The following is a 144,179-nucleotide window of genomic DNA, read 5'->3' on the forward strand; positions in this document are numbered from 1 at the left end:
TTGTTCTGATTACCTGTTCTTAATGTGCAAACATATGTAGACACACGCATACACATACACACACATAGATATTTTTGCCTACTTTAACCCATATCAAATTTACTAATAGTGTGACTACTGAGATGTGGAAAATTATTCTATTTATAATTAATTTAGTTTTTTGGAAAAATTTTTAAACACTTGGTTCCGACAAGTGGAAATTAACATTCTAAACACAATGTTTTCAGAGAGTGAAGCAAAGTGTTTGGTTATTTTTTAGCCTCAAGAAACAAAAACTTATTATTTATTTAAATGCTAATGTTTTGCAGATTCTTTTGGTCTCTCTCTTCTTTGTCTCTTTATCCCTCATTTATGAGAGCTTGCATAATATATCCAGTAAGTATATTTTTTGGAAGTATAACTATTTTCAACAGATGATATCCTTAATTTTATTGCTTTACATTTACATTAAACCTTAACATGTTTGCCTGAATGCTTCGCAGATTAACATCTCTTTGTTTAGTTTTATGATTTTCATTTTAAGTGCTGGAGAAGTCTGTCATTGACAAAACTAAGCTAATGTCAATAATCTTATATTTCAGTATTTTTTGTTGATAAACTATGAAATATTGATAAAATATGCATGCATATAAATTAGATAATAAGGTAGAAATTGAAGCTTCAGTTACAAGAATCACTCAGTGTACTCTGTATGGTTAAGCATACTACATGAGAAAATTCAAGCCATTATTTCATGTTTTTCACAGTTTATTGCTATTGTAAAAACCCTTTAACATGTTTATTCCTGTTTCTTCAATTCTTTTAATAATAAAATTGACCTATTTAAATAATTCAAGGTTAAAATAAAATTCCACTTCAATATTTTTTAACCTAGAATTCCTAAGCATTTCTAAGTGTTTAATTAACTTAGTTGTATAAGGGTTAACAGTCAGATATATATCCAGGTCATCTAAGGCTAACAATTGTCAGATGGTTGCTAGGCAACAGATATCAGGTTTGGCTGATGTGTGTTTCTAGGCAAAGCTTATAGTGTGAAGGAAAGAACAAATTACATGATACCTGCATTTTTGTTATGGTTTTTGAAAATAAAGTTGTATTTGGATTAAAACAAAAGCCTTGACATTTATTATGCATATTGTCTGCCTTCTAAATGTCAGGACTATATCATTTGATAGTTAAGTGATAAGGAACAATAAATTAAAATGACAGATGACATTTTATTTCTTATGTGGTCCTAGATATGGGCCTTCCATATAATCCTGTTTTTGTATCTTGTCACCAAGTTAATTAATTTTCTAAATCGTTGTGATTGAAAAGAAGCCACAGATCAAAATTAACTGAAATATAATTAATTTAAAATATACACATTTCAGTGTTACTGAGGATTAGAAATGAAAATTGCACATTACAATGACTGGCACAACATGAAAAACATGTAATCAGTGATAGAAATGATGCTGAGAGACCGCATTTTAGAAATCTAGGGTGAAACTCTAATTTTTTTCAAACCATTTAAAAAATGCCATTATTACTTTAAAAGACAAAATTACCACAAATTCAGTTTAACAGTCTTAATTTATTTTTATTCATTTCTCTAGAATCTGGCAGCCCTCAGAACCAGAACAGGTTCAAAGAACTCCAGTCTGCCATGTGATCAGACAGCATTTATGGACAGAACAGGGAAATGAGGCACAGAAAACAGAAGTGACATACCAAGACAGCTCAATTGGTTACAGCACCCTTTGTCTTATTTGAGCAGGTTTGAACAGTTGGCAGCTTGCAATTGACTAAAGCTCGGCTGCTATGATTGGCGGAGATTCAGCTATTTGTTACAAAATTGCACTCCTAGGTTAGGCTTTTAGTTAGCTTATGTACTAAGTTCCATCCCAGTTGTTTAAGGAAGAACACATGTTTGGAGACATCCTCAGGCCAAATTTAGTTGAATTTAACATTATATATTACTAGATTAACTTTTATTTTCTATTGCATATAATACTGGAGCATTAATATGATAAGAAGCATAAAGTGTCTAGCAGAATGCCCATCCAATAGTTATAAAATTGGATAAAGTTAATTGTTTTCTCTCTTTTTTATAGTTCCTAATGATTTATTACATAGAAAATAGGTGAGAATTTTGGTTTTGGTCAAAGATGGTGCAAGGAATATGAACCCGAAAAAGAAAGCCAAGGTTATTATTAAATGGCTAGGAAACAAAATGATCACTTGATCATTAGCTTTCAAAGACAATATTGGTTTTCAAAGCTAAAATTTCAGAGTTCTGATTTTTATTCCCCAAATGAGCAGTTGTGGCAAAATTCATAAAATATATACTTTTCCCAAGTTTAGTTTTTCATAGGGAATACTGAATTTAAAATTTAGCAATTCCCGTATTTTATTTAATGTAATTGAACGCAGTCTTTCACAGATTAAGAGACTTCCCAGTAAATATTTAGTATTTAGGGTTAGAACAAAAACATAGAAGATATATATTTATATTTAATATTTTTACAAAAAGGGATTTGGTCAAACTTCTCTCTGTAATTATGATCCTTGTACTTCTTTCTGTTTTCTGTTATTAGATGATATGACCTGTCAAAAGACAAAATTACAACAATTTATTTTAAAGATCTTAATTGGCTTTATTTGTGATTCTAAAATTGGGCAGTGTTTCATTCCATAAAATAGAATAAATGTTCCAATGAGCCATGCAGAGGAGCTTGTTTTGTAAAGAGAAGGGCTGAAGAAAGCAAAAACAAAAACAAAAAAGGCAGATTGATTGTTTCAAAGTTCCCTTTTTAGGTGGGAACAGGAAATCAAGAAAATAGGGAAATGACTGATTGATTAATATCAGGTTACCTTTTTTGGTAAAGATTAAAGCAAAGGAAACTTCATTATCATGCTAACTGAAATTGGCCTGTTTGGCAAATTAGATGTCATCTCTCTCTCTTGATTTCTTGGGTCAGATCACTTTGTTTCTTTTTGGTGACTTGGAAATTCAGTATGAGTGACTCCATTTTGGTTTTTAGTCTTGTTTGTTGGGGCCTAGTGCAGGAGCTTAGTCCAAAACAATGGCTCCTATAATTTTTATTTAGCAAATCTAAGAGAACTCAACTGAAATAAAATGTGCAAGGAAGATGGGTTAGGTGGGGGTGTAGAGTGACAATGATTTATCAAGACAACCAAAAAATAATACCACGTTTTCTTTTTTCTAATTCAAACCAAACTTTCTGTCACACAGCCTGAATTCCTGATTCACTTCACAGAGCAGATATTTGCTGTTAGCATAGACTTAAAATATTGACACTAGGATTTATTTTATCTTTTGGAAAAATCATCCAAGCAATGTTACTTATATTCTTCATGTATTCAGTAAGCATGCCAGACCCCACATGAATTTATTGGTGATAGCATTTTACTAACATAACTGGTTATATCTAATATGAAGAGCAATTGTGTTTATGCTTATTATGTCTCCTCTATACAAATACAACAGCTTTTAAAATATGTGACATTCTTCAAGAGCAAACTTTCTGCCTAACACTTGCTAAAATAAAATAAAAAAATACTCAAATAGATATTGTTACCAAACCTAGAAATGTTTCAACATGTTATAAAATAAGCACATTTAGAAAATCAGGGCTATTACAAATTGAAGACTAGATTGCTGAAAAGGTAATGCTGCTTTTAAAATTATATCTTTTAAAACTATTATGCTCAATTTTCTTTTTCTCTTTGACATGCAGTAGCAGAGGCATGTTTGGATGAAAACAGTTTTATTTAAAATACAAGAAAAGAAACTTTAAAGAGTGAATATAGATGCTTGATGCTGTAATATAAATATCTGAGGCTATTTTGGAATTAATTGTGGTTAATATACCTTTGTTCATTTCTTCCATATTTAGGGCCACAAGAAATCAATGGAACAAGATATACAGAAGAGAATCAAATTGTATAAACCCCACCCCTTCCCCATTAATTTAGTGCTAACTATAATTACCTGTATTTTAATAATGGGACTTTTATTAGTATTAGAAATTTTTTTGTCTTACAGCGTCCATTGTGTTGTTAAATCTTTAATTGCTTTCTTTTTCCCATATCATTTCTTTAATAGAACATCCATGAACTTTTATACAGATAATCTAGGAAATAATGATAGACTCTTTAGTCCTGAACTGAGGTAGAGTAAAATAGTAGATTTTTGTTAAGTCAATCAAATCATGATATTCATTGCAATTGTTTCATAACATATTTTGATGGAACCATAATAGGATCTTCCTTTTAAGCCATACTTTACTTTCAATCTACTATAGACACAATCTGCTAGAAGCTGACAGCATATCTATATTGGAGAGCAAACAATTCAACTTATACCAAAGAGATCCCAGATTTCCAAATTTGTGTGTGAATCCTGGCATTACAAAGAAAGATTGGTTTAAACAGATGCCTGCCCAACTATAAATAGAAGAACAGAAAAAAATAATTCAGAAGAAAAAAAATTAAGAAAACATTATCATGTCACTAATTTGGCTTATATTATAGTTGAAGTTGGTTTGATTGCATAATTACAGGATGTAAGCATGAAATATGATCATGTGCTTTATGTTAGAAAAGCTTTTGTCAGGAGACTGAGCCAGGAGTCTCAGGAGCCTTACTATACTTGGAAAAGCATCTTCATCTAGGGATTGGAGAAGGAAATAGAATAGAGAAGAAGAAGGAACCAACATTTATTAAGTGCCTGTCACTTGATAGATTCTATACAGAACATATGTTCTCCCGTTTGATATGTATAACCCATTAAAGTAGGGAGTGTCATCTCCAACAGATAGATGAGGAAAGGAAAAAAGAAAACTTTGAAGAATAATATAAGTTGCAAAAAAGTCTTAGGCTTTTAGCCAACAGAGAAAGGACTGGAACTCAGCCATGTCTGTCTGCCAGGCCTGAGTTTGTAGCGGTTGCTGAACCTGATGTTGGCAAAGAAAGCAGCACATGTAGCAGAAGACCCATTATTATGTTTGTCACTTTATGGGTTCATGATAACTGCTAGAGAAAGGAACCCTTGGTAATGCAGGCACAAATTTAGAAAATATTATTTATTGAAGATTATGTTTTGACATATTATTTAATGGAAGTTAAGCCTCAGCTGACTTTATTTCCTAAACCTTGTGTAACACAAATACTTCTGAAACAGTTATTCAGAAACCATCTGAGGGTGTTAATTTTACTAAGAGACACATGCTAGTGTTATGAAAGCACACAAATGGTGAACATCACTTTAAGAGTGATTTTCAAACTTGCGTTTTTAAATTTATTTTAAAATGTGACTCACAGTAAGAAAAATTCACTTTCTTTCATTACCAACACACACACACAAACAAAAAAGTACTAAACATTAACTACACGTATTGCATATTCTATTCTATTTTTATTTTATTTTATTTTTATTTATTTCTTTTACTTTTTTTATTATTATACTTTAAGTTTTAGGGTACATGTGCACAATGTGCAGGTTAGTTACATATGTATACATGTGCCATGCTGGTGTGCTGCACCCATTAACTCGCCATTTAGCATTATATCTCCTAATGCTGTCCCTCCCCACTCCCCCCACCCCACAACAGTCCCCAGAGTGTGATGTTCCCCTTCCTGTGTCCATGTGTTCTTATTGTTCAATTCCCATCTATGAGTGAGAACGTGCGGTGTTTGGTTTTTTGTCCTTGCGATAGTTTACTGAGAATGATGATTTCCAATTTCATCCATGTCCCCACAAAGGACATGAACTCATCATTTTTGATGGCTGCATAGTATTCCATGGTGTATATGTGCCACATTTTCTTAATCCAGTCTATCATTGTTGGATATCTGGGTTTGTTCCAAGTCTTTGCTATTGTGAATAGTGCCGCAATAAACATACATGTGCATGTGTCTTTATAGCAGCATGATTTATAGTCCTTTGGGTATATACCCAGTAATAGGATGGCTGGCTATTCTATTCTATTCCATTCCATTCCAATTCATGCCATGCCATAATATTCTCCCACATTCTTTTAAAGTACTGTTATAGACAATTAGTTTCATAACACATGATGGGTCATGACTTCTAGTTTGAAAATTACTTATTAAAATCTATCATGTAAAGCTTCCCAGAGAATATAAACTTAAATCCATAAACCTAGAGTAAGAAAATAAGTGGAAGGTAGCTAGGCAAAAAGTGGGGGATATGTGGTGGTGTGCAACTGTGCTCCAGGCAGAGAAAACAAAAGGCGTGGAGCTCCAAAATTGGAAAGGAGTTTGCTGAGTTCAGAAAACTAAGAGAAGGGTCAGTGCAACTAGAGTATACTGACAGAGTTGGAGAGGTATATGAGTGAATCTATATGCATATAGCTCACAGCAATGTAGACCATATTAATAATAACTTTTTTCATGGGTTATATTGGAGGAAAGAGTACTAACGTGATTAGATTTGCTTTATGAAGAAGCGATCCTGAAGGCAAAGTGGAGAAAGATCTTAGAAGGGTCAAGAGTGGATATTGTAAGAACAGTTATGAGGTGGTTGCATTCAGCTTGGCGAGAGATACGGTCATTTAGAATAGGCTGGTACAGGAGGGTTGGAGGAAAGTAAATGGATTAAAATATATTTAGGAAATAAGAACAAAAGTTGGTTGAGGAGACACAGTAAAAGAGAATGACGGGTTAAGGACAAAAGTTATAATAATTGCTAAAAATAGTTACGTTTGTCAGACTCTTTCCAATGCAACCTGTGTGTTAAATTGGGCTTTCAAATATATATATATATATATTTTCTCTGAATGTAACTCACATTAAGAAACATATTTTATACAAACTTATACATGCATCCCTTTATAAAACAGCACCTCTCAGATTTCTAATTTAACAATTGGGTAAAGTGTAGTGCTAGAAACTGAAATAAAATATAATGGAAAATTCTGTTTTTAGACGGAAAATGGGGGATGATGAGTTTGTTTATGAATATAATAAACTTTAGATGTTTCAGTGTGGATATGAGCTTAGAAGAATTATCTAGGTTATAGATAAAATATTTGGGAGTGTTCATTGCATAGATAAAAATGAAAGCTTATGGACTGAATGATATCACCTGGACAGAGAAGACAGAATGAAAAGGAAATGATGCTCTGATAGTTAATATTGAGTGTCAACTTGATTGGGTGGAAGGATGCAAAGTACTGTTCCTGGGTGTGTCTCTGAGGGTGTTGCCAAGGGAGATTAACCTTTGAGTCAGTGGACTGGGAGAGGCAGACCCACTGCAATCTGGGTGGGCACCATCTAATCAGCTGCCAGTGTGGCTAGAATAAAGTAGGCAGAAGAAAGTGGTAGGAGCTGACTTGCCGAGTCGTCCAGCCTTCATCTTCCTCCCGTGCTGGATGCTTCCTGCCCTGGAATATCAGACTCTAAGTTCTTCAGCTTTTGAACTCTTGGACTTCTATCAGTGCTTTGTCAGGGGCTCTCAGGCCTTCAGCCACAGACTGAAGGCTGCACTGTCAGCTTCCCTACTTTTGAGGTTTTGAGACTAGGACTAGCTTCCTTACTCCTTAGCTTGCAGGTGACCTATCATAGGACTTCACCTTGTGATCATGTGAGTCAATTCTCCTTAATAAACTCCTCTTCATATATACATCTATCCTATTAGTAATGTCCCTTTAGAGAACCCTGACTAATGCAGAGGCTCAGTTTGGAGACTTGGGCAATTCCAATACTTAATGGCCAAATTGAGGAGGAAGATCTGGAAAAGGAGTCTGAAAGGAGTGGCCTGAGACAAAAGATGAGTGTATCAGGATTGGTAATAAAGCATTTCAAATACCACTGTAAAGTTAAATAAAGTAAGAATAATAAAAATCTCTTCGGAACTTAGATATATGAGTTTTAGTGCACTTGTCAAGAGAGGTGAGAACTGTGGTGGAATGTGCATGGGTGGTAAATATGTGATGTAGACAAACTGTATTTATTCTGTTGTTAGGTGAAATTCACAAGCTAATATGTTTTTATGGAAACAATCCCCTTTTTCAGATAGTTAAAACTCTAGCCAAAATTAAAGCAAGGCCCACTAAGTCTAAGGGTGGAAGTCTGTCAAACTGTGAAGACCCACCCTGTCATCATAATAAGCGAATGCATGTAAGAGAAGCCACAGCACAATGAAGATAGCAGTGAAGTAAGGAGGGTCTTCTGACAGCGTGATCAAAGTGTTTCAGGAGTTGGGAGAAGAGAAAGAGTTGGAGGCATGAGGAGTGGAGCAGTGTGGGGAGGAGAAGCTCTCCTTGTAAGGCATGGACGTACATTTGGCCTCCTCGCTATGCTCTTGAGACTGTAGGGTTTCTCTTGGATGATGTGGCAACTACATCAGAATAAAATAGAAGCTCATACTTTTCTCAGTTGCCTTAGACCTGGCCCCTAATGTTCAGGAACACAGGGACATTGTCACCCATGCTATGGAACAGATTTTGAGGTTAGAGCAGATTTAAGAGAGAAATGTAAATAAATACATGAGGACTATTATGTACAGAAAACTCCTTAAAGAGGTTTGCCTGTGAGGAGAAGGAGAAGCTAGATCAATATTTGGGGGGGTTTCTTTAAGGTTGAAGAAATATTTTTTTCTTTTTGTTTCTTTTCCTGTCATTTAATATTATTCAATTTGATATATTTTCTTTTTTTTTATGTTGGTTCTTTTTTTTTATTATTATATGAACAGACACTTCTCAAAAGAAGACATTTATGCAGCCAAAAGACACATGAAAAAATGCTCATCATCACTGGCCATCAGAGAAATGCAAATGAAAACCACAATGAGATACCATCTCATATCAGTTAGAATGGCGATCATTAAAAAGTCAGGAAACAACAGATGCTGGAGAGGATGTGGGGAAATAGGAACACTTTTACACTGTTGGTGGGACTGTAAACTAGTTCAACCATTGTGGAAGTCAGTGTGGCGATTCCTCAGGGATCTAGAACTAGAAATACCATTTGACCCAGCCATCCCATTACTGGGTATATACCCAAAGGACTATAAATCATGCTGCTATAAAGACACATGCACATGTATGTTTATTGCGGCACTATTCACAATAGCAAAGACTTGGAACAAACCCAAATATCCAACAATGATAGACTGGATTAAGAAAATGTGGCGCATATACACCATGGAATACTATGCAGCCATCAAAAATGATGAGTTCATGTCCTTTGTAGGGACATGGATGAAATTGGAAATCATCATTCTCAGTAAACTATCGCAAGGACAAAAAACCAAACACTGCATGTTCTCACTCATAGATGGGAATTGAACAATGAGAACACATGGACACAGGAAGGGGAACATCACACTCTGGGGACTGTTGTGGGGTGGGGGGAGTGGGGAGGGATAGCATTAGGAGATATACCTAATGCTAAATGGCGAGTTAATGGGTGCAGCACACCAGCATGGCACATGTATACATATGTAACTAACCTGCACATTGTGCACATGTACCCTAAAACTTAAAGTATAATAATAAAAAAAAAAGAAATATTTTTTTCTTAAGGAATAAGGCTGCCTCATTCATTGTAATGGAAAGAAAGGTGGAAAATAGGGAGCTATTTCAGGTAGGCCCACAGCTGTGGTGGTGCAAAGTTGAGAGGGTTGTCTTCTGAAGAATTTTATATTCTCTGTGAAATATATAGAGAAAATAGGTAGTGAGATAATTTCTTGGGAGAGAGAGAAATGGCAGAAGATGAGTGAACAAGCAAAACCTAACAGAATCCCAGAGAAGGGTTGAAGACTCAGTTTAGCTTATAATGGTTTTAATCTTCTCAGTTGTGTAAAATTTCCCTCAGCTCCACAGCTTGCACAGGGGAGGCAGAAGGATGGATGCCTCCCGGCTTAGGATATTGGCAGAGGTGTAACTAAAGGACAATAGGGGAAATTTGGTTCAGCATATTAGCAAAAGGATGACTAAACTAATGAATCATGAACTCTAATTGGTAGACTGGAATTAAAATGAATTCAAATGCAAAAATGTTTCTGACTTTTTAAATTTCTGAATTCATCTTGAGCTAGACTTCTCATTTCTTCAGGGTGGAAAAACAAATTTACCAATAGAGGCTAACTCAATCTTCTCTTTTAACAGTCTCATTTGGAGCAAATTTTCCATTAATTAGTTAAAAAATTCCTTTTATAAATGTTTCTCCTCAACTCAAGAAATCTCATTTTTATTTCTTTTTTTTTTTTTTTTCCAGAAGGCCTTTTGGTAGAGGAGCTCAATAGCAAATTAGTGGGAGACAAGGACACTTCAATCTGCCTTTTGTCTGTATTCTTCTTATTCTCCTCTTTGGCTTTTTTCAGTAGTTGGAAATGTTTATGTCAGTGTCTTGTCTGAATAGGAATGACTACCATATCAGATCATCTCCTTTCTCCAGGAATAATGAGGTAAAATGGAAATCTTGGCAATAACAAGACTGGTGTGGGGTTTGAGTTATCAACACCAACTTGAAATCATCTAAAACAAGCATAAATTGGAGTGGAGATTGAGACCATGATGCAAAAAGCCTTCAATAGATGAGGCAAGTGTTCCAGAGTGGTGGCAAAGAGATTTTAAATACCATTTCAGTAGAGACACTTTAATCATAAAGTAATAAAATTGAAGGGAATGAATATAATATAGATACTTTTTAGAGGTAGAATGCAAGGGAAATTTATAGCTAGAAGTTGATAAAAGATAATAATCTTGGAATTTTTATGCTAAGATTTGCTGAAGAAGATATGATCTCTGACATACTCTGGAAGTTTTTTCATTGATCTCCAAATGTTACAGTGGCATGGAGAAAATTTTTTTCTTCACTTTTCGATAGATAAGGGGTGGAAAAAGTATATGATTAATTTGGAGGAAGGCATCAAGATGCTCTTCCCTCCTTTGTTTCTTTGCTCCTAATCTAATAGCTTTGCAAGATCTGGAGTCACCAAGGTTACTGCCAAAAGCGATGTCTGCTCTTTATTGGCATTTTAAACAACAGGATATGGAAACAAGCTATGAATAGCAATCACTATGATTTTTTTTGTATTTTGACCAAAAAGAGATACTGAAATATCCTTGGGCAAATGGACCTTGCTGAAGGTGGTTTTCAAATATCTTACCCTGCTGTCTTGGGTATAAAATGCAGGAAGGCAGTGGGGCATTGTGAGGGGGTTGAAGATTGAGACATAAGCAACTCCTGGCTATATGTCAACTGAGACATACTTTGAAATTTACTGTGTTATTGTAATTAACTAAACACTTGATTTAATTTGTAGTTCCTTCAATTATGGAAAAGAATCTGGTGGATAATTTTTGAAATTTCCAAGGTTTCATTGAGTGGTAGATTTAATCTATTATAAAATGCATTTACATGTAAGACTGATTAATTTCTTTTTCGAAAATAATTCCAGACGATGCTATGAATAAAGTTCCATATTATGCAAAGCAATCCTAAAAAATATATGAACCAAACTGTTATGATTAATTCAAAGTTATCATGTGGTGGGTGTCTCTTTATTTACAGTCATTAGAATTTACGCTGTTTTCAGAAATTATACCTTATTACATGGCTTATTTTTCTCTAATGCTAAAGGTGTTTCCTAATTACAGAATAATTAAATGTAATTTATCAAATAGAAATAAAGACAAAACCAGTAATCAGAGACTCTTCCTCCATTCACAGATATTCATTGAAGGTGTATCATGTAATTAGTTTACCAGTGTTTACTCTAGAACAAGTAGAATAAAATTGTCTTCATTTTTCCTTTCATCATCTGACAACATGCTTAGAATTCATTTGCATAGCTTTACAATGGAAGTCATTACCCTCATCATAGATCCACTGTTGTGTAATCAGCAATAAAAAAGTGAAGTTTATGAAGAAGATAGAGACAAGAAGATGGATTTATTGTTGAATGAAAGAGTTCAAAGTTTCTATTTTTTTGGAGAGATCAAGAAAGTTTTCTTTTTTTTTTAACAGAATGTTAATTTATTTTATATTGATACAGAAAGAGTAAAGGATTTTGAATAATGCAATTAAAAATCTACTATATGCTGTAAAATAGTGACAAACTTTAGCTTGTATCAGAATCTCCTGGAGGGCTTCTTAAAACAGAGATTAATGGGCTCCACTTTTAATTTTTGATTCAGTAGGTCTTGAATGGGGTCCTTGACTTTGCATTTCTTTTTTTTTTTTTTTTTGGTGAGATCCAATTTCATGTTTTTTTTTTTTTAATATACTTTAAGTTCTGGGATACGTGTGTAGAACATGCAGGTTTGTTACATAGGTATACACATGCCATGGTGGTTTGCTGCACCTATCAACCCATCATCTATATTAGGTATTTATCCTAATGCTATCCCTCCCCTAGCCTCTCACCCCCTGACAGGCCCTGATGTGTGATATTCCCCTCCCTGTGTCGTGTGTTCTCTTTGTTCAGCTCCCACTTATGAGTGAGAACATGCGGTGTTTGGTTTTCTGTTCCTGTGTTAGTTTGCTGAGAATGATGGTTTCCAGCTTCATCCATGTCCCTGCAAAGGACATGAACTCACCCTTTTTTATGGCTGCATAGTATTCCATGATATATATGTACCACATTTGGGTTCTAGAAATGTTAACATGGAACTCTTGTAATCTTGAGTTTAGGCAAATTCCCAAGAAGACAGATTCTGTTTACTCCTACACATAAGAAAGTGAGATAGAATACTGAGACATGACTTACAAATGAAATAGCCCCAAACTAATGTTGTCCACTTGTTTCCTCACACATCCTCACCCATCCAAAAGCAATAAAGCGATTAAAGTTGGATAGGCTAGGCAGTGGGAGATAGATTTCTTCATACATGGTAGGCTTTATGTTCTTCCTCTTCCCCAGGGTGCTAGTGGGCTGTGTGTGTGTGTGTGTGTGTGTGTGTTGGGGTGGTTGTTTTTCTCATCTCCTATCTATTAAGAGGCACTTCATGAAACCTCCTGGAAATCCAGATATGTGTATCTGTGGTTTGGAGAACACAGAAGCTGGGGCAGTATCTGCTTACCAAGCAACTAAATGAAAAGTAAGATGTATTTACGAAGTAACTACACTCATGCTAATTTTTGTCAAAGGTGTATATAACCCAGTTTTGCTCTTTTGACAAAACTGTTATATTTATCTATATTATATACATTTAATATAGTGGATTAGCTTCCCAATTAGCAACTATCTAACTGGTTTGAGTTCAAGGTAGGGAAACATCCCCATTTATCCACCTCCTCACTACAATTCTTTCTCAACTCTTGGTTTCCTATTGTAATGTTTCTCCATTTATAGTGGTTAAAAGCATAGGCATTGGGATCAGACGCACTTGAAACACACACACACAGAGCACACACACACACCACACACACACACACACACACACACACACGGCGGGGGGCAGACAGATTTATTATGAGGAATTGACTCTTGTGATTATGGAGACTGAGAAGTCCCATGATCTGTTGTCTGCAAACTGGAGACCGAGGAGAGCTGGTGGTATAATTCAGCTCCAGTATGGAGGCCTGAGAAACAGGAGAGCCTGTGGTAAAAATAGGACAGGCTGAGGGCAGAAGAGAGTGGGATGAGATGTTCAGCTCATGCAATAAAGCAGAAAATAAGAAGCAAATATCTCCTTCAGCTGTCCTTTGTTTTATTCAGGTCCTTAATAGATGATACCTACCAACAATGGGGAGGGCTATTGGTTTTACTCAGGCCACAAATTCAACAAATACCTTCTAGAGACACCCTCATGGACACACCCTGAAACAATGTTTATCTGGGTATTACATGGCCCAGTCAAATTGACAGATAATTAAAATTAAGCATCACAACCGTTAATCTCAAAAGACTCTTCCTGTGTCCAAGTGTTCTCATTGTTCAATTCCCACCTATGGCGAGTTAATGGGTGCAGCACACTAACATGGCACATGTATACATATGTAACAAATCTGCATGTTGTGCACATGTACCCTAGGATTTAAAGTATAATAAAAAAGAATTATATATATATATATATATATATATAAATCTCAAAACGCTCTGTCACTACATTTCATTGGCAGCTGTCACCTATTATGTGCTAGCCTCTGTGTTAAGTACTTTTGTCCCTAATCTTTCCTATAATTCTAAAAGCATGGTATTATGATCCCTGGAACATACTAGGAAATTATGGTTCAGAGGATTCACACACCTTGCTTAAGGCTGCATAGCTAGTAAGACTTAAAAAAACATCGAAGTTGAAGCCCATGCTCTTTGCATTCTACCGTGATTGCTCAGTTCAGTATATTTTTATTCCCTGAATAGAGACGACAAAACATGGGCATTTCTTTTGAAGAATTAACATATTGATTTCATACCAGCGCTTAAAGGTATTCCTGGAATGAATTTGCCAAAGGAAAAGGGAGAGTATATAGAAAACCTAGAAATAAATGCCAATTAGGTCCACTTCATATTATGGCCTAGAAATTACACTGGTATATGTGCTTAATATTTAAACACATGGAACACAGATCTATCTGCCAGATATATAGAAACCTTAATATTTCTTCTTAGGGAAAGAAAAGAAAATAATTTATCTACCTTCTGTCCTATTATTGATGTGCTATGTTATATCGTATTAGGCAATTTATCTAATATCAAATAAATAGTTGACCCGATGAAGAGCCTTTTAAATTTTTAACTCCCGATCAGTTTTGTTTTTATTTTTTTTCCTTAAGATAATCCTATGCCCAAAGTTTCCATGTCCTAAAATATGTCAAAATTTTATTCTGGGGACACTATTTTTTGAATCATAAAATATAAGTTATATCTTACTACTTCATCATGTAACATTGTTGTATTAGTTTTGAATATAAATTTCAGATGCACAGAAACATTTAAATGGTATTTAAATATCAAACAGGCCACATATTTTTGTACTGGTTATATGCTCAGGGCAGAAAAATTAACATTTCTTGTCTTGTCTGTGGTTATCGGATTTTTTTTCCCTAGAGGGTACATGAACTAATAAATTCTTCTCCCACTTTTCAAAACTGCAACTAAATAAGCAGTTGTTGGGCTTCAGGATTGGCTAATCTGTGTAATACTCCTCTGCCCCTCAGGAAGCTATCAGTTGCCTATTCTTGTGTAGATAGAACTAAGGTTTTTTCTTAGTTTATATAAATATCGGAAATATACCTTACAAAAACATAATAAAACATGTATATATAAATTATATCATCAAATATTATTTCTAATTTTTATTTTTCTGTTACCTAAATTACACATGCATTCAATACCTAATGCTAGATGACAAGTTGGTGGGTGCAGCGCGCCAGCATGGCACATGTATACATATGTAACTTACCTGCACATTGTGCACATGTACCATAAAACCTAAAGTATAATAATGATAATAATAATAATAATAATAAAAGAAAAAAAAAATCACCCGGGGGGGAGAGAAACTATTGCAAAAACTCAAAAAAAAAAAAAAAAACTAGTCTATAGAGAATGTTTGTGGAATAAATTCAGAGTAAGATCTAGAATATGCATCCCTGATGTGCATATTCCAATATATTATGTTAGACCAATATCTATGATATCCATTCTTAACCTTTAAATTTTGAACTTCATTGATATATTGCTTTTGGAATCTTGAAAATAATTTTTATTTCTCACTTCTTGTTAAAATTTGTGGTGATTCTGTGAAGAAAGTCATTGGTAGCTTGATGGGAATGGCATTGAATCTATAAATTACCTTGGGCAGTATGGCCATTTTCATGATATTGATTCTTCCTACCAATGAATATGGAATGTTCTTCCATTTGTTTCTATCCTCTTTTATATCATCCTCTTTTATATCATCGAGCAGTGGTTTGTAGTTCTTGAAGAGGTCCTTCAGATCCCTTGTAAGTTGGATTCCTAGGTATTTTATTCTCTTTGAAGCAGTTGTGAATGGGAGTTCACTCATGATTTGGCTCTCTGTTTGTCTGTTACTGGTGTATAAGAATGCTCGTGATTTTTGTACATTGATTTTGTATCCTGAGACTTTGCTGAAGTTGCTTATCAGCTTGAGGAGATTTTGGGCTGAGACGATGGGGTTTTCTAGATATAAAATCATGTCATCTGCAAACAGGGACAATTTGACTTCCTCTTTTCCTAATTGAATGCCCTTTATTTCCTTCTCCTGCCTGATTGCCCTGGCCAGAACTTCCAATACTATGTTGAATAGGAGTGGTGAGAGAGGGCATCCCTGTCTTGTGCCAGTTTTCAAAGGGAATGCTTCCAATTTTTGCCCATTCAGTATGATATTGGCTGTGGGTTTGTCATAGATAGCTCTTATTATTTTGAGATACATCCCATCAATACCTAATTTATTGAGCGTTTTTAGCATGAAGGTTGTTGAATTTTGTCAAAGGCCTTTTCTGCATCTATTGAGATAATCATGTGGTTTTTGTCTTTGGTTCTGTTTATATGCTGGGCTACATTTATTGATTTGCATGTGTTGAACCAGCCTTGCATCCCAGGAATGAAGCCCACTTGTTCATGGTGGATAAGCTTTTTGATGTGCTGCTGGATTCGGTTTGCCAGTATTTTATAGAGGATTTTTGCATCAATGTTCATCAAGGATATTGGTCTAAAATTCTCTTTTTTTGTTGTGTCTCTGCCAGGCTTTGGTATCACGATGATGCTGGCCTCATAAAATGAGTTAGGGAGGATTCCCTCTTTTTCTATTGATTGGAATAGTTTCAGAAGGAATGGTATCAGCTCCTCTTTGTACCTCTGGTAGAATTCGACTGTGAATCCATCTGGTCCTGGACTTTTTTTGGTTGGTAAGCTATTGATTATTGCCTCAATTTCAGAGCCTGTTATTGGTCTATTCAGAGATTCAACTTCTTCCTGGTTTAGTCTTGGGAGGATGTATGTGTCGAGGAATTTATCCATTTCTTCTAGATTTTCTAGTTTATTTGCGTAGAGGTGTTTATAGTGTTCTATGATGGTAGTTTGTATTTCTGTGGGATCGGTGGTGCTATCCCCTTTATCATTTTTTATTGCGTTAATTTGATTCTTCTCTCTTTTCTTCTTTATTAGTCTTGCTAGCAGTCTATCAATTTTGTTGATCTTTTCAAAAAACCAGCTCCTGGATTCATTAATCTTTTGAAGCATTTTTTGTGACTCTATTTCCTTCAGTTCTGCTCTGATCTTAGTTATTTCTTGCCCTCTGCTAGCTTTTGAATGTGTTTGCTCTTGCTTTTCTAGCTCTTTTAATTGTGATGTTAGGGTGTCAATTTTAGCTCTTTCCTGCTTTCTCTTGTGGCCATTTAGTGCTATAAATTTCCCTCTTGAAAAAAACTACTTTAAAGTTCATATGGAACCAAAAAAGAGGCCACATCACCAAGTCAATCCTAAGCCAAAATAACAAAGCTGGAGGCATCACACTACCTGACTTCAAACTATACTACAAGGCTACAGGAACCAAAACAGCATGGTAGTGGTACCAAAACAGAGATATAGACCAATGGAACAGAACAGAGCCCTCAGAAATAATGCCGCATATCTACAACTATCTGATCTCTGACAAACCTGAGAAAAACAAGCAATGGGGAAAGGATTCCCTATTTAATAATGGTGCTGGGAAAACTGGCTAGCCATATGTAGAAAGCTGAAACTGGATCCCTTCCTTACACCTTATACAAAAATTAATTCAAGATGGATTAAAGACTTAAATGTTAGACCTAAAACCATAAAAACCCTAGAAGAAAACCTAGGCAGTACCATTCAGGACATAGGCATGGGCAAGGACTTCATGTCTAAAACACCAAAAGCAATGGCAACAAGAGCCAAAATTGACAAATGGGATCTAATTAAACTAAGGAACTTCTGTACAGCAAAGTAATTACCATCAGAGTGAACAGGCAACCTACAGAATGGGAGAAAATTTTTGCAACCTACTCATCTGACAAAGGGCTAATATCCAGAATCTACAATGAACTCCAACAAATTTACAGGAAAAAACAAACAACCCCATCAAAAAGTGGGTGAAGGATATGAACAGACACTTCTCAAAAAAAGACATTTATGCAGCCAAAAAAACACATGAAAAAATGCTCATCATCACTGGCCATCAGAGGAATGCAAATCAAAACCACAATGAGATACCGTCTCACACCAGTTAGAATGGTGATCATTAAAAAGTCAGGAAACAACAGGTGCTGGAGAAGATGTGGAGAAATAGGAAGACTTTCACACTGTTGGTGGGACTGTAAACTAGTTTAACCATTGTGGAAGCCAGTATGGTGATTCCTCAGGGATATAGAACTAGAAATACCATTTGACCCAGCCATCCCATTACTGGGTATATACCCAAAGGATTATAAATCATGCTGGTATAAAGACACATGCATATGTATGCTTATAGCGGCACTATTCACAATAGCAAAGACTTGGAACAAACCTAAATGTCCAACAATGATAGACTGGATTAAGAAAATGTGGCACATATACACCATGGAATACTATGCAGCCATCAAAAATGATGAGTTCATGTCCTTTGTAGGGACATGGATGAAGCTGGAAACCATCATTCTCAGCAAACTATCGCAAGGACAAAAAACCAAACACCGCATGTTCTCACTCATAGGTGGGAATTGAAAAATGAGAACACATGGACACAGGAAGGGGAACATCACACACTGGGGACTGTTGTGGGGTGGGAGGAGGGGGCAGGGATAGCATTAGGAGATATACCTAATGCTAAATGAGGAGTTAATGGGTGCAGCATACCAGCATGGCACATGTATACATATGTAAGAAACCTGCACGTCGTGCACATGTACCCTAAATCTTTAAGTATAATAAAGATAAAATAAAAAAAGATTTATCTATTGCTATATAGCGTACCACCCCAAAACTTATTGGCTTGAATAAAATAAATAAAAATTTTATCTAAAAAAAAATTTGCTGTGATTATTATTTTATTGCTTGGTATCAACCAAAAAAGAATGTAATTGAAAAAAAGCCTAGTGTTCTTATTAATATCTGTATGGGTTCATACTATGTCTAGTGGAATTCATTTCATTGATTTGTATCTTTTTTATATCTTATTTTGCCTGCCTTTTTTTTTTTTTACTATTACTAAACAATCCAAACAAATTTATATACTTTGCACTTAATTTTATAATTCTTTTTCCCATTTTTGCTGACCATGGCAGTATAGGGGCAGATGAGAATGGGGGCATTCTGGGAGTAGTAACATTCTGGATTAAGACCATCAGTATTATATCAAAAATATTTGAGGAATTACACTTCCATGTGAGTGTTTTCAAGGATTTGGGGGAGACACAGAAGTACTGCTATGAAGAGAAGGTAATTTCCACAAAGGTCCTTAAAACTGGTGTTTTATTTAAATAGGAATCTTTACATATTTAGGATAATGTGTTGACATTTGGAAGTTCTTTGTTTTTGATATTAATGTTTCAGTTTTAATACCTTTTCCCTATAAAAAATAGAAAAGGATTGCTGCATTTTATGTTTGGTTTATTCTGGGATTTAGAAATACTCTACACCACAAACTGAAACCCCCAAATGTTAATGATGAAGTTCAGCACTGTCTGAGTGAGGAAGGCTGTGAGGCAGTTGGGTGAAGTATGTGGGTGAATGATTATTTCTTTTTTTTTTCCTAGACCACAAGGTGTAGAAGCAGGACATTCTGCTTTTTCTCTTGTCTGGGACAACTTGGGGGCCCAAGCCTCTCAAAGTGAGCACTCCAGCAGACAAGTAAGAGAAAACCAATGAGGGGAATGTCATACAGTGAGCTGTGTCTCTTTAGCTTCTGCTTATTGTCCCACTTGATCTAGTACACACAGTAGTATTTTTACAAAACTCAGAACCAACAAAATTGGCTGGAAAGGGCATTGGAAGCTGAGCTTACCCCTCATGATTCCTGTCTCCCAAATTGAAGTCAAGGTTAAAATAACCCAGTGGTGAACATCATATCATCCAAAGCTGTCTGTACAAGGTGGAAATGTTCTCATAAGCAGTTTTGCAGACAAGAAAAATACTGGCTTGTGTAAATTGCTAGCTCAGCCCTTTTGTGACATGATTACAAAATAAGGACTCTGATTTTATTTCTTATGTCTTTTATACCAAGTGAATGAGGGAGTGAAAAACATCTTACAGAATCTGTCTCAGGGATCAGGAGCCTTGCCTTGAGTTCTCTATTTCTAGGATAAGAATAGGGAAAAAACCCTACACATGCTCAATTTTAACTTTAGTGTCAAGGCTAACTCTTAGTTCCTGCCATCTCTTATCGTTTTTTGTTGTTGTTGTTATCTTACCGTTTTTTGCTGAACCCCTTTTTCTTTGAACTCTTTTTGTCTTCTCTCTCTTTTAAATTGTATACATTAAGGTGTACAACATGAAATTTTGCTATACATACATTAGTGAAATGAATACTGTAGTCAAGCAAATTATTCTACTCATCACCCTCCATAGTTACCTTTGTGTATACATGTGTGGTAACAGCTCCTAAAATAAACTCTCTTAGCAATTTTTCTATATACAACAAATTGTTATCAACGATTGTCCTCATGCTGTACGTTAGCTCTTTAGATTTATGTATCCTACATAGCTGCAAATGTATACTCTTTGACCTCCTTCCCTCCCTGTCCCTAGCCAGATTTACATATGTTGTTTTAAAGGACAGGCTTTACTTTTATAAGACTGAACAATATTCCATTATATCCATTTATTTGTCTATTCATCCACTGAGGAACTCTTAGTTTGATTCCATACCTTAGCTATTGTGAATAGTGTTGTGATAAACATGGAAATGCAGATATTTCTAGAAGGTGCTGATTTAATTTCTTTTGGGAATATACCCAGTAGTGAGATTGGTGGGCACAAATAAGTAAAAAGGTATGTTTATAGATTGATAGAATGAATGTTGTTAAAATGTCCATACTACCAAGGCAACACACACATTCAACACAATTCCTATCAAAATTCTAATCATATTTTTCACAGAAATAGAAAAAAAGATCCTAAAATTCGCACTAAATCAAAAAAGCCCTCGAATAGCCAAAACAATCTTGAGAGAGAAAAATGAAGTTGGAGGCATCATACGTCTTGATTTCAAATTATATTGTTACTGAAACACCAGGGGTTTGGCCTAGCTCCTGCTGCTCACTCCACAAAAAGCCAATCACTGAGACAATGATTATTGCAAAGGAAGAAGACTGTAATTGGGTGCTGCAGCTAAGGAGATAGGAGATCAGCCTCAAATCCATCTCCCTGACTGACTAAAATTAGGGGTTTCTTTCTTTTTTTTTTTTTTCTTTTTCTGAGATGGAGTCTTGCTCTGTTGCCCAGGCTGGAGTGCAGTGGTGCAATCTTGGCTCACTGCAACCTCCTCCTCCTGGATTCAAGCAATTCTTCTGCCTCAGCCTCCCAAGTAGCTGGGATTACAGGCACGCGCCACCACGCCTGGCTAATTTTTGTATTCTTAGTAGAGACGGGGTTTCTATAGCAGGGAAGAAATGTAACTATGTATAGGGAAACAGGAACTGGGAAAGGGCAAGGAATCAATTATGAAGAATGAGGGGCAGGGCTTCTCATTGTCTGGATGTGATGATCTGGTGAGTTTCAGTTATTTGGTATTTTGAGAGGCCTGGGGGTCCTTTCCTGAGAAAGGAAGTCAGATAAAATGAATGTAAGTTTCAAGCTTTAAGAGCAGAAGAGTCAATTTCTATGTTTATGCAAAAAAAAAACTATCTATGAGACTATTGGGTTGGTTTCAATAGGGCAAAGCTATAGTAATCAGAATACAGTACTGACATGAAAACCGACACACAGACCAATAGAACAGAATAAAGGTTCTGTTTCTAACAGAAATAAATAAACCTAAGCAAGGGTAACTAATTTTCAACAAGGCCAAGAAGACACATGGGAAAAAGAATAGCTTCCTCACTAAATGGTGTTGGGAAAACTGGATATCCACATGCAAAAGAATACAATGGGGCCCTTATCTTACACCATACACAAAAATATACTGAAAATGGATTAAAGACCTAAAAATAAGACCTGAAACTGTAAAACTTCTAGAAGAAAACACAGGAGAAAAACTCCTTAATATCAGTTTCAGTGTCTTTGTCAGTTTGGGCAGCCATAACAAAATATCTACATTTCTCAAAGCTCTGGAGGCTGGGAAGTCCAGGATGATGTGCCAGCTGATTTGGTGTCTACTGAGGGCCTGTCCCATTGATGTAATCTACTTGGGGAATCCTTGCATGGTGGAAAAGGGTGAAGGGCAAAAGGCAATGAACACTGTGTCTTCACATGGTGGAGGAGATGGAAAGGCTGGGTAGATTTCTGAAACCTCTTATGTAAAGGCACTAATCTCATTCCTGAGGGAGTACTGATGCCCAGTCACCTCCTAAAGGCCCTCCCTCTTAACACCATCACCTTGGGGTGTAAGTTTCAACATATGAGTTTTGGAAGGACACATAGATTCAAACCATAGCATTCCACCCTTGGCCTCCTAAAAGTTATGTCTTTCTTACATACAAAATACATTCATTCTATCCCCATAGCTCCAAAAGTTTTAACTTTTTTTAGCACCAATTCAAAAGTCTAGAATCCAGAGTCTCTTCTAAATATCAACTAAATCAGATATACATAAGTCCCAAAGATGTGTTTCATCTTGAGGAAATTGCTCTTCTACTATAAATCTGTGAAATCAAATAAGTTATATGCATCCAAAATGCAATGGTTAGACAGGCACAAGACAGACATTTATATTTCAAAAGAGAACAGCACAAAAGAAAAAAGAGGTAATAGGTCCTAAGTAAGTCTAAAACCCAACAGGGCAAACATATTAATCTTGAGGCTTGAGAAATAATTTTTGAGTCCATGTCCTGCTTTCCAGACACACTCTAGTGGGGGTTGGGCCACCAAGGCTTCAGGCAACCCCACTTCCTTGGCTTTGCTGGGTGCAGCCCATATGGCAGTTCTGAGGGATTGGAGCCTTGTGACTGCAGCTCTCCAAGGGTGGCATGCTGGTAGCTCTATAGTTCTGAGGTTGCAGGGGTAGTCCTGCTCAATGGCTATAATGGGTATTGTTTTAGTTAGGGCTCTCTGTGGTGGCTTCACCCTTGTGGCAGTTCTCTCTGTGGATCTTGAGGCTCTCTGGTGTATCCTTAGAAATTTAGGTGCAAGTAGCCATGCCTTCACAGCTTGTGCACATTGTGTGTCTGCAGAGTTAGCATCACATGGACACTGCCAAGGTTTACTGCTTGTGACCTCTGGAAGAGTGGCTGGAGTTGTACCTGGGCCTGCTGGAGCCACATGTAGGACAGCTGAGGAGTCTGTGCCAGAATTCAGGGAGCAGAGACTTGAGGCAGTGTAGGACAGCAAGTGCTGAGGTCTTGCTGGTGTCCAAGGCCCCTCTTTTGATATAGTTCTGCTTCTCAGGTCTTGACACTCTCAGCCAGTGATGGTTATAGAAGCCTCAATAATCTCCAAAATGCTTTTGGGGTCATTCTTCTATTGTCTTGCTGAAGAGCATCTGCCTTCCTTCTGTCCATACTAATGTCCTTATGAAACGTTCACTCGGCATACCCTTGGTGTTCTCTCCTGAACATGCCTTTTCATTCATCACAGACTGACTAGGCTAAAAAATTTCCAGTCTCCAAGTTCTGTTTGCCTTTTGACTATAAATTTTGTCATGAATTCATTTCTCTCTTTTTGCATTTTATTATAAGAAGCCAAGAGAAGCAATGGCACACCCTCAAAATTTTGCTTAGAGATTTCTTCTGCCAAATATCCTAGGTAGCTGCTCACAAGCTCTGCCTTCCACAGAGCCCTAGGACATGGACAATATTCAGCTAAGTTCTCTGCCACTTTATCATAAGGATGGCTTTTCCTCCAGTTTCCAATATGATATTCCTCATTTCCACTTAAGACCTCATCAGAATGCCCTTTACTGTTTATATTTCTATTAACATTATAATCATGGCTATTTAAGTAATCTCTAAGAAGATTGGGGCCCTTTCTACAGCCTGAATCTCTTCTTCTGAGCCCTCACCAGAATAACCCTTTACTATCCACCCCATTACTCAGTTCTAAAGCCACTTACACATTTTTAGGTATTTGTTACAGAAGCACCCCACTTCTTGGTACTAATTTAGGTATTTAGTCCATTCCTGCTGCTATAATGAAATACCACAGAATAATTAATTTACAAATAATATAAATGTAAGTCTCACAGTTCTAAAGGCTGGGAAGTCTAAGATCAGGGTCTGGCAGATTTGGTTTCTAGTAAAAGCCCACATGCTGTGTCCTCACATGGCAAAGGATAGAATGGCAAATGGGATGCAACTTACTGCCTCAAGCTTTTTTATAAAGCACTGTAAGACTATTGAGATTATAGTATTATAAGGGACTATAATTCTATTTATGAGGGTGATATGGTTTGGATCTGTGTCTGATTACAAATCTCATGTCGAATTGTAATCCCCAATGTTGGAGGTGGGAGGTGACTGGATCATAGGAGCGAATCCTTCATGAATGGTTTGGAACCATCCCTTTGGTGCTGTTCTTGTGATGGAGTTCTCACAAAATCTGGTTGTTTAAAAGTGTGTAGCATTTTCCCTTTCTCTCTCTTCCTCCTTCACCAGCCCTGTGAAGATGCCTACTTTAGCTTTTTCCTTCTGCCATGAGTAGGAGTTTCCTGAGGCCTCCCAAGCCATGCTTCCTGTACAGCCTGTGGAACCATGAGCCAATTAAACCTCTTGTCTTTGTAAGTTATCCAGTCTCAGGCATTTCTTTATAGTAATATGAGAATGAACTAATATAGAAAATTAGTACCAAGAGTAGGGCGTTGCTATAAAAACAGCTGAAAATGTGGAAGCAGCTTTGGAACTGGATAACCAGCAGAGGTTGGAGCAGTTTGGAGATCCCAGAAGACAAGAATGTAAGTGAAAATCTGGAACTTCCTGGAGACTTGTTAAATTGTTATGATCAAAATGCTGGTAGTTTAAGTTACAGTGTATATATTTTGGAGGGAAACATTTAAACCAAAGCAGTTGGCAATAATCATTTGATATCACACCGAAAGCTCAGGCTACAAAAGCAAAAATAAACAAGCAGGACTGCATCAAACTAAAAAGCTTCTGCATAGTAAAGGAAATAATCAACAAAATAAAAAGGTAGCCTACACATTGGGAGAAAATACTCGCAAACCATAGATCTGATAATGTGTTTAATATTCCAAATATATAAGAAACATGACCAAAAACCCCCAACACATAATTTTATTGAAAAATGGGTGAAGGACCTGAATAGACCTTATTTTTTTAAAAAGAAAACATAAAAACGGACAATAGGTTATGAAAAGCTTCTCAGCTTCACTAATTATCGGGGAAATACAAATCAAAATTACAATGAGATATCACTCTATCTGTTAGGATGGCTATTATCAAAAACACAAGAGGTAATAAATGTTGGTGAGGGCATAGAGAAAAAGAAACTATTGCACACTGTTGGTGGAAATGTAAATTAGTATAGCCATTATGAAAAACAGTATGAAGATTCTTTTTTTTTACCTTAAGTTTTTTTAAATTAATTAATTAATTAATTATTATTATACTTTAGGTTTTATGGTACATGTGCGCAATGTGCAGGTTAGTTACATATGTATACATGTGCCATGCTGGTGCGCTGCACCCACTAACTTGTCATCTAGCATTAGGTATATCTCCCAATGCGATCCCTCCGCCCTCCCCCCACCCCACAACAGTCCCCAGTGTGTGATGTTCCCCTTCCTGTGTCCATGTGTTCTCATTGTTCAATTCCCACCTATGAGTGAGAATATGCAGTGTTTGGTTTTTTGTTCTTGCGATAGTTTGCTGAGAATGATGATTTCCAGTTTCATCCATGTCCCTACAAAGGATGTGAACTCATCATTTTTTATGGCTGCATAGTATTCCATGGTGTATATGTGCCACATTTTCTTAATCCAGTCTATCATTGTTGGATATTTGGGTTTGTTCCAAGTCTTTGCTATTGTGAATAATGCCGCAATAAACATACGTGTGCCTGTGTCTTTATAGCAGCATGATTTATAGTCCTTTGGGTATATACCCAGTAATGGGATGGCTAGGTCAAATGGAATTTCCAGTTCTAGATCCCTGAGGAGTCGCCACACTGACTTCCACAAGGGTTGAACTAGTTTACAGTCCCACCAACAGTGTAAAAGTGTTCCTATTTCTCCACATCCTCTCCAGCACCTGTTGTTTCTTAAAAACATTAAAAATAGAAATACCATACGAACTGTTTTAAATATCGGAACTTATAAGTTTTGTCTTTTTGAGTGATAGGGAAAATCCTTTGCCTAAATTTTTAACTGATCCACAGGAAGACTTTCTTAATTGAAAAAATGTCTGTTTCTTTTCTTCTATGTACTAGTAATTCTTTGCATAGATCCTGTGCTGAATCTTTTTTGATTATTACTCACTTGAAAAGACATGAGATCTTCCCATGTGAAAAATTTACAGGAGGCATGGTGTGTGTGTATGGGTGTGTGTGTGTTGTGTGTGTGTGTGTGTGTGGTGTGTGTGTGTGTATGTATGTGTGTGTTTGATTCAGGTGAAATGGGAATCTGTCTATTCCTGGGTCATGCGTTTGAGTTATGCCATCTTTTTCTGTGCTTTAGCTTACCAAGAAGGGCACTATGGGGTCCTCACTTGCTCTCCTCATCATAGCCTGTGCATAGATATTTCTTTCTTTCTTTTCTTTTCTTTCTTTCTTTCTTTTCTTTTCTTTTTTTTTTTTGAGACAGTCTCACTTTGTTGCCCAGGCTGGAGTGCAGTGGTGTGATCTCGGCTCACTTCAACCTCTGCCTCCCAGGAGTGCAGTGGTGTGATCTCGGCTCACTTCAACCTCTGCCTCCCAGGTTCAAGTGATTCTCCTGCCCCATCCTCTGGAGTAGCTGGGATAACAGGTGCATGCCACCATGCCCAGCTAATTTTTGTATTTTTAGTAGAGAGGGGGTTTCACTATGTTGGCCAGGCTTGTCTCGAACTCCTGATATCAGGTGATCTGCCCGCCTCGGCCTCCCAAAGTGCTGGGATTATAGGCATGAGCCACCGCACCCAGCCAGTTCAGAACATTTTCTGATCCAGGTCCTATCCACATGTTATCTAGTGGCTAATGTTGTTGTAATTATTGTTATTACATAGTTACATTTTTGCATTATAACAGATAATGATTTTAAAAATGTACTGATTATCAATGTCACTTGGAACAGCACGAGATTAAAATCCTGAGGCTGTCATTTTGTATCAGCCCTCTATTGTCATTTTGTGTTGGTCTGTCATTTTAGGTCCTCAGATAATTAGTAATAGCATTTTCCTGAGTAAAAGTATCCAACTATAATAGAAGTTTCTACTTTTAGGTATCATAAAGACCCGTGACTTTTTAAAAGATAACTCTTAGTTTCCTTTGTGGAAATCTGAAACTTCTGTAGCTAACACAGCAGAAAGTGAATGCTGTTATAAATTAAAATTATTTTCTCAAATCATATGTACACATATTAACCAGTCAATGAGATCAGAAGAACTTGTGGTGAAATGTAAAAATTACTAGGCTCTTCTCTCCTAACCCTTGACCCATTGTTGAGGGAAAATCTTTTTGAATTATTGCTCTGCTTCTGATATTCTTAAGTAACTAATATGGTTACATCCGTATTTTTTGCTTTACCAATTTAAAAAATTATCTTTTGATTGCTTATCATAAAATGTCATTTTTATTGTAGCTGTTATTTTCAGGCATTATTCTGAGAATCTAAATGTAGAGATTGGGGGAAAAGCTAGATTGGAGTATGGCCAAGAGAGAGTACAGGGAAAGGAGTCCAAGACAGTGAATCCAGTCAGTTTTGAGGAGTTTTGCTCTAAGGGGATTGGAAAAATGGGGTGTAGTTGACTGAAGTAGGATATATGGTCAAGAAAAGTTTTTGTTTTCATTTGTTTTGTTACGGTGTAAGAACTTATGTGTGTACATCAATGGGAAGGATCCAGGAAAGAAAGAAAAATGATTATGCAGAAGGGAGAAATGGGAATTCAGAGTAATGTCCTTCTTGAAAAGAGGCTGAGTGGGCTCTAGTGAAGTAATGGAGAGGCTGGCTCAGGCAGTGCAGCAGCTACCCAAAGCATCAGAAGAAAAATAGGAGTATTTGGGAGTAGTTCACTTATGTCTCTTGTTCTCCTCCTACTCTTCTTATTTTATTTTTTATTTATTATTTTATTTATTATTATTATTATTTTTGAGATGGAGTTTGGCTCTTTTTGCCCAGGATAGAGTGCAATGGCGTGATATCAGCTTACTGCAACCTCTACCTCCTGGGCTTAAGCGATTCTCCTGCCTCAGCCTCCCAAGTAGCTGGGATTACAGGCCCATGCCAACACGCCTGGCCAATTTTTTTAAAAATTTTTTTATTTTTGTATTTTTAGTACAGACGGGGTTTCACCATGCTAGCTGGGCTGATATTGAACTCCTGACCTCAGGTGATCCACCTGCCTCGGCCTCCCAAAGTGCTGGGATTACAGGCGTGAGGCACTGCGCCGGGCCTGTATTTTATTTTTATTGTAGTTATTTTCTTCTGTTGGTTGCATTTTAAACTTTAAATAATACATTTATCATTCCAACTTCAGTCTCCACTTTTTTCCCTCTACTTCCCACTTTACCTTTATGTTATCAAGCTGGTAATTTTGATATTTTATCCTGAAGCCATTACTAAGTTTACCATTAGATTGAAATGAAAAGTTCTAAACAATATACATAGTATACATTATTTTAACTAATATTGCCTCCTTGCTACAATATAGACAGGTAATTATTTTTAGAGAAAAACAATCATTCAGATATTTTCCTTTATTACCACCCAAGTTTGGTTCACTGCCTGGATCTCAAGTCATCTTCCCTTTCCTCATATTCTTATAGTATTATAGATTCAAAAAAAATTTCCTATAGCAGGTATATTATATAAACATGTCTGAAAATATCTTGGTTTTAAATCTGCTTAATAGTTTTACACTACTTGAAATTCTAATTTTGAAATATGTTTTCCCTTGAGAAACTTGAAGACATTATTTCATTACCTTTGATTATCTAGTGTTGTTGATGAAAATAAGAGCTTAAACATATCAAGTGGTTAATTTATGCCAGAAATTATTAGCACCAAAGCTACATTTAGATTTATATTTGTACCTACATCATATCTATATGTATGTAATCATTGAATTCTTACAACAACCCTATGCAGTAATATTGTTATACCCATTCTACAAAAAAGAAACTTGGGCACTGACAGGTTAAGTAACATACTCAAGATCACAAAGCTACTAAGAGGCCATGTCAGGATTCAAATTAGAATGTCTGGATTAAAAAACTGGACACTTAGTCACTGGTGGTCTACAGCCTCTGATATCAATTCAGTCTTAATTTTTCTGTAAGTAGCTTCTATTCCCCCCTTGGGTCATTTTGATTTGAAAACTCGTGGCCTGCTCAGATCTGTGGAATTCTCTATTACCATAATAATCATCATCATCCATCATCATTTCCCTTCTGTTAGCTTTCTATTGCTATGTAACAAATTACCAAATATCTGATGACTTGAAGCAATGCCCATGTATTACCTTACAGTTCTTTAGGTCAGAAGTTCAGGTGGGTTCCAGTGGGTTCTACAATTAGGGCCTCACAAAGCTGAAATCACAATTTAGTTAGTAGGGCTATGCCTTTCTGGGGGCTGTAGGGGAGAATCTGTTTCCTTGCTCTTTCAGATTGTTGGCAGAATTCAGTTCCTTTTGACTGCAGAACTGAGGTCCTTGTTTCTTCGATGGCTATCATCCAGGTACCACTCTCAGCTTCTAAAAGCTACCTGTGTTCCTTGGCACACTGCCACATTCCATCTTAAAAGCCAGAAATGACAGGTTGAATCCCCTTAATGCTTAAAATCTCTCACTTCCTTTTCAGTTATTAGCCAGAGAAGATCTTTTGCTTTTAAAAGCCTGGTACCATTAGATTGAGCTCATCTAGACAATATCCTTTTTGATTAACTTGAAGTTAACTGGTTACATCTGCAAAATCCCTTTTGCCAAGGAATGTAATATAGTCACGGGAGTAAAATCTCATCATATCTCATCATATTCACAGTCTTGGGGTAAAATCTGGAATTCTGCCTGATGCATCCACTTCTCCTTCATTTTTCTTTGTTCCCTTCTACTCTCACATGTTGGATTTCTTAGAAGATTCTTCTGTTTTGTTTATTCTTTCTTTCATATTTTCTCTTTCTGCATTTTTTAAAATATTTTAGGAACTTTCTTCTACTCTATTTTGTAGTTCAATTTTATTCTTTTTTGGAGAATTTTTTTCTAAGAGCTTTTTCTTGTTTATGTTTAAATAAATATCATTCTGTTATTATTTTACTATTTTGACATATTCTTAAAATCACTGATTATATAACTAAAGCTTTTTTTTTTCTTTTTTTATTGTACTTTAAATTCTAGGGTACACGTGCACAATGTGCAGGTTTGTTACATAGGTATACATGTGCCATGTTGGTTTGCTGCACCCATTAACTCATCATTTACACTATGTATTTTTCCTAATGCTATCCCTCTGCCTGTCTAAAGATTTTTAAAGGCTGTTTTCTGTTCTTGGAGTCATATTTTTTTTCCAATGATCACTTTTACTATGTTTATTTTAAATTTTAACTTTGATGCTTCTAATATTACATATAGTGATTCTTAATTATCTGTACATATTTAAGACAGCTATTATGAAAGTGTGACTTCCTTGGACTCTTTTTATGTAGATCTGTTTCCTTGGACAATTGAGAACTTTAACTTGAAGCAAGGTATGGGATGGAATGGGGCATATTGACTGATAGATCTGGAGGAGTAGATAGTTGTCTGGTAAACTGTGGGCCACACAAATAAAATAATAAGCCTATTTGGAGAGTGCTTACTTTAGTGTCATACTTTGGCTCTTTCCAAACATATTATTTCATAATCTTAGTGCATGCTATCAAGTGTCATAGGTGGGGAAATGTCTGCCTGTTTTTGCTTTGGTTCTGGAGAAGAAATTAAGTTACTAACTGGTAAATTTATTGTATGTAAATATTTTTAATGAATCTTCTTGTTTTCAGTCTTATTTTTCACTTTGGCCCTTTGTTCTACCAGTTGACTTTGAGCCCAAATCCTCCTTGGGCAATTTTCAAGAGAATATGTTCAGCCTACTCAGCAATATTTTTATGACATATTCTGGCCTTTGGTTTTGTTGTATTCCTGCTTTTCATCTGAAAATCTACCTGCATATACCTTCATCTTTGAAACATTTGCTGAAATTTATTCCATTCTCTGATACACCTCTCATTCTTTTCTCTGGTATGAATTAATTAATTACTTTATTTATTGAGACAAAGTCTCACTCTGTCGCCCAGGCTGGAGTGCAGTGGTGCGGTCTTGGCTCACTGCAAACTCTGCCTCCCGGTTTCAAGAGATTCTCCTGCCTCAGCCTCCTGAGTACCTGGGATAACAGGCTCCCACCATCACTCCGGGCTAATTTTTTGTATTTTTAGTGGAGACAGGATTTCATCATGTTGGCCAGGCTGGTCTAGAACTCCTGACCTCAGGTGATCCACACACCTCGGCCTCCCAAAATGTTGGGATTACAGGTGTAAGCCACTACGCCTGGACTGAAATTATTTATTTTGTATTTCAAAATCCATCAAGAGTGGTTGGGGCAGGTAGGGACAATAAAGGGCAAATACGTTTCCCTCTTGCCATCAAATATTCAAAGTGAGAGTATGCATTTTTTGTTAACACATAGATGTGTTGGCTTATAATCTTTTGAGTTTGCTGATTTCAGCATAGTGATTAAGAACACAAACTTTGGCCTTAAAAAGGCCTAGTTTAGAACCAGCTATATGGTTTAATAGCTGTACTCCCTTTAACTGAATACTTTACCAAGGTTACCTTGAGAGTACAACTGTTGAAACTACTAATTGAGTTAACATAGGACTGAAATTAAGCATAGAGTATATCTCGTGCCAAGGGCTTAAGGAAAACTAATTACTATTTTTCTTAGATAATAACAAAACATTGATAGAGAAATAACTGTGTGATCAAAGTAACATGGAGTACTTAGCATGGTCATTATCATTATCAATATCAAATGTTGATTGAAGCCTCCTAAACCATGGGCAATGAAATAGAAAGCTATACTGATTTTAAATGTTTTTAAATAAACATATTTAAAAATAGTTGTTGCATGTAACATGTAGCCTCCCGAGTAGCTGGGATTACAGGCATGCACCACCACGCCTCGCTAATTTTTGTATTTTTAGTAGAGACGGGGTTTCACCATGTTGGTTTCGAACTCCTCACCTCAATAGATCCGCCTGCCTCGGATTATTTTTTATTCTACTAGGGATAAGACTTTCCTTTGAGGACACATTCCTGATTTTTATAATCCCATATATAGTAAGATGTTTTATTAACAGAAATCATTATTTCAGTCAGATATTCTGAGGTTCTTTGTTCTTTTCCTGTGGGTAAACAAATATTATTCTTATTTATATGGTCTTTTTAAAGGGAATACTGCTTAATATAATATACCTGAAACATAAAGGTAGCTTGAATTTTACATAATTATCTTTTAACATATATCTATAATCTGTAATATATTCTAAAATATTTTAATATACATATATGTCTATGTATATGTGCACACACACACAACCTAGGCAAAGGGGCTTGTTATTCACCATATATCTGCTTCCCTGTTTAGACAAAATTAATTCTAGTTAATGGGATGCTAGATGATTATTAGCTTTGAGAGTAGGACAACCTTGCTACTTTGAAGTCTTAAGTCATGTATCACTAAGTGCTTGCAGACAGCTCTCAGACTACATATATCAAATTAAAAAAAATAGAAATACAAAGTAAATGTGTTCTGTTTAGAAAAAGCAGAATGTGTAGGTATAGAACAGCAGCCAATTCATCTTTTGAATTTCAATTGTGCTATTCAAAACATGCTAGGTTATCATTTCAATTTACAGGAACTCTAACTTTATTATGACATATCATGTCCATACTGGCATTGGAAATACTTCATGGTTAATGTTACTGACTTTTAGAATTTTCAATTTTCATCTGGGAAGTATGAATATTTTTACACAACTTAATGGCCATAAATAAAATATTATATTAATTTACAAGTTGGAAATCTTACAGTTTTCTTCTTACTTTATCACTTTGGTATTTGTCACATTTGACTTTTGTTTTAGAAATATCTGTTTTTGAACCAACTTTGGGTTCTTTCTTTACTTTGTCTAAATCATTTCTATTGCTAGATCTTCTTAAGCTCAGTAATTTTATTCTCATTCTATATCCCATTTTTGGGAAACCTTATCCACAACATTCAGCTACCACTAAAAAGCATGAATACCTTCCACCTCTGTCTATCCTGCCCAAATCTATTTTCTAAACTAGATTTTTAAATATGAACCCCCTATTATGTCACAGCACATGCACTTTAAGCCCTCAATACAATTACCCTGATTGGCACAAGCACAGAGCAAAGCCCACAGGTGAGAATGGGGTGATGGGGGGATTTGTTTTCCTGGAGGCACATGGGCAAGGATTCCTCCATTTCTGGCCCCCAAACCGACCAGCTATGAGGGGCTGGACTTCTACTTTGCTCAGCTATTTTACTGGATAAGTTTGCCTCAATATCCTGGGGGTATTAAGATTTACCATGTCACAAACCAAGCTTATTTATTAAAATTTTTTAAAGCATATTATTTATTGTTGCCTTTGCAGGTGCCTGGACTGTCCACCTTCCCTTCCTGTCTGCATAACCTGTCCTTCAAGGCTCACCTCAAATATGACTTCCTTAGTGAAATTTTCTGGAGAGAATTAGGGTCTCCATGCTCCCATATCCCCTTCATCTCTAGAAAACACCTCTATTAAAACACCTATCACATTGGAAGTCAACTATTTTTTACATGTTTCTTTATCCAACTAGATTGAGTTTATTCAAGGTTGAGGCTGAGATATTTATTTCTGGCACCTAGCTCAGTGCCTGGCTTAATAGATACTTAATACAAGTTTGATGAATGGATGGATGAATGGGTGGAAAGATGAATGACAAAATATGTCCCTTTTTAAAAATAATTGCTTTGAATATACTATTAGTCTTGTTCTTATTGTAATGCCAACAGTTTAAAGAGATTTCAATGACATGACTTTGCTGACCCTGGAAATAAATTTCTATATTGTATAACTTTAACACAAAGAGCTAAAAAAGGCTTAAGTTGCGTATTACATTATTTTACATTTCTAAGATTTGAAGAGTGCAAGGAGAGCTTAATGGAAATTCAAAGTGGGTTTGAAGGACATCTCAGTAGTTACTTGTAAATGCAAACGTTCTGTGTATCTTCTTCTAGCTCACTAAGGAAAAAAAATAAAGACAACAACACTGGGGAAAAATAGATCCTGCATTTTAAATCACAACAAACAAAACTAATAAACAGAAAACTACAGAGACCTGTCAGCTGAAAGGAAGATACAGCATTCATTTTATAAACAATTCACTACTGTGTCAACAGTCTGACGGAAAAAGAAAGTGAACAATATTTTTCAAGAAATATCTGTTTTGTGGAATAAATCTTGAGCAATATATTGTGTGAGCTGTATTGATTGGGAGTAAGGGCCGTGAAAATAAGAGACCGTATGTCCAACATGAAAAAATTTTTTTGTTGAGATACATTTCCTTTGAAACTTGAAAATTATTACAAAATAGTTCATATTAAGTTCTTTTCTACAATAGAACATTTGAATAGATGTTTTCTGTTCAAAATTAAAAGATTCTTTTCTTTGTAATGATGAAAAAAAGATACGGTGCTGGAAATAGTAAGATGCATGTAATTTTCTTTATATTAACAGCATGATTGTGGTTCTAAGTAAAGGAAGTCATGAATCTGAAAACAGATTAGGATTATTGACAGGTAGGGAGGCCAACTGATGTGATTACCCACCCAATTTATTTAAAATGCTTTTGAATTATAAAGGTGATCAGATTAAAAATTTTAATGTAATGGGATTCTTGTCATAGTTTGGATTATGCCAAAAGCAAATCCTTGGATTCATATTAGGAACAGATTACTTGGGGGTTGATCCCAGAATGCTGGAGTGAAGGAGTAGGGAGAATGAGACAGGATGGATGAAAAGCTAATTAAAATGGGTTATTGAGCAAAATGGGTTATTGAGCAGATTGTTACTCTAGGCAGTAACAGTCCTGCTGTGGATCTATTGGGAAACTATGTAGAAGGAATCTCAGAATTGTCCCGCTAAAGAATGTCAGTCTGGGGCATCCATCCATTCACTGAGACCCATCTCTGACTGACTGAAGTTGCTTCTAATGTTTATCTACTATACTTATGGACTGTGCCTTTGGAGTAAGATGCCGTAGGAGCTAGGGCAGGGAAGTCTACAGTATGTCCAAGAACTGTCTGCCACAGCTATAGATTAAGGTAGAGCTACTCTAGGGAACCCCTTGGATACCTGCTAGGTGTGGAGTACCAATAATGACTAATATACATGTATGTGTGCATTTAATGTATATTTTTTTCCAGCTACTACTTTAAATATTAAAATGTATGTTTTTATAACTTAAATTGCTCCAAGGTTTAGGGATGAACTGAAGAAAATAACCCAGTATTAAAGAATTTGTAAAATTTAAAGCAAATCTGAAAAAGTGATTGATAGAGAAGGAGCACCATCATCTCAGACAAACACCACCACTTTAAGTTACAGCTCCCTTTCTAGCCTCATGCATTTTAAGGAAATTACTTCTCTTCTAACTACAAGCAGCCAGAAAGAGCAGACAGTAGAACACAGATAAGACAGCTTTGGCACAGAAGGAGGTTGGGGGAAAGTCTCTTGGGTAACTGCCAAACTTCACCCTCATATAATGGGCCCCAGTAAAACAGTGGGCCTTAAAAAGCACATTCCTTTCCCTTCAGGTGCACTAACATAGGAAAACTAAAAGCAGGCTACAGAAAGATGTATGGGAACAGACACACAACTCTCCCTTCCAGATAAGCACAACAAAGAGACACAGAAGCAGTCCAAGCCTCTGATAAACATTCCCACCCTGAATCCTTAAGAACTCTTAGTCTGTATGAGAGTGTGGCTCTGACCTAACTCGTCCAGCCACCCCTCTCAGGTTTGTTTAAAATAAACTTGTCTCTGTTGACTGAAAAGCCATCCTTCATGTTTCTCTCCTCTTTCTTTAATTCTTACAGTCATAATGCACTAGTAATGAAATAAATACATATAGTAAGGATGTTCTATCATCTACTATTGTTGCTGTTACTATTATTGTTAACAGCTGGAGATATTTGTCTTTAATATAATTGTGAAGATATCATTCCAATAAAGATCTCCTCTTGTCCTTTTTTAAGACTGTTTATTTTGAGCTAATAAAATGGAAAAAAGCTTGTGACATTTAAAGGAGTATCTTTGCTACTCCGTTCTTTTGTTATGGATAGAGCAGAGCTTGTTTTGGAAATTGGAAGTCACTAATTTTTCTTTTTCTTTCCTTTCCTTTTCAATACTAAACAATGTCTTAAATTTTCTACAAATGTTATGTCAGCCAACATTTAACTCATAATAATTATGAAAATTTTCAAGAAATATCTATTTCATCTTGAATAAATCTCAGGCAAGACATATGTGAGCAGAAGGTGCTTACCATGGTTCAAGCACCATTCTAAGGAAAATATCTATATTCACATATTTAACCTTAATTAAAACTCTATGAAGTAAGGAGAATTATTTTCTTTATTATGTACATAATGAAGCTGAGGCACAGTGAGGATAAATAGCTTCCCAAAATCATAGAGAGTAAGCATGTGAACTAGGTATCAAATTCAGCAGTCCAAATCTAGTGTCTGTGCTTGCAACAAAGCTGCAATGGAAGCTTTGCAAGTTTTGCAATAGCATTGCAAGAGGTAATGTCAGGATTTAAATCAGAGTGTGACTTAAGCCTGGATAGGTCTGATTCAAAAGCCTATGTTTTAATGGTTATTCAGTATCATGTTGCTTCAAATTCCTTATTTCATTCCTCCACCTTTTGTCCAACAGTACATTTTTTCCAAGTGCATGTAGTGTCATGTTTCTTCTCTCCTTCTGTCTACTTGAAAGCCTTTAGTCATTCCCTGTTACTTAAAGGATTAGGCTTATGTAGTTCCTTTTTTACTTGCCAGCTTCACATTATTGCCAATCTTTGAATGCCATATTTCAGTTATATTGATTTTTTTTTGCAATTACTCATTTCATACTTTTACCTTCATGATTTGCACATGATGATATACTCTCTGTTTAGAATGCCCTTTTCTTACTTTTTCATTTGGTTTTACTCCATTTTTCTTAAAAGCATTAACTAAGATATAACCTTCTGATGAACATCATTTATCATCTGAGTGAGGACATGTTTAAAGTGAATTAAGACTATTAAAAAATATATCAGGACAACAAGTGTAAACAAGGACTATTCAGGGCAACTGGGACTCATGGACATTACACTGATGAAGGTTTTCCTATCTTCCAATTTGAGTAAGGTACTCTTTTCTGTTGCTGTATCTTTATAAATGATATGTGATTTAAGTGACCCACTAAAATTAATGCCTTTTGGATGTTCATTGCAATAGAATATGAAATTGTTGAAGATGAGGGCTTTATTTTGTTCCTCTTTGTATCACTTCCCAAGTTTAACTCATTGTAACACTCTACAATAATTTGTTTAATGAATGAACTCAACATGCATTTTCAACAAGCTAACTATAGCAGGAGAGGGCAGGTTTATGGGACCATGGTTTAGTATGTAAGGGTGGTAGTACTTGGTACTGACACCTGACACAACTTATATAAAAGGGATGGCCAAATTAGTGGAGGTTAATTTACTGGCAAGGCTAAGAATTAGGGTTTGGTCTCAGGAGGAAGATTATCTGGTTTGAGATATGGTTTTATACTTGTATTACAACTGGATTAATGGGAAGAACTTACTGAGGTTACAGTGATGAGCAAAGGGAAGAATAAGATGAACATGCAGTCTAGAAATTTTGGCCAGTGTCTGAGCTAGTATTAGATCCTTCTTATAGTAAATTTAAACATTTCAAAATAATAGCATGAAAGAATAACAAATTCTTGGAGAGGTTGGGGGAAGATGGCAGATAGGAGACAGGAGTAATGTGTAGTCCTCACATGGACAGACAGAACAGCATGTGGATACTCACACCATGATCTTTGCTCCAAGAACCACTGCAGGAATGTACCAGGAAAACCAAAAAATTCAAGATATTTTGAAAGAAATGACACATCACTGCAAATTCCACGAAACAGGCAAGTCCCCAAAGTGTGAGATGGGGAGAATCTACCTCTGAACACACAGCCCTACTGGGGAATCTAAAAGTCCGGATTATAGGAGAAGGATTTAACCTTACCTATAGATTAAACAGATTTAGGGAGTCACACTAAATATAAAAGTATAAGCAGCTGTAGGAAGTGCTTTGGACACACTCTCAGTCTCCAGCTCAAACCCAGGGAAGCTGTCCCTGACTATATCTCACAGGGGCCCTCAGGGAAGGCAGCCAGCAGAATTGGGGAGGGGTTGCCAGGTGAAGGAAGCTCCCAACTGGAATTGGTAGTGGTTCCCACTTGGCACAAATTTCCTTGAATGGAGTCTGGGGGACTAGCTGGAGCTGCTGTGGATATGAATGAGTGCAGGAGTATAGTAGTGGCCAAACAGGGAGAGGCAAGGTCTAAAAGCTGTGCTTGCTTTCTCAGCAGGATATCTCACAGCCTGGGGCAAGGTCTGAGTGGAGCACTGCCAGAACAAGACTGGCCTCACCACCTGCATGGGAGCTGGGTGAGGCCTCTCAAAAATGGTTATCCCACACTTCCCTGGCAAACTATATGATACAGCAGAGACAGCCAAGATCCCCTCTGGAACATAACTGCATTGGCCTCAGAAGCATCCCCCCACCCCCATAGTAGCCACAGAAAGTGCCCTACCCAAAGAGAGTCTGTGCCAAGACTCGCCTAATCCTGCCCCCATCTGGTGGTATTTCCCTGACTGCCTTGGTAGCCAAACACAAAGCATAGGGACCCTTGGGAGCTTTATGGCCCTGCCCATTGCCTGAGAAACCAAAAGACTTACCTTGGCTGTCTTAGGGCAAGCCTAGAGCTCCTGACTACTACCACAGCTGGTTCTCTCTTGAAAGTGCCACCTCCTGGTTGGAGGCCAAGCAACTCAGGCCATTGTGACGCTTCGTGACAGAATGATCCTGATCTCAAGAAGGAGAAAACAACACCTAATTCTACTGTCTGCAACATCCGGGCTAACCAGAGGTCCTGAGCATGTCCACGTGACAACTTCACTGCTATCATAACCAGCATTCAAGAAAGCCAGACCACTAAGCAACCTACAACCAAGGACTCTCACAGAGTCTAATTCACTTCCCTGCCACCTCCATCAGAGCAGGTGCTGGTATCAGTGGCTGGGAGACCTGAAGATGGATTACATTATGGGAATCCTTGCAGACATTCCTCAACACCAGCCCAGAGCCTGGTAGCCCTGCTGGGTGGCTAGACCCAGAAAAGCAATAACAATCACTACAGTCCAGCTCTCAAGAACCCCCATCATAGGGGAAGGGGGACAGCACCACATCAAAGGATCATCCTGTGGGACAAGAGAATCTGAACAGCAGTCCTTGAGTTTCAGACTTCTCCAGTGAAATGGTGTGCCCAAATAAGAAGAAACCAGAATAGTAATTCTGGTACTATGACCAAATAGGTTCTATAACACCCCCAAAAGATTACACCAGCTCCCCAGCAATGAATCCAAACAAGAAGAAATCTCTGAACTGCCAGAAAATGAATCCAAAGGGTCAATTATTAAGGTTCTCAAGGAGATACCAGAGTAAAGTGAAAACCAAGTTAAAGAAATTTTTAAAAATTACAGGATATGGATGAAACATTATCCAAAGAAATCAATATCGTAAAGAAAAAACAACTTCTGGAAATGAAAGATACACTTAGATATATACAAAATGCAGTGAAAATTTCAGCAATAGACTAAAACAAGTAGAAGAAAGAAATTCCAAGTTTCGAAACAAGGTTTTCAAATAAACCCAATCAGGCCAAGACAAAGAAAAGGGAATTTAAAAAAACCAACAAAGCTTCCAAAAAATTTGCGATTATATTAAATGGCCAAACCTAAGCATATTTGATGTTCCTGAGGACAAATAGAAATCTAAAAGTTTAGCAAACTTATTTGAGAGAGTAATTGAGGAAAACTTCCCTGGCCTTGTTAGAGATCTAAAAATCCCAACACAAGAAGCTCAAAGAAGACATTGGAAATTCATTGCAAAAAGATTATAACCTAGGCACATAGTTATCATGTTATCTTAAGTCAAGACAAAGGAAAATATCTTGAGCTGTGAGATAAAAGCATCAGATAACTGATAAAGGGAAACCTATCAGATTAACAGAAGATTTTCACCAGAAACCTTACGAGCCCAAAGGGATTGGGGTCCCATCTTTGGCTTGAATAATTGTCAGTCAAGAATTTTGTATCCAGCAAAACTAAGCTTCATAAATGAAGGAGAGAAAAAGTCTTTTTCAGACAAACAAATGCTGAGAAAATTTGCCATTACCAAGCCAACACTCCAAGAAATGCTAAAAGAAGTTCTAAATCTTGAAATGAAACTTTGAAATATACCAAAATAGAACCTCCTTAAGGCATAAATCTCACAGGGCCTATGAAACAGTTACACAATGGAGGAAAAAAACAAGGTATTGAGGCAACAACTAACATGATGAATATAACAGTACTTCACATCTCAATACTAACGTTAAATGTAAATGGCCTAAATGCTCCAGTTAAAAGATACAGAATAGCAGAATGAATAAAAACCCACTAACCAAGTATCTGCTGTTTTCAAGGGACTCACCTAACACATAAGGACTTACATAAACTTAAGGTAAAGGGGTGAAAAAAGATATTCCATGCAAATGAAAACCAAATGCAAGCAGGAATAACTATTCTTATATCAGACAAAATAGACTTTAAAGCAACAACAGTTAAAAAAAAAAAAAGACAGAGGGGCCAGGCGCAGTGGCTCACACCTATAATCCCAGCACTTTGGGAGGCTGAGGCAGGCAGATCACAAGGTCAGGACTTAACAGATACTTACAGAATATTTTACTCAGCAACTTCAGTGTATACATATTTTTATTCAGCACATGGAACATTCTCCAAGATAGACCATATGATAGGTTACAAAACAAGTCTCAATAAGTTTAAGAAAATCAAAATTATATTATATATCCTCTCAGACCACAGTGGAATAAAACTGAATAATAACTTTAAAAGGAATCCTTAAAACTATACAAATACATGGAAATTATATAATCTGCTCTTGATGATTTTTGGGTCAACAAGGAGATCAACATGGAAATTAAAAAAATATTTGAGGTGAATGGTAACAGTGACACAACTTACCAAAACCTCTGGGATACAACAAAAGTGGTGTTAAGAGGAAAGCTCATAGCACTAAATGCCTACATCAAGAAGTCTGACAGAGTGCAAATAGATGATCTAAGGTCATACCCCAAGGAACTAGAGAAACAAGAACAAATCAAACCCAAACCCAGCAGAAGAAAAGAAATAACAAAGATCAGAGCAGAACTACATGAAATTGAATACAAAATACAAAAGATAAATGAAATGAAAAGCTGGTTCTTTGAAGAGATGAATGTAACTGATAGACCATTAGTGAGATTAACCAAGAAAAGAAGAGAGGAGGTCCAAATAAGCTCAATTAGAAATGAAATGGGAGTTATTACAACCAATACCACAAAAACAGAAAAGATCATTGAAAGCTACTACAAACACCTGTACATACACAAACTAGAAAATCTAGAGGAGATGGATAAATTCCTGGAAAAAATACAACCCTCCCAGATTAAATCAGGAAGAAATAGAAACTCTGAACAGACCAATAACAAGTAGCAAGATTGAAATAGTAATAAAAAATGCCAAGAAAAAAAACTCCAGGACCAGACAAGTTCACAGCTGAATTTTATCAGAAATTCAAAGAAGAATTCATACCAATCTTAGTGAAACTATTCCAAAAGATAGAAAAAGAGAGAGTTCTCCCTAAATCATACTATGAAGACAGTATTACCCTAATACCAAAACCAGGAAAGGATGTAACAAAAAAAGAAAACTATAGACCAATATCCCTGATGAACATAAATGCAGAAATCCTCAGCAAAATACTAGCTAATCAAATCCAACATATCAAAAAGATAATAAAGCGTGATTAAGTGGGATTCATAACAGTGATGCAGAGATGGTTTCATATATACAAGTCAATAAATGTGATACATCACATAAACAGAATTAAAAACCAGAATTATCAGATTATCTCAATAGATGCAGAAAAAGCATTTGACAAAAATCTAGCAACCCCTTATGATTAAAACTCTCAGGAAAATTGACATAGAAAGAATATAACTTCAAAGCAATACAAGCCATCTATGACAAACCCATAGCCAAACTTAACAGGGAAAAGTTGAAAGCATTCCCTGTGAGAATTGGAATAGGACAAGGATGCCCACTTTCACCACTTCTATTCAACATAATACTGGGAGTCCTAGCCAGAGTAATCAGACAAGAGAAAGAAATCAAGGGCATCCAATCAGTAAAGAGGAAGTCAAACTGTCACTGTTCACCAATGATATGATCGTATACCTAGAAAACCCTAAAGATTCATGCAAAAAGCTCCCAGATCTGATAAATGAATTCAGTAATGTTTTGGGATACAAACTCTGTGTACACAAATCAGTAGCACTGCTATACCAAGGCAACACTCCGAGAAATGCTAAAAGGAGTTCTAAATCTTGAAACTTCAACACCAAAAACAACCAAGCTGAGAATAAAATCAAGAACTCAATCCCTTTTACAACAGCTGAAAACAAACAAACAAAAAAACTTGGATATATACCAAATGGAGGAGGTAAAAGATCTCTACAAAGAAAACTACAAAATACTGCTGAAAGAAATTATTGATGACACAAACAAACAGAAACACAAATGGAAATATGAAATCAATATTGATTCTACCCATCCCATGCTTATGGATGGGTAGAATCAATACTGTAATAATGACTATATTGTCAAAAGTAATCTACAGATTCAATGCAATTCCCATCAAAGTACCGTCATCACTCTTCACAAAACTAGAGAAAAACAATCCTAAAGTACATACGGAATCAAAATAGACCCTGCATAGCCAAAGCAAGACTAAGAAAATAGAACAAATCTGGAGGCCATCACATTACCCAACTTCAAACTATGCTACAAGGCTATGGGCTATGGTTACCAAAACAGCATAAGACTGATATAAAAATAGGCACATAGACCAATGGAACAGAATTGAGAACTCAGAAATAAAGCCAAATACTTACAGCCAACTGATCTTTGACAAAGCAAACAAAAACATAAAGGGGGGAAAGGACACCCTATTCAACAAATGATGCTGGGATAATTGGCAAGCCACATGTAGAAGAATGAAACTGGATCCTCATTTCTCACTTTATACAAAATTCAACTCAAGATGGATCAAAGACTTAAATATAAGACCTGAAAGCATAAAAATTCTAGAAGATAACATCAGTAAAACTCTTCTAGTTGTTAGCGTGGGCAAAGACTTCATGACCAAGAACCCAAAAGCAAATGCAACAAAAACAAAAATAAATAGATGGGATCTAACTAAACTAAAAAACTTCTGCACAGCAAAAGAAATAATCAGCAGAGTAAACAGACAACCCACAGAATGTGAGAAAATATTTGCAAAGTATGCATCCCACAAAAAACTAATATTCAGAAACTGCAAGGAACTCAAACAAATCAGCAAGAAAAAAACAAATAACCCCATCAAAAAGTGGGCAAAGGACATGAATAGATAATTCTCAAAAGAAGATATACAAATGGTCAGCAGACATATAAAAGGATACTCAACATCACTAGTTATTAGGGAAATGAAAATTAAATCTGTAATGTGATACTATCTCACTCCTGCAAGAATGGCCGTAATTTAAAAATAAAAAAAAAAATAGATGTTGTTGTGGATGTGGTAAAAACCAAACACTTTTACTCTACTTGTAGGAATGAAACTGATAGAACCACTGTGGAAAACAGTGTGGTAATTCCTTAAAGAACTAAAAGTAGAACTACCATTTGATCCAGCAATCCCACTACTGGGTATCTACCCAGAGAAAAGGAATTAATTGTATGAAAAACACACTTGCATGCACGTGTTTATAGTTGCAAAATTTGCAATTGCAAAAACATGAAACCAGCCCAAGTGCCCATCAATCAATGAGTGCATATAGCAAATGTGGTATATATACACCATGGAATATTATTCAGTCATAAAAAGGAATGAAATAATGGCATTTGTAGCAACTTGGATGGGATTGGAGACCATTGTTCTAGGTGAACTAACTCAGGACTGACAAACCAAATATTGCTTGTTCTCACTTATTAGTGGGAGCTAAGCTATGAGGATGCAAAGGCATAAGAATGATATAATGGACTTTGGGGATTTGGGGGGAAGTAGTGGGGGAGGATGAGAGATAAAAGTTTACACATTGGGCAGTGTACACTGCTTGGGTGATGAGGGCACCAAAATCTCAGAAATTACCACTATAGAACTTATCCATGTAACAAAAAACCATCTGTTTTCCCAAAACTATTGAAATTAAAAAAAAATTTCTCTGTATTCTGATTTTTCTATGTGTACATACAGTAGAGATAAAGTACAAAGGGCTCTATTATATGTCCTTGCTATCACATCATACTATAGGTGTGTGTGTTGACATCTATGCCAGTTTTTCCTATTAAGCCATATACTATGCAAAGGATAGGGAACTCTGTCTTGTACATGCTTTTTACTCTCTCCACTGAATCCATTGTTATGTCTAACATATAGTAGGCATTAACTTCATTAAATAAATAAATAAAAAAGTTCTCCTTATTTAAGTCAGTTTACTTTCTATGTTTTGGCCCACCAGATGATTGATTGCATTCTGCTAAATATGATTATGTGTTCAATGAATAAAAATAGAATTATGTCTGTTTTTGGTTAACTGATCAATTAATATTTCTATTACTGTATTATAAGCTTTATGAGGGCAAAGGTATGTCTGTTGTGTATTTCTATGTCCCTTGTGGTGAATACAGTAATTATGAAAAACGTTGAATAAATGAATGAATAAATTGGAATGCAGAAATTTTGGGTTGGGTTTTCTAAATTCTTTGTGGAGTCCTCTTCATGTGATATTTTTCTTCTGGGATGTCCTCTATTCTTTGAACAGTTCTAGTGGCTAAAAAGTCAGTTCTTGCCTATAGTACAGAAAATGCCCTACTTTCCTTGGTGCCACTTTTATGACTGGCTGTTTTTTCCTCTAAGGTGGTGTTTGTGGAGCCTTCAATTCAGAGTTAATTAATTCATATTTTATAGATTGAGAATAATCCTGCAAGTATTATGAAGTGGATTATTTTTAGCATTCTCTCAACTCCTGGGCTTTGTATCTCATTACTCACATCCTTATTCTAAAATCTCAGTGACGTGACTAGTACCCTCTCTTCCTCCCACACCTGACCTACTCTCTCCGATAAACACTTCACATTTTAGAATTATGGCTCCTTGATTTCATAATTCTCATATATTGGAATTATCGCTCCTTGATTCCCAGTGAGAGTGTGGGAAGTGGGATGCAAACCTCAGGTTTAAACCTAAGCTTTTAAAAACAGATAGAAACACAGTATGTTTATTGGATGAATGAATGAATCAATGGAGACCAAAATAAAGATAAATGATGAGTAAGATCTTAGAATTTATCAAGTAGCACTCAGGAGTGAAAGTCATACTTTCCTGAAGCTGTATATTCCTAGCTAGTTGTTTGGTTTGTGATAGAAAATGAATTTCTTTTTCTTTTAAGAAGCTAGTTTCTACTCTGGATACCCAAAAAAGTATAGAATTAATTTAAAAATTACACATTGGTTTTATTTCAAATAGTCTTTAGATCTAAGAATCTGTGTTTATGTCTAACTCAAGTATGAGTGATTGTCTTCCTCTTTTCCTACTTTTCGCTATTTTAAAGTCACTCTTCACACAGTTTCTCAGTTAGATCACATTGTGAAGAGAGAAAATACTTGAGCTCATCTAGAAAAAAACATACATAATACTCAAGTACTTAGTTCGCATACAAATGACATTATTTTCTAGTACAAAAATTATAGGACATTATTCAATCTAATGATTTATTCAACAAGTATTCCTTCAATGCATATAATGTTAGGATACTATATCATGGTGTTGGATATAGAGGAGGATGTAAAGTTGAACAAGAGTTCTTTGAGAAACTTTCATCTGGTGAAGAAGACAGATACAATTCAACTGCTATTAAAGGAGCAGGGAAGTAGGATTTTTTTTTTTCTTATTAAGAAAAGACCACAGACAGAAAGATGTTCATCATAATCAGAAGAGAAGTAAAATTATTTCATTCAGAGGAAACAAAACACAAATAAAGTTAAAGAATATATGATTTGCTGGGTATGGTAGCTCACACCTGTAATCCCAGCACTTTGGGAGGCTGAAGTGGGTGGATGCTTGAGCTCAGGAGTTTGAGACCATCCCGGGCAACATGGTGAAACCTCATCTCTACAAAAAATACAAAAAATAGCTGGACTTGGTGGCGCATGCCTGTGGTCCCAACTACTTGGGAAGCTGAGGTGGGAGGATCCCTTGAGTCCAGGAAGCAGAGTTGCAATGAACTGAGATCATGTCAGTGCACTCCAGCCTGGGCAACAGATTGAGACCCTGTCTTTTAAAAAAAGAAAAAAAAAAGAATATATGATGTGTTTGAGAAGCAATAAGAAAGACTGAGTGGCTGGAAAGTAAAGGAGTGGGCCATGTGGGGGCAGAGTGGTTTCATTTGGAGTTTCAAAGATGACTGACAACATGAATAACAATGATAACGTGATGTGATAAAGGATTACCTACAGTAAGGGAAGACTGAAGAAGAGTGACTCAGTTAATACTCGATCCTGGGCATGATAAACATTTGAGGAACAGCACTGGTCATGAAATGGAGAGGAAAGGGAAGTGTGGAATTTGTTTCTGAGATAAAACCATCTCGTGTGTGTGTTAAAGGTGACTGAGGATTTCAGGGTGGCTCCACTAGGCCTGACTTCTGGGCTGCTTGAATGCCATGATCTTTTTGGCAAGATGCTTTTTCTTTTACAGTGTATATCTTACAATAATATACAGTAACTCTAGAATATTATCTAGGCATATTCACACCTAAGGGAAGGTGTGATAATTTTACCCATATTGGTAGTGATAGTGAAATTTTCAGCCTGGAAAAGATACATTTCCTTCATGAAACTCATGTATTAAGTAAAAGTTACTAGTAGTCAGTGATATTTCATGTCCTTGTTTTTCTGATAATAACTGGAAAACAAAAGTCAATTTGTTTTTAGAAATCATCAAATAAATTCTATTCACATTACAATACAGTTCTCACTGTTATGGTAGTTTCAGTTGGGCAGGATGAACTATTCTATGTTCATATGGAATTCCCTTACCAGAAGCCAAGCAGATGCTGAAGCCATGCTTGTACAGCGTTCAGAACTGTGAGCCAAATAAACCTATTTTCTTTATAAATTGCCCAGCCTTGTGTATTCCTTTATAGCAATGCAAAAAGGATTAACACAGGAATATACATATATTAGTTCGTTAATTCATTTGTTAGTTTGTTCATTTTTTAGCATCTATACTATCTCCAAAAAAACAGTTAATTAGGAATCAGGACCTGAATTCTGTTCAGCTTCTGCTAGGAATTCTTATAAAGCTTGCCCAAGTTATCATTGTAGCTGAAGTTGTAGATAATCTATATCTATCTATCTATCTATCTATCTGTCTATATATATATGCAACTTTTTAGCCTAAACCTTACCTCCTACCTCTTCTTTCTCTAGGGTGCATATATATATATGAAGAAGAGGTAAGAAGTAAAGTTCAGGCTATGACACCTATGGATATCAAAATTTGCAGATGCTCAATTCTCTTATATAAAATGATGTTACATAGTATTTATTTATAACCAATGCACATCATTCTGCATAATTTAAATAATTTCTAGATTACTTAAAATATCTAATACAATGTAAATATTATATAAATAGTTGTTATACTATATTGTTTTTCTATTTGTATTATTTTTATTGTTGTATTTTTTTTTTCAAATACTTTCAAATATTTTTGATCAGCAGTTGGTAGAATCTGCAGATACAGAATTCATAGATATGAAGGGCTGACTGTATATCTTATGGGCCAGGCAATGTGTTCATGTATTGTTTCATATGCTTTTTCAATAACTCAGGAATTTTGACTATCTCCACTTTAACGAAAAGAAAATGAGTTTTAGGGATTTCAAGCAAGATATTTCAAACAATAAGTGATAGAGCTGGGATGTGTATATGTGTGCACGTGCACATGTGTTTATGGTCATATATGTATATTTATTGATTTTCTTATCCCTAGAAAAATTAATTGTCTAACATATAGATGCCCAAACAATCTTTTTCAAATTAAATGATCTGAATAGTTAGAAACAGTATTGTTCTTGGACTTGTTGGGTATATGTCTGGGACTCTTGGTAGACAGCCTACATTTAGATTGTTATTTGGGACAAAACCAGCTTTACTGGTCCAGGATGGTGGTTTAGGGGACAGCTCAGAAATGAAGAAAAAGAAAGCAATATAATCTGACCACCTAACCAAGCACTGAGGTGTTAGAAGAATAATTATATAAATGTGTGTTTTTTTAAATCAACTATACTGTTGTCCAGCCAAATATATATTAATTCTGAGCCTCTAAATTTTATTCTTTACAGAAAACTACCACTGATCATCTTTTGTTTGTTGATTATTTTTAGTATACTAAAATTCAAATTTGGAGGCATAATTAAGCCTTTTGAATAATCAAGAGTTAAGAGTTAAAAAAAATAGGAAAAGTCACAGACTCTTATTTACAATTTCTCTCCCTATTTCCTATTGCTATCATGGATGTAATGTTCATGTTTTAATTATTATGCCTACTCTTCCTCCCTTTTTTTGAATGTCACTGAGATATGTATCCCCAGGTGGTATAAGAAAACATGATAGTCTCTTTCCTACTACTTACTATTTTGGGAAAAAGAATAATTTTTGAATTGATTTTGTAGTAACATCTGTCACAGCTTCCAATTCAGCTCTGCTTTAGAATTCTTGTTATCTAAAGAGTTATGTAACTTTTAAATGCTTTTTCCAAGCAAAACTGGAAAGTCACACCTGTCTTTATATGGTACTTCTTACCATTAGTGTCTTTTATTTTCACATTTTTCTTCTGTTTAAGGATTTGCCTTACTCAATTTTTTTAGGCATTTTTCAGGAAGCTGCTGGAGTGCTTTTCCTACTTTTTATGTAATGGCTTCCTGCTGTCAATTTTTGGTACTAGAAATAACTCCATTGTTACTATCATACATTTTTCACAAATTTATTCATATATCATGATTGATGTGATAATTATAAATCTGGGAACCTTGGCTTAGTGACTGGGCAATTTTTGTTCAAATATTTGTCTTTTAATTTGTCCTTAATTTCTTTGGAAATAAAAAATGCACATCATAAAGTTGCCATGAAAACCTTATGTCATTAATTGTCTTTGGATTAAATGTATTGTGTATGGTTCCGGAAAGGAAAACAAAAGTCCATTGGGTGAATGCTATATGTAGAAAGAGTAGATTTATAGTGGGAATAACTCTATACAATTACAGCAGACAGAATTTTAAATGATAATCAATTTTACAACCTTAGGGATATTTAAGAAGATATTTAATAATCTCTTGCCTGAGATATGATAGAGGAGGTTTATATACATATAATCTAAGCAGAGTTGAATTAAGTAATTTAAGTAATTGAATTAAGTAATTAAGTAATTTAGGATGTATTTCTGACTATATGTAAACATATTTGTAGTCACATACCTATGTGTATATATACACATATTTATCTAAATTGTGTGTGTGTGTGTGTGTATATATACACATATACATGTATATGTGTATATATATACACATATACATGTATATGTGTATATATATACACATATACATGTATATGTGTATATATATACACATATACATATATACATATACATATACATATGTTTTATATATACATATATATGTATATATATATACACATATTTGTAGTCACGTACCTATGTGTATATATACACATATTTATCTAAATTGTGTGTGTGTGTATATATATAGATACATGTATATATAGATGTATATATGTATATATATACATATATGTGTATATATGTATATATGTATATATACATATATGTGTATATATACATATATGTGTATATATGTATATATGTGTATATACACACACACATATATATATGCACACACACACACACACATATATATATATACACAAGGGTTTGGGCATAAAATGCCGAGTAGAGAGAGAAACTATGGCATTCTAATAAAAAATGAAACTGAACTGTTTGAGAGATACTTCTGTACCCAATACAGAGTAACCCATAGATACACACTGAACACACTGTACCACCACTGACACTCAATGAACATCACTGAGACTGAATTAATAACTAACTGACGTCGTGCAAAAGAATAAACCAGGTAACCAACAGACTCATTGTGATTTGTGGATTCCTAGAAGTGGGAAGTGATAAAATGGAAACCCAAACACTGAGGAGGCAGTACAGAAAATATGGTTCTTCTATTGGAACAGATCGAAAGGAATCTCCTCATCGTTTCTAAGGCAATACATGTGAAGTTTCTATTGAGGTTTAGATTGAGAAGGAAATAATTTCTTTTTTATAAAAGATTTTTTCTTTCCCCAGAATGATTTTAGGAAAAGAAAAGAAGTTAGTGAACGTTCTTAGAAAACTGGAGATCAGACACAAATCTTGTATGTCTACCTAGTGACGACAGAGGAAAATGCCTGGAATGAACTAGGTTTGTACTTTAAATCTATTACAAAATAAATGTGATGCTTAACTAGTGATATAGTACAACGTGCTCCACAAAAGACATAATTTTGGTGTTTTTGAGGATACTGCCTCTGTATGCTTATAGGTGGAAATCTGGGAGGTGTTATAGCATCACGTGTAAATTTCTATTTTTTAAATGTGTGAATGCTGGTATCCAACATGGAACTCTTGAATTAATAAAGCTAAAATGAGGAACTCTTCTGAAGTACAGAAATGTTCCTGGTTCAACTATGTAGCAGTCTGTAAAAAAGCATTTATACAGTGTACCAATTTATTTTTTAATGTGGAATCTAATAATATCCACATCTTCTGATCACTTTAACCATGAAAAAATGTTGGAAGCAAATTATAGATAAAATTAGTAAATCACAAGTTAAATGTTTCTTGCTTCTTTTTCTACCTCCTTCAGTTGATGATTGATGGATGAATCAAAAACTTGTACTAGAACAAAAATTAGAAAGTGGCTACATTGGATGAATGAGGAAAAGCATCTAATTTCAACATAAAAGTATACAGAATAAACAAGTGACAATATAACCAAATTAATTTAAAAGCAGCAACAACAGAATAGGTTTATATTTTTGGTTTAGTGGGAGCTGCACTACCAACTTCTGTATTAGTATCACCATGGAAAAACTAGCATGGACACCCATAGATAATCTTCATTTTCCAACTCTGAAATGATTACTATCATATAACAATAGACATTAAAAAGTCTGTGCTAAGAAGCCTTGGTTAGGAGAAATAGCTGGTCCTATTGTTTGAGGCCAATGCTGGGGTAAAATAAGCGTTACAGCAATTGGGGTAGTGCTTCTGCTGATGGCTCTGGGCATTTTCTGTACAGAATAGAAATCTGTGCTGCCTCTCACAACAGGCAAGTTTTGGCAGGACACATTTCTTTTTTTTTTTTGAGATGGAGTCTCGCTCTGTCACCCAGGCTGGAGTGCAGTGGTGTGATCTCAGCTCACTGCAACCTCCACCTCCCGGGTTCAAGCCATTCTCCTGTTCAGCCTCCTAGTAGCTGGGATTACAGGCATGCACCACCATGCCTGACAATTTTTTCATTTCATTTATTTATTTATTTATTTTTATTATTATACTTTAAGTTGTAGGGTACATATGCACAATGTGCAGGTTTGTTACATATGTATACATGTGCCATGTTGGTGTGCTGCACCCGTTAACTCGTCATTTACATTAGGTATATCTCCCAATGCTATCCCTCCCCCTTCCCCCCACCCCATGACAGACCCCAGTGTGTAATGTTCCCCACTCTGTGTCCAAGTGTTCTCATTGTTCAATTCCCACCTATGAGTCAGAACATACAGTGTTTGGTTTTCTGTCCTTGCGATAGTTTGCTCAGAATGATGGTTTCCAGCTTCATCCATGTCCCTACAAAGGACATGAACTCATCCTTTTTATGGCTGCATAGTATTCCATGGTGTATATGTGCCACATTTTCTTAATCCAGTCTATCATTGATGGACATTTGGGTTGGTGCCAAGAATTTGCTATTGTGAATAGTGCCGCAGTAAACATATGTGTGCATGTGTCTTCATAGTAGAATGATTTATAATCCTTTGGGTATATACCCAGTAATGGGATGGCTGGGTCAAATGGTATTTCTAGTTCTAGATCCTTGAGGAATCGCCACACTGTCTTCCACAATGGTTGAACTAGTTTACAGTCCCACCAACAGTGTAAAAGTGTTCCTCTTTCTCCACATCCTCTCCAGCACCTGTTGTTTCCTGGCTTTTTAATGATCGCCATTCTAACTGGTGTGAGATGGTATCCCAGTGTGGTTTTGATTTACATTTCTCCAATGGCCAGTGATGATGAGTATTTTTTCATGTGTCTTTTGGCTGCATAAATGTCTTCTTTGAAAAGTGTCTGTTCATATACTTTGCCCACTTTTTGATGGGGTTGTTTGATTTTTTTCTTGTAAATTTGTTTAAGTGCTTTATAGATTCTGGATATTAGCCCTTTGTCAGATGGGTAGATTGCAAAAATTTTCTCCCATTCTGTAGGTTGCCTGTTCACTCTGATGGTAGTTTCTTTGCTGTGCAGAAGCTTTTATTTTAATTAGATCCCATTTGTCAATTTTGACTTTTGTTGTCATTGCTTTTGGTGTCTTAGTCACGAAGTCTTTGCCCATGCCTATGTCCTGAATGGTATTGCCTAGGTTTTCTTCTAGGGTTTTTATGGTTTTAGGTCTGACGTTTAAGTCTTTAATCCAACTTGAATGAATTTTTGTATAAGATGTAAGGAAGGGATCCAGTTTCAGCTTTCTACATGTGGCTAGCCAGTTTTCCCAGCACCATTTATCAAATAGGGAATCCTTTCCTCATTTCTTGTTTTCATCAGGTTTGTCAAAGATCAGATGGTTGTAGATGTGTGGTATTATTTCTGAGGGCTCTGTTTTGTTCCATTGGTCTACATCTCTGTTTTGGTACCAGTACCATGCTATTTTGGTTACTGCCAGGATTCTCTTGGCAATGCAGGCTCTTTTTTGGTTCCATATGAACTTTAAAGTAGTTTTTCCAATTCTATGAAGAAAGCCATTGGTAGCTTGGTGGGGATGGCACTGAATCTATAAATTACCTTTGGCTGTATGGTCATTTTCACGATATTGATTCTTCCTATCCATGAGCATGGAATGTTCTTCCTTTTGTTTGAGTCCTCTTTTATTTCATTGAGCAGTGGTTTGTAGTTCTCCTGGAAGAAGTCCTTCACATCCCTTGTAAGTTGGATTCCTAGGTATTTTATTCTCTTTGTTGCAATTGTGAATGGGAGTTCACTCATGATTTGGCTCTCTGTTTATCTGTTATTGGTGTATAGTAATGCTTGTCATTTTTACAGTTGATTTTGTATGTTGAGACTTTGCTGAAGTTGCTTATCAGCTTAAGGAGATTTTGAGCTGAGACGATGAGGTTTTCTAAATATACAATCATGTTGTCTGCAAACAGTGACAATTTGACTTCCTCTTTTCCTAATTGAATACCTTTATTTCTTTCTCCTGCCTGATTTGCCCTGGCCAGAACTTCCAACACTATGTTGAATAGGAGTGGTGAGAGAGGGCATTCTTGTCTTGTGCCAGTTTTCAAAGGGAATGCTTCCAGTTTTTGCCCATTCAGTATGATATTGGTTGTGGGTTTCTCATAAACAGCTCTTATTATTTTGAGATATGTCCCATCAATACTTAGTTTATTGAGAGTTGTTAACATTAAGTGCTGTTGAATTTTGTCAAAGGCCTTTTCTGCATCTATTGAGATAATCATGTGGTTTTTGTCTTTGGTTCTGTTTATATGATGGATTACGTTTATTGATTTGAGTATGTTGAACCAGCCTTGCATCCCAGCAATGAAGCCCACTTGATCATGGTGGATAAGCTTTTGGATGTGCTGCTGGATTCAGTTTGCCAGTAATTTATTGAGGAGTTTTGCATCAATGTTCATCAGAGATATTGGTCTGAAATTCTCTTTTTTTTGTATGTCTCTGCTAGGCTTTGGTATCAGGACGATGCTGGCCTCATAAAATGAGTTAGGGAGGATTCCCTCTTTTTCTATTGATTGGAATAGTTTCAGAAGGAATGGTTCCAACTCCTCTTTATACCTTTGGTAGAATTCGGCTGTGAATCCTTCTGGTCTTGGACTCTTTTTTGGTTGTTAGGCTATTAATTATTGCCTCAATTTCAGAGCCTGTTATTGGTCTATTCAGGGATTCAACTTCTTCCTGGTTTAGTCTTGGGAGGGTGTATGTATTGAGGAATTTATCCACTTCTTCTAGATTTTCTAGTTTATTTGTGTAGAGGTGTTTATAGTATTCTCTGAAGGTAGTTTGTATTTCTGTGGGATTGGTGGTGATATCCCCTTTATCATTTTTTATTGCGTCTATTTGATTCTTCTCTCTTTTCTTCTTTATTAGTCTTGCTAGTGGTCTATCAGTTTTGTTGATCTTTTCAAAAACCAGCTCCTGGATTCATTGATTTTTTGAAGGGTTTTTTTTTGTCTCTATCTCCTTCAGTTCTGCTGTGATCTTAGTTATTTCTTGCCTTCTGCTAGCTTTTGAATGTGTTTGCTCTTGCTTCTCTAGTTCTTTTAATTGTAATGTTAGGCTGTCAATTTTAGATCTTTCCTGCTTTCTCTTGTGGGCATTTAGTGCTATAAATTTCCCTCTACACACTGCTGTAAATGTGTCCCAGAGATTCTGGTACATTGTGTCTTTGTTCTTATTGGTTTCAAAGAACATCTTTATTTCTGCCTTCATTTTGTTATTTACCCAGCAGTCATTCAGAAGCAGGTTGTTCAGTTTCCATGTAGTTTTGTGGTTTTGAGTGAGTTTCTTAATCCTGAGTTCTGGTTTGATTGCACTGTGGTCTGAGAGACAGTTTGTTATAATTTCTCTTCTTTTACATTTGGTGAGGAGTGATTTACTTGCAACTATGTGGTCAATTTTGGAATACGTGCAATGTGGTGCTGAGAAGATTATATATTCTATTGATTTGTGGTGGAGAGTTCTGTAGATGTCTATCAGGTCTGCTTGGTGCAGAGTTGAGTTCAATTCCTGGATATCCTTGTTAACTTTCTCTCTCGTTGATCTGTCTAATGTTGACAGCAGGGTGTTAAATTCTCCCATTATTATTGTGTGGGAGTCTAAGTCCCCAGCCTAGCAAGGCAGGCCAACATTCAAATTCAGGAAATACTGTGAACACCACAAAGATACTCCTCGAGCAGAGCAAGTCCAAGACACATAATTGTCAGATTCACCAAAGTTGAAATGAAGGAAAAAATGTTAAGGGCAGACAAAGAGAAAGGTTGGCTTACCCACAAAGGGAAGCCCATCAAACTAACAGCTGATCTCTCGGCAGAAACCCTACAAGCCAGAAGAGAGTGGGGGTCGATATTCAACATTCTTAAGAAAAAGAATTTTCAACCCAGAATTTCTTATCCAGCCAAACTAAGCTTCATAAGTGAAGGAGAAATAAAATCCTTTACAGACAAGCAAACGCTAAGAGATTTTGTCACCACCAGTCCTGCCTTACAGCAGCTCCTGAAGGAAGCACTAAACATGGAAGGGAACAACCAGTACCAGCCACTGCAAAAACATAGCAAATTGTAAAGACAGTCGATCCTAGGAAGAAACTGCATCAATTAATGAGCAAAATAACCAGCTAACATCATAATGACAGGATCAAATTCACACATAACAATATTAATCTTAAATGTAAATGGGCTAAATGTCCCAATTAAAAGACACAGACTGGCAAAATGGATAAAGAATTCAGACTCAACAGTGTGTTATATTCAGGAGACCCATCTCATGTGCAGACACACATAGGCTCAAAATAAAGGGATGGAGGAAGATCTACCAAGCAAATGGAAAACAAAAAAAAAGTAGGGGTTGCAATCCTAGTCTCTGGTAAAACAGACTTTAAACCAACAAAGATCAAAAGAGACAAAGAAGGCCATTACGTAATGGTAAAGGGATCAATTCAAGAAGAAGAGCTAACTATCCTAAATATATATGCACCCAATACAGGAGCACCCAGATTCATAAAGAAAGCCCTTAGAGACCTACAATTTTTTTATTTTTATTTTTATTAGAGATGGTGTTTCAGCATGTTGGCCAGGGTGATCTAGAACTCCTGACCTCAGGTGATTTGCCCGCCTTGGCCTCCCAAAATGCTGGGGTTACAGGTGTGAGCCACCGCACCTGGCCAAGACAAGTTTCAAATAATGCTGAAATGTTGGTTAACCTCATTCTAAAAAAACCCCTCAAATTCTTATTAATCAAAAATCGAAATTCTAGGCCAATGAATCTAGTGGTATTGAGAGGAAGTGATTGAAGGAGATAAACCATAGGCAGGTGAGAGCCAGGTAGGCTCTGTATTTTACATTCTATTCATAATGATGTATGTGTATGTATGAATTATGTTGCTTTTGACTTCTCCCTAATTTTATACTTTATAAATCCACTATCTTTGACTTTTCCATTTCCCAAATAAGGTTAAGCCAACTTAATTCAGCTTCCATTTACCTCAAAAGGTGCAGAGATGAATAGCCTTATACATATGCCCTAATGGATTTGATAACAGTTTCTCTGACTCATATTCTCAGAGGGGAGATTACTGAGTCATTGGGTACATGTCTACATAATTAGTTCTGCCAAATACTGGATAATGCTTTTCAAAATGGCTTATCAGTTTAGCCTCTTATTAATGGAGAATGAAGTATTCTGCTTTTGCGAGAATTCTTGGAATTACCTATTATATGTTTGCCTAACATATGGATTAAAAATTGTATCTTATTTTAATTATTAAAAGTAATTTGATTACCTGTGAAGCCAAGCATATTTTAAAGAATACATTTCTAAGTCATTTGGACTTCTCTTTTTGATATGGTTTGGCTGTGTCCCCACCGAAATCTTATCTTGAATTATAACTTCCAGAATTCTCATGTGCTGTGGGAGAAACTTGGTGGGAGGTGATTGAATTAGGGGGGCAGGTCTTTCCAATGCTGTTCTCATGATAGTGAATGAGTCTTGTGAGATCTGATGGTTTTAAAAATGGGAGTTTCCCTGCACAAGCTCTCTGTCTGCCGCCATCCATGTAAGACATGATTTGCTCCTGCTTGCCTTCCTCCATGCTTCTGAGGCATTCCCAGCCATGTGGAATTGTAAGTCCATTTAACCTCTTTTTTCCTTCCCAGTTTTGGGTATGTCTTTTTCAGCAGCATCAAAATGGACTAATACACTTTTGTATGCTGGCTATTTATAGCCTTTGCTGATTTTTCTTAGATTTTCTGTTTGTTATATATTTATCAGCAGGATCTTTCATGTTGCTGATATTAATTACAGAATGATTTTAGACATCGAAAATGCCATTTCCCATCTGACAATGCTTGTTAACCTTGTATATGATGTTATTTATTGAAATGAAATGTTAATTTCAATTTAGTCAAAATTTTTGTGATTGCTTTGAATGCTTGAAAATGATTGTTGGGAATAACCTTCAAAATCTTAAGGAAATTGAACACTCAAACAAAGGATTCTTAGCAAAGTAATTTTACTTCTGTGCAGAGGGGTGCTTCTCCTTGGCCAGTCACCATGAGAGCACACCTGAACAAAGGGGCACAAGAGCCTTTATTCCTGATGCAAGCCCTGCCCCTGTACCCTTTCCCCATTGGCCTGGATCAGGCCATACAATCTAAACTAATCCCGGTTGGATAAACATTTGAACTTTTTTTAGATAAGGTGGGCATATAAGGGAGAGAGAGGAAAGGGGATGGGGTGTCTGCAATGAGCTAGAGAGCGAGTCTTCTTTCTAAATAAGGAAAGAAATGTGAGCTGGTACTGAAAATGCCTGGTACTGTGGCGTGTCTGGGTATGTGATAAAGGCAGAAAGGAAGAAAAAAAGAGAGAAAGGAAGAAAAAAAGAGTAAAAGGAAAAAGGGGTGGGAGATTACTATGAATTAAAGAATAAAGGATTGATCAAGCTATTTGAAGAGAAACCTCATCATATCCCACATGATGCATTGTTTAAATACAGCTTTTATGCATCTATTAGCTCACAATTATTTACCAGTTATTTAAATCTTTTCTGTTTTTGTGTATTTTGTGTTCAGTTTCATCTGTTTCTGAAAGTGATGTGATAAATTCTTTAGTTATAATTGATTCAAAGTTTCTTTGTAGTTTGCTTACTTTTATAACTCTATTGCAACAGTTTTGCTTTATTTTATTTTATTTTTTATTATACTTTAAATTCTGGGGTACATGTGCACAACGTGCAGATTTGTTACATAGGTATACATGTGTCATGTTGGTTTGCTGCACCCATCAACTCATCATTTACATTAGTTATTTCTCCTAATGCTATCCCTCCCCATGTCCCCAACCCCACAACAGGCCCTGGTGTGTGATGTTCCCCGCCCTGTGACTAAGTGTTCTCATTGTTCAATTCCCAGCTATTAGTGAGAACATGCAGTGTTTGATTTTCTGTCCTTGTGATAGTTTGCCAAGAATGATGGTTTCCAACTTCGTCCATGTCCCTGCAAAGGACATGAATTCATCCTTTTTTATGGCTGCCAAGTATTCCATGGTGTACATGTGCCACATTTTCTTGATCCAGTCTATCACTGATGGACATTTGGGTTGGTTCCAAGTATTTGCTATTGTGAATAGTACTGCAATAAACATATGTGTTCATGTGTCTTTATAGTAGCATGATTTATAATGCTTTGGTATATATCCAGTAATGGATATTAAATAGGGAATCCTGTCCCCATTTCTTGTATTTGTCAGTTTTGTCAAAGATCAGATGGTTGTAGATGTGTGGTATTATTTCTGAGGGCTCTGTTCTGTTCCATTCATCTATATCTCTGTTTTGGTACCAGTACCATGCTGTTTTGGTTGTGCAGCCTTGTAGTATAGTTTGAAGTCAGTCAGTGTGATGCCTCCAGAATTTTTCTTTATTCTTAGGATTTTCTTGGTAATGTGGGCTCTTTTTTGGTTCCATATGAACTTTAAAGTAGTTTTTTCCAATTCTGTGAAGAAAGTCATTGGTTGCTTGGTGGGGATAGCATTGAATCTATAAATTACCTTGGGCATTACGGCCATTTTCATGATATTGATTCTTTCTATCCATGAGCATGGAATGTTCTTCCATTTGCTTGTTTCCTCTTTTATTTCATTGAGCAGTGGTTTGTAATTCTTGAAGAGGTCCTTCACATCCCTTGTAAATTGTATTCCTAGGTATTTTATTCTCTTTGTATCAATAGTGAATAGAAGTTCACTCATGATTTGGCTCTCTGTTTGTCTGTTATTGTTGTATAGCAATGCTTGTTGAGTTTTGCACATTGATTTTCTATCCTGAGATTTTGCTGAAGTTGCTTATCAGCTTAAGGAGATTTTGGGCTGAGACGATGAGGTTTTCTGAATATACAATCATGTCACCTGCAAACAGGGACAACTTGACTTCCTCTTTTCCTAATTGAATGCCCTTTATTTCTTTCTCTTGCCTGATTGCCCTGGCCAGAACTTCCAACACTATGTTGAATAGGAGTGGTGAGAGAGGGCATTCTTGTCTTGTGCCAGTTTTCAAAGGGAATGCTTCCAGTTTTTGCCCATTCAGTATGATATTGGCTGTGGGTTTGTCATAAATAGGTCTTCTTATTTTGAGATATGTTCCATCAATACCTAGTTTATTGAGAGTTTTTAGCATGAAGAGCTGTTGAATTTTGTCAAAGGTCTTCTCTGCATCTATTGAGATAATCATGTGGTTTTTGTCATTGGTTCTGTTTATGTGATGGATTACATTTATTGATTTGTGTATGTTGAACCATCCTTGCATCATAGGGATGAAGCCCACTTGATCGTGGTGGATAAGCTTTTTGATGTGCTGCTGGATTCAGTTTGCCAGTATTTTATTGAGGAGTTTTGCATCAATGTTCATCAGGGATATTGGTCTAAAATTCTCTTTTTTGTTGTTGTTGTGTCTCCGCCAGCCTTTGATATCAGGATGATGCTGGCCTCATAAAATGAGTTATGGAGAATTCCCTGTTTTTCTATTGTTGGCAATAGTTTCACAAGGAATGATGTGAACTCCTCTTTGTACCTCTGGTAGAATTTGGCTGTGAATCCATCTGGTCCTGTGCTTTTTCTGGTTGGTAGGCTATTAATTATTGTCTCAATTTCAGAGCCTGTTATTGGTCTATTCAGGGATTCAACTTCTTCCTGGTTTAGTCTTGAGAGGGTGTATGTGTCAAGGAATTTATCCATTTCTTCTAGATTTTCTAGTTTATTTGTGTAGAGGTGTTTATAGTGTTCTCTGATGGTAGTTTGTATTTCTGTGGGATTGGTGGTGATATCCCCTTTATCATTTTTTATTGCTTCTATTTGATTCTTCTCTCTTTTCTTCTTTATTAGTCTTGCTAGCGGTCTATCAATTTTGTTGATCTTTTCATAAAATCAGTTCCTGAATTCATTGATTCTTTGAAGGGTTTTTTGTGTCTCTATGTCCCTTGGTTCTGCTGTGATCTTAGTTATTTCTTGCCTTCTGCTAGCCTTTGAATGTGTTTGCTCTTGCTTCTCTAGTTCTTTTAATTGTAATGTTAGGGTGTCAGTTTTAGATATTTCCTGCTTTCTCTTGTGGGCATTTAGTGCTGTAAATTTCCCTCTACATACTGCTTTAAATGTGTCACAGAGATTCTGGTACGTTGTGTCTTTGTTCTCATTGGTTTCAAAGAACATCTTTATTTCTGCCTTTATTTTCTTATTTACTCAGTAGTCATTCAGGAGCAGGTTGTTCAGTTTCCATGTAGTTTTGTGGTTTTGAGTGAGTTTCTTAACCCTGAATTCTAATTTGATTGCACTGTGGTCAAAGAGAGTTTGTTGTCATTTCTGTTCTTTTACATTTGCTGAGGAGTGCTTTACTTCCAATTACATGGTCAATTTTAGAATAAGTGCAATGTGGTGCTGAGAAGAATGTATATTCTGTTGATTTGGGGTGAAGAGTTCTGTAGATGTCTATTAGGTCTGGTTAGTCCGGAGCTGAGTTCAAGTCCTGGATATCTTTCTTAACCTTCTGTCTTGTTGATCTGTCTAACATTGACAGTGGGTGTTAAAGTCTCCCATTATTATTGTATGGGATTCTAAGTCTCCTTGTAGGTGTCTAAAGACTTGCTTTATGAATCTAGGTGCTCCTGTGTTGGGTGCATATATATTTAGGATAGTTAGCTCTTCTTGTTGAATTGATCCCTTTACCATTATGTAATGGCCTTCTTTGTCTCTTTTGATCTTTGTTGCTTTAAAGTCCGTTTTATCAGAGACTAGGATTGCAACCCTTACTTTTTTTTTTTTTTTTTTTTTTTTGCTTTCCATTTGCTTGGTAGATCTTCCTCCTTCCCTTTATTTTGAGCCTATGTGTGTCTCTGCACGTGAGATGGGTCTCCTGAATACAGCACACTGATGAGTCTTAACTCTTTATCCAATTTGCCAGTCTGTGTCTTTTAATTGGGACATTTAGCCCATTTACATTTAAGATTAATATTGTTATGTGTAAATCTGACCCTGTCATTATGATGTTAGCTGGTTATTTTGCCCATTAATTGATGCAGTTTCTTCATACCATCAATGGTCTTTACACTTTGGAATGTTTCTGCAGTGGCTGGTACCAGTTGTTCCTTTCCATGTTTAGTGCTTCCTTCAGGAGCTCTTATAAGGCAGGCCTAGTGGTGACAAAATCTCTTAGTGTTTGCTTGTCTGTAAAGGATTTTATTTCTCCTTCACTTATGAAGCTTGGTTTGGCTGGATGTGAAATTCTGGATTGAAAATTCTTTCCTTTAAGAATGTTGAATATTGGCCCCCACTCTCTTCTGGCTTGTAGGGTTTCTGCTGAGAGATCCGCTGTTAGTCTGCTGGGCTTCCCTTTGTGGGTAACCCAACGTTTCTGTCTGTCTGCCCTTAACATTTGTTCCTTCATTTCAACCTTGGTGAATCTGACAATTACGTTTCTTGGGGTTGCTCTTCTCAAGGAGTTTGTTTGTGGTGTTATCTGTATTTCCTGAATTTGAATGTTGGCCTATCTTGCTAGATTGGGGGAGTTCTCCTGGATAATATCCTCAATAGTGTTTTCCAACTTTGTTTCATTTTCCTTGTCACTTTCCGGTACACCAATGAAACATAGATTTGGTCTTTTCACATAGTCCCATATTTCTTGGAGGCTTTGTTCATTTCTTTTTAGTCTTTTTTTCTCTAAACTTCTCTTCTCACTTTTTTTCATTAATTTGATCTTCAATCACTGATATCCTTTCTTCCACTTGATTGAATTGGCTGTTGAAGCTTGTGCATGCTTCCTGAAGTTCTCATGCTATGGTTTTCAGCTCCATCAGGTCATTTAAAGTCTTCTCTACACTGTTTATTGTAGTTAACCATTCATCTATCCTTTTTTCAAGGTTTTTAGCTTCCTTGTGATAGGTTAGAACATGCTCCTTTAGCTTGGAGAAGTTTGGTATTAGCGACCTTCTGAAGCCTACTTCTGTCAACTTGTCAAAGTCATTTTCTGTCCAGCTTTGTTTCATTGCGATGAGGAGCTGCAATCATTTGGAGGAGAAGAGGTGCTCTGGTTTTTAGAATTTTCAGCTTTTCTGCTCTGGTTTCTCCACGTCTTTGTGGTTTTATCTACCTTTGGTCTTCGATGTTGGTGACCTACAGATGGGGTTTTGGTGTGGATGTCCTTTTTGTTGATATTGATGCTATTCCCTTCTGTTTGTTAGTTTTCCTTGTAACAGTCAGGTCCCTCATCTGCAGTTCTGTTGGAGTTTGCTGGAGGTCCACTCCAGACACTGTTTGCCTGGGTATCACCAGTGGAGGCTCAGCTGGAAATGCAGAAATCACCTGTCTTCTGTGTCGATCACATTGGGAGCTGCAGACAGGAGCTGTTCCTATTCAGCCATCTTGGAATGGACTTCTCCTTCATTTTTATTTTTGCTTTATTTTTTGAAGGCATAAGAGAGAGGATTGCAGATATGCAAATCATGGCACACCAACATCTACAGTTTATGTAAAGATCATTTTTTTAATGCATTTTTCCATTTTCATTACTCATTCCCACTCCTATACCCATTCCTATGTTGACCACAGACAGCCACTCCAATGTATTGAGCATCTAGTCATGGATATCCATATATACTTCAATGATCTATATTTTTTGTTTTGTTTATTGAGGTATATCTCTTAAACTTAATTTCAATGTATTATTGTGGTAGAGATGACATATTTCTTTTTGAATTATTTTGAGGTTTTTTTTTTTCTCAAAAGCAGTTTTTAGACTGATTCTATGGTGTCTAAGGACATCTTTATCTTGTTTTTGCCTTTAAAGGTCGTTCAGCTGGACAATAAAATGTTATTTCCAATGTAGTTTCCTTTAGCAACTGTTAATATTATTCCTTTGCAGTCTTCTATTCAGAGTCAATTTGTGTTCCTTTATAGGTAATTTGCTTCTTTTGATCTCTTTTGCTCACTCTTTGTTTCTGATCCTTTAAAAATCTGTCTATGGGTCTGTTTTCTCTTTTTGTGGATCATACTTGTTTTGTGATAAAATCTTTCATTCTCTAGGTTTACATTATCTTTTTCTTTTCTCAATTCTGGAATAGTTTGAATCATGATTTTCTTCCCTCTTCTATTTTTTTCTTTCCATTTGAGTTTCCTGATATGCGATGATACTTTTACATCTTGTCTTCTTTATATCCTATATTTTTTTTCCTTGAGAAGTTTCCTGTTTGTGTTTCTCATACATCTCCTTATTTTCCCTAATGCATATTTTCTTAAAATGTTAAGGTAATGAATACATGGGAAAATAAAAAATTTCCAGCCAAGCCTTGGTTTGTGCCCTTCCTGATGAGTTTTAAGAAATAAAGAAAACCTATATTCAAAAAACAGAGAAACAAATAAATTTTAAAATGGGCAACATATGAAAACATGCAATTAATAGAAGGAAAAAAACAGTAGACAATGAAACAAAAGATGCTCAATCACATTGCCAATCATGGAATGCTAATTAGAACCATAATGAGATATTACTATATACCACCAAATTAGCAACATTAAAAAATAAGTGACAAAATGATGGTGAAAATGTGGAGTAATAGAAACTCTCATACACTTTTAGTGGGAGTGGAAATTGGTATAGCTATGTCAGTAAGCAGTTTGCCAACACAGTAGCTCTATATACATATCCTAAAACTAGCAATTCAAAACTCCTAAATGTCCTCTGAGAAAATTCATGCACACATACTGGAGGGTGCATGTACATTTTTTCTAGTAACACTTTTCTGAGATAACTTACAATTCTTCCCATCAAAAATGTCCACTTGCAATATAAAAAATTTCTATAATCATGCAATGAACTATTATACAGCAATGAAAATGGATGTATTACACCTTCACAGAGCAGCAAAATCCCTACAACTCAATGTTGAGCAAAGGAAACTTTATACAAAAGAGTTCAAATGGTATGATTCCATTTATATAAAGTTCAAAAATGTGAAAATATTACATTGTTTAGGAAATTAATACATAGTAGGTAAGCACAAGTATTGAATAAATATTAAAAGCATGTTCTACAAGTGTATCAGAGGAGAAGGCAAACAAATGTGGAAAATTCTGTAAGACCAAAAAGAGAACACAATAAATCCTGACAAATGAGTGAGCACAGAAGCCTCTGGGTTTCTGGTCAGCCCAGAGGCTCACTTCAAGTGGGTCTTTACTCTGCAAGGAACAGGAGACAAAACCTAGGGCTCAAACACAGAAAATCAGAAGACTGAAAATCTCTAAAGATTAGTCAACTTAGTAAAATGGGTAAACTAAACAAACATACATATATAAATAAGCAAATAAAAAAATTCTACCCTGCCAATAAAATATGCTATTTATGGCCTTTGGCTGTAGGCAGAGTAGGGAAATATTTCCTCCTTCAATCTGTTTAGATTGAAATGTAAACTGTTTCTAATGTGGCAATGAAACTGAATTTCAATAACATATATGGCTGAAAACTCCAAACTTAGGACTTTATTCTAAAGTAGCTCTGGTTTTTTTAGTTCACTTAGGCTCTTGGGAGAGGCAAATGAAGATCATTTCTGGAATATTGCAACTTAGTGCAGGACTAAAATAATTCCCATGGATAAGTTTCGGAGAAAATTAATTCACAAAAGAATATCACAGAAACAGGAGAAAATTTTGCTATGAGGAAGAGTAAGCAGAAATAAAAAGCAACAGATTGAGATTAGAAAATAATATAGTTGTAAAATAACTCACTAAGTTAAAGAAATAAAAGAGAAAAACACCTGTAAAAATATTTTGTACAATTTAACAACAAAAATGATAAAATTCTGGCAAGCTAAAAATAGAAGTGAACTTTTTAAAAATCTAATAACATGCATATTTACTTAGATTTAGATTTAGCTATACATGACGGCAAACTCAAGATTACTGTCTTAAATATGATAATATTTATGTCTCTTTCATAAATGAAGTCCATAAATAGGAAGTTCATAGATGCTCTAGATGCTCAATAATCATCAGTTGTTCAGAAAGGTGCCTTCTCTTTGTATCCTCACATAGCAGCGAGACAGAGAGAGAGCTTGGCTGTCTTCATCTTATGATAAGAATATCAATCCCACTACTGTGTCTACAACTGCATAACTTCATTCGAATCTAATTATCTTCCAAAGGCCCCATTTCCGAATACTATCTGATATGGTTAAGCTTTGTGTCCCCACCCAAATCTCATCTTGAATTGTAATTCTCATAATCCCCACATGTCAAAGACTAGGTGGAGGGGGTGGTTTTCCCCCATGCTGTCCTCCTCCTAGTGAGTGAGTTCTCACGAGAACTGATGGTTTGAAAGTGGCACTTCCCGTTTTACTCTCTCTCTCTCTCTGGCTGCCATGTAAAATATACCTTGCTTTCCCTTCCCTTCTGCCATGATTGTAAGTTTCCGAAGGCCTCCCCAGACATGCAGAACTGTGAGTCAATTAAACCTCTTTCCTGTATAAATTACCTAGTCTCAGGCAGTTCTTTAGAGCAGTATGAGAACTAATACACCATTTAACTGGGAATTAAGACTTCAACATATGAATTTTGGGGAGACCCATTTAGTCCATAGCAGGAGCTATTTGTTAAACTAAACTAAAATGTGGGCCTTCTATTATTATCAAATAATACAGACATTTTTATAAAACAGCATTTAGCACACCTAATGGAAAATAGAGAAACATTAAAGAATACACTTTAAATAGAAACTGGATAAGGAAGGCCGCTGTATCACCCCTGTTCAGTGTTGTAACAGAAATCTGAACTGTATAACAAAGCATATAAATTATAAATTATGAATGAAAGCATCAAAACTACAAATGTATTAATAAGACTGTATACACAGACAGCCCCAATGAGTTCTTGAAATGATTATCGTAATTAAAGAGACAGGCAAAGTTTCTAAATATAAGAATATGCAAAAATAAAATGTATTTCTCTACATTAGAAAATAGCAATTAGAAACACAATTTAAAAACTGACACTAAAAAGGATTTCCAAGAAATAAATACAAAAGGAAGTACAAGATCTTAATGGAAAAATTTACAGAAGTTGGTAAAAAATGCAACAGAATAGCTAAACAAGAAATATAGCTAGTTCATGACAATTCAATCCAAAATAATCCATTAATTCAAGGCAATTTAAATAAAAATTTTAATAATAAATGTAAAGGAAACAGATGGTCCAATAAAGGTATTATTTAATACTATATCAAAATTTAAGATAGATTAAAAATTAAATGTGAAAAGCAAAACTTGTAAAATTCGTGAAGTAAATGTAGGTAAATCTTGCAATTAAAAGTACGTTTTCTTTTTTTTGAAACAGTCTCACTCTGTCGCCCAGGCTGGAGTGCAGTGGCGATCTCGGCTCACTGCAGCTGTGCCTCCCAGATTTGTGCCATTCTCCTGCCTCAGCCTCCCAAGTAGCTGGGACTACAGGCGCCCGCCACCAGGCCCGGCTAATTTTTTGTGTTTTTAGTAGAGACGGGGTTTCACCGTGTTAGCCAGGATGGTCTTGATCTCCTGACCTCGTGATCCACCCGCCTCGGCCTCCCAAAGTGCTGTGATTACAGGCATGAGCCACTGTGCCAGGCCGAAAGTACATTTTTTTTTTTTTTAAAGAATGAAAAGTATGAACAAGAAATAAAAGGCTTTATAAACATCTTTACTTTAAAATTGAGGTTATAGCTTCATCATAAACAGTTATAGTAAAGTGAAATGCTAAGCCTCAAGTAGAAGATCACTTAAACACATAAAATAAATAAGACATTTCTATTTTAAACAAAAATATTTCTGAAAACTATTAACAAAAGACCAATAATCACTTGGAAAAATTGGCAAGAAACACATTTGAAAGAGGAAATGAATGGCTAATAAACATAAGATGCCCCACCTAATTTGTAAACAGGAAACTACTAATTAAAATCAATAAGATTATCATTTTAAACCTAACAGCTGAGCAAAATTTTAAGTCTGCTAATTCCAAGTATTGGTCAGGATGTAAGCTAATACTCCTAACTGTACTTGCTGTGGCATTACCTTGTATAGTTAAGCAATTTCTCTCTAAAATAATACTTCTACTCCTTTGATATGTCCTACAGAAAGTCATTGTAACATGTGAACGAAAATATATGTATAAAAATATTAATGGCAACATTTTTCAGGACAGGATAAAACTAGACACAACTAAAAAGTTCAAAGTCAGCTGGATAAATTGTGTTATATTTGTAAGATAGAATACAAAACAGTTGTGAGAATGAATAAGTTAGTATTTCACACAATCACAAGGGTGAATTTCACAAACACAATGAAAACAGTAAGTTGCAAGAAAAACCATTTAATATTATTCTGTTTCAATACAATTAAAATAATACTAATCATAAATATTATCTTGCAAAACATAATTATGTGTAAAGGAATGATAAAATAAAAAATTCAAGATAACATTTACTTCTAGGTTGAATGTAGGCTACGCCATCCAGGATAGGTGTATAGAGAACTTCAAGGTGTGAGTACTCATGAATATTTTAAAGCTGAGAAGGGAGTACATTAATATTCATTTTTTATTATTATTTAATATGAATAAAATATTTAATAACAAAAGAATAAGAAAAATGAGTGCAGTAAATCTGCAAATACAGATATGTAAGGATTTAGTTTCAAAAGCAAATAACCAATTGAGAAAATATGGAATATACAAATGACATATTTGTCATGTTCATATAAATTGTTTTAGTCAATGGGACACAAAACCTTAGGACGCAGATTTTTGGTACTATTGGAATACAGAACTGGAGCTCTCTGGGAGGAAAATCATGAAATAGATAAAATAATACTAAAATTGCTTTTAGTATAATTTTATGGTCAGGTACATATATTTTTGATTTCATTTAAAATAATAATGGTAGTTACCTGGATGATGGAATAATGAGCCGTTTTATGGTGTCTTTAGGTAGAGTTGAATTTTTAAAATCTTCTGAAATTGTTATTTAAAATGGTTTTCTCTAGGTAGTTCAACTGGAGAGAGTAAAAGGACTTAATTTTACATTTATACCCTTTAGGTTTTGTTTTAGTTTATTACTTTTTGCAGGAATTCCTGTTAACAGAAAACAAATAATTGGCACTCATGCTGAGAGAAACCTGTCCTGTTGTTAATAAAATTTTTTACACTTGAGAGAAGTAAAGTACCTGAACTTTCAAAAACAAAAGAAGATTTTATTCCCCAAAAGCCATGGATCCAGAGCAAAGAAAAATTATTATAGAATAAATTTGGCTGGCCACAGGCAAACAAATTGATTACAGGCTTATTGGTGAGCAAGTTAAAGCAATTCTTTTTTTTTTTTTTTTTTGAGACAGATTCTGGGTCTGTCACTGGGCTAGAGTGAAGTGGTCCATCTCTTCTCACTGTAACCTTCGCCTCCTGGGTTCAAGTGATTTTCCCGCCTCAGCTTCCCGGGTAGCTGGGACTACAGGTGTGCGCCACCATGCCCAGCTAATTTTTGTATTTTTAGTAGAGACGGGGTTTCACCATGTTGACCAGGATGGTCTTGATCTCTTGACCTCGTGATCTGCCCACCTCAGTTTCCCAAAGTGCTGGGATTACAGGCATCAGCCACCGCGTCCAGCTAAAGCTATTTTCTAAATAAGATTTGGTAAATGATTGTTAGAAAAATTTAACATTAAGAAAAGTGGTTTTATGGTGAAATTCTTTAACAGACTTAATTTTTCAGATTAGTTTTATGTTTATAGCAGAATAGTGCACAGTACAGAATTTCTCATATACTCTTTGCCTTCACATAGGCATAGCCTCCCTCATTATCAATATCTCCACCAGAGTGGTACATTTGTTACAATTTATGAACCTACATTGACACATAATTACCACCCAGAGTCCAAGACCATAGTTTGCATTAGGGGGTCACTCTTGGTATTGTACATTCTATGGATCTGGACCAAAGTATAAGACAAGTATCTACCAGTATAGTATTATACAGGGTATTTCCATTGCCCTAAAAATCCTCTGTGTTCTGCCTATTCATCTGTCTTCCCCTCTAAGTCCTAAAAGCTACTGATATATTTTTAGACATTTTTGCCTTTTCCAAAATGTGATATAGTTGAAACCATATAGTAAGTAGCCTTTACAGTCTAGCTTCTTTCAATTAGTAACATGAATTTAGGTTTCCTCCATACCTTTTCATGGCTTGATAGTTAATTTTTTTTTCTAGTGCTGAATAATAGTCCGTTATCTGAATATACCTTAGTTTATCCATTCACTTACCGACGAACATCTTGGTTCCTTTCAAATCTTAGCAATTATGAATAAAGTTGTTATACAAATCCATATGCAGGCTTTTGTGTGTACCTATATATGCATTTTGGGAGAAAAAAACAGGGAACGTGATTTCTGAATTGTATAATAACAGTGTGTTTGTTTATTTTATTTATTTATTTATTTCTAGAGAAATTGCCAAACTGTTTTCTAAAGCGGCTTTACCATTTTGCATTCATTCCCACCAGCAATGAATGGTAGTTCCTATTGCTCCCCATCCTTCTCAGCATTTGATATTGTCAGTATGCTGAATTTTGGCCATTCTAATAGATGTGTAGTGTTATATCATTGTTGCTGTAATTTGTATTTGTATTTCTCTCATGACATATGAGGTAGAACATCTTTTCATGTTTATTTGCCATCTGTATATCTTCTTTGATGAAGTATCTCTTAAGGTCTTTGGCTCAATTTTAAAATTGCTTGTTTCTTATTGCTGAATTATAGGAATTTGTTGTGTATTTTCATAGCAATTCTTTATATGATGTCTTTTGCAAATATTTTCTTCCAATCTGTGATTTGTCTTTTCATTCTCTTGACAGTGTCTTTCATAGAGTTTATTAATTCTTTCTTTCATGGATTGTGCCTTTGATGTTATTATATCTAAAAATCATTGTAATTGCAATGTCATCTATAGTTTTCCTGTGCTATTTTTCTAGGAGTTTTATGGTTTTGTGTTTCACATTTAGGTCTGGGATGTATATTGAGTTAATTTTAAGGAAGTGTTTAAAATCTGGGTCTAGATTTATTTTTTGAATATCATATCCAGTTATTTCAGCACTATTTGTTGAAAAACTATCTTTTTTCTATTGTATTGCCTTTCCTTCTCTGTCTCTAAGATTGGTTGACTTTATTTATGTGGATCTGTCACTGGGCTCTCTCTATTCTGTTCCATTGATCTGTTTATTTTTTCACTAATACCACATTGTCTTTTTTACTTATTTATTTATTTATTTATTTATTTATTTATTTATTTATTTATTTATTTATTGAGACGGAGTCTTGCTCATCGCCCAGGCTGGAGTGCAGTGGCACGATCTCGGCTCACTGCAGGCTCCGCCTCCCGGGTTCCGCCATTGTCCTGCCTCAGCTTCCCGAGTAGCTGGGACTACAGGCGTCCGCCACCACGCCCGGCTAAGTTTTTGTATTTTTAGTAGAGACGGGGTTTCACCATGTTAGCCAAGATGGTGTCGATCTCCTGACCTCGTGATCTGCCCACCTCAGCCTCCCAAAGCGCTGGGATTACAGGCGTGAGCCACTGCGCCCGGCCCACATGGTCTTTATTATTGTCGCTTCATAGTAAGTTATGAAGTTAGGTAATGTAAGTCTTCCAACTTTGTTCTCCTTCAATACTGTGTTGGATATCCTGTCTGTTTTACTTCTCTATGTAAACTTCAGAATTAACTTGTCAATATCCACAAAGTAACTTGCTGAGGTTTGGACTGGAATTACATCAAATCTATAGATCAAGTTGGGAAAAACAAGCATCTTGACAATATTGATCTTTCCTGTTCATTAATATGGGATATCTCTTCCTTTATTGATTTCTCCTTTGGTTTCTTTTATGAGAATTTTGTGGTTTTCCTTACATAGATCTTGTACATATTTTGTTAGATTTACACCTAAGTATTTATTTTTGTGGTGCTAATGCAAATAATATTGTGTTTGTAATTTCAAATTTTACTTGTTCATTGCTGGTATAAAAGAAAGCATTTGACTTTTGTATATTAACCTAGTATTCTAAAAAACTTGCTATAATTAAGCAATTAGTTCCTGGAGATTTTTTTTGTCGATTCTTTTGGATTTTCTACATAGATAATCATGTCACCTGTGAATAAAGACAGTTTCATTTTATACTTACCCATCTGTATACCTTTTATGTATTTTTTTGTCTTATTTTATTAGCTAGAATTGTCAGTGATGCTGAAGAGCAGTGGTGAGAGGGGACTTTCTTGTCTTTATTTTAGTAGGGAATCTTTGAGTTTCTCACCATTAAATATGATGTTAGTGTAGATTTGTTGTAGATACTTTTTAAGGGAAGAAGCCTCCCTGTATTCCTAGTTAGTGGGGAAGTGGTTTTAAAAAAATGAAAGTCAAATGATTCTACTTCCAGAGGAAAATCTCCTTGACCACTTGGCCCAAACCAATGCGTATTATCTTATAGAAAATGCAAGGGCACAGAGCCTGAAAAGGCTGAAGTAGCACCTGGAAAATATCTCTAATCTTCTTCATCAAAATTCCAGAGGTTTTGTTCTTCTTTCCTTCGCTAAGTCATAGTTATACATCCCATTACTCATTTCAGTAAAATGCCCCATTTTTTCCGATAAATAACATTTTTTTATTTCATTTAGAAAGAGGTGATCTGTCTCCTTTAGTCAAAAGAAACGTGCCCAATTCTCAAAGCAGTATCATATTCTTTCAGAAATAGCTTTGTTGATGTATTATTCACGTACTATCCAATTCACCCATTTAAATTGTACAATTCAGTGATTTTGAGTTTGTCAGAGGGCTATGTAAAAATTACCCCAATCTGATTTTAAAATATTTTTGTGTCCCCTAAAAGAAACTCCATTAGCACTCGTTATTCCCCACTACTCAAGCCCTATGCAACTATTAATCTTTTATTTCTATATATTTGCATATTCTGACTGGACCTCTTTGCTTTTAATAGTTGTACATTGTTGCCATAACTTTATCACAACTTTAGTAGCTTAAAACAATTTTTATCTTACAGTTCTTTAGGTAACACATCTGATATGGGGTCTCATTGGGAAAGATCAAGGGCTGTGTTCCTTTCTGTAGGCTTTAGGGGAGAAGAAGTTGCTTTGCATTTTCCAGCTTCTAGGGGATGTCCACACCTGCTGATGGTTCTCTTCCTCCATCTTTGAAGCCAGTCTTGGCAGATCAAGTTCTTTTTACATTGCATCCCTATGACTTTTCTTCCATCATCACACTGACGTCTAAATGATTTCAACTCAAGAAATGGTCTCTACATTTCAAGACTCATCTGATTAGATCTGAGTAATCCAGGATAATCTTGTCTGAAGATTTTTTATTTTAATCACACTTGCAAAATCTATTTATCCATGTAAGGTAACGTATTCTCAGGTTCTAGGGATCAAGATGTGGACATTTTGGAAGGAGTATTATTCTGCCAATCATATTTTTAAAAACCTTTTCAATTTTATACACATTGATTTATGCAATTGCTTCTTAAATTAGTCAAGGGGACAAAGGTGAATAAATATGCAGTTATAGTGTCCTTTATAATTACTTACATAATTACCTTTACTGATACTCTTTTTTAAATATGTCTAGATCTGAGTTACTATCTGTTGTTGAGTGCTTTCAGCCTGAGGAAGTACATTTAGTGTTTCCTGTAAGGAAGGTCTGTTAGCAACCAGTTCTCTCAGTTGTTGATTATTTGGGAACATCTTTTTTCACCTTCATTTTTGAAAGATATTTTGCTGAATGTAAGATTCTTGACAGCCATTTTTTTTCTGCACTTTGAATATGTCATCCAACTGCCTTTGGTATCTATTGTTTTTGATAAGAAGTCCAAAGTTAATCTTACTACAGTTCCCTTGTACATAAGTCATTTTTCTCTTGCGGCTTCCAAGATTTTCTCTTTCTCTTTGTCTTTCAACATTTCAATTATTAGGTGTCTCTCTCTAGATTTCTTTGAATTTATCCTACTTGAAGTTCATTGAGTTTCTTTAATGTGTACTATAATATTTCCAATAATTTGGAAAGTTTTCAGCCATTATTTCTTCAAATATTTTTTGTCCTGGTCTTTTGTATTCCCATTACTATATTGGTGTATTTAATAGTGTTCCTTATTTCTCTCAGAGTGTGTTCATTTTTCTTTATTTTCTTCTCTTTCCTTCAGATTTCATCATCTCCATGTATCTCTCTTCAAATTTATTGATTCTTCCTTCCACCAGTTCAGATCTGCTTTTCAGCCCCTCTAGTGAAGTTTTCATTTCACTTGTACTTTTCAACTCCAGAATTTTCTTTTGTTTCTTTTCAATAATTTATATCTCTTCATTAGTATTCTGTATTTGATAACATGTTGTCTTTAAATATCTTTTAAATTCTTTAAACATGGTTTCCTTTAGTTCTTTGGACATATTTATGATAGGCGATTTGAAATTTTTGTCTCCTAAGCCTACCACCTAATTTTCTGTAAAGGCAATTTTTAATGCCTACTGCTTTTCCCCCAAGTGGGATGGGTCATATTTTCCTATTTCCTTGCATATTTCCTAATGTTTTGTTGATAACTATACATTTTAGATAACATATTGATATAACGTTGGATACTGACTTTCTTAGGAGTGTTGTTTTTGTTTTTTTACATAGTCATTTATCTAGGGACTTATTTTAATAAATTCTGTAAAGCCTTTTTCCTCTGCCATGTACAGCCTCTGATGTATCTGCTAGAATTGTTAATTTTTTCCTTTTTGCTTATCTTTTATCCTGGCTCACTGGGAGAAGCCTCTGGTTTGACAGCCTGTTTATTGATTAAAATTGTGTTTACGACCCCCAGTTGGTTAGAATTTTACCTATTACTGTTTTAAATACATGTGTAGCATAAAGTCTATTATATCAGTTCAGATATTTTATTTTATTTCATTTTATTTTGTCCTGTCTTCAGCTTGGAGGTTTTTGTCTCTGATTTCTTCTGGGAAGCATAGTCTTCCAGACTCTCAGATGACTGTGATATTATTTTAAATCTTGGCTTCCCAGGTATATTTCCTAGATCAGAGAAGATCTTTGTTCACTCGGTATCTGGTCAGAAGTTATGTTTAAGCACTGTCATTTTTTTTTAATTTTTAAAAATCCAAATTTAGGTAAGGAGAGACTTTTTTGAAGGATTATTGCAAAGGGGAAGAAGGGACTATTGCAATACAGGGAATAAAACAACCATAGCAAACATCTTAAGGATTATGTGAAAAGAGTTATTCTTTTGTAGAGAGGAATAAACAAGGCTAGAAAGAACAGGATGTTCAGATGTAAGAAGAAAGGGAGACATGATGGGATAACAGATCAGAGAATGTTTTATCCTGATGTCAGTTTATTTTCAAGAGGAGAAATTTAGGAAAGGTTGCCTGCCGGCTGAGGCTGAGAGTAAAATTCAGAGATCTGTAGGAAGGAGAGAAATCTAAAGTTTGCTTACAAGTATTTGGTTCTGATTGATTATGGGGACAAACAGTTCAGCAAATATATATGAGGCAAAGAATAAGAATTTAGAGTGTTTGTATCTGGTCTTGTCGTAGGTACACAAGAGGGCCATCCGTGAGTCTTATCTAAGTCATATGAGAAAGGGTACTTCTTTGCAGCAAGCCATTTCCAGAACATAAAGTGTGATGAATTTCTTTAACTCCCCTCCTTCTGGTATTTATTGCTGTTTTCTAGGATCAGAAGAGCCTGGTGTAATTTAACCTTGTTAGTTCCTGGTGCCATTTAGACTTCCATCCTATGCTGATGGGTCTATCTGTGGTTTGGGAAATGTTTTTAAGTCTGACTCACATTCTGTTCTGATTGCCTCCTGAGTGGATGCAGCATAGTGCAAGGAGAAAGCCTTTCCACCCTTAGAGCTGATGATAATCACAGAGAGACCCTTCTTGGCTGTCTCTTTTCTTGGTTCTTTTTATTGAACTTCTGGTTTCTCTGTGACTTTACTTGTTTCAGAGTTACTGCCTCTTTGTAATTGCTTTCCACAAAGATAGCTATTGTTTCTGGCAACACTCCCATGCATAGAGATCTCCATCCACTGTTACAAATAAAGCCAGTCCCCTCAGGCAGAGCTGAAGAACTCCTCATCCTTATTACCTGCCTTTCTACCTGGGCAGAACCATTGTGCCACTGCACCACAGTCGGGGGCAGAAATCTGTTTCTCCCAGAGTGACATCCCTAGTCTACCTACTAGTTGGCACTAGAGTGTGTAAGGGGCAGCCCTTGATTGTCTTAGCTTGCCCTGCTTGTCACAGAACCTCCATGCTACCAGTGTGCTGGGCCCCAGTATCATCCGCCTTCTTTACTTGAAATAGAGCTTCCACACTATGAGCGGGGGTGAAATAGGGGAAGAAAGTCCCAGGTCTTTTTCACCACATACCTTCCTAGAATAGAGCTTGTGGAGGTAGGAGGAGAAATGCTAGCAGGCTGCTCCTCCTGAGACAGAGAGATCCTTGTCTTCTTGACTGCACGTGCCTGGGGTAGAGGTCTTGTAATGTGAAGTTGGGAAATGGAGGTTGGTAATTAAAGAATCTTGGCTAGAATTCCACAGACTCTACTTGTTCTTAAAAACATTAAATAGTATTTCTTGAATGAATTTTTATGCATTTTTTCTGGTGTTTCTAGGACAATTTCCAGATGTTACATTATTTTTAAATAATTTTCATCTTGAATTGCTATTTTTCTGGAGAGAATCTGCCAAGATCCTTTTTCATTTTTTTAGAATTACCCCAGCAGCTTATTCTTACTTTAGTTTCTTCTACTTTTTCCTTCCTTTAGCTTCTCTATTTTTAAGTATTTATTTAAATAGTTCATACTTTTTCCCCTTTCAAACTCTTCCCAAATTATTTAGAGGTCTGACAACTGCACTTTGCAAGGTCTGAACACAGCTTACCCTCAAATTTGTATGTTAATTATTGTTGGTGATTTATAGGCCACTGGGCTTCTAACTTTTCAGGATTCCACATGAAAATACAGTAGTCCCTTATCTGCAGGGAATATGTTCCTAGACCCCTGTTGGATGCTTGAAACCACAACTAGTACTGAATCTTATATATACTATGTTTTTTTCTATGCATTATATACTTGTGATAGAGTTTAATTTGTAAATTAGACACAGTAAGAGATTAGCAACAATAACAAATAATAAAATAGAATAATTATAACAATATGCAGCATCACTACTCTTGTGCTTTGAGGCTACTATAAAGTAAAATAAGGGTTATTTAAACACAAGTTCTGCAATACCACTACAGTTGATCTGATAACCTAAACTGCTACTAAGTGACTAACAGGTGGGTAGTGTAGACAGTGAGGATATGCTGGATAAAGGGAACACTCATGTCCCAGGCAGGACAGAGTGGTGATAGCGACAGGAGACAGACAAGTTCCTAGGCAGACAGAGACAGGTCTCAGATGAAATCTGACCTTCAAGCCAAGGACAGCTTATAGCCTGAAAACCCGAGCTGACAGTTCCGAATAAAATTCATGACCACAGTAAGAACTTCTATCCCCTTCTTACCCCCTCTCTCTTTATTGGTTCCTTCTGAATGATGCTTTTCAACCAATCAAATGGTGCTTGTTCCAAGACCACCCATGGACCAATCAGCATGCACTTCCCCATTCTAAGTGCATAAGAACCCCGGACTCAGCCTCACAGATGGCTATTCATTTTCACATCCCCTCTCAGTGCTGAGAACTTTCTTTGTGTCGCTCAGTAAAATTCTACTCTGCCTTACTCATTCTCTGGTGTCCACATACCTTATTTCTTCTGGTTACAGGACAAGAACCTGGAACTCCCCGAACTTGCGGGAGCAAAAGAGATGTAGCGCTCCAGCTTACTGAGCAGTGGGTGGTGGGAGTCAAAGAGCTGTAACACTCCCTCCAACTCCCCCAAACAACGGTATAGAAGAAGCCGCTGGGTGCTACTCCCTCCCGCTCACCGAACTACGGGAGTAAAAAAGCCTTAACAGTGGGATAGTGTGAGATTTCATTGCATTACACAGAACAGCACACAATTTAAAAGTTATGAATTGTTTATTTATGCAACTTTTCATTTAATATTTTCAATTATGGTTGACCATGGGTAAGTGAAACCTCAGAAAATGTGAATACGGAGGACTGCTGTATTTATCTTTAGTCCTAAATAGAATCATTTGTTATCTGTAATCTCAAATTTTCATTTAAATACATTTTATTCCTGTGTGTGTGTGTGTGTGTGTTTCACTCATATGCCTGCCTCAATGTATTCTAGTTAAAATGTAAGTTCCTAGGTTACAGAAGCCAGACCTACACATTTATGTTGGTTCAATGGCTTGCACACTGTCATGAAATAAAATCAGTGCTAAATGCCTGATTTAGGTGATGACAATGTTTAAGATAAAATGGAGTATGAGGTAGAATCTTTACAAGAATCTTTAACACCAAGTCACAAGACTCAATCTCAAGAAGAAATAGATCCAGTATAGTAGTCAACCTCCTCATAAAAAATGAAGAGTTCACTCGTTTCCGATTATTCCTTTAACATAGATTTATGGAAGAAACGTTTCCCATGGGAATGATCATTGTTTCACCTTCCTCACAATATTGTAGTGATTTTTCAAATGATATAATAATGACTGTAAAAGTATTTTTAAAAAACTATTAAAATGTATAAATATAAGGTCATGTTATTCATCACAATTATTTTAAACAGTATATATTTTTCATGACAACAACTAAAATCAGCATTTGTCTGGTGCACTCAGTTCACTATTTCTACACACAGCTTGAGATTACAAAGAAAGTCAAACTATTAGAACCTATATACAAAACAAAACTCTCAATATGTGAAACATTACAGGAATGCTATGAAACTTCTCTGTCCTTTATAGATGAGATACTATTTTGCTAAGAAAATTTATGATTATATTTTAGAAAGGACACTAGAGTGATAGACAGCTCCAAGTCAGACCTTTAACATTCTTCATAGCCTTGGGTAAGTCATTTTAGCCTTACTTTCTCTGAGTGCAAATAGTACCTGTTTAGTCTAATTTGCAGGATGCTTTGAAGGATCAAATGAAACTCGTGTGAAAAGATATTAAAGTTAAAAAATATTATATCCTAAATCTTTGGTGTTAGTCACTAACAGAATATATTCAGTTGAGTTATAAAATTCTCAGAGAAAAGCTGCAAACTAAATATAAACTGTATTAGAAGTCTAGAAAAGTATTCCCTTGTTCCTGAAAGGATAAACTCTTGGTTTCTGGGTGATAATAAGTGGAAAAGTTAACATCTATTGGAAGATGTTTCTCATAGAACAATTGCAGGCATGAAAAAAGGAGCTAGAGGCAAAGCACTTAGAGATAGAGGCATTACCTTGTTGCTTTGGGAGCACAATCAGTTCATAGTGGAGCAGGATTTTGGCAGAGGATAAGGAGAAGAGATTACTTTGTATACATTTTCCTGCTGGATATGTGACATATTGGTTCATTATTCACCCACTTGGATAGTTTGATTACTACAGTGGCCTGAGAATCTCTGGAGAAAAAAAAAGGGAAAATAGATGAGCCAAAGATCTTTGATATATTAGAATACAATTAATAGCAGCAGAAAGTAGTCTGCTGTTAGGGGATGTGGAAGAATAAATGGTTAACACATGCCCTGAGAAGTTCTGCTGCTGCTTGAAGAATTCCATGCTGGCATTATCAGAAATGCAGAGAGTCATTGATTTCCGGGAGGAATAAGATTTTTGCACCATTTTTTTTTTCAAAGAAGAGTTAGATAATTAGGAGGACTGATACAAGTCGTTAATATATTAATTATAATAGTTATTAAGTAATAGTCATTTAGAACTTCACATGTAGTATCACTTAATTGTTATGACCGTCCAGCAAGGTATTCGTCTCCATCTTAGAGCTGAAAGAGTTTAAGTACCTTGAGTACAGTAATAGGTAGTGGGTTAGGATTCAGACCTAAAAGCTTGCGTTGAAGTGTAGGGGTAGCATATGGTGATTTGACATGCAATTCTAATTTTTGGTTGTTATGTTCTTTGCCTACTTATTTGATTTCCAAATGCTAATTGTTAGACCTATGTTTCTTCATGTCAAAATTTTCACTGGTTTACTGAGTATCTTTCAGAAGAATTCATGACTATATGCTGGAAAAATCTGCATGGCAAAATTAAGAGCTGGAACATGCATATCTGTTCTTCCTTGTGCCAGTCTAAATTTCTGATTCATAAAATTTGGACATCTTTACACCCTATTGCCAATATGAGTAAATGGATAAACAACTATTAAATGATTATATCGTTTCATCTCTGAAAAAATATTAGTTAGATCTGGAGGCCAAGTTTTTCTTTTTTATCTAAATGTTTAAGTCATTTATAATCTTAAAATGTGCTAAAACAATAAATATGTCAAAAAATATGAATGAGGACAGTTTAGCATTAAGCTTCACTTTGAAATTGTTGATATTTCAAGCATCTGCCATACAGTACAACTCTCGTTAATTATGAAGACCAGAATCCACCTGCCACATGCAGATATCCCTTGAGGAAGCTTGCCTACTCTTCCTTTTTGTCTGAGCACAACACAGTATTTTTTAAGGTTCTTTCCATGAATTCTTCTTGTGTTCTTTCACTGGGGCCCGCTTCCAATTTGTGGCTGAAAATATTAGAGTGGTTGCTAAGAAACGCTGAAGTTGGAAATTTATGAGTTTTCAGAAGGTTGCATTGAAGTGTAGGGGTAGCATATGGTGATTTGACATGTTTTGTTCCCTAGCCAAGGAGAGGGGTAGCCTTCTCTGATCTCTGTAATTATTTCACAGCACTTTAAAATGCCAAGCTGAATTTAAAAAACAGCAAGGCATCAGGGCTAAGGAAAAATAGAATGTACTTTTTGTTTCCAATATTTAGGACCCAAGTATTTGTTGTTCATTTTTTGAAAAAATTAATTGGAATAGTTTTGAAGCTCTAAAAGCAGATAAGTTTTACCTAAAATATAGACATAAAGGCTCATTTATTTAGCTAAAATAGAAAGGAAGAAAGAATACATATTAATGTGGAAAAAAGGCAGCACTGGAATGAAGGTATTTAATAAGAAAGAGTTATAAAATAAAATTTTAACATATCAAAATTTATTTAATAACTATTTATTGGAAGAGAATTCAATTTTTCTACAACTCAAGAGTATTTGTGAAAATTAGGAGACAGAGTAAGGAAGACAGATACAAATAAGGAATCAATAAATGAGTAAGGAATTGAAACCCTCATACTGCATAGGTTTTAATTTGTATTATGACATCCACTTGGTCTCAGGGGAAACATCACGAAAATTTTGGATGAATGAATGGAATCATTCGTTTGCTTTATCATTCTAAAAATGTTCACCAAGGGCCAACTCATGGTTTCTGGGGCCATGTTAGGAACTAGGGATACAAAGAAGAGAGAGACATGGACTTTGCCCACATAAAATCTATAGTTTGTGAGACACAGGCAAATAAACCAATATGGAACCACATGTGGGAAAGTATAATGATACAGATATGCCAGAGGGCTTTGTGAACACAGAGGGGCACTTAACATAAACATGAAAAAGTAGGAATATTTCAGAGCAAGATAATTGCTGTAAGAATTCTAAAACATCAGAGGTTAAAAATGGTAGAACTTTTTTTTGCTCATGCATTTCTATATATTTGATGTGTTTGGCAGGGCCCCTTTCACTTGCTGTTTCAGAGACTTACATCCTATGGCTCTAGAATCTCCTAGGGCCTGCTGGATTCTGCATCAAACAGGCTGGGGGCAAAAGGGAGTAGAAGTCTTCTTTATGGGCCAGGTCTGAAAGTGGTACACAGTTTACTGGCCACAACTTAAGTTACAGGGCCACATTTAACCTCAAGAAAAACAATGAACTAACTAGGAGGAATGAAAAACAAGTTTGTTGAATCACTAGCCTGGTTATGACGCAGTTCTCTGGAGAAAACGTAATCTCAGCTGTGCCTGAAAGATGTAAGCCTAGTATCCAGGTAAAGAAGATGGGAGAAGAACGTTCCAAAACGAAGGAATATCAAGATAAAATATGTAAGTATAAAAAACAAACTTATGAGGCTGGGTGTGGTGGCTCACGCCTGTAGTCCTAGCACTTTGTGAGGCTGAGGCGGGTGGATTGCTTGAAGTCAAGAGTTTGAGACCAGCCTGGCCAATGTGGTGAAACCTCATCTCTACTACAAATACAAAAAATAGCTGGGTGTGGTGGCAGGCACCTGTAACCCCAGCTCCTTGTGAGGCTGAGGCAGGAGAATCACTTGAACTCGGGAGGCAGAGGTTGCAGTGAGGTGATATCATGCTATTGGATTCCAGCCTGGGTGACAAGAGTGAAACTCTGTCTCAAAAACAAAACAAAACAAACAGCAACAACAAAAATCTTATGAGACATTTTAAAGACCAGTGTTGCCGGGGAATAAATTGCATGTCAGGATTCATGAGATTTGAAGTTTCACTTCTGTTGATTTTTCCTCAGCTACACTTTCCAGTATATCCAGTTGCTTATTTGACATTTCTTAGGGTGACTCAAAGACACATCAAATTCAACCCGTAGAAAATCAATTGCAGGATCTTCTACTCTGCTTCCTGGCCCTTGCCCTAGATCCTCTTTAAACTTAATCTACCTTCATCTCATCACACGAGTAAAAAATTTGTAAATGATTCTTGACATCTCCTCTCCCTCATCCTATAAAACGAATCTATCACCAAGTTCTACATATGCTAAGTCCAAATCGTTTCTTGAATATGTTCATTTCTCTCCATTACCACTCTACTCCAAACTAACATCATCTGTTGCCAGATCTATCACAACATGTGCCTAAGTTAATTCCATCCTTGCTATTTATTTCTGCCCCCTTTTAGGCTCTTATTCACAGTGATCCACTTGAAATCAAACCTGTTACCACCATGATCATCTGCATTTATTGTATAATCACAGTAGTCAGCATTACTCTACATATAGTACATTGATTGTCTCATTCAGTCCCCATAGATGCCTATAACATTGGGCCCATTCCCATTTCATTTCATCAATAGAAGCTTAGGCTTAGAAGGCTTAGGGAGCATATTCAAGCTTACTCAGCTATTAATCAGATTAACTCTTAACAAAATGTAGACTGTATGTCTCCTGAGCCTATGTTCTAAATCACTATGCTATATTTTCTCTCTCTGTAGGCATTTAAAATATTTATTGAATGAATTAATAAATGAAGAAAAAGTGGCATATTAGTCAGTGTCATGTAAAATAGAGGGTCATGTGAACATAGCTCATCTTGTCCATGTGGTGAAAAAGAACCACTAAAATATTTTCAGAAAGCAGGGACAGAGTCAAATCTGGAGATTAAAGATGTCTTCACTACATGCACAAGAGATGGAAGGGAAGAGGAAAAGTTTTAAAGCAGAGAATATTTCCATTGGACTATAAAATAAAATAAATTGTGAAGTGGGGGATAAGATTATGTCAGAAAGAGTTTGAGGTTCTTTCAAGTTCTTGGGGGCATTTGGGTACACCTTCTTTCTCTCCTTCATAGCCTCATTTCCTTGCTCTGTATGTCACCTGGTCCAGATTTTATAATGGTGAATAAGACATTATATGTAGATTGACTGCCTAAATAATGTTATTCAAGAACAGTAAATTTGTTTCATTACCTTCTTGACAGTCAATCCCATGGTGATCAGGATATGAGAGAAATGAATGTAAAGTTAATATAGCCTTGAGTTTAAAAGGATAAATATAGTCACAAAAATATTAATAGAGAGATAAAGTAGCCAAGCTGGGGGAAACTTACTTTGGTGATTGCAGACACAGAAAAGTCAGTAAACATGTTTTAATTTTGGCTAAGTTTTACTTATTCTGCTGAGTCTGAAATAATGGTTCTAAATAATCTCAAACTCTAAAATGTGGTTAAATATAAGCTTACATGCAAAAGAGAATAGAATGACATGCAGTTTTAACTATTTTTATAAATGATAAGTAAATACAGCACATAAAATTTATGTGTATATGTAAGAATAATTAAAATAGAATTCTTAAACTATCTATCTTGAAATATTTATTTACTCTGACATCTATGTATGTGACTCAATTTATCAGATAGAGTTAAATAACACATGATAAAATATGTTTGGCAAAATTTCTAGTTTCTACTTTTAATGTCATAAATCTATTCAGGTAAAGGGTTTGATATAAGATTAAAATAGAAAACCTAATATATAGTAATAATATGCAGTGAATACATCAGAAAATGTAATCAGAAAAAATACTAAATATACAGTCTTTGCAAAATGTTATCCAGTTTTCTAGCATATGGGTCTTGTGTTGTCTGAAAATGTAGAGTCCCTCTATGCCTTATTTGACTTTCAATGCAAGGAATTATAAGAGCTAGAGGTATAGATGAATTATTTGTAGGAGAGAATCTAGAGAGTGACACAGAAGGAGAAAGTGGCAAATGGAAAGGGAAATTTCTTTTATTCTCCTTTCTATAAATGCACATTTTTTAGTTCAGGGAGAGATTTGAACTGAATAATCCTTAATTATTCTATTAGCTTGAGGTTCATCAGAGAAAAACAAATGAAAAGAAAGCTTGGATACACTGTTACAATCATTTCTTTGTATTTTCTATTTACTTTTGACACTTGTATTTTTACTTCTAGCTTTGGAGGGTTTATCTACTATTAATAACATATAAGTGAATTCCAATAATTAAAAATTTTTCATGATTCCAGTATCATTTGATTAAGAACAAATATATATCAATAGAGAGAATCACAATGATTTACATAAGAAAAGTAAAGGAAGATAATTTTTAGACCTTTGCCATTGAATAACGATCAATCTATTTCTTAATAAGTAAGGATGAACAATAAAATAAAAAGAAGATAAATTTTTAAAACTATAGCAAGAGCTACTGGATTCTGTGTTGGCAAAGTAAAGCAAGGATACTTGTGAACATCTCATCTTTGTAAAAGTTTCAGTGCCCAAACATTTCATCCAGATACTATAAACATACATATTTAATTCCTTTGAAAACTGTTTTTATAAGAACAGATAACTCTGTCGGATGAGAAGCTCTGTTTTTGCTGAATAGACTGGCCTTGTACAATGACTGAATCAAATGATCATTGGCTTAAATATTTCATTCTAAAAGTCAAGCATGTTAATACTTAATTTCAATCTTTGCAAGCAAGTAAGAACTTCTTCTATTTTAAAAATGCATTCAACAAATAAATCTTTGTTGTGTTCTTCCTCAGTGCCAATCTCTAGAGATCTGTGATGAGTTAGAAACAGTTTCTGCCTTAAAAAGCCCACAATATTTCTGCATAAAAACAAAGCTAATTAAGTAAGAAATTGGAGACCTCAGGAATTGATTACAAATATAAATAAAGTCTTGTTAAAGTATAGATGTTACTTTTTCTGGTGGGATTTAGATATATTCTGTAGCTGCTAAATTTCATAGGGGAATAAAATAATAATAAGCCTGTTCTATAAGGGATTGTACAAAGCAGAAGTTGCTAATATATATTTCCTGGAAGAGTAATTTTTTAAATTATACTTTAAGTTCTGGGATACATGTGCAGAATGTGCAGGTTTGTTACATAGGTATACATGTGCCATGGTGGTTTGCTGCACCCATCAACCCATCATCTAGGTTTTAAGCCCCACATGCATTAGGTATTTCTCCTAATGCTATCCCTCCCCTTGCTCCATAATCCCCAACAGGCCCCAGTGTGTGATGTTCCCCTCCCTGTGTCCATGTATTCTGATTGTTCAACTCCCATTTATGAGTGAGAAAATGCGGTGTTTGGTTTTCTGTACCCGTGTTAGTTTTGTGAGAATGATGGTTTCCAGCTTCATCCATGTCCCTGCAAAGGACATTAACTCATTCCTTTTTATGGCTGCATAGTATTCCATGGTATTATATATGCCACAATTTCTTTATCCAGTCTATCATTGATGGGCATTTGGGTTGGTTCCAAGTCTATGCTATTGTAAATAGTGCTGCAATAAACATACGTGTGCATGTGTCTTTATAGTAGAATGATTTCTAATCTTTTGGGTATATACTCAGTAATGGAATTGCTTGGTCAAATGGTATTTCTGGTTCTAGGTCCCTGAGGAATCGCCACACTGTCTTCCACAATGGTTGAACTAATTTACACTCCCACCAACAATACAAAAGTGTTCCTATTTCTCCACATCCTCTCCAGCATCTGTTGTTTCCTGACTTTTTAGTGATTGCCATTCTAACTGGCATGATATGGTATCTCGTTGTGTTTCTGATTTGCATTTCTCTAATGACCAGTGATGAGGAGCTTTTTTTCATTTTTGTTGGCTGCATAAATGTCTTCTTTTTAGAAGTGTCTGTTCATATCCTTTGCCCACTTTTTTCATGTTTATTTATTATTTTTTTCTTGTACATTTGTTTAAGTTTCTTGTAGATTCTGTGTACTAGACCTTAGTCAGATGGATACATTGAAAAACTTTTCTCCCATTCTGTAGGTTGCTTGTTCACTCTGATGATAGTTTCTTTTGCTGTGAAGAAGCTCTTTAGTTTAATTAGATCCCATTTGTCAATTTTGGCTTTTTTTGCCATTGCTTTTCATGGTTTAATCATGAAGCCTTTACCCATGCCTATGTCCTGAATGATATTGCCTAGGATTTTTTCTAGGGTTTTTTGTGGTTTTAGGTCTTATGTTTAAGTCTTTAATCCATCTTGAGTTAATTTTTGTATAAAGTGTAAGGAAGGGGCCCAGTTTCAGTTTTCTGCATATGGCTAGCCAGTTTTCCCAATACCATTTATTAAATAGGAAATCCTTTCCCTGTTGCTTGTTTTTGTCAGGTTTGTCAAAGATCAGAGGGTTGTAGATGTATGCTGTTATTTTGGAGGGTTCTGTTCTGTTCCATTGGTCTGTCTATCTGTTTTGGTACTAGTACCATGCCCTTTTTGTTACTGTAGCTTTGTAGTATAGTTTGAAGTCAGGTAGCGTGATGCCTCCAGCTTTGTTCTTTTTTGCTTAGGATTGTCTTCGCTATATAGGCTCTTTTTTGGTTCCATGTGAAATTTAAAGTAGTGTTTTCTAATTCTGTGAAGAAACTCAGTGGTGGCTTGATGAGGATAGCATTTAATCTATAAATTACTTTGGGCAGTATGGCCATTTTCACAATATTGATTCTTCCTATCAATGAGCATGGAATATTTTTCCATTTGTTTGTGTTCTTTCTTATTTCCTTGAGCAGTGGTTTGTAGTTCTCCTTGAAGAGGTCCTTCACGTCTCTTGTAAATTGTATTCCTATGTATTTTATTCTCTTTGTAGCAATTGTGGATGAGAGTTCACTCATGATTTGGCTTCTGTTTGTTATTGGTATATAGGAATGCTTGTGATTTTCACACATTGATTTTATATCCTGAGACTTTGCTGAAGTTGCTTATCAGCTTAAGGAGTTTTAGGGCTGAGACGATGGGGTTTTCTAAATATACAATTATGTCATCTGCAAACAGAGACAATTTGACTTCCTCTCCTCTTATTTGAATACCGTGTATTTCTTTCTCCTGCCTGATTGCCCTGGTCAGTACTTCCAATACTATGTTGAATAGGAGTGGTGACAGAGGGCATCCTTCTCTTGAGCCGGTTTTCAGATGGAATCCTTGTAGCTTTTGCCCATTCAGTATGATATTGGCTGTGGGTTTGTCATAAATAGCTCTTATTATTTTGAGATATGTTCCATCAATACCTAGTTTATTGAGTGTTTTTAGCATGAAGGGATGTTGAATTTTATCAAAGGCCTTTTCTGCATCTATTGAGATAATCATGTGGTTTTTGTCATTGGTTCTGTTTATGTGATGGATAATGTTTATTGATTTGCATATGTTGAACCAGCCTTGCATCCCAGGGATGAAGCCAACTTGATCGTGGTGATAAGCTTTTTGAAGTGCTGCTAGGTTCGGTTTGCCAGTATTTTATTGAGGATTTTCACATCAATATTCATTAGGGATGTGGGCCTGAAATTTTCTTTGTTTGTTGTGTCTCTGCCAGGTTTTGGTAGCAGGGTGATGCTGGCCTCATAAAATGCGTTATGGAGAATTTCCTCTTTTTCTATTGTTTGGAATAGCTTCAGAAGGAATGGTACCAGCTTCTCTTTGTATCTCTGGTAGAATTCGGCTGTGAATCCATCTGGTCCTGGGGTTTCTTTGGTTGGTAGGCTGTTATTACTGCCTCAGTTTCAGAACTAGTTACCGATCTATTCAGGGATTCGACTTAGAAGAGTAATTTTTATACAAAATTAAATTATCCTGAGGCATGAGTATCTTGTCATAGATATTTAGGTTAGAAATATATTCATTAATAATTATTTTTATTTGAGGTGAATCTTATCTTGCCTCTGGATATCATTATTACTTTATAGGAATAGCATGCAATGGGATGACATATTTATATGTAGGGAGAAAAACATGCCACATCTAATTTTTGACAAAAGACAGAAGATTGGAGATGGAAGAATAAAGGAGTAATTGTGATACAAAGAGGTCACATCCTACCATCTCTTGAATCTAATTTTGGAAGCTAATCTTTTTGGATATGTAGGTTTACTACAGTGATATTTGTTGACACATGCTTAAAATAAGATTGAAAATTTATGTACAATCATTCGAATATGGATACGTGTATATATGGTTGAATATGTAGAAATATATATCTAGGCTGCAACTTCAGAAGTGATATATAAAGCAGTATAATTACATATCTGATATTAGACATTTTGTGCTAAAATTTTTCCAAATTCCAAGTAAATTATTGTTTTCAAAGGCCTATAAAATGTGAGAGAATGTGTGATAATTCATGAGTTTATTGAATATAAAATATTAAAAACATTTATGAGAGGATTTTGACTTCTAAACATCCCCACTGCTATCCTGCTACTTCTCACCAGTTAACTGTTCTTAGTGGTTTTGTAAAGTAACTCTTCATCATTCATTTGGCCTATCTGAGTATCCTTAAATATGTTTCATATTAGAGAGACAATGTAAATGTTTAATATATTTTTATCTTTAATAACCAATTTTCCATTTTCAAGGTAATGAATTATTAATACTACCTTTGTAACCAAACATTGTGTCCAAAATATTTTATTTCTCTATTTCTCTGTCTGATCAGCCCACTGGTCACTTTTAGATCCCTAAGAGTGAAACAGCCAGACTTGATGTTCCTATAGTATGATGTGATATGAAGTGTACAACACAAGCCATAAAGTATTCTTTCCCCCACAAATAAATTAAACATGAATGTATATAAGCTTTTGCATCCAACTTCTCATCAGTACAATATGTGAGGGCTAAAAGTAATTAACATGTGCAGAATATAGGACATTTTCTAGTGCAATTGGTTCAGTTCCAATAGATTTCTTGCAGAAAAATATTTTAAAAGAGGAGAGTGGGTCTGTTTAATAAAAAGGACTTGAGAGATATAACAATCATATACAGTGAGTGGATTTTGTTTAGTTCCTGATTCAAATGACTCAACTATATAATGACCTTTTCATGATAAAATGAGATTTTGAAAATGGACTAGCATTAAATGATAGTAAGGGGCTATTTTCAATTTTGTTCTGTGTGAAAGTGCCATTGTGGTGACATAACAAAGGGTACTCATTGATTTATTTTTATTTACTGCAACTTTTGGAGAAGAAATGACTTAATGTTTGGGATTTGTTTTAAAACAGATCAACAAATATAAAAACTGTGAAGAATAGGTGAAATAATGATATAAAAAATGTTGATTGGTGTTGAAGCTTGATGTTGGTTTTGTTACATTTTCATATGTTCAGAAATTTTTATATTGAAAATCGTAAATTTTAAAAAGCTTAACAATGGTTAGAGTTGCATAATCTTCCATCAATATGCATACTATGCAATCATATAAATGATGTTGGTGATTAATGTAACAAAATTGAGAAAATATGACAGAGAAGAAAGAGCAAAACTTTTGAGACATATCTGGATGTGATTGTTTGCTTTTTTGTTTGCCTACCTAGTGAACTTGGGTAAGTTTATGAACCTCTAAGAGTTATAATTGCCCCCTATATGAAGTAAATATATTTTTCTATAAGGCTAAAATAGAATAGGCATTAAAAATGGCCAAGAAAATGTGTGGAATGTATATTAAACCCTATAAATGTTTCCCATAATAATTGTTTTTGTGATGATGATGTTGCTCTTGTTATTATTCTCATTTCAGAATTCTTATTGGTCTTGGTTTAAAACTCTATTCTGGCCGGGTGTGGTGGCTCACGCCTGTAATTCCAGCACTCTGGGAGGCGAGGCGGGCGGATCACGAGGTCAGGAGATTGAGACTATCCTGGCTAACATGGTGAAACCCCGTCTCTACTAAAAAAATACAAAAAAAATTAGCCAGGCTTAGCGGCAGGCGCCTGTAGTCCCAGCTACTCAGGAGGCTGAGGCAGGAGAATGGCCTGAACTGGGAGGCAGAGCTTGCAGTGAGCCGAGATCGTGCCACCGCACTCCAGCCTGGGCAACAGAGCGAGACTCCATCTCAAAAACAAACAAACAACAACAACAAATCTCTATTAGGTCAAATGACTCTAACACTTTATCTTAACTTTATTGGCATTGGTGTCTTTAGAAAAGGAATCATTTTACACTCCCTTCCACCAAAGCTAATGGTCTCAAATAGTCTTTTGTTCAACAAATGTGTTTTAAGCATCTACTATACACAGGCACAACCCTGCTTTAACAGCTGAAAATACAACACTGAACAAGATACAGAATGCTTCTGTCCCTGAGCAATTAATATGCTGCTAGGAACATTACACTATGATTGGAAACATATGAAGATTTGTGATAATCTGTACAAAAGCGTTGGGATGAAAAATTTGAATATGATCTATCTATACTAAAGTCAATATTCTCAACTAAAATAGTATACTCCCAGTATTTTTCTAAATATCATAACCAATAAAACTCATTTTCTATTTCTTTTATAATTTTTTATTACATGGTCTAGTATTCATTTCTACATGTTCCATAAAATAAATAAGTGCAGTAAACTCTTTGTAAAATATAATAGATTTTAGTTATTTGGTGAAAGTGGATCACTTTATTTTCATTATTTATTTTCTAATCTTATAAATAACTTTTTACGAATATTGCTCTCTGTGTTCAAAAAACCTGAGATAACATCGCATAGTTTTAAAGATATATATAATTTTAAACATGTGTGTTTAGATAGGCTATACATATTTACAAGCAATTAAATATTAATAAATTAATAATTTATTAAATTTTCAAATCCTTCACATCTAGTATAGTCAGATAGATAAGCAAACCATCAGTTAGACCAGAAAGCTCTGTGTTATCATTTTCAAATTTCTGCAGCAAAATTGTTCCAATTCTTTAGCTCTGCTTATGTCACAGCATTTCTGGAGTAAGAAGGGAGGCCAGTATTTAAAACTCTGACCTATGGCAAGCTATTAAATTATTAATGTAACCTACTGGATAATGTGATTTTTTCCCCCCATAAAGTAATTTCTTCCTGTCCCTCCTACCCCTGCAAAATTTTAAGAAAGCCATTATATTTTCTATTTTAAAGGTAGGTGTTACATAGTTTTTGTTGTTGTTATTGCTGTTTAATTATAAGCCTGAAAGACAAATGTATTTTAAAAACCCTCTCACATTCATTTTCAAATTACTCACATTATGATCCTGACTAATAGTATATTATGAGCCTTACTGATATGTCTTTTTTTTTTCTAAATTAGTTTTTATCTTTATAAGTACAATTGTTACTCTAAGTCTTTATCATTACAGGCAGTTATTTATTTTTAAATTTTAAATAGATGTTGTAATGATCTTTTGCTACATTGACCACTCAAGGGTTTTCTGTCTTTGGTGATTTTCAGAAGGCTATTTTGTTTCACCTCCAATTACAGACTAGATAGAGAATAATCATGACATCAGTCCATGTGCTCATCAGGTCATCTTATTTATTATAAGTTATGATAGACAAAAGTAGTAAATTAGAAGAAAGAGTACAGGTCAATGACTTTTGGAAGTGCTATGGTAACAATGTTTTGTTTTATTGCAGACTCCCAAGAATAAAGATATGGTTATAAGAATATGAAATTATTACATTAATTCATAAACTATTTATTGAGTGACAGGTGCCAGCACTAAGCCTGAGGCTGAGAATTTAAAGATGAATAAGGAAACATTTGCCCAAGATAGCTCACAGTTTAGCAGAGATCACAAGACTCAGATAGAAAGGTCACAGGAGAACTAGGGGAAACTATAGATAAAAAGTCTTTTTTCTGTCTCTGAAATTGAATAGCATGTAGTGCGGCCTTATACATAAAGTTTCCTATTAGCTCACAAAATAGTTAAAGCCTCTGCCCTTTCTGAAAATATTGTTGGAAATATGTTAGATTCAAGGATCTAACTATGTTTTATTCTTTGCTCAAATTCTTTGAAGGGGGGCATCTCTCTTTCTTAATCTGCCTTTTATTCCCAAGAAAGGCTGAAAAGCCATGTCCATGCTGGGAAGCCAGGAATTCAAGGGGAAAATAAAATAAGATTTTCATTAGTGGGCATGGAATCTGATAGGCTGCAAAGCTGTTCATAGACTTGCATACACCTCACAGCATGGGTCAGCAGGTCAAGTTCAGCAAGGGCCTGAGCTGGCACAGACTGTGCTTTCCCTCTCTGCATGTGCCCAGCAGAGTGACTGTGCTGGGACTAGGACAAATGCACAGGATTGTTTTGGTGCTTTAAAAAAAATATGTGTTTACCAAAGTTATGAGAACGTTCAAATAGATGTACCAAATACTCTAAAGAGAGCTGTGTATGCAATTCTTAGAACATTTTCCTGTACCGATGTATATTTGCTCTTTCAGTACATAGCTTCGAATTACCTATATGTGCCAAAAGACAGAGTAAAATATAGTAAATACCTTCTACCACCACTCAAATCAAACCTTGAAATAACAAATACATTAAGAACTGTCCTGGATAACTGAATCCTTCATTATTTCAATTCATAAACCATACCAAGGGGACCACAGGCTTTCTAACATAGCCCCCACTCGTGCCTCAGGCATCACATTTTCCTGTAAACACAGACATTTCAAAAAAAGAATGAAAAAATAGTCCCAATTTAGCTGAAAAACTGAATACGTAATGTTGATTTTAGAACTATTAAATGTAAATGACCTCTAAACGGCAGTATAATATTTACCATTATACATAGATTATTTATAATAAAGTACCAACTTCAGAATGGCCAGGAGGACCTTGCAGATGAGATGAGCTCTGGACTGCACTTTGACAAAGACTCTTATATACACTAAGGTGTGTAAATGAACTTAACTCCTATTTTCAATTTGATATTCCTAGAAGAATTAGAAAGGAAAAATAAAACACCAACATAAAAATTTAAAAAATTAATCAGCTGTGGCCAGGCACCATGGCTCATGCCTGTAATCCCAGCACTTTGGGAGGCCAAGGCAGGCGGATCACCTGAGGTGTGGAGTTCGAGACCAGCCTGGCCAAAATGGTGAAACCCTGTCTCTACTAAAAATACAAAAATTAGCTTGTCCTGGTGGCACGAACCTGTAATCCCAGTTACTTGGGAGGCTGAAGCAGGAGAATCGATTAAACCTGGGAAATGGAGGTTGCAGTGAGCCAATATTGCACCATTGCACTCCAGCCTGGGTGACAAGAGCAAAACTCTGTCTCAAAAAAAAAAAAAAAAATTAATCAGTTGTCATAGTTGCCTTTAAAGGGTAGCAGTGAAAATGCTACACAAATGAAATATTTTACATATTATTTAATTGACTATTCCCATTTTCAAATTATTTCAAAAAATGATGTTCAAGAATATCAAGAAAATCATGAGCTGCTGAAAGTATCAAACACTGCCTAGCCATTCAAAGAATTGTTTTTCATATTTTAACTGCCACCTGGCAGTACAATTAAATTATTTCTCTGACTAATTGAGTGTCAGCTTCTTTTTCTATTTTAAATTGAAGCAATGATGAGTTAAAGTATGCAAATACCTTAGCGTTCTTGGAGGAAAATACAATGTACATATAATCATAATTTAAAAATCGTTAACATTTTAATTTAATAAAGTGTCTTGCTTTAAGCTAATCCTTAGAAAGTTATTGATTTGACAAATGATACTCTCAGATTTTTTTTTAAATCAAACATTTCGGATTTGGTGATCATTTGTAGTTTTAATTACAATTGAAAATGGGTCCTAAAATTTAGCTCACACTGTACTCAAGTGTATAAAGAGAAATATATATTTATTTTGTGTTTAAGCTAATTTGGATTTTCTGATGGGAGGAAATATAACCAAGTGCTAAACTTATTTTAATTTTGTTTTAAATGCAGTGTTAGAATCAGTCCCTTCATGTAGTGATCTAGTCTTCTGCTTGCCTCCCCCTCCCCTTTTAAGATAACCTGCAGATGCACCAGTCAGTGGAAGCGGCTTACATGGTTTTTGACATCAGAGGGAATACTGGGAATACAGAGGGAATACATCAATACTGGGACCCCTATTGTGTCTTTGTGGTGTCCTTTGGTAGGTGATGATTTCCCTTGTCTGCCTGGTTGCTAGGGACCTCTTAAGGGCAAAGCGTGGAGAGGGAAAATTAGGGACATACATATCACTCTCTTACTCTCTTTTTCCTGCCAGTCCTCAAGCTAGAAAATGGATAGCCTTTTTGTTTGTTTTCTTTATGGTATCTTCCTTCCACTATGCAGCAAGCCCTATGCATTCAAGCTCTAGGTGAAAGAGTTAGCAACCCTTTTGAAGAACACTAAGATCTGGAAACTCCAGCTTTGGGCTTTCATATGTTAAAAAAGGCAAAGTGACCACAAAGATACTTGGGGAAAAACATCGTAACACAATAAGCTGATCTGCAAGATTATCATAATCTTGCTAAATAATTCTGCCTCGCAGAAATTGAATACTAATATATTCTTTCTCTTTTCATTTCTCCTGTAAGAAATCTTGTTTTCCCTGTAGATAAAGGATGCCTCAGGCCAACAAAGTGAAAGTCAAGTACACAGAAAAGTAAAAGAGAAAGCATATTAATATTTTTGATATTTTTAATTTTTTTCTAGCCAACTCTTAGTGTCACACAATTCTTTGTTGTTGTTGTTTTTAAAACTTAGTTTAGTTGTTGTGAGGTATACTATATTGAAAATGTTATAACATAGACATTTAATTGAGGCTGCAACAGTTAACATGTATGTACTCATTTCTCTGTACAACGCATGTCTCTGAAAACCATATTCTTTATTATGTAATTCAAATTAGTATTTATATTTTCTTTTTGAACACATTCTTCTTCCTCTCCTACTTTTCTCCCTATGGTTTTACCCTTTTGCTTGAGGATCTAAAGTCTGCATTGTTCTCTCTGCTTTACATACCATCCATCACTTAGGGTAGCGTTAAAAGCCCAGTGATATTTTTTCCTCCTCTATGTACACTCCTTTGTAGCAATACCTTTAAAATTTAGTCTGGTGAATGTATTGACATTTATTACTTACAGTGTCCTTTTCTGTATACAATGTCGTAGTTTCAGGTTTTGTTTTTTACATTCTTGCATTCTCCTTACCTTTATTCAGCAATCTATGATACAAACTATACCAAATTTATTTCTAATCTCACTTTCTCCAAGAAGAGTTCACCAATTAACACTAGTCCATTATGATCTTACTTTTATTCTATTTACCTGTATTAGCTGATTCATTAATTGTTTCAGAAGATAAGATCCAATTTATCTTTTAATAATTTTGATGAAGTATTTTTAATTAGTCAAATTAAGATCTATTTCCATAATTTACAGAAAGACATACTATTTGCATATTGGGTGTATTTCTATTAAATACATTCCTATTTTTAAAATATCTACTTGCAACTTGCTTTGGTTTGATCTTTGTATATTTTCATTTACTTCATTCTTTACTCAGCACCCCTCACTTCGTCTTATTGTTTCTCAACAATTCTAAGAACTTTTTGTGATAGCAAAAATTCTTTTCGATAAAACAAATGAATGTGTTTTCCATTTGAGCCTCTCTTTTGTGATTCTGCCCTGCAATGCTCATGCTGTTTTCTCTATCATCCCAACTCCCATTATTCAGTTTGTTTCATTCTTTTCATTTTTCATTCAATCTGTGTTGTTTGGTTTCTTATTCATCTCTTGTTTATAAATCTTCCTAAGGTTTTTATACATTTTTAGATAGTTTATTATAATCTCACTCCAATTTATTTTTACCATCCCTATACTAATAATAGGATTCTATTTGACATTCAAAATTTTGATATATAATTGTTATTTCTTTATAGTTGTGATATATGTTATTGCTGATTTAAGTAGAAACCTTATTAAGGCATTCATATCATCTATTTATTTTACACATTCACAAACATTCATGGATATCTCAAATTGCTTTTCAGAATGCCTGGAAATATTTGCTGCTATCAACAAAGCAGGCACTCTGGGGAGTTAAAAATTCATCATCAGGCCGGGCGCCGTGGCTCATGTCTGTAATCCCAGTACTTTGGGAGGCCAAGGAGGGCGGATCACGAGGTCAGGAGATTGAGACCATCCTAGCTAGCACGGTGAAACCCTGTCTCTACTAAAAATACAAAAACAAAATTAGCCGGGTGTGGTGGCACGTGCCTGTACTCCCAGCTACTTGGGAGGCTGAGGCGGGAGACTGGCATGAACCTGGGAGGCGGAGCTTGCCATGAGCCAAGATTAGGAGACTCCGCCTCAAAAAAAAAAAAAAAGAAAAGAAAAATTCATCGCCATTATCAAGAACAAAATACAAAGATCATTCAGATTCACAGTTCCTAGTTTCAAAGAGCTCTTCCCATGTTGTTGTTTCTTTCTGAAGTGCCTTTCCAGCCATGCAAATATACAATTATCCTTGAAGACTCAGGACAGTGCCATTTCCTTCACAAAACCTTCTGTTGTTCACCTCTCTCCCATCAACCAACCCATGTTTTGTATCCTACCTCTGATTAATGTCCAATGCTTGTCAAGGTTTATCCCCTAATATTGTATATTCTGTAATGAAATGCATTTTTCTGAATGTGGATCTTCTCTTCCTCTGAGACTAGAAACATAAAGCCAGACACTGTAGTGTTAATTCATCTTTATATCATTAGTGACCAGAGAACAGGAGATATATAATAAATACTGAATAAATCATTGGAACCCACATAAAATGATTTTTACAAGGCAGGATTTGGTTACAGTAAGTGGTCAAAGAAACTCTCCAAAATGAAATCTACTGGGGATTTTGTCTCCTCATGTGTACAGCTGGTCTCCTTTACTGAATCACATTTATACACACTCATTGTACTATTTCATGCAGAGTTTGCCCTTAGCTGTATAAATCTGTTTGGAAGCACAAAGTAGTACCATGATGGTGGGTAAAATAGTGCTCATTATTTGACTCCCTTTTATGGTTGACATATTCTTGGTGAGATAGTAACATGAGCTAGGCAATTCTCTATGGATATTTAAAATGTGCTGCCTGGTCACTGTGGAATACCTGAAAATATATAGATAGAGTTTTCTGGCCTTTAGAAATTCAAAGAAGAAGATTATGTATAAAAATCAGGCTCAACACTTTTTTTGAACTTTATTATAAAACTTACATATTAACACTTATAAGAAGGATTAAGCTATAAATGCTAGCTATAAAATATTTTTGTAATTACAAAGATTTTTTTTGTAAAAATAAAACAGCAATATTAATAATATTTAAAGTTTGGATGTAGAAAAGATATCTATTTTCAACAATATTGCAAACTGGATTACCTGAAGATTTTTTTTTTTGAGACAGAGTCTTACTTTGTTGTACAGGCTGGAGTGCAGTGGCATAATCTCAGCTCACTGCAGCCTTGACCTCTTGGGCTCAAGTGATCCTCCTGCCTCAGCCTTCCAAGTAGCCAAGACAATAGACATGTGCCACCACGGCTGGCTGATTTTTGTATTTTTTGTTGAGACCAGGTCTCCCTATGTTGCCCAGGCTGGTCTTGAACTCCTGGGCTGAAGTGATTCGCCTGCCTCAGCCTCCCAAAGTGCTGAGATTACAGGCATGAGCCACCACACCCAGCCAATTACCTGAAAATCTACCCAAGAAAACAGAATGATAGACAAAATATAATGTGTAATATATACGAAATAAAATGCCCAAATATTTAAAGAAAACCGTGACTGAATTTACTAGGACAGAAGGGACAACCCTAAGCACCAAAAAGAAAAAAAAAAAGAAAATAACTTGAGAAGAAAATATGTAAGTTGATGCTGAGGCTTACTTGTGCTAGCCAGCCTAGGTAACTAGGAGGTTGGGTCTAAGACCCATAAAGAAACAGAAAAGAGAATTATAACTGAGACCCAGTTTAGTTTACTTAAGAAAGCCAGAACTCTCAACTAGCTACCTGTCAGTGAAGTGGTGTACTACAAAAGGCCCAACCTCTGGAGAGAGAGATGACTTAAAATATTGACTTTTGGGCCAGTTCTACAAATAGATTTTTTTTTTCCTGTGATAAATATAGGTTTGGAATTTGAATTTACTCTACCTATGTGCTTTAGCAATATCCAGATAAGGAATTAACATAAAAGTGTTCACATTTCATAATACCCATAGGAAGACTTTTAAAGGAAACAAAAAAAACTTTACTGAAGATTTGTTTTCAACCCATGCTATTGAAAGCACAAAAGATAAAGCCCCACTCAAGACTGATTGAATCCAAACTACAAGACACAACACAAAGAAACAATCCCATATAAGCAAGAATCAGTAGATACAAACAAAGTAGCACAAGTCTTCTGATCTTGTTACATAATAGAAATATTGGAGAAAAGGGACTAAATAAATATTTTTTAAATGATAAAAATTATAAGAAAATTATTTATAAAAAATGAGAAGTGAGCAAGATACTATGACTAAAAATCAGATAGTTTGGAAAAAAATCAAATAGATCTGAAATTTTAAAAATATATTTTCCTTAATATTACACATTGATAAGATACAATTGATAATTAGAATTGTATGTTTGAAGATATTACTCAGAGAAATATTGAGGTAAACACACTGAAAACCTAAGGCATATATAAGATAGACTAAGAAATCCAGCATTCAGTTCACAAAAATTTTATGAAGACAGAAAATAAAAGTGACTATTCAAAAGATAATATCTGAGAAAGTTGAAATATCATTTGAGTCTTCTGATTTAGGAAACAGAAGCAGGATAAGTGATATGGTTTGGCTTTGTGTCCCCACCTAAATCTTATCTCGAATTGTAATACCCAGTTCTTGAAGGAGGGACCGGGTGGGAGGTCATTGGATCATGGGGGCAATTTCCCCCATCCTGTTCTCGTGATAGTCAGTGAGTTCTCATGAATCTGACGGTTTTATGTGTTGGGCAGTTCCTCTTTTGCAAGCGCTCTCTTTCCTACTGTCTTGTGAGAAAGGTACTTGCTTCTTCTTCACCTTCTGCCATGATTGTAAGTTTCCTGAGGCATCCCCAGCCATATAGAACTGTAAGTCAATTAAACCTCTTTCCCTCCTAAATTACTCAGTCTCAGGTATGTCTTTATAGTAGTGTGAGAACAGACTAATACAATAAGTAAAATAAAATTTCACATCCAGGGATTCAAATAGAAGTAAAAGAGAATATAAGAGAAAGAGAAGGTCAGAAAGCTGGCTAGAAGAAAAATACATTGTTTACTGAAAAAAAACAGCAATTAAACTGATAGCATTGAAAGAAGCCGGACTATGATGGGATATTCAAAGTGACGGTACTATCACTATAACTAAACAGAAACGATAACTGCAAATTTAGGTACCTAAGCTATCTTTTAGAATGAAGACAAAATTAACATTTTCAGACAAGAACAAAAAATCTTCCATGATCAAAACCTTGCTGAAAGAACTTTTTAAAAAGAATATTCTTCAGAAAGAAGTGAAAATGACCCAGAAGTATGGTGTGAGATGCAAGATAAAATGGTGGTGTTGGCATAATATTTGACAAATAGAACAATAAGACCAATAGAATAGAGAATTAAAAAAAAACACATTGCAGGAATATACTCACCTGATTTATGATTAAGGTGACATTGCAGTACAATAGAAAAAGTGCTGAATCAATATCCATACGGAAAAATTGTACTTGATACCTACTAAACACCATACACAAAATTCAATTCCAGATTAATTGCTCATGTAAAAGGTATAATAATAAAGTTTTTGGAAAAAAATAGGAGGATATCTTTATGACCTTGGAGTTGGCAGATTTATTAAACAGAACATAAAGTGAAAAAGGATAAACTAGACTTCCTTAAAATTAAACATTCCTATTCAACAGAATTTTACTCTCTTAACATTAAGAGAGTAAACAGACTAGGAACATAGTAGAGGAAGTAATTAGCAATATGTATATCTGGAAAAAAATCTCATATTCAGAATCTATAAAGAAACTTTATAAGTCAATCACAAAAGACAGAAAACCCAATAGAAAAAATGGCAAAGGAGCACTTCCATAGAGGATCTCCAAATGATCAAAAAAGCATATTAAATGTGCTCATCTTCAGTAATCATAAGTTCACTCAAAATTAAAGCTGCAATGAGATACCATTACATAAATCCCCAGAATAAAATGAATAAGACAGATATAGCAAGTATTGGAAATAACGTGAAGCAACTAGGACTCTTACAGTGCTGGGGGCAAAATAAATTATTGTAACTACTTTGGAAAATTGTTTGATGGTAGCTATAAACATATAAATATAAACAAGCTGAATATATGTATAACTTAGGCACCAGTAATTACACTGTCCAATATATACCCAATAGAAATGATTACATATAGTCCCTAAAGTAAATGCACAAAATTATTTCCAGTGGCCCTGTTGCTAACAGCAAAAAACAACAATGAAAAAGAGGATCAACCTAAATTTTTGTTTACAAGAGAATAGATAAATTGTGGAATACTTATAAAATACCATACAGCAAAGAGAATAAAATAGCAAAAGCTACTCTCAAAACCAAGAATATGTCCCTTAAACACAATAAAATAATATTGAAAAAATTAAAAACAGACACGAAATAATAAATACTGCATGATTCCACTTATGTCTAATTCAATGAGCTAGAAGCAATTAAAACAGTGCTTACCTTTGGGGAATTGAAGGGATCAGAAGATAGATGAGAAAGCTTCTAAAATTGTTCATGTGTTTTAGTTTTTGATTTGGGTGCTGGTTACACAGGTATGTTCACTTTATCAATCTGTACACTTATATAAACTTCAATAATATTTGCCAAAACAAGCAAGCAAGCAAGCAAACAAACAAACAAAAACGTGGTAACTGGGCTTACATACTTAACTACTGTGCATTTCATAAAAATACAGAATATATTTATTTTAGAACATTGAAATTTTAATATAGAACAAGTTCAGCCAATGGTCTCTTGAGTATTAATTGCATTTCATTTTCAGCTCTATCTGTCCTTTTGTCTCCTTCCTCAAACTAATCATTAAAAGTTAATTCTTTCTTTTATTAGAATCACATAAGCCTGCTTCCTACACACTGCATCTTGCTTGTTGGCATCTTTCCTGGTATAGGAAAATTTGTTTTCTTATCAGTAAATCTACACAGATGTTTTTGTTTTTATTTTGTTTTTCTTTTAAACTATGAAAGACCTGTAATTTCTTCAAAATTTTTATGGCATACCTTTTCTGATTAAGCTATACCGTTTTGCATCACTTATATATGTGTTATACCTATCTGTGGCCTTCTGCAACTTTATTTGTATTATTAATTTCTCTTCTCCAAAAACAATAGAATCTATTTCTTGTGTATAGACTTGGGTGTAGACTACTGGAGCAAAGTATAGGTTCAAGGGAGGTCCACACTTGCTGCTTTCATTTTTTTTTTTTTTTACTTTTATTGATATATAATGGATAAATAAAATTGTATGTATTTAAGACATACTATTTAATGTTTTGATATTTGTATGAACTGTGCAATAAGTGTCACAATCCTATCTTCCAATTTTACAGCTTTGTGATTGTGAATAAGACTTAGTTTTCTTATTGCTAAAATGAGGATACTTCATTAGGTTAATGTAAATATAAAATTAAAAGTGATTATACGTATAAAATAGAAAAGCCCACAGTATTAGTTTGCTTTACTATCCACCAGCGTAATTACAGATTTTGCAGACTCTGGGTGCTTGAAGCTTGATTGAATCAAATAATTTCTAAATATTTAAAGAAATTTTTTTCTTCTATTAAACCATGGAAGAGACAAAACAAAGTTTCCCATCTGTAAAAAAATGGAGTGAAAGTTACTAGCAGCGCAAGTCTCTCAACTATTATTTCCCAGTGTCATGATTATGTGCCTGGAACTTAAACTGGATTCAAATCCCAGCTCTGAAACTTTCTAGGGTTATGGTTTACACCAAGTTACTTAATCTTTCTGGGCCTCTTTTTTCTTCTTGTCTCTATAATAGAGATAATTTGGATACACATTGTAAGTATTCAGCCAATATTAATTTTTATCTTATTGGGGTAGAGATGACTATCATAAAGTTTTAAACTTCCAGGTTTATTACAAGAAGAAAAAATAAGTGTCATAATCAATGAATAAGCAAGGAAACAAACAAAAAACCAGAAATACATTGCAGTATTGAGATCAGATTCCCAGAAATCATAGAAGATATACAATACAATACATTCAACTTTAAATTATATTTAATAATAATTTATAAACATTCAATATATGCATAAAGACATCTTTAAATGGGTACTTCTTAAATGTTGATTTTTCTTCTTGTTTCAAATCAGAGATTTAATCTAATTCACAGTATGTTTCAGTAAAGAGCTACAGGTTTTTTGTTTTTGCTGTTAGTGTGGTTGAGTGGGTCATAAACTTTAATTAATTTTTAATAAACTATGTTACTGCCTAAACTTTTTACCATCAAATGGAATCATTGTCATGTAATGGTGGCTTTCAGATTTGCTAATGTAATGCCCTGGTGGTAGAAGCACAACTTTTGAGGAAGCTATTAACTAGTGCTCCAAGAAGTTCTGTGAAATTCATTTAAATACTGAGTGGGGAGGGGTTGGAGAAGCATGGGCAGAGTCTCAGTGCTCACTCTCAGTGCAACTAAAATGACTAATACTCTGTTTATACACTGAACTTTCTTAAGTAATAGGAGATGGGGAGATGTTGCTAGCTGCTTTTTACAGTACAATGTGTTTAGGGACATTCAGCAGCTAAGAGAAAAAGAATGCTTAATTATTCTGTATAATGAGCAAGATACTTTTGTGCTATAGAACAGTCTGCTAAGGATGGATGAAAGATGAAAAGGAAGGAGAGAGGAGCAGAAGAGAAGCTAAGATTGTGTGAAAGAGGGTCAGTACAGCCTTTCTGTCATGGAAAGACCCAACGGTCATGCCTCTGCTTCCACTGGAGATTGTGTTGTTTCTGTAACATGACTCTCCTTTAGCTCTCCCCCATGTAGTAAATAGAATTTGTTAAGTCATGAATGCTCTTTATATTGCTAACAGGGCCGAATAAAATGTTTGAAAGCATGATTAGAAGCAGTTTCCTTGGAAAGGGGCATTGAGGAGATAGAAAATTGCATAAAAATATCATCACAGAAATTTCTATAAATCCAAGGCATAAGGCCCAGCTTTCATGAGATCTAGAATTTTGGGGGTTGAAAAGTGCTGAACCAACAGGTTTAGAATGCCCAACTGGAATCTGGAATGCGTGGATATTATTTCACTTACAGAAAGGATTTGTACTTAGTTTGAAAAGCATTCCTGTAGGTGATTGTATTTTAAATTTATATCTTGTTTAGAGTGCACAAATGGCTGTATCACTTCCCATACACCATGAACATTTCTGTGAAGTTGAATCTACTACAAGAAAGACAAAAAAAAAAAAAAAAAGAAAGAAAAAAAGAAAAGGTTTAACCCAACCCTGGATTGGAGGCAACATCCATGTGGACAGAGTGGAAATCACAATTACAAAGAACAATTGATTTCCAAAAGCTAACTCAATGAGGCCAAAGAGGGCCCTTGGCAGGGGAACCTTAGCTACTTCACATTTCAGTACATGTTTTCTATATATTATGCCTTTCTCTAGGATGCACTATTAGTCAATACATGGCTTCACCATTCTAAGCCACTTAATTGATCAAAACATGATTCCTTTCTAGAAACCAACCAAGGTCTAACAAAATACCACACAAAAATTGTCATCAATATTCTTATTTTTGAATCAATAAATGAATGAATGAATGCTCATTTAGAGGTTTTTAAATACCATTTTCTCTATTGCTAAAATTTTTCAAATCTATTTTCCAGATTTTTTATCATGAAAGGAGAAATATAAATACCAATCTTATAATAATAGTACTTTATGAACTGTGAAGGTAATAATAATAATTACTTAATAATGTCATCTTGTAGTAGTAGAATTTGAATCTAAATAATAGTCACACAAAGTCACCTGTGTGTGATTATGATTGGAGAACCTGTAGAGCCTATTCACGTGAGTATCAAGGAGACTTCCAAGGTGAAGCTCATTCTAACAGACAGTCAGAAAAGTAATCTGAAAATAATAGTCTGTGGTTTAAGAGCTATGGTGCAATTTGGGCCTTTGTTGATTGTATTAAATTTTAGTCCTAATTGCTTCCCTTTCCCCTGTTTCTTCTTCTTAAATATTTGTGACAGAGTACAGAGGAGTGAAAATATAAAAAAAAATTTAAATAGCTACTTCATTAAAACATCTGTTAGGCATTAGTTACATAAGTCAGCACTATCCTGGGATCCATATAAGAGAAACATGGGCAAAAAAAGGATAGTGTTATGCTAGGAACAGACCTTTTTACTCAAGGAAGTGTTGTGCCAAACAGGCAAGTAGGTAGATAATTCCACAACACAGTGAAATAAATAATTCCACAAAACAGTGAAAAAGGAATGCACTCTCATTTAAGATCATTTGTGTGGGCACAGGAGATTATTCAGAGATTTCTCAGATCAGAGTAATGATCTGAGCATTAAAGAAGGAGCAGAAGCCAGTTAGAAGAGCAATGTTTCATGGCAGGGAGAATATGAATAAGGAAGCACACAGACATGAGACGAAACTCAATTCGCGTGACACTTTGGCAAACTATATGCAATCATCTACTAAATTATTTAGGTTTATCTAAATAGATCATTAAAAGGTGTTAATTCTGAAGTACTCAGAAGAAATAGACTCATTTATTCAAGTTGGCTTGTTAATTCCTCTGTACTTCTTATGCCTCTTACATTGCACTTTTTAATGTTGACTCTGGTTATTTCTATTGGTTGTCTCTCTTTTCAGCTGGGTTTTTACAATATCTTAGGTCAGATTTCATCGTGCCAAGCAATGGCTACGAATCCTTTCCTCGATTATACAAAAGCTCCAAAAATTTTGGCCTCATATCACCTCAATCACAGTCTTTGTATAACAGAAACCAAGTTCTATATTTTTATATAAACTTTCCTAGGACAAAGGTTCACAAATCAAACTGGGTATTCTTTTTGCTTAGATGGTCTTGGTAGCTGGATGCCTCAATCCACCACCTCACAAGTGTGCAGTTTCTCATGATAAACTAAAAAAAAAAAAAACTTTCATTTAAAAGTTTACGATGTGCTCCGATATCCATTCCAGGTGCCTGTGGTTCAGATAGATATTTTTGGCAATGTTCTGCAAAGTGGGAAAAACATTTCTCTGTAGGTTTCTGTGAAATACTTGTGATTTTTTTCATGTGCATCGTGCTAATAGCAACTTCTAATCAGCAGGAAACAGGGGGCATGAGCAAATTATCCATTAAGCGAGTCATGTAAGGTAAGCAAGAGACAGAGAGGTTTGCTGATGCTTAAAAGTGATATTTTTACATTTTTGTCAAAGACTATTTCTCATAAATGTTTTAACATATGCTAAGCTGAAAGCGTTTTGGTTCAATTGTTAGTGAGGTAACAAAATCTCAATATTTTTAACATGAATGTTTTTAAAGAACTCAAAAATAGCTATGGGGTTTTTCCAAGGCTTACTTAAAAATCACTTTTGAGCTGAGATGCCAAAACTTTAAAATCACTTTTGCAAAACAGGAAATATATTTAAATTTACCAATTAATACAGAAATAAAATTTAAAAGCCAAAGAATAAAACCAGAAAAAACCCTAAATGTTAGAAATAGTATCATTTTTAAAGAACTTTAAAAACTAAACTGTTAAAGTACAATTCTATTTATATTACTACCTAGTTTTCTGATTTTTTAAAATTTTATTCAAAAAAATTTAAATCTATGTGAGTTGTAAGAATAGCGTGCTCACCAAAGGGTAACAAATTTTTCACATTTTCTTTGACTTTCTCAAATACTTTAGCATGTACCTTCAAAAAATTAGGATACTATCCTATATTAGTATAATAAAATTATCACACGTAGGAAATGCAACATTGAAAATATAATTTTTATCATATAGTTTATATTCAAGTTCCTCGATTATCCCAATAGAATCCTTAATAGATATTTAAATATCAAGAATACATTAATAATATATTTAGCAGTTATTCTCTGTAGTCTGTTAATAAAGATAATAAATTGTTAAAATTAATTGTTAAAATTTTGCAGGAGTGTCCTACTCTAATATTTGGTTCTGTGGCATTAGATGGCCATATTTCATTATGAGGGGTAGAACGTTGTTGAAGTTGTAGATTCATTATTTTCTTTGCCTTTCCATTACTGGTCTTAGAAAATGTTTGGGATAATTGCTTAGCCAGATTAATTAAATCAGTGGTGAACACTGTTAACTTGGACAACTCTTTAGCTATGCTTCTTACATTTGATTCTTGTTCAGGGTGCATGGGGAGTGTTTAAGAGAGTGCCCTCATTATTTAGATGGAGCTTAAAAGGGTGAACAGGCTTGGAGGAAACAGGGGAATCAAGGCAAATTTTGAGTTCAGAAGAGTAGAAAGGAAGTTCAGCAAGTATAGGTTATAGAGGTAGGAAAGCAGAAGTAGGGGAGTGAGCGTTGGGGAAAGAAACCTGAGACTTTTTAAAACTATTCATTGACTCAATGGTCATTCTGAAGCATGTTATTTAATTTTTCACTTATTTTTACAGTTTTCAGTGTTCCTTTTGAAATTGATTTCTATTTTTATTCCATGTTAGTCTGAGAAGATACTTGATATAATTCCAAGTTTTAAAAATTTGTTAAGAATTGTTTTGTTCAGCCATCTTTTATTTTGATATAATTTCAAACTTAAAGTAGGGAGATTAGTGCCAAAAAATTATGTAGTACAATGGTGTATACACTATATATTACAGTATAATTATAGAAATCAGGAAACTTAACATTGATACAATACTACAATAGCCTTCCGTTATCCATGGTTTCACTTTCTGTGGTTTCGGTTACTCATAGTCAACTGTGATCCAAAAATATTAAATGAACACTTCCAGAAAGAAACAATTCATAAGATTTAAATTGCATGCTGTTTTGAGTAGTGTGATAAAATATTAAGCCATCTCACTCTGGGGTGTGGATAATTCCTTTGTCCAGAGTATCCTTACTGTACACACTACCTGCCTGTTAGGCATCTAGCAGCCATCTCAGTTATCTGATTGAAAACACCTAATAGTATAGATAGGGTTTAGTACTATCTGAAGTTTCAGGCATCTACTGGGGGTGTTGGAACTCAATCCCCATGGATAAGAGGCAACTCCTATGTTATCTAACATGTAGTCCACATTTAAATTTCTTTGATTATAGTAATAATATCTCTTCTAGCTACCTTTTTCCCCCAGTCCAGTCTCCACTTCAGGATCACTCGTTATATTTACTTGTCATCTTTCTTTTGTTTAATTAAAGGTGGAATTGTTCCACAGAATTTCTTCAAGCATTATAAGTAGGAGCAGGAGACATGAGAAAGAGGAGAGAACACACATTTTTAGCTTATAGCTTGATGCAGGATTGACAGCATGGTATGTCTTGACTTAAGTCGTGTCTGTATTTGACAACCTTCCATGGTTCTTTCTGGTCGCTTACTCTGTTTCCTGGTGATCCTCTGTCTCGGTGGTCTTCAACTTGTGACATATAGCAGTTATTTTTATGCTTTTGTGTCCCAAATTGGTGGGTTCTTGGTCTTACTGATTTCAAGAACGAAGCCGTGGACCCTCGTGGTGAGTGTTACAGTTCTTAAAGGTGGTGTGTCCGGAGTTTGTTCCTTCTGATGTTCGGACGTGTTCAGAGTTTCTTCCTTCTGGTTGGTTCATAGTCTCACTGGCTTTAGGAGCGAAGTTGCAGACCTTTGTGGTGAGTGTTTCAGCTCTTAAGGCGGCGCGTCTGGAGTTGTTTGTTCCTTCTGTCAGGAGTTGTTCATTCCTCCCAGTGGGTTTGTGGTCTCGCTGGCCTCAGGAGTGAAGCTGCAGACCTTCGAGGTTAGTGTTACAGCTGATAAAGGCAGTGTGGACTGAAAGAGTGAGCAGCAGCAAGATTTATTGCAAAGAGTTAAAAAACAAAACTTCCACAACGCGGAAGGGGACCCAAGTGGGTTGCTGCTGCTGGCTTGGGCAGCCTGCTTTTATTCCCTTATCTAACCCCACCCACATCCTGCTCATTGGTCCATTTTGACAGGGTGCTGATTGGTGCATTTACAAACCTTTAGCCAGACACAGAGTGCTGATTGGTGCATTTACAATCCTCTAGCTAGACATTAAAGTTCTCCAAGTCCCCACCAGATTAGCTGGATACAGAGTGCTGATTGGTGCATCCACAAACCCTGAGCTAGACACAGAGTGCTGATTGGTGCATTTACAATCCTCTAGCTAGACATAAAAGTTCTCCAAGTTTCCACTAGATTAGCTGGACACAGAGCACTGATTGGTGCGTTTACAAACCTTCAGCTAGACACAGAGTGCTGATTGGTGCATTTACAATCCTCTAGCTAGACATAAAAGTTCTCCAAGTCCGCAGCCAACTCAGGACCCCAACTGGCTTCGCCTAGTGGAACCTGCCCTGGGGCGGCAGGCAGAGCTGCCTGCCAGTCTGGCGCGGATGCCCGCACTCCTCAGCCCTTGGGCGGTGGATGGGACTGGACACTGTGGAGAAGGGGGCGGTGCCAGTCGGGGAGGCTCGGGCCACTTGGGAGCCCACGATGGGGAGGGGCTCGGGCATGGTGGGCTACAGGTGGTGAGCCTTGCCCCACAGGGAGGTGGCTGAGGCCTCGTTAGAATTCAAGCACAGCGCAGGCAGGCAGTGCTGGGGGACCCAGCACACCCTCCACAGCTGCTGGCCTGGGTGCTAAGCATCTCACTGCCTGGGGCCGGCGGCACCTGTGGGCTCCTCCGAGTGTGGGGCCGCCCAGCCTGCACCCACCCAGAACTTGCGCTGGCCTGTGAGGGCTGCCTGCAGCCCCGGTTCCCGCCTGCGCCTCTCCCTCCACACCTCCCGGCAAGCAGAGGGAGCCGGCTCTGGCCTCAGCCAGCCCAGAGAGGGGCTCCCACAGTGCAGCGGCGGGCTGAAGGGCTCCTCAAGCACGGCCAGAGTGGACGCCATGGCCTGAGGAGGTGCCGAGAGCCAGCGAGGGCTGCTAGCATGTTGTCACCTCTCAGTTTCACTGCCCTGTAATATTCCCATACAGCTCTACTTTCCTCTTGGGTGAAGAACTCAGGTATTTTTAGGGTAGGTTACTCTGCCAGTAGGGTATTTTGAATACTTTGTTAGATATCTTAATGAATTAAAATGAATTTTTAAAAAATTTTAAAATCATATATTTGCTATTTAAAAACCAAATGGGCTATTTTCCAGGCTTTCTGTGTGGCATATAAGTTTTTGACAAGTTTGGGCCAACTTGTATTCTGAGGTAGTGTTCTCCAGGGTCCCACTATCTCTAAGCTGACACTGCTTCTCATGTCTTCTAAACTGTCTCTAACTATGAAGATCTAAGTATTGTTGGTGTATTTAGCCACAACGCTCATGTAGAGGCCGGAAGCAGAAAGAATGGAAGCATTAATCAATTCATTGCCTGCCTGGTGAAAGCATGGAAGTGGGTTTTGGGAATTTTAGGAAGACAAAGGGCTCTAACACCAAGAGACTATCTATCTCAGAAAGTGCCTGTGGCAATTTTGCATTGGGTAATTTAATTGAAACAAAATTTTCTATTTATTCAAATGTAGGGAGACTTGAATTAAACACATTTAGGTTTGTTATTGACTTCTGTCAAAGGAATGAAAATAAAAGGCATGAAACAAAAAACAAAAAAGTACAAGTGAGACATTATTTCACATGTGAGTAGATAGGGTTATTTGCATATTTTTTCTCTGCAAGTTTCTGATCATTTAATTTTTCTCTTAACTCATATTTTTGCTTTCTATGAAGTTATTAATCTGTCATATCTATTTGTAACAGAGTCACTTTTTATAAAACTGATTATTCAGATGGCTTGCAATTTTGAAGCCATCTTTTTGTAGTATTCAGAAACTATTTTTTTATAGGATGATGTTATGATTTTCTAACACCAATGTACATTATTTCTTATATTTTTGAACTGACTTTTCTTTACATTTGCGATTGTCATTCAGACACATTAAAGTTAAGTGGCTGGGACATTTGAAAGAAATTGGAGGTTATCATAGAAGGGCCTTTCTACTGGTGAAGCACTCAGACACTGGAGACATTCTTTTGAATTTATTTAAAAGTTAAAAACACAGTATTGCTATTTAAATAATTTTTCCATATAATAATTCCTTAAAATGTTGTAATTGCTTAAGTTTTACTACTGATTGTAGTCATTTGTGTGATTGTATCTATGATTGATACGCTTTAATGTTGCAATTGTCTGGCATTTTTCTATGATTATATCCATGACTGGTATTCTTTATGGTGCAATTGTGTGGTAATAGTCTGATTATGTTGCTATTAAGATTTTTACATAACTTTCTCTCAGGACACATTTGAAGAATAGAGGCTTTATTTCCCAGAGTGTAAGCTCCTGTGTAAAGCAAATCAGTTCACCTGGCTTGATAAATTGTTTTTTTCCAATTCAACAGGCTGAATGATTTTCAGAAGAAAACCACCATGTTCACTTTTCGTATTATAAATTAAGAGAATGTAAGTTAGAAATACATATTTTACTAAAATTCTTAACTTCTTAAAATGAAATCAGAGAAAAAGTTCTAGTAATAAAGAATACAAATGAATGGCCAGAATATTTGGGAATATTCTGATACTGATCAAAATCAGTACCCTTTGACTCCATTGAGAGCAGATTCAGTAGAATTATGGGGATAGAAGCCAGGAATCAAGGAGAGACAAAGAAAGGCACACAGTATGGGGAGGCTATTTTGCAGGGGGGCAATAGTGAAGAAAAGGAGAAAGATAGGATAATATACACAGGGTAATACATGTTGGGAGGTTCTTGTTTCTTTTATTTTTTAACACGGTAAATGATTATAAAACATATATAAGAAAATTAAAGAAAAGATAAAGGTCTTTGAAGAGGATCAGAGCTTTACTGATGTTCAAAGTTTACTTTGGACAGACACCTAGGCACTTCTTTTACTGAGATACAAAAGTAGGAGGTAAGGTGATGTGTAGGGACAAATTCATTTGTGAGTGGAGGTACAAAGTTGAAGAAATGTCTGCTTCTTGGTCACTCCATTTGCTGTAGTTTATGAAGATACATTTTTGTCTATCAAGGAAGAGCATAGAGGTGTGCATGAGCATGAGGATGGACTGGAGAAATTAGAAGAAAATATTGAAGTATAGGAGACCTTACAGTGGAGAGGCTGATGGCGTTTGCAGTTGGGAACAAATAGAAAGATTGTTGACTGACATTGGACAGAGAAGATTTGGTTTGGGACAGAGGTATTTTTGTTGTTGTTGTTCGTTTGTTTTTCAGTGCTAAACATCCTGTATGTAAAAGCAGGGAAAGCAAAGGAGTGATTTCTTAATGGTGATTTGTGGATCCAGTGTAGTAGAAGGACAAAATAAAAGTGATTGTGAGTAATGGCTGAAGAGTACTTGAAAGTGATGGACTACAGTGTCTGTTTCAAACAGGGATAAAAATGTAGATGGTAGGAGGCAGATGACCAAAGTAAATAAAACGACCAATGTTCTGGGGTCTTGATAAAATTTACTAACTTGTATTGTGAGAGTAAGAAAGCAAAAGTGTTTAAATTGTAAGTGTTTTAAATAAGAACATGAAATTTTAGATTGAAATGCCCTGAAAGAACATTTCAATCTTGGCAGGATGACAAGAGAATTGATTTTAAGACCAACAACATGGTTCACAATTACTCAAGTTAGTTTATATATTCTCTTGAGTTTTTTAAAGTCTGAGATATAACTACATAATTCATTGGTTCTCAACAGTGTCTCCATGTTGAGGGAGATATTTTCCTAATCAAAAATATATCTTGGACCAACACATTTCCAGTAGTAATATGCAGCCTCCATTGAAAACCACTAAGTTTCATCATCAAGGAGGGTTAGAACTGTGTTGTCCACGATGTTAGCTACTAACTACATGAAGCTATTGAGCATTTAAGACATGGCTAGACCAGTGGATAAATTAATTTTAATTTTACTTACTTTTAAGTTTAAAAACCAAACCGTTGTAAACCTGTTTCTATTAATAAATCTTTACTGTTTTGGTGTGGTTACATTTCTCTTTAACCATCAAACTATGTAAAATATTATTATTTATTACATTGAGTATGACAGGTATATTATTCACAGTATTTCATCAGTAATTTTTTATGTTGATTGCATACCAAAATAAAAATATTTTACAAAATATATTATTAAAATTAATTTCACCTGTTTCTTTTTTGCTCTTTAAAACTTGGTTACAAAAATATTTAAAATTATGCATATAGTTTGTGTTATATTTCTATGGACAAAGCTAACTTGGAGTTTGCATGATTATAGCTTACTTTTGGTAGCTAATAATCAAAGAAAAATAATACAAATATCTTTGTCTCTACAAATATGTAGAGACAGAATACATTTGCATGCATTCCTTTATGTTTAGGAAAGCAAACATTTGGAAATATAATATATTTGAGGAGAAGCTGATGACTCAGAATTTTTGTTGTCAAATTTTACTTGTACATTTAGGAGAATAATTATATTTTTTAAAAATTATATGTTACTAGAAAAACAAAAATTATGGCAAATGTGAGAGGCCAAGTTTCCAAGGAGTACAGAAACAGAGTTTGGCCTCAATATATTGCACATTGCTTTTCGCTTCACCTTTATTCCCCAAGGGACATCTGCTTATTTTTGGTGGAAGAGGGCAGACTGACACAAAAGGGAAGCACAGAGCAGTAATCCAAACATTACACGTTTTATCTTGAGGCATTTTCTGATAGCTAAGCGCATCAGGACAAGCAGCTAAAATTAAGATGCCTCAATCTCCCCAAATTCCCATCTTTGTATCCAAAGTCAGCAAGCCTGCTATATTTTGCTTAGGTCCCCCTTCCAGAACTGGGTTTGCTAAATGCTTTCCTATAAAGAGCTTAAGTGATATTAAAATTTTATTCCTTTATTTTTTTTTGTTTTACCAAGGATCACAGCCGTTTCTAATACCTGAAAAGCGTTGTGGGGTTTTTATTGCATTATTTTTCAGTTTCTTTGTAAAAAGATGTCTTGGTCCATTTTGTGTTGCTATAACAGAATGACACAGAATGAGTAATTTACAATAAAAAAAATTGTCTTTCTTATAATACTAGATGCTGGGAAGTCCAAGGTTGAAGAGCCACATGTGAGGGCTTTCTTTTTTTTTTTTTATTATTATTATACTTTAGGTTTTATGGTACATGTGCGCAATGTGCAGGTAAGTTACATATGTATACATGTGCCATGCTGGTGCGCTGCACCCACTAACTCGTCATCTAGCATTAGGTATATATCCCAATGCTATCCCTCCCCCCTCCCCCCCACTCCACAACAGTCCCCAGAGTGTGATGTTCCCCTTCCTGTGTCCATGTGTTCTCATTGTTCAATTCCCACCTATGAGTGAGAATATGTGGTGTTTGGTTTTTTGTTCTTGCGATAGTTTACTGAGAATGATGATTTCCAATTTCATCCATGTCCCTATAAAGGACATGAACTCATCATTTTTGATGGCTGCATAGTATTCCATGGTGTATATGTGCCACATTTTCTTAATCCAGTCTATCATTGTTGTACATTTGGGTTGGTTCCAAGTCTTTGCTATTGTGAATAGTGCCACAATAAACATACGTGTGCATGTGTCTTTATAGCAGCATGATTTATAGTCCTTTGGGTATATACCCACTAATGAGATGGCTGGGTCAAATGGTATTTCTAGTTCTAGATCCCTGAGGAATCACCACACTGACTTCCACAATGGTTAAACTAGTTTACAGTCCCACCAACAGTGTAAAAGTGTTGCTATTTCTCCATATCCTCTCCAGCACCTGTTGTTTCTTGACTTTTTATTGATTGCCATTCTAACTGTTGTGAGATGGTATCTCATTGTGGTTTTGATTTGCATTTCTCTGATGGCCAGTGATGGTGAGCATTTTTTCTTGTGTTTTTTGGCTGCATAAATGTCCTCTTTTGAGAAGTGTCTGTTCATGTCCTTCACCCACTTTTTGATGGGGTTGTTTGTTTTTTTCTTGTAAATTTGTTTGAGTTCATTGTAGATTCTGGATATTAGCTGTTTGTCAGATGAGTAGGTTGTGAAAATTTTCTCCCATTTTGTAGGTTGCCTGTTCACTCTGATGGTAGTTTCTTTTGCTGTGCAGAAGCTCTTTAGTTTAATGAGATCCCATTTGTCAATTTTGGCTTTTGTTGCCATTGCTTTTGGTGTTTTAGACATGAAGTCCTTGCCCATGCCTATGTCCTTAATGGTAATGCCTAGGTTTTCTTCTAGGGTTTTTATGGTTTTAGGTCTAACGTTTAAGTCTTTAATCCATCTTGAATTGATTTTTGTATAAGGTGTAAGGAAGGGATCCAGTTTCAGCTTTCTATATATGGCTAGCCAGTTTTCCCAGCACCATTTATTAAATAGGGAATCCTTTCCCCATTTCTTGTTTTTCTCAGGTTTGTCAAAGATCAGATAGTTGTAGATATGCAGCGTTATTTCTGAGGGCTCTGTTCTGTTCCATTGGTCTATATCTCTGTTTTGTTGCCAGTACCATGCTGTTTTGGTTACTGTAGCCTTGTAGTATAGTTTGAAGTCAGGTAGCGTGATGCCTCCAGCTTTGTTCTCTTGGCTTAGGATTGACTTGGTGATGTGGGCTCTTTTTTGGTTCCATATGAACTTTAAAGTAGTTTTTTCCAATTCTGTGAAGAAAGTCATTGGTAGCTTGATGGGGATGGCATTGAATCTGTAAATTACTTTGGGCAGTATCGCCATTTTCACGATATTGATTCTTCCTACCCATGAGCATGGAATCTTCTTCCATTTGTTTGTATCCTCTTTTATTTCCTTGAGCAGTGGTTTGTAGTTCTCCTTGAAGAGGTCCTTCACGTCCTTTGTAAGTTGGATTCCTAGGTATTTTATTCTCTTTGAAGCAATTGTGAATGGGAGTTCACTCATGATTTGGCTCTCTGTTTGTCTGTTGTTGATGTATAAGAATGCTTGTGATTTTTGCACATTGATTTTGTATCCTGAGACTTTGCTGAAGTTGCTTATCAGCTTAAGGAGATTTTGGGCTGAGATGAGGGGGTTTTCTAGATATACAATCATGTCGTCTGCAAACAGGGACAATTTGACTTTCTCTTTTCCTAATTGAATACCAATTATTTCCTTCTCCTGCCTAATTGCCCTGGCCAGAACTTCCAACACTATGTTGAATAGAAGTGGTGAGAGAGGGTATCCCTGTCTTGTGCCAATTTTCAAAGGGAATGCTTCAGTTTTTGCCCATTCAGTATGATATTGGCTGTGGATTTGTCATAGATAGCTGTTATTATTTTGAGATACATCCCATCAATACCTAATTTATTGAGAGTTTTTAGCATGAAGGGTTGTTGAATTTTGTCAAAGGCCTTTTCTGCATCTATTGAGATAATCATGTGGTTTTGTCTTTGGTTCTGTTTATATGCTGGATTACATTTACTGATTTGCGTATATTGAACCAGCCTTGCATCCCAGGGATGAAGCCCACTTGATTATGGTGGATAAGCTTTTTGATGTGCTGCTGGATTCGGTTTGCCAGTATTTTATTGAGGATTTTTGCATCAGTGTTCATCAAGGATATTGGTCTAAAATTCTCTTTTTTGGTTGTGTCTCTGCCAGCTTTGGTATCAAGATGATGCTGGCCTCATAAAATGAGTTAGGAAGGATTCCCTCTTTTTCTATTGATTGGAATAGTTTCAGAAGGAATGGTACCAGTTCCTTCTTGTATCTCTGGTAGAATTCGGCTGTGAATCCATCTGGTCCTGGGCTCTTTTTGGTTGGTAAGCTATTGATTATTGCCACAATTTCAGCTCCTGTTATTGGTCTATTCAGAGATTCAACTTCTTCCTGGTTTAGTCTTGGGAGAGTGTGTCAAGGAATTTATCCATTTCTTCTAGATTTTCTAGTTTATTTGCGTAGAGGTGTTTGTCGTATTCTCTGATGGTAGTTTGTATTTCTGTGGGATCGGTGGTGATATCCCCTTTATCATTTTTTATTGCGTCTATTTGATTCTTCTCTCTTTTCTTCTTTATTAGTCTTGCTAGCAGTCTATCAATTTTGTTGATCCTTTCAAAAAAACAGCTCCTGGATTCATTGATTTTTTGAAGGGTTTTTTGTGTCTCTATTTCCTGCAGTTCTGCTCTGATTTTAGTTATTTCTTGCCTTCTGCTAGCTTTTGAATGTGTTTGCTCTTGCTTTTCTAGTTCTTTTCATTGTGATGTTAGGGTGTCAATTTTGGGTCTTTCCTGCTTTCTCTTGTGGGCATTTAGTGCTATAAATTTCCCTCTACACACTGCTTTGAATGCATCCCAGAGATTCTGGTATGTTGTGTCTTTGTTCTTGTTGGTTTCAAAGAACATCTTTATTTCTGCCTTCATTTCGTTATGTTCCCAGTAGTCATTCAGGAGCAGGTTGTTCAATTTCCATGTAGTTGAGCGGTTTTGAGTGAGAGTCTTAATCCTGAGTTCTAGTTTGATTGCACTGTGATCTGAGAGATAGTTTGTTATAATTTCTGTTCTTTTACATTTGCTGAGGAGATCTTTACTTCCAAGTATGTGGTGAATTTTGGAATAGGTGTGGTGTGGTGCTGAAAAAAATGTATATTCTGTTGATTTGGGGTGGAGAGTTCTGTAGATGTCTATTAGGTCCGCTTGGTGCAGAGCTGAGTTCAATTCCTGGGTATCCTTGTTGACTTTCTGTCTCGTTGATCTGTCTAATGTTGACAGTGGGGTGTTAAAGTCTCCCATTATTAATGTGTGGGAGTCTAAGTCTCTTTGTAGGTCACTCAGGACTTGCTTTATGAATCTGGGTGCTCCTGTATTGGATGCATATATATTTAGGATAGTTAGCTCTTCTTGTTGAATTGATCCCTTTACCATTATGTAATGTCCTTCTTTGTCTCATTTGATCTTTGTTGGTTTAAAGTCTGTTTTATCAGAGACTAGGATTGCAACCCCTGCCTTTTTTTTGCTTTCCATTTGCTTGGTAGATCTTCCTCCATCCTTTTATTTTGAGCCTATGTGTGTCTCTGCACGTGAGATGGGTTTCCTGAATACAGCACACTGATGGGTCTTGACTCTTTATCCAGTTTGCCAGTCTGTGTCTTTTAATTGGAGCATTTAGTCCATTTACATTTAAAGTTAAAATTGTTATGTGTGAATTTGGTCCTGTCATTATGATGTTAGCTGGTTATTTTGCTCGTTAGTTGATGCAGTCTCTTCCTAGTCTCGATGGTCTTTACATTTTGGCATGATTTTGCAGTGGCTGGTACTGGTTTTTCCTTTCCATGTTTAGCACTTCCTTCAGGAGCTCTTTTAGGGCAGGCCTGGTGGTGACAAAATCTCTCAGCATTTGCTTGTCTGTAAAGTATTTTATTTCTCCTTCACTTATGAAGCTTAGTTTGGCTGGATATGAAATCCTGGGTTTAAAATTCTTTTCTTTAAGAATGTTGAATATTGGCCCCCACTCTCTTCTGGCTTGTAGAGTTTCTGCCGAGAGATCCGCTGTTAGTCTGATGGGCTTCCCTTTGAGGGTAACCCGACCTTTCTCTCTGGCTGCCCTTAACATTTTTTCCTTCATTTCAACTTTGGTGAATCTGACAATTATGTGTCTTGGAGTTGCTCTTCTCGAGGAGTATCTTTGTGGCGTTCTCTGTATTTCCTGAATCTGAATGTTGGCCTGCCTTGCTAGATTGGGGAAGTTCTCCTGGATAATATCCTGCAGAGTGTTTTCCAATTTGGTTCCATTCTCCCCGTCACTTTCAGGTACACCAATCAGACATAGATTTGGTCTTTTCCCATAGTCCCATATTTCTTGGAGGCTTTGCTCGTTTCTTTTTATTCTTTTTTCTCTAAACTTCCCTTGTCACTTCATTTCATTCATTTCATCTTCCATTGCTGATACCCTTTCTTCCTGTTGATCGCATCGGCTCCTGAGGCTTCTGCATTCTTCACGTAGTTCTCGAGCCTTGGTTTTCAGCTCCATCAGCTCCTTTAAGCACTTCTCTGTGTTGGTTATTCTAGTTATACATTCTTCTAAATTTTTTTCAAAGTTTTCAACTTCTTTGCCTTTGGTTTGAATATCCTCCCGTAGCTCGGAGTAATTTGATCGTCTGAAGCCTTCTACTCTCAGCTCGTCAAAGTCATTCTCTGTCCAGCTTTGTTGCGTTGCTGGTGAGGAACTGCATTCCTTTGGAGGAGGAGAGGCACTCTGCTTTTTAGAGTTTCCAGTTTTTCTGCTCTGTTTTTTCTCCATCTTTGTGGTTTTATCTACTTTTGGTCTTTGATGATGGTGATGTACAGATGGGTTTTTGTTGTGGTATCCTTTCTGTTTGTTAGTTTTCCTTCTGACAGACAGGACCCTCAGCGGCAGGTCTGTTGGAGTACCAGGCTGTGTGAGGTATCAGTCTGCCCCTGCTGGGGGGTGCCTCCCAGTTAGGCTGCTCGGGGGTCAGGGGTCAGGGACCCACTTGAGGAGGCAGTCTGCCCGTTCTCAGATCTCCAGCTGCATGCTAGGAGAACCACTGTTCTCTTCAAAGCAGTCAGACAGGGACATTTATGTCTGCAGAGGTTACTGCTGTCTTTTTGTTTGTCTCTGCCCTGCCCCCAGAGGTGAAGCCTACAGAGGCAGGCAGGCCTCCTTGAGCTGTGGTGGGCTCCACCCAGTTCGAGCTTCCAGGCTGCTTTGTTTACCTAAGCAAGCCTGGGCAATGGCTGGCGCCCCTCCCCCAGCCTGGCTGCCACCTTGCAGTTTGATCTCAGACTGCTGTGCTAGCAATCAGCGAGACTCCATGGGCATAGGGCCCTCTGAGCCAGGTGTGGGATATAATCTCCTGGTGCACCATTTTTTAAACCCGTTGGAAAAGCGCAGTATTTGGGTGGGAGTGACCCGATTTTCCAGGTGCCGTCTGTCACCCTTTTCTTTGACTAGGAAAGGGAACTCCCTGACCCCTTGTGCTTCCCGAGTGAGGCAATGCCTCGCCCTTCTTTGGGTCGTGCACGATGCGTGCACCCACTGACTTGCGCCCACTGTCTGGCACTCCCTAGTGAGATGAACCCGGTACCTCAGATGGAAATGCAGAAATCACCCATCTTCTGCATCGCTCACGCTGGGAGCTGTAGACCAGAGCTGTTCCTATTTGACCATCTTGGCTCCCGACCCAGATTTGCTTTCTAAGGACCCACTGCCACTATAAATAACCTGCTTCACAGTAACAACATTAATCCATTTATGAAGGTTCTGCCCTCATGACCCAATCACCTCGTATTAGGCCAGACATCCCCACAATGTTGTATTGGGGATTAAGTTTTTACACGTGAATTTTTGGGGAACAGTTTAAACCACGGCTTTCCACTCTTGAGCACCCAAATTCATGTCCTTCTCACAATGCAAAATACATTTGTTCTATCCTAATGGCCACCAAAGCCTTGATTCATTCCAGCATTGACTCAAAAGTCCAAAGACCAAAGTCTCATCTAACATGTGTGACAGCATGACTGATTTCACCTTGAGGCAAATTTCTTTCAGCTGTGAGCCTTTGAAATTGAACAAATTATTTACTTCAAAAAGTCAGTGGTAGGTCCTGGCTAACATGGTGAAACCCTGTCTCTACTAAAAATACAAAAAAATTAGCCGGGCGTGGTGGCGGGCACCTGTAGTCCCAGCTACTTGGGAGGCTGAGGCAGGAGAGTGGCGTGAACCCGGGAGGCAGAGCTTGCAGTGAGCCAAGATCAGGCCACTACACTCCAGCCTGGGTGACAGAGTGAGACTCCGTCTCAAAAAAAAAAAAAAAAAAAATGGTAGGACAGGCACAGGACAGGCATACTCCTTCCACAAAGGAGAGATAGGCAAGAAGAAGAAAGGAATTACATACGCTAAGGAAGCCCAAAATTCAGCAAGGAAAACAACATTAAGTCTTAAATCTGGAAAAGAATCTTATTTGACTCCATGTCGTACATCTTGAGCACTGGTGTGGGGGTTTGACTACTAAGGCCTTGGGCACTTCAGCCCATGTTTTAGCTCTCATGTTGGCCTGGAATACTGGTAGCTCTACAGTTTTTTCTGTTCCAGTAATTACTTGGCCACGTCATTAGTATTCTGTCCCAAATATGTTTTTTTTGGTCTTTATGCACTGGGCTGTGAATTTTCTAAATCTTTCCATTCTGTTTCTCTTTTAATTATAATTTTTGTCTTTAAGTCATTTCTTGCCTCTCACATCTCATTGCATGTGGTCAAACATAACAACGCAGCAGCCTGATTGCTTTGCTACTTAGATATTTCTTTCACCAGATATTCTAGTTTATTGCTCTTAAATTCTGCATTTCACAAACCATTGGGCCCAGACACAATTTAGCTGAGGTCTTTTTTTTTTTTTTTTATAATAAGAATGGCCTTTACTCCACTTTCTAATATCTTATTGTTTATTTCCCTCTGAAACCTCTTCAGAATGTCGTTTACTGTCCATGTTTCTACAGATATTCTGGTTATAGCCACTTAAGTAATATCTAAAAAGATTCAGGGTTTCCTTTGCTCTGAGCCCTCACCAGAATGCTCCATTCATAGCAATACAGGTGTTTTCTAATTTGCTTCTCCCAATTCTTCCAGCTTCCAGCCCACTTCCAAAGCTGCTTCCTCATTTTTAGGTATTTATTGTAGCAACAACTCTACTCCCAGTACCAATTTTCTGCTTCAGTTCATTGTATGTTGCTATAACAGAATAATGCAGGCTAGGTAATTTAAAAAATATTTCTTATAGCTCTAGAGGCTGGGAAGGCCAAAGTTAAGGGGCCAGCATCTGGTGAGGGCCTTCTTGCTGGGTCATGACATGGAAAAAGGGCAAGGGAGCACATGAGACGGAGGGAATGGCAGCAGGGTTGGACTCACTTTATAACAGCTCACTCTTGAAATAACTAACCCATTCTCAAGATGATGACATTAATCCATTTATAAGTGCTCTGCCTTATGACCCATTCACCTTCAATTGGGCTGTACCTCCCAACACTGTTGCATTGGGAATTAAATTTCTAACACATGAACTTTTGGGGGACATATTAAAACCATAGCAGAAGGCAGGTAGAGTACCAAGACAGGTTCTGTCATGGCTGGAGGTAGAAATAATTTTTTATTTAAAAGTTTCCATAATTAAAATAATTTTTCCATGATAGTTAATAGAGCATCTTTGAAAATATTTTTGTGTTTTTTCAGATTTTAGTTAGAAATTACCATAATCTTAGGTTCTCTATAGTTATTAAAATTTAAGCTCTCAAACTTGAGATGATTCATAAATTAACAGATATACACAGGTAAATTCAGAGTAGTTTAAGCATTCAAGGGAGTTTATCAATGAATATCCAACATAGTTGTGAATAGTAGCCTTTCAAAAGGAAGTTATTTTCAAGAAGGCAACAAATATTTGAAGCTTTCTTATCAGGAGGAAGAACAGGTCAGCATATCTGATACTAATTTTATTTTAGACCCCAAAATATTTTTTTAAGCTTCTGGATCAGTTGCAATCTTATTTGTCATGTTTTAATTTGAATATTTATTTATTAATTATTTAATTATTAATGTATTCTCATACATTAATATAAATAGGTACATATATCGTGTACACGTATATATGTATTCAAAAAGCAACAAGTATGTGTTGCCTGATGGCATTTATACCACTCTTTCATCACCTAGTAGCAAAGTAGTCAAAGCACAGGAATAATGTGTCTAACGGATGAGAATCAAGATTTAGAGTTTCTGAAACTGGAGATTTAAAGTTCGCCATCCTTTTAAATAAAAGTAGAGGAATTTCCTGGATGTAAGACAGTACAATGAGAGAAATAGAAGGGAAAGATTTACTATTTCCTTAACAGAGCACCACCTCAGAGCTCCTCCACTTATATTATCTGGTTTGTTCTTATACCTATTCTAAGAAGTATAGCATACGAGACAAAGAAGAAAAAGAGGCTCTAAGAGATACCAGTGTTTGGCCCGAAATATGTTATATCAAACACATCCTTCTAAAACCAAACTCAAAAATACAATCTGTAAAAGATACAGGCATTGGTATGTATCTGTATCCATATCTAAATCTAAAATTGTATTTTATCCACATCCAGAATGGAAACATGCTGAACTAACAAATAATTATACCAATTCTTCTTCCCCAATGCCGATATTCTGTTAATTTCTATCTCTGATAGATGTGATGATGGGAACTAGTAATTCAGATAAATGGAAGTTATAACTTAGTAAGAATGAAGAAAAATGATGACTAAATTTAAGAGGCAATTATGACTGACTTATTGCCAATTTTAAATTTATTTTTTAATAAAGAAAATTTCAGAAAGCATATTTATACTAAAGGAAGTGATTTATTTCCTAAAGTCTTCTTAAGAATTGGCTAAAATGGCATAAAGTGTTCTGAAATTCAATAAGAACTGCATTAAAACTGTTATGAAATCTACTGCTACTATGTTTTGCCAAGACAATTGTATCAAATTTAGGTTTCTTTGATTTATTGCAAGAGCCATAAGGTAACAAAAAATGTTTAAATTAACAGCTCTGCATTTTGGGTTAAAACCAAAAGATGCGTTAAAAATGTACTGGCCTTCTATTTTAAGAGTCATAAAAATAGCATCAGCAAAAAAGTGCAATGTAGAATTATACTCTTCCCAGCATGTTTACATTCTTGTTCTCATTGTCCTGCTTTTGAAAACAAATCTGGGCACCACATATTAAAGTATTTAATTGTTAGGCAAGCATTTAGAAAACATCCAACATAACAAAAATAATTGTTTAACATCTGTTTCTTTTTCAGTGAAGTTCCAAGTTTCTTAGATAATCTGTAAAATATCATAAGCTGCTCATATTGAATTTATATTATCTTTTAATGATGTTACTGTTTAATAATCATTCTTTTAAAATCATGTCTTATTTTGAATAGTAAGAGAAGAAATCTGCTTTAGGTCTTGAAATCTTATTAGTCCATATTTCAAATCCTGCCTCCTTCTTAAATGTTCCCTGTTTTTTTCTATCCACGCTAATCTTCCTCTGTTCTGAATTCTTATATCATTTTTCCTCTTTGCATAGTCTCATTTACTCTTCACTTTTGCATGGGGGTATAGTAACTACAGTTTAACATCCTTGAGGATAATAATTTTATTCTTTTATATCCCTCAGTACAGTGTTAGATATATAGCAAGTGTTCCAAAAATATGTTTATTCACTGTTGGCTTTCAGTAACAAGTTTCTCCTGGTACCTGAGTTATTGATATGTGGTGTTCAGAATATCTACCAAGGAATTAGATGCCGCTGTAGTCATATCTCACAGCCAACCCTGTCTAAGCAATTGCTAAGAGAATCTACATGGTAAAAGTGAAGTTGAGAGCTCTGGGATGATCCTTGGTTGTCATAGGTGAGGTATCTTGTTCTCATGGAGGCCCTGCCAGGACCCCTTTATTTCTGCACTTGACTGTTGCATTATTGTCAGATACATATCTAAAACTTGTGATCTAAGATATTTTGCAGTGTAGTGACTGAGAAGCAGGTTTTTTTTATAGCAGCTTCTGTTGTTAAAGGTGATCATAACATCTAAAACATGTCAATGTTTGAGGAATATGATAGGCCAAATATGACCAAAAGAACCAAAAGGAGAGAGGAATTTAGAGGAAAATTTTGAGGAGAAAAGAGATAGAGCACATTCTTCCTTAAACTTTAAAAAAATTGAAGGAAGAGAAGGTCTAGATAAAGAGATATCTATAAGTCTATACAATACCAATACTATTCCTTAAGCACTGCCCTTCTTAGCTTTGATCTTCATAACCCTTTTAAGAAACCAAAAAAGAGTTCACATAGACAAGATAATGCTAAGAGAAAACAACAAAGCTGGAAGCATCGTGCTACCTGACTTCAAACTATTCTACACAGCTACAGTAAGCAAAACAGCATGGTGTTGGCATAAAAACAGACACATAGACCAATGGAACAGAATCAAGATCTCAGAAATAAGACTGCACATCTACAACCATTTGATCTTCAACAAACCTGATGAAAACAAACAATGGGGAAAGGATTCTCTATTTAGTAAATGGTGCTGGGAAAACTGGCTAGCCATACGCAGAAAATTGAAACTGGACCCCTTCCTTATACCCCATATAAATATTAACTCAAGATGGATTAAATACTTAAATGTAAAACCCCAAACTATAAAAATCCTAGAAGAAAATCTAGACAATACCATTCAGGACATAGGCATGGGCAATTATTTCATGATGAAAATGTCAAAAGCATTGCAAGAAAAGCAAAAATTGACAAAATAGATCTAATTAAACTAAAGAGCTTCTGCACAGCAAAAGAAACTACCATCTGAGTGAACAGACAACCTACAGAATGGGAGAAAATTTTTGCTATCTAGGACAAAGGAGTGATATCCACAATCTGCAAGGAACTTAAACAAATTTACAAGAAAATAAAACCCCATTAAAAATTGAGCAAAGGACAGGAACAGACACTTTTCAAAAGAAGACATTTATGTGGCTAACAAACGTATGAAAAAAGCTCAACATCACTGATCATTAGAGAAATGCAAATCAAAACCACAATGAGATACCATCTCATGCCAGTTAGAATGGTGATTATTAAAAAGTCAAGAAACAACAGAAGCTGGCGAGGCTGTGAGAAAGAGAAACACTTTTACATTGTTGGTGGGAGTTTAAATTAGTTCAACCATTGTGGAAGACAGTGTGGCGATTCCTCAAAGACCTAGAACCAGAAATACCATTTGACTCAGCAATCTCATTATTGGGTATATACCCAAAGGAATATAAATCACTGTGTTATAAAGATACATGCATGTGTATGTTCATTGAAGCACTATTCACAATAGCAAAGACATGGAATCAACCCAAATAGCCATCAATGATAGACTGAATAAAGAAAATGTGGTACATATATACCATGGAATACTATGCAGGGACATGGATGGAGATGGAAGCCATTATCCTCAGCAAACTAGCACAGGAACAGAAAACTAAACACTGCATGTTCTGTCTTATAAGTGGGAGGTGAACAATGTGCACACATGGACTCAGGGACAGGCCTGTTGGGTTTGGAGGGAGAGATCATCAGGATCAATAGCTAATGCATGTGAGCCTTAATGCCTAGGTGATGCATTGATAGGTGCAGCAAACCACCATGGCACACGTTTACCTGTGTAACAAATCTGCATGTCCTGCAGATGTATCCCAGAACTTTAAATTAAATTTAAAAAAGCATTTAAAAAAAAGAAAACATTTGCAGGGAACATCTTACTTGTTGTTATATTCAGTTGACTTAATTTTACAGATACAATTTTGATATATTTATCATGTACACAAAGAGCTAAGCAATATAGTATTTCTAAATTCTACACCTAGAGGTATACTCTATGGGTTTCCATTAGTCACCAGTTCCTTTTGAAAAGGAGCAGCAAATACATCTTAATGACTCAATCTGATAATGGAGTTTAAAGACTTCTTCATTTTATGATGGCTGTCCTTTTCTCAAGATTATCTTCTCCAGCTCAATGGGAAGTAAAAAGGCCTTTATTTGCTCCTTGCAAAACAGTACTTTCAATTGGGTTAGTGTGCCCTATTTCATCTTTGTAAAATCTTGGGAATACTGTATTAAGGAATTTCATCATTTTCCCTGATAGCACAGTTCCTGAACTTGACGAATAACCTATTGACTTGAGAAATGCATTACTTTTCCAGATAATCTAAACTCATGGAACAATCAGAAAATTTCCTTTAAATTATGTTCCGTAGTGATATAACCTCCTCCAGTCTGTGCAAGCATGTGTGGAGTTTTGTTTCCATGGTTACTTGTTACTAGTCCTAAGCTCTTTGTGGGTCTGTGCTGGGCTGGACCAGAGATCAACGAGCCTAGAGTGTTATTATAAGGAAGCAGAAACTGAAAAGAATGCTTTACTTGATGGCTGTGCAACAGTTTAAAATACACACAAAATTAAATTTACAATTGTAAAAAAAATTAATAACATAGGATAGTTTCTCCGTAAGACTAACTGCTTGTTTAATAATGCCACAGAAACAAAGAAGAAGAAAAAAATGGAAAGTATAACTATACTGATTATCTGTATATCTACCTATCTTTATTTTCCTTATGTGACTAAAAGAATATATTCATCCAGAAAGCTGAATTTTTCCAAAAATATGAAATAGTTTAAGTACAAAATTATAATTGATGTGTTTGTGCGTGTGTGCTGAAAAAAGTTTGAGTTTACTAGGGTGTAGTAAATATTTTGACCTAAGGTAAACAAAATAATTTTACCTCCAGGTAAAATGTTTAGTAACACAACTTCTATTAAAAAAAAAAAGTCAACTAGGCACATAAGGAAAAAGAAGATCTTCAATGATAGAGACAAAAGGAAGAAGAAAAAACAACACATTATCTGTAAAAGAAGTACTCTAGCCTCAAAATTCTCTGTAACATTAACTGCCAGAAGTCAGAGGAGGATGTTTATGAAACTTGAGATAATTTTTTTATCCAAATAAATTTTCTTAGAAATAGAACAAGTGCTCAAAAATACAAAGGTTACACTGTATTAGTCCGTTTTCATGCTGCTGATAAAGACATACCTGAGACTGGGAAGAAAAAGAGGTTTAATTGGACTTACAGTTCTACATGGCTGAGGAGGTCTCAGAATCACGGCAGGAGGTGAAAGGCACTTCTTACATGGCGGTGGCAAGAGAAAATGAGGAAGAAGCAAAAGTGGAAACCCCTGATAAACTCATCAGATCTCGTGAAACTTATTCACTGTCACAAGAATAGCACGAAAAAGACTGGTCCCCATGATTCAATTACCTCCCACTGGGTCCCTCCCAGAACACATGGGAATTTGGGAGATACAATTCAAGTTGAGATGTGGGTGGGGACACATCCAAGCCATATCAAGTAATATACAGATTACTTTGAAAACTTGAAACAAGATATTTGTCTAGCTGGGTCAATTATATCTGATAAAGAGATTACTTTGAATTTTCTCAACAATGTAGTGAAGCGATTTAGTGGTTTAACAGTCTTGTATATCATGGACCGAGGTTTTTTTTTTTTTTTTTTTTTTTTTTTACAAATGATGAAATTATGTTGACATTGATGGTCTTCAGAATTATCTAGGTCACATTGATACACTGGCCTCAGTTCAAATTAACCAGAGTAATAAAATAATATTTTTAAAACTTCTTAAAAGTAACCAATAATAAAATGAACACCATTGTGATCTTTGAATGTATAATTACAGCAGGATAAATATTTTTATGTTTGTTTAATGAGATTATATACCTTTCAAAATATTAAAAATTTTTTCAAAAAAAGTAAATGCTTAGACTATGAACTATGTTGATAAAAAAGGACTCTCAGCTTGAGTAAAAGTAGCTACATCCTAATATATGATGTTTACAGGAAACATACATAAAATAACAACAACAGTAAAAATACTTTAATGGACAAATGTTGAAATGGCAAACACAAATTTGAAAAAAAAAAATCAACACTTATTTAAGACAAAGTAAAAGTCCTGGAAGGGCAAACAAGTAAATTTTAACAGAAAAAAGAAACAGTCCTCAAATAATAAAATTGTATTCCTTATATAGTAAATAGTGCAGAATGAAAATTTATAAACGAAAGTTTTAGGAACATGAGAATATATAAACAAAATGGCAATTTAATATATCAACAATTCAGCCTTTATTAGAATAATCAGAAAAAATTACATGTAGATTTTCAGAATTATAAATAATCTACTACAAGTTTTAGTTATTGGGGAAACATGATTGCATGCTCATTCACCAGTATCTCAAGCAAATTCTATAAATAGAGAAAGCAAAATTATATGGGAAATATCATATTATTTGATTGCAGTGCAGATGTAATTTCTTTAAAAGTTTAAACATTGTCAGTAACAACAACAACAAATTACAACCATTATTTTATTAAGTTAAGAACTATATAAACTGTTCCCAAATAACTTTTGAGTCAAAATAGAAATTACAACATTTAAAAACATCATTAAAAACAATGAGAACACCATTAAGTTTTCATTAATTAGCACGTAAAATTAAAGACAAATTAACTAATCAGTTGTTTGAGAATTCAGAATAAGGCAAATTAAAAATAAAATTAAACCAAGCCAGAGAAGGCGAATGATAAAGATACACAAGGAAAATTACGATTGTAAAATAGATAAATGGGGGAGTAGTTTTTGTAAATATTTTTCAATGAGTATTATGTCAAATATTTGCCAACTACATACCGTGGATCATGCAAATTAGTCCTCACATCCACCCTTGTTGGGAAAAGGGCTTGTGGGGTGCCTGTATAAACTGGCCATAAAAATATGGGACAATAAGTTGTGGAAAGCCACAAGAGGCCTGAGGAGGAAAGCCTTCTTATCGCCATTATGTTCCCATGCTCTCAGTGAGACTTGCTCTCTTATCCATTAACACTGTGTTCAAGGAGAAGGACACTCTTTTGAAGCACTGAAATGTGGCCAGACATGCAGGCTCCTAGCTAAGCCCGCTCTCACTAGCTACTCTCCGATAAGTTAAAGGTAACGCTGTTTGAGCACAAAGGAGATTCATTTAAACTGCTATTGCTATAGAGTACGCCTACGATGCACTGCCTCCCTTTCACTGTTCCGCCCTGAACATCTGCTTCTTAGATCTAAGTGATTGTACTCAATAGTGTAGAGACCAGAACTCTGGGCCTTTTCAGCCTCTGATTTGTTCTGGCCCCCTGTCTCCCACCTTTATGAACTCTTAACCTGTCTCTTCTCATTCATTTGTCGCCACCGGACTTCGGGTACCCTACGGGTGGTGTTGAGGCTGGTACCCAACAGCCGCCAGGGGGCAGTTACTATTATGCTACTTTGTAGATGAGGAATCAAAACCTTGGAGAAATTATACTTTTGTAAGGCTACACAGTTTACACAGAGTGAAGTTGTAATTTGATCATTGTTCTCTGACTACAAAGCTCATTCCTCAAACCACAAACTTGATTTCAACACAGACGTTGTTTACTTTTATTGTTCTGGAGGTCAGAAGTCTAAAATGTGCCTCATTGAGCTAAAATCAAGGTGTTGGCAATGCTGTCTTTCTCTCAGAGGCTCTCTGGGACAATTCATTTCCTTTCCTTTTCTGGTTTCTAGTGGCCTATACATTCCTTGGCATCTGGTTCCGCTTCTGTCTTTAAAGCCAGCAATGACCAGTCTTCTTCACATAACAGTGTTTTGATAATGTTCTGCCTGTCTCATCTCCTTGTAAGGATCCTTCTGATTACATTGGGTACACAAAGATAATCTGATATCATTTCCCTACTTTAAAGTCAATTGGTAAGCAACGTAAATTCTATCTGCAATTCTATCAGATTTCCTCTTGCCGTGTTAACATATTCACAGGTTCTAAAGATTAGGATGTAGATATGTTAGAAGGGCCTACCACAACAAGCATGCTATATTGCTTTTCCACATATTGACCCTTCAGATGTGAAATATGCAATTAATCATGATGTGAAAAAATATTGAAATTAGAAATGAAAATTTCTAAATTAGTAAGCTAAAATTTCTAAATAAATAAGAAAGTGTTATATGGGTAAGGTTCTTGGTTACATAAAGCAGAAGGTACTCTAGCCTGTGTAGGTAGAAAAAGATTTAGTAAGGGATAGATCTTACAGAATCTTTGGGAGGGTTATAGTCATACAGCCAAACAGAATTGTCCCAGAGAAGCTGCTTCATCTCAGTGACGTAGAAGCTGCCTGCAGTTATGCTGCCTCTAGACCATTCGACCCTGCTTTTCTTTATTCTAGTAAGATAGGGTTTCCATGCCTTGCCTGGGTTATCATGCTTCTAAACCCTAGCTGGGTTACAACTTCTGAACAGAAAAATAGTGTGTTTAGTTTGATTATGAAAGGTGAAATCTATTATCTGCACCACAGTGATACAGATGTGAATAAACTTAGTGATCATATTTATTTGTTTGTTTGGTTTTAGAAAGTGAGATCATTTGTGGAGATTATCGCACTGTAGGAAAGATATTTAATATATTTTAGGCAGTCACAAAAGAAAAAACTGTGTAAAAGAAATATGAAAATAAGTGCATTTTATTAAAATCTCATTAATTTAAGAATTTGGGGAAAATTAATGAATCATCAAGAACTTATTGAAGTAGACTAGAGTCATTATGAAAAACCTGAGAAAGTTAAAAGTAAACAAGAATGCTGCCTTCTTCCCGAAGAGAGTGAATGCAGGTTATTTTATAGATTTTCTTTTAAATAGCTAAGGAGCAATTTTTAGCCTATGTAACTGTTTCTAGAACATAGAGGAAGAAGAAAAGCTACCCAGTAATGCTAATAACAAACTTAACAGAGATAGCATATAAAGAAAATATCAATCTTAATTATGAATACAAATGCCAAAATAGCAAGTAAATTATCAGCAAATGATATCCAGTTGTAAAGTACTTAATCCATCATGGCCAGGGGGATTTACTTCATGAATGCGAGAATGGATCAATACTAAGAAATCTATTAATCAAGTCCTTCACATTAACAACTCTAAATGGAAATATATTTAACTATCCCTATGTGAAATTTCATTGAATGTAATAATCATTTCTGGCTCAAAGTAAGAAACTAGTATTTTTGCTTTGACAGAATGAAACTATCTATAGCATATATCTCAGACTCACAATCTGCATCATGTTTTGTGTTTAATCTTAATTTGATTAGTTAGCTAGTTCATTAAGAACAAATTAATAGCTACATATATTCTAAAACAGAGGCAACATTTTCATTATTATAGACAGTTATTTATGTCTCTCTGGGCAATAGAATTTCCAGAAAAACTAAAAGACATGCAGCATACAGAGAGATGAGTATGTCTTTGGGCTCTGACATGTAATGGAGCCATTTAGTGCCTCGAACAATTGTATACTCTTGGACAATAGCTTAACTTCAGCAAGTCTCACTTTGTATAGATTAAAGTGGGATGCTACTTGTGTCTATCCTTTATGTTGATAGGATCAAAACAGATTACACCCGTCGAGTACTAAGCATGAAGCTAACACAGTGTGAGTGCTGGTGCTGCTGTTCTTTATTATTTCTATTATTTTTAGGGTACATTGCATAATAGTTAAATTTAAAGTAGGTATAAAAATCAGTAGATTCCTTATATACCAATAACATACAGTCTGAATTTTAAAAAATCAAATTCAGCTTTCTTGTTTTATTCATAAACACATAAAAATATAATCATTACTTCAATCATCAGAAAAGAAACCCATAAATTCTATATTAACTCATATAAGAAACAAACTAAAATAAAACATAAAATAAGAACACAAAGACATCTTGATTTTTTTGTTTGTTTGTTATGTTTTGTTTTTGAGACAGAGTCTTGCTCTGTCACCCAGGCTGGAGTGCAGTGGCGCAATCTGGGCTCACTGCAACCTCCGCCCCATGGGTTCAAGTGATTCTTCTGCCTCACCCCCCAAAGTAGCTGGGACTACAGGTGCATGCCACCACACCTGGCTAATTTTTATATTTTTAGTAGAGATGGGGTTCCACCATATTGGCGAGGCTGGTCTTGAACCTTGATACCTTGATTTACAGTTTGATTGGCTTGAAATTGAAAGACTTAATTGACTAAAACACCTTTTTTTTTTTTTTCCCACAAGTTTTTACTTAACGTTGGCAATTTTGTGGAAGAGTAGGCGGTGACTATTTGACTTCAGATGATTATTCTAAGTAAATCTGTATTGGCACCATAACTAGCATCATTGTTGAAAAATTAAGGAGTCACATATAATATCTGGGACCTCTGAGTTCATTCAGTTGATCCTCCGAGGCTAGGATGTCCTGTACATCTCTCTAGTACAAATCAATTTTGTTTTGTGATTTCATACAAGTGAACAATATATAAACATATTAGAAGGCAGTCCAATACAAATCTTCCTGCTATTTCTTCTGTCATTTTTCTTTAATTTCATGCATATATTATTACTTCATAGATATCTTCATTAAGATTTTGAAATTGATTTTATCTTTCTGATTCAATTGTCCCAATATGAATAAAAATGACTTCTAATTCACTTATCTATTCAGTACTTCATTTAGATAACACATCTTTACTGAGTGCCTACTCTATGTCTGGCACTGTACTAGGTGCTTAGAATACATTAGTGATCAAAAATGACTTTATGTGGCTTATATTCTAATAGCAATTTTCTTCTGTTGCTGATATGTAATTCCTGGGGCTTTTATGGATTAGAAAAATAAATTATGGTATATCTGACAATCTCTCATTAAAAGAAGTCATTATTACTTTGCCAGTAGAGGTCACATTTGAATATTTTTAATATCTTTCCCGTATTTCTTATCACACTAAACTGTCCCTGTGCAACAGACGATAATAATAATAAAAAAACAGTGCATAACCTGTGTCAGATTCAATTTAGAAGATTAACCATAGATCTTCATCTCCTAGACCATTTTCAAAAATCGTAACCATGGTTGTGATTATCCTACCATACTGTATAATAATATGCTTTGACTCATGACAGCATTTAAATTTTCTCTTCATTATAGCAAAGTGAATATTCAATTCAATTCAATGAATACTTTTGAACAGGTATGATTGTGTTAGGTCTTATTTGGCTTTGAGAGATATTTATCTAGAAACTCTTTTCTCAGAGACCTTACAGTTTCCTGGGTGAAATTATCCAAAACTAATTAACTTTAATTTAAATGAAGCAACATAGGTGAAGAAAAAACAAAGAAAAAAAAGCAAAACAAATAAGGGCTAAGAACATAGTCATGAAGTTCTTCCTTAAAAAATAGGCAAATTAAATGAATAAGCAGATAGAGAAGAAAGGAAGAAAGACAAGTCCAGTATGAGGGAACCAGATTAAGTCACAGAGGTAACTGATTGAAATATATATTTGAAAATTGAAAAGTGTGGAGAAGTTCGAAGTGGCTGAAAAGCAGAGTAAATGGAAACCATTGCAGTAGATGAATCTGGCTGCATTAATGATGAAAGGGCTTAAACAGTGGGTAAAGTAAGCATTGCAAACTTTATCCTTTCAGTAATAGAATATGGTAAAAATTTTTTGAAGGCATGAATAGCAAGACCTAACCTGTTTTCATTTACTAATGGTTGATATCATGGAGTTAATTTGGGAAAAGGTAGAGATCACAGGTATAGGACCCAGTCAGTAGGCAGTTACCATGGTTCATTTGAAATGTGATTGGACCTGAACTAGGGTATTGGAAGAAGGAATGGAAAAGGAGTTGTGTGTCCATTTTTGAAGTAGAACTTACAGATTAGATGTGGATAATAGAAAGAATTGGAAATGACTTCATTATTACCCAGAATAAATTGTGAGGGTGGGGATACCATTAATCGAGAAAGAGAACACAGGTAAAAAAGGAATTGTTGGTGTCAAGAAAATTCTTTGTTTCTTTTAGCTTTGGTTATGTTTAATTTGTGTTGTGGGAGGAGTTTAATGTGGAAATGTAAGCTGCCAATAGTATGTTCAAATGTAGACAGATCTCATATTCAAAATTCTACCTTATATAGACTTAATCTTTTGAATATCAGTGATATTAGCTAAGCCTTTTATAATGCTATTTATAATCACAAAATATTTTATGTGTTGGTAAGAATTTAACATGTGACTACTTCCCTCAGCATTGGCTGGATTGGAATTGAGTGTTAACATTTCAGTAATTGTTAGAAGGGAGTTAAGAAAGAGAGAAAAGATGGGGAAAGGCGGGTAATTAACATTCAATCTTTTCCAAAGAGAATGTTGGATTACTTTTGGTAATTTCACTCAAATTGTGAATCAACAGGAGCACAATTTTTACTGCATATCTAAACATATCATTAAGATCATATTCAATTATGCTAGCATACCATGTTCAAATACTCAGGGGAGCTGTGTTCACTAAGACAAGTACTCATAGACTTGTTTTATTTGCAAAAGGAGCAAATTTTAGATCATTGTGTCTCAAACTTTAATTCATACAAATCTTATGCACATTAGTGTTAAAATGCACATTCTGATTTAGCAGGCCTGGAGTGGAACCTGGTATTCTGCATTTATGACAAGTTCCAGGTGATGCTGAAGCTACTGTTCTATGCAATGCACTTTGCGTAGCAAGGCTCTAGTATCAATTTAGGAGGAAAAGAGACGAATTTGACCTTTAAAATTCCCCCCAAAATGTTTCAACAATCCGTAGAAAAAAAGAAAGCATGAGGCTTTTTGTGTTGAATTATTGAACTCAGTTTTCATATCTAGTTGGAGTTGATTCAATTTGTGAACACTGGTCATGTTGCTAGAAATGACTGATCACATTGCAGAATGTGAAGTCACAGGTCTTTTTCAATCTCAGTTACCTGAAAATTGAATTTTGAATTGTGACTAATTCTTAATTTTGGCTCAGCAAAAGATAGCCTTAGGTACCCACAAGTCCCTGGAAGCAGTACTTCCTTTTCCAATGTTGCTCTGATTTTCAACAACCCTTTTATTTTTTCCTCTTTGCTTTGAAGTTTCTTTGATCTTTTGGCTACTTGAATAGAATGGGAAAAATTTCTAGCCTATCAAGAAAATATCTCTCAGTTACTCCCACTGCAAATAAAAACAAAATTAAAAAATCAAATATAGAATCTTTTCTTTCTCTCTCTCTCTCTGGTTGTCTTTGCTGAGTATTTTTGAGAGTGAGTTCAGTCACAGAGTTGTTGTGTTAGGCTGTTCTTGCATTGCTATAAGAGACTGGGTAATTTATAAAGACAAGAGGTTTAATCGTCTCACCGTTGCTCAGACTATACAAGAAGCATAGTGGCATCGTCTTCTGGGGAGCCCTCAGGAAACATATAATTATGGCGAATGCAAAAGAGATGGCACATCACCATGGTGAAAGCAAGAGCAGGAGAGTGAGAGAGGGTGCACACACTTTTAAACAAGATTTCATGAGAGTTCACTCTATTGAGAGGACAGCACCAAGGGGATGGTGCTAAAATATTCATGAGAAACTGCCCCCATCAACCAATTACCTCCCCATAGGACTTATCGCCAACATTGCGGATTACAATTCAACATAAGATTTGGGCAGGAACAGGTTCATGCCTGTAATCTCAGCACTTTGGAAGGCTGAGGTGGGTGGATCACTTGGGGTCAGGAATTCAAGAACAGCCTGGCCAACATGGCAAAACCACGTCTCTGCTAAGAAATACAAAAGAATTAGCTGAGTGTGGTGGCAGGTGCCTGTAGTCCCAGCTACTTGGGAAGCTGAAGCACGAGAATTGCTTCAACCCTGGAGGTGGAGATTGCAGTGAGCTGAGATAGTGCCACTGCACTCCAGCCGGGATGACAGAGCGACTCTGCCTCAAACGAACAAACACTGCGCGCCCCTCTCCCCAACAAAAGCCCAAACAAACAAAAAGCGAACAATATTTGGGCAGGGAAACACATTCAAACCTTATCAGTGGTGAAGTAGCTAAAGTGTAATTAAGATACCTTCTCATCCTTCAATGATCCCTCCTTTATCCAACCCTTGGGACCCATAATCTTTATTTTATTTCCTCTACTTGTTAACAAGATATTTAGTTGAATTTCTATTCACATGAAGTTATACATAATGATCAATTAAAGCAATACTTCTCCATTGAAGAATTTACACAGTAGTTACGATAGATGAAGTTTTAACAGTTAAATTTCAGATATAAAATCAAGAATGCTAAAGAATTAATTTGGAATATCCAGCTCGTTCTCTATGGTTCTTAAGTCACACCCATTTATTTTCAAAAAGGTAGATAGTAAAATGTCAGCCAAGGCAGTGGCATGAAAAAACTCATGCACATGTATGATCTGTTGATGATGACTTAGTGAGCACCCAGGTAAAAATCAGAGGACAGAAGTTGTTTCTGTCAATGGAGGACAAGGAAATTTGGAGTCCTCAATATGCAATATTATCTCAAACACAGGTAACTCTGGAAATACAACAAAAAACAAAAATTATTAGGATATTTAGGTATACATTCAAGTCAGTTATATTGTCTTGTTTCACTAATTTGGTAGTTTATTAAGTTGACAAAGGCCTCTGAAATGCTGTTTAGGCAAAATGTTAAATCAGTTGCACTGTGAGAACTGCCACCTTCCTCCTGAATGTCCCTGGTTGGTTCCTAGAGTCTGAATATAAACATGTCATTTTTCTGTTCTCTACCTATCCTTACTTACAAATTCTTACAATACCGCATTTAGCAATATTTGATCTATAAAGCCATAAAGCTCTTAGAACAATATTTTAAAACATAATTTAATAATCTATTGAACTTTGACAGAAGGTGGGAACTTGTTTATTCTTGCATCTTTCTGTCTTCATTTCCTGAATAATTCTTGTTCTAATTGTGACTTTGTGTTTCTGAAAACCAAGATGTTAAATCCATAACAATTAAACTGGTTCAAGAAAATTTAGATATATAGGAAAGGCTACATGTATATTTTAGGACAATAGAGCAGACATCTCCAAAACATGCCTTTCTTATAACAATTTCTTAGTTATTTGAAAGACAATACAATTGTTTTCATCCAATAATTTTGAAAACACTGGGAATATTTTTTCTAACATATATGCATATTAAAATATCTTGACTCATTATTTTGGATGTTTTTTGGTTACTCTATCTCATGCCTTTTTATTTAAAATGTATGAGTTACTTGTGTTTCAATAGAATATTAGTTGTCTTTCTTTTGTTTCTTTGTACTTCATGGAGATAATTATCATAACACAAGTAGAAATTTTTAAGATTTTATATTTTTCCAAGTTTTGGTTTAGTCTTTTTTATTTTGCAAACCACAAGCATTTTACTCTCTTTCACTACATATGCTATAAGTATCTGATAATTAAAATATACAGTAAATACAGGAAAGGAAAGCAAAGCAAAGCAAAGATCTGCTAGAATTTTACTACTTTAAAAAAAGAGATCAAGATCACTATTTCTATATTGTGTGAGATTAATGATTCATTCAAGCCTGTATCTTGTCTCTAAAGGAAGTATGTGGGGTCTTATGAAAAGAACAGGACATTTTGATGCTAATGTCAAAGTTAGAATATTTCTGAAGTTACTCATTAAGTTACTATTTAAACACTGTAAACCATTTCCCAGTTATGTATTTCTTTTGATTCTGCAGGTGAAGTATTTGGGTATATGGTATTGTAGAAACAAACAAACTCACTTTATCTGCATTTACAGAATTTTTCATGAAAACTTTGGTTAATCTTTTCCTACCAATCTCAATTTTATAGCTTTCTGTTATCATTCAAAGTGAAAACTCTTACTTTTTTTTTGTTTTCTCCATCTTAAAATTCGGTTGCCTTTTCCTGAATATTGCTTTGCTTGACTACTAGAATAAATAATGCAAATAATAAATACATCATTATATATTATGGTATTAGTTAAACTTTTTAAAAATGGAATTTTAAAAGAGGTCAGTTAGGGGACCTAATATACATGTGGGGATAAGGAACATCACTTCGATTAAATGATATTTAAGTGCAATTTTTCCGAGACCAAGAAAATAGGTAGAAATTAGATGGATGTAGAGTACAGAGGAATCATTTCTTAGGTAAAGAAAATGCATATGCCAAAATCCTGAGCTCAGAACATACTTGATGAATTAAGAGATTGAAATGGTACCAGCATTTTTAGAATGCAGTGAGAAAACTGTGAGCGGGACATGAGATGACATTGGTGGTTATTGGAAGCTGACAAATATTTTGGTCCTTACTCAAAGGTCAATTAGAAGTATGAGTGGTTTAAACTTGGGTATTGATAAGGAAGGGGGTGAAGCCATATTTTGGAGGAAAAGTCTCCAGGACACGTGAAGATAGGAGCTAATTCATGAATGATTCCAAGTTTCTGGCTTGATGCTTTTTTGTTGAAATAAGAGAAACTGAGTGAACTGCAGATGTCTAGGTAAGGAGAGATGATTAATCTATTATTAAGTTATTATTAAGTTTGATTTACCTATGTGACTGTTTAATGCTGAGTGAAAAATATCAAATGGACAGTTTGAGAATAGATGCAAAAAAGATACCTTGCTGAATTTGTAAGTTGTCAGCCATTGGTATAAAGATAATATTTAACATTTGAGTAATAGATTGGATGAAATCATCATTTTAGGAGTCAGTGTAGATAGAAAACGTAACAGAATCCAGAATCTAAACCTGAGGACTCTAATATGTAGCAGTCAGGGATAAATGGAGTTGACAATTTAAAAAAGGCAGAAAATGTGGCCAGGGAACTGAGAGGAAAGGCAGGAACTTGAGATAATATGAAAGGTAAAAATAATAATAGTAAATTATTTTGAATGCTGCTAATAATGTACTTTAATACAATTTACATTACTTTAAATACAATTTAATACAATGAAGATTGTAAGATGCCGTACAAGATTTTGCATCATTAAAGTGCTTAATACCTTCAGCAAAATTAGTTTCACTGGAGGATGGTGACAAGCTGCAGATTGGCTTGAGAAGTGAAATGTTGAGGAAAGAAGATTGGCTTTTGTAGATATGTTGGTTAGACAACAAAAATGTTTCTTATGAAGGGCCTCCAGGATACGAGATGTAAGAAAGCATCCTAGAAGCAGGATCCAGAGTGAATGTAGAATAATCAATAATGTACTGTAGGATATGTGCTAGAATTATATATGCATTGTCAAGATGAAATAGTGAAGTGAAAAAATAAAAATAAGGCATATTTTCAGAAGACAGTTAACCCCCTGAACATAGATATTATCTGCAATCATTAGAAATTGAATTTTAAAAGTGGTTGAAGTACATAGTTTTCATCAAAAATAATATTTACTTTTTCAGTCTTTATTAAAATTCTTAAAAATAATTTTCAGGCAAACATAAGGTCTATTTAATGAACTATAAGGTCTTCCTTTAGATGCCCTTTTCTCAAAAATCTATCCAAATGCTTTCTTAACCACTTTCCAGCTAATTAAAGGAAGTGGCAGTGTCCTAAGGTGTTACCCTTTCCTCAATAAATACTAAGTAAGAGCAATTCATACATGAATATTTCTTTGTCAGTCAATTATTACACCAATATAGCGTTTGGTAAGTATCACTGAAAACATTATCAAGATTTATGTCATGACACATAGAGCACAAGTAATGAACTTTTCAAGAAAGAAGGAGATTTTTAAAAAGCCTGTACCTAAGAGAAGTCAAGAGATTTTGTTTTCTTTTCTTTTCTTTTCTTTTTTTTTTTTTGTTTTGTTTTTTTGGGACGGAGTTTCACTCTTGTCACCCAGACTGGAGTGCAGTGGTGCGATCTTGGTTCACTGCAACCTTTGCCTCCCATATTCAAGCGATTCTTCTGCCTCAGCCTCCTGAGTAGCTGGGATTATAGGTGCCCACCATCATACCCGGCTAATATTTTTTGTATTTTAGTAGAGACGGGGTTTCACCATGTTGGGCAGGCTGGTCTTGAACTCCTGACCTCAGGTGATCCACCTGCCTCGGCCTCCCAAAATTCTGGGATTACAGGCGTCAGCCACCGTGCCCGGCCGAGATTTTCAACATGAAGAAAATAATAAATAGGCAGCTATGAGAAAGTGTAAATTTTAAAATGGGAGGTAGAGTTGAGGTGAAATAAAAGTGGTTCTATGAACTGAACATTTCTTGGAGGTTTGCTAGAAATAAATTTACCTAGTTTTTGTTGTATTCTGAGAAAGTTTTGTTTTTTCTTTTTTCTTTATTGTGAAAGATATTTTTACTGGATATGTCTTCTGGGTTAGCAGGTCTTCTTTCAGCACTTTAAAGATGTCACTCCAGTTTCTTCAGGGCCTACATCATTTCTGATGAAAAACTGTCATAATTATTATGTTTTTTCCTCTGTATATAATACGTCTTTTTTTCTCTTGCTTCCTTCAAGATTTCTTTTTTTGTTTTTCATTTTAAGAAGTTTGAATATGACATGCCTGCATGTGTGGTTACTAACTTATTTATTTTGGATATTATCTTTGGTGATCTCTGAATTTCTGTGGGTTAGTGTCTATCATTAATTTATGAAAACTACAGGCCATTATGTTTTCCAGTATTTCTCCTTATTCTACTTCATTTCATCTGGGATTTCAATTGCATATATAATAGATCATTATTCAGCTCTTGGATGCTTTGTTCTATCTTTTTTCACTCTTTTTTTTTTCCCCTTTGTGTTTTAGTTGGAGTAATTTTTGTTGGCCTGAGTTCAATTTTAATGATTTTTTTCCCTCAATTGTGTTGTGTGTACTGTACTGAAAAGGGCATTTTTAATGTTATTGTGTTTTTTTATTTCTAAAATTTTGATTTGGTCTTTTTTTATAGTTTACATCTCTGTGTTGAAGTTACCTGTGTAAATTTGCATTGTAACTTTTCCTTATTTAAATTACCTCTGTAATTTTGCATTGTAACATCCCTATCTTTTAATAATCATAATAAAATAATGATGATTATTATGTAAAGGAGATGTATATGTATAAAGATATAGATACACATTCATATATATAGGGATATATATGATTCCTATCTATATATCCCTATATTACAAGGATATATATCTTTATACTATATATATATATATAAAAGATAGGGATCATATCCATACCTATATATGAGGGTATATAGAGAGTATAAAAATATATAGTATAAATATATATAAATATATGAATGTATATCTATATCTTTTTACATCTGTATCTCCTTTACATAGTAATCATAATTATTTCATTATATTTATTTATATAGTATATATAAGCACATACTATAAACACAATTATTTATATATTTACACATACATGTATATCTCCTCTAACATAATAATCATTGTTACTTTAAATTGTCTTTCAGTTGTGAGTTCTATGTCATATCTGATTATGGTTGTGATTATTTCTTTGTCTCTTGAGCATATGTTTCTTCTTGCTTTTTTGGTATGACTCAATTTTGTTAAAGGCTGCTGTACCCTTTGTGTAGGACAGCAGAGACTGCAGTAAGTGATTTTTATGCCTGGAAATAAATACACCTTGTAGATCATATAGGCCTTTAGTTCGAGACTTTGAGCTAATCTAGTTGGGATGTGGGCTTGGGTTGAAGTTTGCTGTTGCTATAGTTACCATCAGTGTACCATGACCTTGACATCTCTGTAGTAATAAAATGTATTTTAGGTGGGGCTGGTGTAGGAATACCTTGTAATTACATTGGAACAATGTCTGTTCCACCTACAACATTAGGTTGCTCCTTTCCTCTGTACTTAGAGAAAAAATTCTTTGCATGAGTTGTTCCTCAGCTAGTCCTCTACCAGAAGAATCCATTGTTAGGTTTTACTCAAGAATTGCCAGCTTGGCAGTGGTGGGCAACAGGTGGGAGTTTTCTCTGTTGTTCACATTAAGCCTTAGTCTTAGGCATTACATTCCGTTCTCCTATCATTCCCTGATTGTAGATCTGGGTGTTGTCTGTCTTTCTGCTCCTCCGGGTAGGCTTTAAAATTTATTTTTCCTCTTTCATTTTTCTCAGCTGCAATGAATCTTAATTAGTGTCTTAAGATGACAGTGTTTATGCCTCTCTCCCCTTCCCCCCAAATTAAGCTGTTTTCACCATGGTAGAATTAGGGGAAAAAGGTCTGTATTCATTCCTTCTCAAGCTGCTATAAAGAACTGCTTGAGACTGTGTAATTTATAAAGAAAAGAGGTTTAATGGACTCAGTTCTGCATTCCTGGGGAAGCCTCCGGAAACTTACAATCATGGCAGAAGGTGAAGGAGAAGCAAAGGCATGTAGAGAGTGTATGTCAGCACAGGAAAAACTACCATTTATAAAACCATCAGGTCTTGTGACAATTCACTATCATGAGAACAGCATGGGGGAAACCACTGCCATAATCCAATCACCTCCCGCCAGGTCTCTTTGTAAACACCTGGGGATTACAATTCAAGATGATATTTGGGTGTGGACACAAAGTCTAACCATATCAGGATCCATGCAAAGTGTGTGCCTCATCCATAGCAGCTGCTATTTCTCTCCTTAGGTCTCCTCCAGAATGTTCACTTTCTTAGTGCTCCCTCTCTCCTTTTGTATGACTGACCAAGGTGGGTTCTGAAGGAAAAAATATGCAAGAGTGTGTGGGCTTCCTCTGTTTATTCATAATCTTCTGTCAGCCCACACTTGACCTTCACCAATTTGTCAGCTCTTGAAGCTAAACTCCTTACTGGTGTCTAGCTGCATCTATTTCAGAAAAGCAAATGCTCATGTCTTCTGTCTCCCTAAAGGTACAAGTCATTCCACTAATTTTTGCACCAGTTTGTTGGTCTGTGCCTTCAGTTCTTCACTGGGCTTGAAAAAATAATGAATTTTCAGGTTGTTTGGCTATTTTTTATTGTAAGGGTGGGAGCTATAATCTTTCTACTCTTTACAGCTGTTCTACATCCTAGAAATTGATCAAGTCACCTCCTTTCCATCCTGGAGACATTCATCCAGTAATGAAAGAGAATGAATTACTGGTTTCTTCTTCAGCTCCTTCTTTCTTAATATGTTTGTCATAAGTTTGCATGTATATCTTTATTTGTTTTCGAATTGGTGTATATTTTGCATTTTTAACAAGAAACATATGTGTATATGTATATATGTAACTGCTTTTGTCTTAAGTTTTACTTCTAGGTACTCCTAAATATATGCATGACATATATATTGTATATCTTATCGTATTTCACAAAGCTTCAATATAAGGCTACTTTCTGAAAAAGGAGTGAACTAAACAATAAGAAGTCAGAGAATAAAACAATGGATTGCTTAATAATGAGTGAATATTCAGATAGAGTTTTTTTCTTTCCTCAGGCTCCCATATGGTAAGTTCCATAAGAGATTTTTAAGAGCTCTCTTCCACTAAAAAATAATGCAAATTTCTGT

The 144,179-nt window shown here is 35.6% G+C and overlaps 1 long non-coding RNA gene across 1 annotated transcript; it reads right to left on the minus strand.

Moving 5' to 3' along the window:
* Positions 1-13,431: 13,431 nt before the first annotated feature.
* LOC129042802 (uncharacterized) lies at positions 13,432-78,006 on the minus strand. Its single transcript, XR_008504207.2, has 3 exons — positions 77,956-78,006; positions 69,287-69,470; positions 13,432-13,577 (listed from the first exon to the last, which is right to left on the minus strand). It is a non-coding gene; the product is annotated as an uncharacterized LOC129042802 (long non-coding RNA).
* Positions 78,007-144,179: the final 66,173 nt, after the last annotated feature.

This window comes from Pongo pygmaeus, chromosome 7 (genome assembly GCF_028885625.2).
Source record: "Pongo pygmaeus isolate AG05252 chromosome 7, NHGRI_mPonPyg2-v2.0_pri, whole genome shotgun sequence".
Taxonomy (NCBI): Eukaryota; Metazoa; Chordata; class Mammalia; order Primates; family Hominidae; genus Pongo; species Pongo pygmaeus.